This window comes from Schistocerca cancellata, chromosome 6 (assembly GCF_023864275.1).
Source record: "Schistocerca cancellata isolate TAMUIC-IGC-003103 chromosome 6, iqSchCanc2.1, whole genome shotgun sequence".
Classification (NCBI taxonomy): domain Eukaryota; kingdom Metazoa; phylum Arthropoda; class Insecta; order Orthoptera; family Acrididae; genus Schistocerca; species Schistocerca cancellata.
The window spans coordinates 22,133,579-22,277,757 of NC_064631.1; positions in this window are offsets into that span (position 1 = coordinate 22,133,579).

The following is a 144,179-nucleotide window of genomic DNA, read 5'->3' on the forward strand; positions in this document are numbered from 1 at the left end:
GAGCCCTAGGTAATATGGTATTTGCTTATACAACTTTACACATTGGTACCATATTTCTCTAACACACAAATTACACAGCTATCTGATCATTTAACTGAGAGATAAATATTTTTTTACTACATCAGTGACACATGTTTACGCAATTACACAGTTGGATAACTTCACATTTATGAAACTGTATTTTGTCTGTACTTTGTGAACTGTTCATATTTTTTCAGACCCATTGTGATATCATGAGAGCTTTGAATGATGTATTTGGTATGAGATCATGATTTTTAAAGTACGTTTGAGGTAGATGACACTCTTGAAATGAGCAGAGAATTTTTTTTAGGTTTTGAAATTATTGCAAAAAGGTACGAGGTTTTTGAGATTTGACTGAGGTGTTATGATGTTATTATTACGACGACTATGTGTATTATGCTGCTGAGGTATGTTTATGATTACTAGGCTGAGGCTATATGAGTTATTTGATTATGCTACGTATCTGTTATGATGAAATATTGAAGAAGTGTCGACGAATATGTATATGTGTAGTAAGGTAAGGAATAAGTAGTAGTGTTTAGGGACTCTGGTTTGTGAAAAAGGTTATTGGAAACCAAGAATCGTACTTTAAGAGTTATGAAATGTATGTAAATGCGTGAATATATTACAATGGCGACGAAAATTTTTTGTACACTGTTATATCAATAGGATTTTGTTTCTACAGCTTTGTAACACAAATTGTTGACGTGTGAAAAATTTTTATATGAGACTGTCACTGTATTGCAAACTGATGTCGTAAATATTTCGGTAAGAAAGCCAAGTGACCTTGACGTAATGCGTCTTGAGCGGCCAGCTGTGCGTCGCCTGGAAAAAAGCCATTAGTGAGTGCCTTTCAGAGGCACAGGTGGAAAAAAAAAGGGAGGCCATTATCCTTGCTATTGACATTCCTTTGCAGAAAGCATCGCAAATACGACACACTCAAACTTGAAAACATATGATTACACTGTGGAGCTCTTAATTTATGATATTTACTGAAATCAAATGATGAGAAACATTTCATGTCTATTGTCTTGCTAGTTGAAAGATTGTTTACTGCATTATGAAATGCCATATGGCTAGTGAATGACGTTTCACTCCTTGCTTTGCCTATTTTGTTTAATATCTAGTTCCTAGCTGCACTGCAGCATTGGTTAAAATAAAATTTTATAGATGTACTAATATAAATATTTTGTGCCTACAGATCCAGTAAAAAATAACTTTATGATGGATGTACTCCAAAAAAATGAGGGAGCACAAAAAGACATTTCCAGTTCACAGGAATTGCATGCATAATTTTTGTCAGTGACTTGGTAACTTGTCTGCTAGAGAAAGTTACAGTGGTGCATCACTCTAGTGTTAAGATGTGACATAGTTATTAAACATGGCCATTTTTACTGTAATATTTTTTCTGCTTGCGCTTTGTCATGTTTAGATATAAGTTATTGCATTTGCTGCTGCTCTTTGCCAGGCATAATGTTACTGAATTTGACTTTTTATTACGCTGTTAAGCCAGTTTTACTACGGATTTATTTTTCTTGTTTGCTGCGCATTAGTTGTAATATTGCAATTACTTTGCTAATTTCTATAATGCTGCTTGCTTTGCAAATCTCCATTTTTTTGTCATTGCTGTTTGCATTAATTGTTATGTGCTGCTGCATTGCCTCATCCCTTAATTTAGCATCTGAGCTCGGTAGATTTCAGTTAGCTTAAGAGGGGGTAGACTATATAAGAGAATGAGTTGCGATGAATTGGAAGAAATGCATTGAGAAGTTATACGAAAAAAGTACAGGAAGCAGGTATAGATAGGACCTTTTGAGAATAATGATGAAAGAAGGGAGATCTCCATGCAAAATACTGCAGTAAAACAAACCCTGTCCTTTCCTTTTGTCTTATCCCTCTATGTGTTGGTGCACCCTTGTGTATTTGTGTTTTTCCTGTCTTTATGTGTTTAGCTGATGTTGTTATGTTGTAGAATTTTTCTACTAATATGTTATTCACCTTTTAAAGATGTTTAAACATTATTTATTCTGTTTTGTTGCTCATATGTGAAGGTGATGTTTCAAAAGTTATTCTCATCTTTATGTATGTACTTATGTCATAATTCTTGTAATACTGATGTATATGTTTATTTCTATTCTTTTGTAAAGCCTGTATTACTACAAATGTTATCTGTATTGTTATGTTTTTAATGATGTATTTTGTACCTTTGTAATTGTATTCTTATGTTATAAAATCGTAATTGACACCAGTTCATCAAATTAAGTAACTTGTATGTTACATTTCACTGCACGCATTTCTGTTGGTCATAGTATATGGACAATATGTGAGAAGTACGGACTGATAGTGTTTGCACGTGTGTTAATAATTCAGCAAGGGACTGGATAACAGCATTGCTGGTTCAAAGGACATTTCAAAAAAAAAATTTTGTGAGTGCACAGGTGGTGGTTATGAACTTGCTATATTATCCGCAAGACTTGTCAATGGTGATAGTGCACCTGCACAGTCACAATAGATGGCTGCTGGCTATCTCTACAAGGACTACAGTGGGTCTACACCTTCGCTGACTCACCAGTACCATTATTTCTACAAGGACTGCAGTGGGTCTGCACGTCTGGTGGCCCACCAATACCGTAATCTCTACAAGGACTACAGTGGGTCTGCTCTGTGATGCCCTACCTACCAATATTCTTCAAAACGTCGAATGACTCTGCTGTGGGTTTGCTCTGTTGTGGCCCATTACCTGTCAGCATGTCAAGAGTCAGCACTGACTTTCCGTTGGAAGGACAACACTACTTCTTCAAGACTGCATATAAATCCACTACTTCCGTGTGCATTGTCTTTTACTGCTCAGACTTTGAGAAAAGAAACGGCATTTTTATTGTGATGAAAGATCAGAACTGTCTTTATGGACTGTGAGAAAATTTTAGATTTGACCAACATTGTATTAATAAGTGTGTGCATTTGATTTCTTTGTTATTGTAATTATGAACAATTTTATCAAATCATTTTTGGCCACAGCCCAAACAGGAGTCGATTTAGAGGAGATAGGGGATCCAGTATTAGAATCGGAATTTAAAAGAGCTTTGGAGGACCTACGGTCAAATAAGGCAGAAGGGATAGATAACATTCCATCAGAATTTCTAAAATCATTGGGGGAAGTGGCAACAAAACGACTATTCACGTTGGTGTGTACAATATATGAGTCTGGCGATATACCATCCGACTTGCGGAAAAGCATCATGCACACAATTCCGAAGACGGCAAGAGCTGACAAGTGCGAGAATTATCGCACAATCAGCTTAACAGCTCATGCATCGAAGCTACTTACAAGAATAATATACAGAAGAATGGAAAAGAAAGTTGAGAATGCGCTAGGTGACGATCAGTTTGGCTTTAGGAAAAGTAAAGGGACGAGAGAGGCAATTCTGACGTTACGGCTAATAATGGACGCAAGGCTAAAGAAAAATCAAGACACTTTCATAGGATTTGTCGACCTGGAAAAAGCGTTCGACAATATAAAATGGTGCAAGCTGTTCGAGATTCTGAAAAAAGTAGGGGGTAAGCTATAGGGAGAGACGGGTCATATACAATATGTACAACAACCAAGAGGGAATAATAAGAGTGGACGATAAAGAACGAAGTGCTCGTATTAAGAAGGGTGCAAGACAAGGCTGTAGCCTTTCGCCACTGCTCTTCAATTTGTACATCGAGGAAGCAATGATGGAAATAAAAGAAAGGTTCAGGAGTGGAATTAAAATACAAGGTGAAAGGATATCAGTGATATGATTCGCTGATGACATTGCTATCCTGAGTGAAAGTGAAGAAGAATTAAATGATCTGCTGAACGGAATGAACAGTCTAATGAGTACACAGTATGGTTTGAGGGTAAATCGGAGAAAGACGAAGGCAATGAGAAGTAGTAGAAATGGGAACAGCGAGAAACTTAAGATCAGGATTGATGGTCACGAAGTCAATGAAGTTAAGGAATTCTGCTACCTAGGCAGTAAAATAACCAATGATGGACGGAGCAAGGAGGACATCAAAAGCAGACTCGCTATGGCAAACAAGGCATTTCTGGCCAAGAGATGTCTACTAATATAAAATACCGGCCTTAATTTGAGGACATATATTTCTGAGGCTGTACGTCTGGAGTACAGCATTGTATGGTAGTGAAACATGGACTGTGGGAAAACCGGAACAGAAGAGAATCGAAGCATTTGAGATGTCGTGTTATAGACGAATGTTGAATATTAGGTGGACTTATAAGGTAAGGAATGAGGAGGTTCTACGCAGAATCGGAGAGGATTGGAATATGTGGAAAACACTGATAAGGAGAAGGGACAGGATGATAGGACATCTGCTAAGACATGAGGGAATGACTTCCATGGTACTAGAGGGAGCTGTAGAGGGCAAAAACTGTAGAGGAAGACAGATATTGGAATACGTCAAGCAAATAATTGAGGACGTAGGTTGCAAGTGCTACTCTGAGATGAAGAGGTTAGCACAGGAAAGGAATTCGTGGCGGGCCGCATCAAACCAGTCAGTAGACTGATGACCAAAAAAAAAGCACCTCTACTTCATGGTGTAGCAATTTTAATGGCCAGTAGTGTATTAGCAAAAATGGAAGCGTCTACAGTCCGTTAAAGGTAGTTTCTGGAAGGAGTCATGTAAAGATTCATATTGAGAAACCTCTGTTGAGCATAGAATAAAGAACAACTATGAAATTGGTGCTCCAGTATTTCTATGCCTATGCGATGTGTTGATTACAATTTTATTATTCTGCAGGCTTACTTGCAACATTCTAAGAACAGAAAAAAGGTGTTCCCACAGATGGAAATGGAAATGAGCGTTTGGCGTCATTGGCCGGGAGGCCCCTCGCGGGGCAGGTCCGGCCGCCATGGCGCAGGTCTTATTACATTCGGCGCCACATTGGGCGACCTGCACGCCGGATGGGGATGAAATGATGATGAACACAACACAACACCCAGTCCCTGAGCGGAGAAAATCTCCGACCCAGCCGGGAATCGAACCCGGGCCCGGAGGACGGCAATCCGTCACGCTGACCACTCAGCTACTGGGGCGGACGTTCCCACAGATAAAGAGTGGCGTAACAACTCGAACAGGACCTAAGTCTTACTGCAGGATCTTCCTCAACCTACAGCGTTGCCAGAGAGTGCAGACAGCGAGACTTAGAGAATTATCAGCGTGGTTAGTTTGTTCGTCCCATGTCGTGATCGGTGCGGACATGGACACTGCGGCGAGCGGCCGTCGGCCAGGTTTTATGTCAAGGAGTGTACTTTCACTAGGAAACAGTTCGCACGGTAATTGGGATTGTTTTAAAAGCAAGGTCATTTGACTGTACCATATTTTACGGACTGTAAGACGCACTTTTTTCTTCGAAAAATTGCCTCCAAAATTCAGGTGCATCTTATACTCGAAATTAATATAAAAATGTGCAGTGTTTGATTTAAAATTCCTGCCAGTCTTAAAAATGGCCATATATTCGATGCCGTGTGAAACCTATCTCTATCTGGTAATACTGCATTCAACTGGTAACAGCAGTGCACCGATGCGACGAACATGAGATGCTGGGATTCACAAGCTTGCTAACATTGTGTCCCTCCCACCCCGCCATCACAAACTCAGAACACTGTCTAGCCTATGACGCATCATTGCAGTCTACTGTGCCAGTGAACTTGAATTGAAAATGATTTGTGAAACCGAAAACAGTACCATGTTTTTGTTAGTAACTAGTTTCGTAATGGGAAAAAAATAAAATATATTTATATGATGCGAGCTATAAATTGAAAGTAATAGCATATGCAGCAGAACATGGAAAGAGAGCGGCATTTCGGCACTCCACCAACAGAAAAAAAACCATTTGCTATTGGCGAGATAGTAAAGAGAACAGAAAAATGAGAAAGACTACATGTGCAACTAGAGGACTGAATGCAAAACAGCCAAAACCAGAAGATGACGTACTGAAATACTTTCAAGGACACCATCAAAATAAAATTGGAATTAATACAGAAATGATTCAAATAGACGCTTGTGAGCTAGTGCTACAGTGGAACTTAACAGACTTTAGGGTGAGTTGGTTGGTGCTACAGGTTTGTGAAGTGTCATGGGCTCAGCATGCGAACCAAATCCAAAACGTATCAGAAAATGCCTCAAAAGTCTGGAGTGAAAATATTATCTTCCGTCGCTTTATTATTCAACGCCGAAAGAAAATAGGTGTGGAGCTATGCCGAAAAGCGAATATGAACCAAACTCGTCTGACATTTGATGTACCGAAAAACAGTTGCTAAAACTGTAACTGTAAACACAAGTGGACATGAAAAAATTCAATTAGCTGTTCTCCTTTCTTGTTGTGACGGCACTAAACTTAACCCAATGATCATTTTCAAGTACCGCGAGGTGGTGTTGTTCACCTGGATGACAAGGCCTGGATGGACGAGGCTGGCATGAAATTATAGATTAACTGACTGTGCGAGAGAACGAAAGATGCTTTATTGAAAAGGAGTTCTCTTCTTGTGCTAGATCAGTTTACTAGACATTTGAAAAATTCTATGAAAGAGTAATTGAGACAGGGAAGAACAAAGCTCGCTGTTATCCCGGAAGGACTTACTTCACAACTGCAGCATCTTGATGTCCAGATAGATATACCATTTTAACTGTATATAGCAAAGAAATCGAAAAACTTGATGAGGGATGAAATCCAGCATGAATTCAGGCCGAATGGAGCTTTAAAACAACTTATAATCGAAAAAAGTGTGTCAGTCGATAAAACAGTCGTGGTTGGTTGGTTGATTGATTTGGGGGAGGGGACGAAACAGCGAGGTCACGGGTCCCTTTGGGTTAGGGAAGGGAAGGAAGTCGGCCATTCTCAGTCAAAGAAACCATCCCGGCATTTGCCTGAAGCGATTTAGGGAAATCACGGAAAACCTAAATGAGGGTAGCTGGACGCGGATTTGAACCGTCGTCCTCCCGAATGCGAGTCCAGTGCCTAACCACGGCGCCTCCTCGCTCGGTGCAGTCGTGGTCTAGAGCGAGAGGTGACAGTATTGCTAAATCTTTCAAGGAGTGTGGCCTAAATAAGGCTCTCGATGGCAGTGAAGGTCGTGTTACATATGAAGACGACGATGACGACGAAGAGGAATAAGAAGAAGGAGAAAGTTGAGATGTCGATTTTCAGAAATTTTAAAGGTCGGTTCGGTTTTAAAAGCTAAGATTTGTTAGTCTGGATTTGCAGTCTAATAATGAAAATATTAAAAGTGTTATTTAAAAAAAATGCTAAAAAATAAAGTGCGTCTTATAGCCCGTAGCGTCTTACAATCCACAAAATAGGGTAACGCAGTTGCTATTTTTGCCGTGTCGTCGACAACGGGTAAGGGCACATCAGTTGCCGACCACTGCAAAGACGCCGCCTCATTACGCAGCATCACAGATTGCCGAACCGGAAGAGGAAATCTCACGCCTCCCGAGAGCTGCTTAGGTACAGCCGCATCACTGCGGTCTCGATGTACTGTCGCGTGAGGATAGAGAGGTTAGCTATTTAATTAGTTACTTAGTTAGCTAGCTAGTTAGTTACGTGTTTCATTGATCAATCTCACGGTAACCGTTACGATGTGGAACGTTTCAAATGCATAAGAAATGCACACATCAATCAAAGTATCTTATTGTTTCGTTTTTTTTTTTAAGCTTAGAACTTTTATTACCTACCCTTTTCCCTGAAATGGCACAAAATGCATGTATTATAGTATATATTTATGTATTCCCATTCAAGAATTCGTCTATGGCATAGAAGGAGTTGACAAGGAGATATGATTTCAGTTTATTTTTGAAAGTATTACTGCTGTCTGTCAGACATTTTATTTCATCTGGTAATTCATCTAAATGTCTCACAGCAGCATATTTGACCCCTTTCTGTGCCAAAGGATAGGTTAAGTAGAGGATAGTGCAAGTCTTTCTTTCTTCTGGTTTTACAATCATGAATGTCTCTGTTGTTTTTAAACTCTTCCATGTTGATGAGAGCAAATTTCGTTACTGGGTAAAAGTACTGTGAGGCCGTTGTAAGAATTCCTAGCCGTTTAAACAGATGCCTGCAAGATGTGAAACTATGAACCTCACTCATTATTCTAACCACTTTCGTTTGGGCCGTGAATGCTTTTCGCCTAAGTGCTGAGATACCCCAAAATATTATTAAGTATGACGTCAGAGATTGAAAGTATGCATACTATGTCAGCTTGCTAATCTCTATTGTGTTTTGACCTCCGTCTCGTGTGACGATCTACTTCCGCCTCCAGTGACAGTGTCGTGTCATCACGCCGCCCGGCGAATTTTAGTCTCTAATGTACCAAGGGTAAAATGACGTCAACAAACATGTGTTTATATAACCTGAGGTAAGCAACAAACATGTGTTTATATAATCTGAGGTAAACAATGAGAGCTCGTTTACTACAGACTTGTGAATGCAGGCAGTTAAAAGCCCTTGGCTGCTTCTTATTGCTTGGACTGCAAGACATTTACTTCAATTATTAATTTTACTCGTGTTCATGCAGTCACAGCAGTTGAGAGCTAAAAATAAATGTATAATTTGCGTAAAATAAACTTTTTTGTTTTTTACTGTTCATTCAGTTGACTGTACCCTTTGGCCACCTGCGTGTCCGAAAGCAGAACACAATAATTTTTTTCACGTCCAACATTCGGTAACTTAGTGAATATTGGCAAGAAACAAAGTAGATAAATTAGAAGTGGCGAGAGAAGCGTATAATTAAATTGTCAAATAGTTCGTAGTAAGAAAAATGAACACGCCTGCAGTACGGTAGAACACAATTTCTGGAAAGTAAAACGTAAATATTCAGATTAGAAAGCTTCCTCACGTGTAGAAAATGAAGAAGCACTACCAAATTCATAACCCAGTATTTCTGTGCCTGTGTGATACATTGGTTACACTATTCCTATGCGAGCTTGTTCGCAATACTTTCAGTACAGAAAAAGTCCATTCCTACAAATGAAGAGTGGCGTTATTACGTAATGATTATAGTAGTAATCTAACATACTGGAGCACCAGCTCTAAATAACTTCCATGTGCTGCTTATCACCATCTTTCGGACACTGAGAAAGACGGAATCAGTGACGTGAGAAACATGGGAACATGAGACGGACAGATCGTACAGACAGTTTACTGTAGTACAATGACGCCATCACGAATGATCGCTCTGTGGACTGAGGACTAGTCGGTAAATAGACTGGGCACGGATCCATCCAGTAAGACCATTCCACCTCAAGATTGTAGGATTGTCTGACTGCATCTAATGTAGGAGATGGTCGACAACGTCTGAAATACGGGCCAAAGTTACCACCAGAGAGTCGCTACGAATCGCCAAGAACGGATTACTGGAAGCTTGGTTAAGACCATTTGTCATTTACCGCTTACACCATACAACGGACAACAGAGACCTGCGGGAATGAAAAACACGATCTGAATCACTACTTTTTATTACTGATGACCAGTTCCGATCTGATTAGTAGATCATCTTCAGATTTAGTGCTGATAGTTGCAGTTTAATGACGGTGAACTATCAGGTAATACCCTGCCATCAAGTAGCACACCAATCTTAATCTCATCCAGTGCAATAGCAGAAGTATATGTTAATAGGCCTAATAACGGGCGAGATAGTGCGAAAAGTTGTCAGATTGATATGCAAATGAATTATGAGACACGGTAATAACGAAGGCGGCTTTTATAAGCCTAACATTTTACATCAGCGTGAAGTGCCTACAGGTCGAAATTTCCTTGTGGTCAGCCACATTTAGAAATACGCTCAGTTCGACTAATTCGAGGTTATCTGGGGAAGAATAACTAAATGGACAAGCCACCGACGTTACACATGGACTTCAAATATGACTAACTGGCCAGTTTTGGCCTTCAGTGAACTGAAAAAATTAATGGAATTGCAACACGCGGAGACCGGCATGAAAAGTGAACAATGTTATTTGCAGACTTGCATCGTAGCGTGCAACGGAGCTTTATCTCCTGATGAAGCCGACGAACCGTCGTGGGACGGGCTTCACGAGACACTGAATGCATTGAGCAGTCATCCACCACTGTCCTCAACATATGTAAATTTTTTGTGACTCCTTCATTTCTGCACCCGCCAACCGAGAACAAATAACAGATTATCTGCACCACTCTATGTCGTCCCCTACCGTTGCTCAGAAAGTAGCAACAGCCGGACTATGGAACTACCGTCCCATGCGTAGGCTGCCGTTAACACCACAACGCAAACAGCTGCCGGCCGCTGTGGCCGAGCGGTTCTAGGTGCTTCAGTCCGGAACCGCGCTGCTGTTACGGTCGCAGGGTCGAATCCTGCCTCGGGCATGGATGTGTGTGATGTCCTTAGGTTAGTTAGGTTCTAAGTCTAGGGGACTGATGACCTCAGATGTTAAGTCCCATAGTAGTCAGAGCCATTTGAACAATTTTGAACCACAAACATCTGTGTTAGGAGCGGTGGCGTGAACGGGAAGCGTGGGCTCTTGGTGTATGGAGTCGCAGTGAGTGCAGCAATGCATTGTGGTTCCACACTACCCTAAATACAGCTACCCACTCTGGCGGCGTTCTTCAAAGAAGTCTCGTTCTTTCAATGTTTTGGAGAGGCACAGCGATGTTACTCCTGGGAAGTCATCGAGTATAGTTTCATGTGACGGCTGGTGGTGACTGAGGGAAATCATGTGGCACGACAGTACAGTAAGGACATCCTGCGTCCTCATGTGTTACTTCCCATATGACAGTATCGTGTTGCTATTTTTCATCAGGACAACGCTCGTTCGCACATGACACGTGTCTCTGTGAACTGTCTGCGTGCTGCTGAGATACTCCCGTAGCCATCGTCTGTCGCCCAATACGTATGGGACGAGTTCGAACATTCATTGCCAGTACCCAGAATGTCAAGGACAATTTGCAGGAGTGGAGGGTCAGCTTGTCTCAGGACTGGACCCAACGGCGGCATGACCCCCTTCCAACCGAAGCAGCGCGTGCTTGTAAGCCAGAGCGTCATACTGATAACAGGACACATACTGCCACGTTGTTTTAAATTTGACTCCATTTTGTAATCGCTGAAATAACATCACATATCATCCCAACCTGTTAAATTTCGTTTCCTCATCCCCTTCTGGGTGCTTCACTTTTCTGTCTTTTCTTTTCGAGCATTGTAGTTTGTGCAAAATTTATGTACGAAAAAGATAAACTGAGCTTATCGATACCAGGCTGCTGCGTAAAATGGACCAATATCATATAGAGCAAGCTTCTGCACCTTAAATATATTGCCCTGTGTAAGCTACGGTTTTCTATGCTTTGTGTGCCATAACGAAAAGTTGGTTCTAGATTGTATGACTCTTCACTAGTTGTTGCTGTTATTCAGCACTGAACTGGCGTGGTCTGTGCCATTTCAACTAGCGATTATCAACGGTGACCACCGTGAACATGTTGGTGACCACACCAGTTAACTATCGCGACAACGGGTTTCCCTGCCTAACGCCACATTGCTCAGAGGTGGCAGAATTGAATATATAAAGGATGGTTAGAGTCAGCATGTATACCTGACTATTACTGTTGGCGTTGGTTTGTTGTTGATTCCGATGAAGTTAAAAAGTTTAATTGCAATGCTATTTTTTGAGAACCTGTTACCTAACCACGCCCAACTCCTCGTTGGCTACTGCATTTCAGTAATAGGAAATTCACTGCTCAGAAATCACAAGACGGGTGGTAGGTATTCTTGGAAACGGCCTGGATACAGAAGACACCAGCTTAAATCACTTACTAAGGGTACTTCCACGAGGCCAGATGGTATGCCAAGGATATTCATGTCAGAGTATGCTGATATAATAGCTCCTTACTTAAAGATCATATACAACCTCCCGCTAGGCGAAAGATCCGTTCCTAAAGTCTGGAAAGTTCCACAGGTCACACCAATGCTCAAGAAAGGAAATAGGGGTAATGTGCTGAATTACAGATTCATATCAATAATATCGTCTTGCAGTAGGATTCTGTAACATATACTCTGTTCGAATATTATCTATTTACCTAGATGAAAACAGTCTTAATGAAACAAAGCATGGATTCTTGTGTAACATCACTAGCTCTTTATTTTCACGAACTAATGAATGCTATCAACAGAGGATCTCAAATAGATTCTATATTGATACCGTTTCTCACAGCCGGCCAGTGTGGCCGTGCGGTTCTAGGCGCTTCAGTTTGGAACCGCGTGACCGCTACGGTCGCAGGTTCGAATCCTGCCTCGGGCATGGATGTGTGTGATGTTCTTAGGTTAGTTAGGTTTAAGTAGTTCTAAGTTCTAGGGGAGTGATGACCTCAGATGTTGAGTCCCATAGTGCTCAGAGCCATTTGAACCATTTGAACCATCTCACAAGCGGTTTGTAATCAGATTACGTGTCTATGAAGTATCGTCTCAGTTGTGGCGACTGGAATTGTGATTTCCTGTCATAAAAGTCACAGTTCGTAGTGACTGATGGAAAGCTATCGAGTAAAACAGAAATGATATGTGCCGTTCCGAAAAGGAAGTATTAGGGGCCCCTCGTCTTTCCTCATTTATATAAATAACTCAGGTGACCATCTGAGAAACCATCATAGATTATTTGCGTATGAAGCTGTCATTTACCGCCTAGTAAATTCATCAGAAGATCAAAACTGATTGATTTAGCCAAGATACCTGTATGACGCGATAAGTGGCAGTTGGCGCTAAATAATGAAAAGTGTGAGGTCATCCACATGGATACTAAAAGGAACCCGTTGAATTTAGGTAATTTACACTAATCTAAAGGATATAAATTCTACTAAATACCTAGGGATAACAATTACAAACATCTTAAGATGCTACAAAAATGGCTCTAAGCACTATGGGACTTAACTGCTGAGGTCATCAGTCCCCTAGAACTTAGAACTACTTAAACCTAACTAACCTAAGAACATCACACACATCCATGCCCGAGGCAGGATTCGAATCTGAGACCGTAGCGGTCGCGCGGTTCCAGACTGTAGCGCCTAGAACCGCTCGGCCACACCGGCCGGCTTAAGATGCTACATTCACATCGGTAATGTTGTCGGGAAGGCGAACCAAAGACTGCGTTTAAATGGCAGAACATTTAGAAGATGCAACAAATCCACTAAAGAGAGTTGATGCTCAACGTTTAAGATCCTGGAGATGAATTTTTCTTGTTTAGCGCTCAGCTAATATGTAATTCGTTTTCAGTCGCTCTTCTTAATTAGAAGTAAGTTCCTGCCCTTTTTTTACGTTCCTATCTACAGCCGTATGCAGTGATACTATAAAGACCTTTTGATCACTGATTTCCTGTTCTACGCCAAACGAGTCGAAAAGCTCGGTTGTGCAGATGATCAGCAAACCTAATATTTTGCCTTCACGATTCGTTTCTCCGACTAGCTGCTCAAAGAAATTTTCGGATCTACTACATATGCATCTACACCCGTCTACTGTCACTTAAAACCTGGGAGAAGATTCATCTATCCAATTTCATACTAATTCGCTACCGTTCCACCCTTGAGCACTTAAATCTTTCTGTGCGAGTTCTGATTTCTCCCGTTTTATTACAATGGGCATTTCTCTCTATATAGGTGAGCGTCCACCAAGTATTTTCGCACTCGGAGGAAAAAGCGGAGTTCGAAATTTCGTGAAAAAATCTCGACGTAGCGAAAAACGCCTTTGTTTTAACTATTGCCAACAGAACTTGATTACCACAGCCGTGACACTTTCTCTCTATTTCGGTTTAGTCCAGTTTTTGACTGTCTTCGGGGCTTTGCCTATGTTTAAATTTGCAGTAAAGCTCTTTCTTTTCGTAGTAATATTCTAACACGGTTGTCGAACCATGGTGGGGCTTTCCCGTCCCTCGCAACTTGCTCACTACATACCTATCTATGGTGTTTTATACAGTATTATTAAACAAAACAGAAGTACAGTCGCTCGGAATATCAGGCTGTCTGTGTGGGTAGAAGAGTTCCTTGCAAACACAACACAGCGTGTCATTCTTAACGGAGAAAATCTTCAAACTTAAAAATAACTTCGGGCGTAACCAAAAGAAGTGTTATTGGACAACTATTTTTCATAGTATACGGGGTGAGTCACTACTGCCACCAAGAATAACTCCGAAAGTGTGATAGTACCTGAAAAGTTTGTGGGACAAATGTTGCATGGAACAACGGGGGCCATAATACGACGTTGGTTTTTTGTCGCTAGGTGGGGTCGCGTCAGAGATATGAAGGTCAACTTTGTTTTTTAAATGGTATGCCATAGTTTGGTACTGATTTTCTGGTAGCGGCTATAGAGACGAATCCAATGATGTGTAACAGTAAGGTCTTTGAAGGTCAACGAAGCTCACAAAGGTGGCATGAACGTCCCTTTACAGTAGGTGTTCGAAGTGATGACCATTGGCATCAGTGCAGTGCTGCAATCTTCTTGTCATGGATTGAGTGGTATTTCTTATCACTTTGGCACTTAATCGAAGCACATGTTCTGACAATTCTCTTTCGTATATCGTGCAAATAGTAAATATTCACCGAATAAGACGTATCCATCAAACGTGCCACTGACATGTAAACACCATTCGACAGTTTCGCAATACAAAACTAGTAGGAACGGTAAGACTAGTATCATCGAATCAAGCGAATTTGAATTCCTTCGAAGAACAAGTCGATATGCTTCTCATTTACGGAGAATGCCAACGAAATTCAGAGAGAGCCAGAGACTTATAGGCTGAAAGATATCCTCAACGTACTCATCCTACACGTCGTAAATTTAAATATGTGTATAATAAATTGAGAACTGGATTTTTAATGCATTGGAAACATATCCGGCAAAGAAAAGTTACTAACGAGGAAAAGGAAATTGGTAACCTAGCCACTGTGGTTCGAGATCCTTGTGTTAGTCCGCGTCAAATCGCAAGGGAATCTGGCCTGAGCCAGAGTGGTGTTGTTCGTGTTGTGCGTCGCCATAAATATCATCCTCACCATACCAGTCTCCACCAAGAATTAACTGGTACGGATTGTATGCGTCGCATTGAGTTCTGCCGATGGGTTCGACTTCAGATTCAGAGGGATGACATTTATTACTTCGATTTTATTCACTGACGAGGTTACATTCACGAACCATGCAAATGTTAATTTACGTAACGTGCATTACTGGGTAACTGAAAATCCATGTTGGTTGCGGCAAGTTGCACACCAAAAACCGTGGTCGGTGAATGTATGGTGTGAGATTCTGGAGGACAGAATTATAGGCCCCTATTTCATCGAAGTTAACCTTAATGGTAGGAAGTACACCACATTCCTGCAAGAAACATTAGGTCTGTTTGTTTATAAAGACGTTTCAATTACACTTGAAGGTGTCGACAGAGACTTATCAGAGCATGTGCTTCGATAAGTGCCGAAGTGATAAGTAGTACCACTCAATCCATTATAAGATTGCAGTACTGCATTGATACCAATGGTAATCATTTCGAACACCTTCTGTAAATGGACGTTCATGCCACCTTCTTGACCTTCGTTGGCCTTCAAAGACCTTGCTGTTACAGATCATTCGATTCGTCTTCATAACCGCTATCAGAAAATAAGTACCAAACTATAGCATCCCACTGAAAAAACCAAAGTGGACCTTCATATCTTTGAAGCTACCCCACCTAGCAACAAAAGCCCATCGTCATATTATCGCCCCCATTGTCCCATGCAACTTTTGTCCCACAAACTGTTCAGCTCCTATAATAATTTCGGAGTTATTCTTGGTGGCAATAGTTAGTGACTCACTCTGTATATAAAGGACCAAGTGGATAATATCGGAACTTCCATGAGGTTTTTCGCGGATGACGTTGTTGTTTACAGAGAAATCGCAGTGCCAAAAAATTGTATCGTAATGCAGGAAAATCTACGGAGGATCAAACTTTGGTGCAGGAATTGGCATTTGACCGTCAACATTAACAAATGTAAGATATTATACATATATAGGCAGAAATATCCATTAATGCATGATTATGCAATGGCAGAAGAATCACTGGAAGCAGACATGCATAAAAGACATGGGGGTATGCGCTCAGAGCAATTTAAAGTGGAACGACCCACCAAAACTTTATTGCATGTAAGACAGATGCCAGACGGAGATTCTTTAGAAGAGTACTCATGAAGTGTAGTGTACACACGAAGCAGGTGCTTACAAAACACTCGATCGACCAGTAGTTGCATATTTCTTCATCAGTCTGTGACCCTTACAGATAGAGTTAAGAGGTTCAAAATGGCTCTGAGCACTATGGGACTCAACATCTTAGATCATAAGTCCCCTAGAACTTAGAACTACTTAAACATAACTAACCTAAGGACATCAATACACACCCATGCCCGAGGCAGGATTCGAACCTGCGACCGCAGCAGTCCCGCCGTTCCGGAGTGCAGCGCCAGAACCGCTAGACCACCGCGGCCGGCAGAGATAAGAGGAATGCGCTTCGTTACAGATTCATTTAGTAGGTTCGAAATCGTCACGGAGACCCTTAGCCAAACCGATACATTTACCTTTTTCCATCATCCCTGAAAGTTTGTAACATCATCACGGAATCACCCCTTATAGATTAGGAATAGCCGAGGACTTATAACACTTGCTTGGAGAACGCCACATTTTTCTTCTGTGATATCCTGTATCGTCACTAGAACGATCTCCCATTTCTCTTTGCTCCACTTATGCATTTCCCTGACTGTGTCACGAGGCTGCAACGCTACGAGGTGGCATTTAGTCTCACAGTGGGCTCTTATCATAACATTTTAGCTCATCAGTGTAGATGAAGTTGATGTAGATGTCACCGTGCCGCCTCTGGACATAAACACACGTGGTATGGGTTGTCAATAACACTAACCCGTAGAGCATTCTTGTGTCCCATACCACAACTTATGACGTACCACCTCTCCATCTAAATAAAGATTTTTTAAGTAAAGCAACCTCCAAAACCACTCACTAATACCACTAACAAATTGATTGGTTCGTTAGCGTCACTATAGATGGTTTACTATGTGAGACAAGGGGAATTTTTTAAATATGAATATTCAGGCATCTCTGTCTCGAAGGCCTAGCATCTGTTCATAAGAGCGGCAAACTGCAGAGATGTCAGTGCTGGCAGATTCACAACAATAAATAAAATTAGACTAACACCTGTTCCGTTCACTTATGTCTACAGCAAACAAAGATTACGGCCCACAATGGAGAACATCGACATCATAAAATACTTGAAAACACTTATAGAGGAAAAGGTTAACTACTAAGAAGGACGCGCACTAATGAATTCAAAGCGAAGTTCGTTTTTTTTTTAAATTCGTATATCCATAGGGTCACTCCTTTTTTTAAAGCGTAAGGTTTAACAATTTCTCAGAAACACCCTTACAAACTCCGACCTCCTCCTAGAAGCTAGTTGCAGTAACATAAAAGACTGAATTCACTTCAACTCTTCACATTGCGCTTAAAGACTGCGTCTTCCAGCTACCTGCTTACTTCAAATGGCTCTGAGCACTATGGGACTTAACATCTGAGGTCATCAGTCCCATAGAACTTAGAACTACTTAAACCTAACTAACCTAAGGACATCAAACACATCCATTCGAACCTGCGACCGTAGCGGTTCCATACTGAAGCGCCTAGAACCGCTCGGCCACACTGGCCGGCCTGCTACCTTCCTTCGTGCTGATTACTGTCTATGGCCACTCGAAGCAGTCCACACTCGCCATTCACCATCGGACACCGCACAGTCTACGATTCCCACTGCTCCCATATTCAGAAACACTTTTTACCTCCTTATCCTTTAGACTGTCTGTCTCACCGAAACCCATAAAATCGATCTCCCACTGATTAATCAGCTCCAGTCTAATCCGCTGCCGTGCTAGGTCCTCGCAGGTGAACTTGTGATACATCGGTCGTCCGAAAACCACAGACATCACTTCACGAAAGGAAAGTGTAACTTTTCAGTTGTAAACTAACAGCCTTGTAGCGTTCACAAATAGTTCTGAGTTACCAGAGCGGCTATGGTTCCATATCTACTCCATGTACGCCATCCGTTTCGTAGCAAATATTGCCGTGCAATGGTCTACTTCGTCGGACGACTCGAACACAGTACATAACGAGATACACCGAACTAGAGAAATATCACCTGAACAAAACGTAAGATATGTCCTAAGAGTCTACCTTGGTAGAATTTCCAACAAAATAACGCACTTTTTAAAGCCACAAATATTCAACTAGCCCTTCGAACCAAAAACAACCTTTCAATAAAGCTATGTTCCGCCATCACTAGAACATCCGAACATGATAAGCCAGGCGTATATAAAATTACATGTGGAAGCTGTAATTGGTTTCACATTGGCCAAATAGGAAGAAATTTTAACGTCAGATACAAGAAACACATTGGAAACAGCGAGAACAATCGGTCGAGCTTCTTTCAACATTTGAAAACTCGGAGCTCCTTTCTACATCTTAAAAATCTAAACCACATTTCTGATACAACCGAAAATACACTCCAAACCTGTGCAGGATACCAAAAGGTTTTGCAATGAGCATTCCTCAAGAAAAAATAACCACAACAAGTATTAAACGAACTTACAGAATTTAGACAGAAGTACTACCTCAGACCGAGCAGGACAGAGCAGTGGTAAGTGTACTGGACTCGCACTCGGGAGGACGACGCTTCAAACCCTCCTACGGCCATTCTGATGTACGTTTTCTGTGATTACCCTAAATCACTTAAGGCAAATGCCGGTATGGTTCCTTAGAAAGCTCACGGCCGCATTCCTTCCCCATCCTCCCTTAATCCGAGCTTTTGCTCCATCTCTAATGACCTCATTGTCGACGCGACGTTAAACTTTAATCTCCTCCTACTACTATTACCTCATATACTTCAATGAACATTTAAAACACGAAAAAGAATCAATCGGAAATAACATACGCAACAACCAAAGATAATCGTGACAAAATTTAGTTAATAAAATAACATTGTTGTTTATTTGTATAATCTCTGTAAACATAAAACATCTCAGGAGTAGAACTGTCAGACCTTAATTAACGTATTGTTTTCAATATATTTACGTCATTTACCATCTAATCAAAACATTGACAGTTACAGAATTGTTGTCTAACGACGTAATATGGACATCACTTCATTTTAGACGGGAGTACAATACAGTCACTTTAAGGGTAAAAGACATTCATATTTATACACATTCTCAGCAAAATTATATTCGCCAGGTAGTTGACAATAGCAATAAATGCTGAAACAGTGTGTCGTTACTAAAGACTAATTATTACAAGCAGTCATTCTGGTGCATCTTTCTAGCAATCATGTCTTTACCTGAAACGTATGGCCACTTGAAAAAAAATTATAATAAGAAGTTAAACAAAAATAAAACAACGGTAATGGAATATGGTCGAATTAAATCACCTTATGCTGAGGGAAGTGGATTAGGAAATAAGGCGTCAGATATAGGTAGATCAGTGTTGCCATTTATACAGCAAAAGAACATGATGGCCACCTAGAGAAGATATGAAACGGAGACTGGCAATGGCAAGAAAATACGGAAATGCTAATAGTGAATGCAATTTAACTATTAGGACTTCTTTTGCGAAGCTGTGTGTCTGGATTATAGACTTGTATAGAAATGAACTGGTCACGATAAGTAAACCAGACAGGAAGAGAATAGATGCTCTTGAAATGTGATGCTACAGAAGAACGCTGAAGAAAATAACTGATGAGGCAGGACTAAATCAGTTTGTAGGATACGTGCTGAGGCTTCAATGAATCGATAATTTGGTAATGTAGGGAAGTGGGGGGTGGCAAAAATAATAATGGGAGGGCAAGACATGAATACAGAAACGGGTTCAGATGGATTTACGGTTGCAGTAGCTACGCAAAGATGTAGAGGCTGGCACAAGATAAAGAAGACAGGATTTCGTCAAAGAGGGGGGAGGGGGGAGCGATTTGTTGAAGAGGACCTTACTTTAAAAGAGTCATATTTTTCATTTATTCTGAAAATTTCCATAAAGAACGATAAACCATTTTATTCGACAATGATTTCGGAGTTTTCACCGACCGCAGACATAATCTCCTTACTTATGAGTGCGGTATTTTGAAAAAGCACTAAGAAGCAGTCATGCTCCAAACCCCCTTCACCCACCAAGGTCTTTTTACACTCTTCTATATTCAGTCTAGATTTTAGCTGAGGAAGTGGTAAGGAACGGACGAGCGATAATTTCTTGTGACACCGTAATTGTTATCCGCAGTGCTTTTGTAATAAAGAGATCTCTGTTCCACAGAGAAGCTAGAACTATTTTTTAGGGAAAAAATGGAAAGGATCGGGAATTTTCAACCTTACACCTTCCCAAACTTCCTCATTTAAGTACGTATCTCTGACTTCTTGCAATGTAGGAAAGATCATTTTCTGCATTAAAGAATGTCCCGGCATACACATGAATGATCGGAAATGAAGAGACTTCGGGTTATAATTTATTTATCATGTGGCCTTTAATGCCGAGAGTTTCTAAAAAGGTGTTCGACTCGCCTTCGATGCAGCTCATTTCATTCAAGCAGAGGGGGTTCATGTTTAATGGAATTGGACTCTTTCAGGAAAGAAAGGTACCCGGCATTAATTGGGAGGGGCCTGTAGCAAGAGAGCAGCCCTGGCATATGTCGAAAATAAAAGTGGGAAACCACAGAAGACCATTTTCAAGGTTGGTGGCCAATGGATTCAGACCACCTTGACTGCTGAATCTAGGGATTGTTAGCACAGCGGCCCAGTACTCAGAGCTACCCCAAGTCGGTCGAGAATTTGGAAAAACTGGATGTTGTACATTTTTTTAAAAATAAAATAAAATGCATAGTAACAAAAGGCTAATTACACACTGCTTGTTCCTCCTTTGATTATGCATGTTTAGTCGTTTGATTTTGCATGAATGCATGCATATTTTAAGATTTAATTGTGGCCGGCCGCGGTGGTCCAGCGGTTCTCGGCGCTCAGTCCGGAACCGCGCGACTGCTACGGTCGCAGGTTCAAATCCTGCCTCGGGCATGGATGTGTGTGATGTCCTTAGGTTAGTTAGGTTTAAGTAGTTCTAAGTTCTAGGGGATTGATGACCACAGATGTTAAGTCCCATAGTGCTCAGAGCCATTTAATTGTGCGTGTAATTGCTGGTTTCAGTTATTATAGCATTGTTGTTGTTATGGTCTTCAGTCCTGAGACTGGTTTGATGCAGCTCTCCATGCTACTCTATCCTGTGCAAGCTTCTTCATCTCCCAGTACCTACTGCAACCTACATCCTTCTGAATCTGCTTAGTGTATTCATCTCTTGGTCTCCCCCTACGATTTTTTCCCTCCAAGCTGCCCTCCAATACTAAATTGGTGATCCCTTGATGCCTCAGAACATGTCCTACCAACCGATCCCTTCTTCTGGTCAAGTTGTGCCACAAACTTCTCTTCTCCCCAATCCTATTCAATACTTCCTCATTAGTTATGTGATCTACCCATCTAATCTTCAGCGTTCTTCTGTAGCACCACATTTCGAAAGCTTCTATTCTCTTCTTATCCAAACTATTTACCGTCCATGTTTCACTTCCATACATGGCTACACTCCATACAAATACTTTCAGAAACGACTTCCTGACATTTAAATCTATACTCGATGTTAACAAATTTCTCTTCTGCAGAAACGCTTTCCTTGCCATTGCCAGTCTACATTTTATATCCTCTCTACTTCGACCATCATCAGTTATTTTGCTCCCCAAATAGCAAAACTCCTTTACTACTTTAAGTGTCTCATTTCCTAATCTAATACCCTCAACATAACCCGACTTAATTCGACTACATTCCATTATCCTCGTTTTGTTTTTGTTGATGTTCATCTTATATCCTCCCTTCAAGACACCATCCATTCCGTTCAACTGCTCTTCCAAGTCCTTTGCTGTCTCTGACAGAATTACAATGTCAATTATAGCATTAGAAGAGCGTAAATACACTTTAACCCAAATGGTGTGTGTGGGGGATGCAGAACGCATTCGGCTCGGAAGAATTCAAGCACCCCGTTGAAAAAACTGTTTCAGAAACGAACTAACTATAGAATGTGCTATCTTCCCGCACCCTGCTGCCCACCACAGCCCTATCCCCTCTTCCACCTAATCTTTCCGTATCGGAAAGAGTTTTCGCAGTTGAGTACTGCCCAGGTGACTAAATTGGGAGATATTTTGCCATTTGGGCTATTAATAATAGAATATTAAGCTAATTTTTATAAAGAAATTCAATTATCGCCGTTTGGAGGAAATTTTGTTGATTAATGCCATTTTCGGGCCACACAGACAAATCCAAGTGTATTTTTACGCACTGATTTTACTTTAATGTCATTTGTAATGATATTTACCGCTCCGCTGCCTTGTGAAATACTGAAATATTTCGACACCAAATTTCTGCTAGCCTCCAGATAACGAATCCAGCGCTAACATTTAACTGCTATAGCTAGATAATTAGGCTATTATAGTAGTGCGTACACATTTTTAACTCACCATAGCGCTAGCGGACGAATCAAAATCGATTTTCCTCTTCTTTCTTGTTCCAATCTTATTCATAATTATCACACCAGAACAAAGTACAAAAATAATAAACTGTAGAACTTACATTAATTCAACTGCAAGTATAAACTGGACTGCTTAAAAAAACGACTGAGCTCAAATAAGGCCGCATCTTGGCTACAACAGACATGGGCAATAATAGGTGATAGTACTACCGATTTACATATGCTTTAAATCTATCTTTGGCTTGCTGTCCATTGACAATACGTATCCCTTTTTCGTCGTATAAATGAAAATCAAAATACCTTTCATTTTCACAACAAGGCAGCTACGTCGTGCGTAATTTCATTTAGGTGACAGGAGGATTCCGGACCCCCCCATCCTTTGGCTACAGCCTTAGCGAGCTGGAACAAACCTCCTCTCGGACTGAACGCCGCAACATCAGCAACAAAATACACTGCGGGAAAAAAAAATAGTACACCTGGAAAGACGATGTCGATTTTAGTCCGATGACGCCATATGCCACCTGGAGGATCTTAGATGTGCTAATAATGATTTCGACGTCGTCCGCCAACAGAAAGCACAGTGACATTACGATGAAATGAATACCCCTAGCTGCATTCAGACGTTGATATTAGTCAACGGGGACGGTTGAAAATATGTGCTCCGCCCGGGACTCGAACCCGGAATTTCCTGCTTACATGGCAGACGGTCTATCCATATACATACAGGGTGAGTCACCTAACGTTACCGCTGCATATATTTCGTAAAACACATCAAATACTGACGAACCGATTCCACAGACCGAACGTGAGGAGAGGGGCTAGTGTAATTGTTTAATACAAACCATACAAAAATGCACGGAAGTATGTTTTTTAACACAAACCTACGTTATTTTTAAATGGAACCATGTTAGTTTTGTTAGCACATCTGAACATATAAACAAATACGTAATCAGTGCCGTTTGTTGCATTGTAAAATGTTAATTACATCCGGAGATATTGTAACCTAAAGTTGACGCTTGAAACATAGTCCTCACTTCATTGCAGGGGCCCAAACAGCTACAACATACTTCGCGTTTCTACACAATGATCTACCAACGTTGCTCGAAAATGTCCCACTGGAAACGCGTCGACGTATGTGGTATCAGCATGATGGTGCACCTGCACATTCCGCAATTAACACTAGGCTGACCCTTGACAGGATGTTCGACGGGCGTTTCATAGGACGTGGAGGACGCATAAATTGGCCAGACCGTTCTCCTGATCTTACACCTCTGGACTTCTTTCTGTGGGGTACGTTAAAGGAGAATGTGTTCCGTGATGTGCCTACAACCCCAGAGGATATGAAACAACGTATTGTGGCAGCCTGCGGCGACATTACACGGGATGAACTGCGGCGTGTACGACATTCATTACGCTAGAGATTGCAATTGTGTGCAGCAAATGATGGCCACCACATTGAACATCTATTGGCCTGATATGTCGGGACACACTCTATTCCACTCCGTAATTGAAAACGGAAACCACGTGTGTATCACCCCTCATGGTAATGTACGTGTGCGTCAGTGAAAAAGACCAATAAAAAGGTGTTAGCATGTGGACGTAATGTGCTGTTCCAGTCTCTTCTGTACCTAAGGTCCATCACCGTTCCCTTTGGATCCCTACGTAATTCGGTGCTCTCAGATACACACGATCGAACAGTGGAGGAGTGGTACTCAAGCGTCAACTTTAGGTTACAATATCTCCGGATGTAATTAACATTTTACAATGCAACAAACGGCACTGATTACGTATTTGTTTATATGTTCAGATGTGCTAACAAAACTAACATGGTTCCATTTAAAAAAAACGTAGGTTTGTGTTAAAAAACATACTTCCGTGCATTTTTTTATGGTTTGTAGTAACCAATTACACTAACCCTCTCCTCACGTTCGGTCTGTGGAATCGATTCGTCAGTACTTGATGTGGTTTACGAAATATATCCAGCGGTAATGTTAGGTGACTCACCCCGTATATATAATGCATAGTGGCAAAGCTACCAGAACGCCATCTATGCCTACCCTTTAGTGGGGAAGGCTCGCAGCCGAAAGGAGCAGTATCGTGTACACGTGTGAAGCAAGCAGCCAACTCGTGCTTCCTGCAGCCAAGTGAGCGAGTTTGAAAGGCGCCAAAGTATGGCCTTCTCAGTGGCGGGACGATCCTTTCAGGGAATCCGCCCGGCGGATTTGTGTCGAGTTCTGGTGAGCCGGGCAGTCTGTGGATGGTTTTTAGGCGGTTTTCCATCTGCCTCGGCAAATGCGGGCTGGTTCCCCTTATTCCGCCTCAGCTACACTATGTCGGCGATTGCTGCGCAAACAGGTTCTCCACGTACGCGTACACCACCATTACTCTACCACGCAAACATAGGGGTTACACTCGTCAGGTCTGAGACGTACCCTGGGGGGTCCACCGGGGGCCGAAGCGCACAATCTACATCTACATCTACATCTATACTCCGCGAGCCACCTTACGGTGTGTGGCGGAGGGTACTTATTGTACCACTATCTGATCCCCCCTTCCCTGTTCCATTCACGAATTGTGCGTGGGAAGAACGACTGCTTGTAAGTCTCCGTATTTGCTCTAATTTCTCGGATCTTTCCGTTGTGATCATTACGCGAGATATATGTGGGCGGTAGTAATATGTTGCCCATCTCTTCCCGGAATGTGCTCTCTCGTAATTTCGATAATAAACCTCTCCGTATTGCGTAACGCCTTTCTTGAAGTGTCCGCCACTGGAGCTTGTTCAGCATCTCCGTAACGCTCTCGCGCTGACTAAATGTCCCCATGACGAATCGCGCTGCTTTTCGCTGGATCATGTCTATCTCTTCTATTAATCCAACCTGGTAAGGGTCCCATACTGATGAGCAATACTCAAGAATCGGACGAACAAGCGTTTTGTAAGCTACTTCTTTCGTCGATGAGTCACATTTTCTTAGAATTCTTCCTATGAATCTCAACCTGGCGCCTGCTTTTCCCACTATTTGTTTTATGTGATCATTCCACTTCAGATCGCTCCGGATAGTAACTCCTAAGTATTTTACGGTCGTTACCGCTTCCAATGATTTACCACCTATGGCATAATCGTACTGGAATGGATTTCTGCCCCTATGTATGCGCATTATATTACATTTATCTACGTTTAGGGAAAGCTGCCAGCTGTCGCACCATGCATTAATCCTCTGCAGGTCTTCCTGGAGTACGTACGAGTCTTCTGATGTTGCTACTTTCTTGTAGACAACCGTGTCATCTGCAAATAGCCTCACGGAGCTACCGATGTTGTCAACTAAGTCATTTATGTATATTGTAAACAATAAAGGTCCTATCACGCTTCCTTGCGGTACTCCCGAAATTACCTCTACATCTGCAGATTTTGAACCGTTAAGAATGACATGTTGTGTTCTTTCTTCTAGGAAATCCTGCATCCAATCACAAACCTGGTCCGATATTCCGTAAGCTCGTATTTTTTTCACTAAACGTAAGTGCGGAACCGTATCAAATGCCTTCCTGAAGTCCAGGAATACGGCATCAATCTGATCAATCTGCTCGCCAGTGTCTACGGCACTGTGAATTTCTTGGGCAAATAGGGCGAGCTGAGTTTCACATGATCTCTGTTTGCGGAATCCATGTTGGTTATGATGAAGGAGATTTGTATTATCTAAGAACGTCATAATACGAGAACACAAAACATGTTCCATTATTCTACAACAGATTGACGTAAGCGAAATAGGCCTATAATTATTCGCATCTGATTTATGACCCTTCTTGAAAATGGGAACGACCTTCGCTTTCTTCCAGTCGCTAGGTACTTTACGTTCTTCCAGCGATCTACGATAAATTGCTGATAGAAAGGGGGCAAGTTCTTTGGCATAATCACTGTAGAATCTTAAGGGTATCTCGTCTGGTCCGGATGCTTTTCCGCTACTAAGTGATAGCAGTTGTTTTTCAATTCCGATATCGTTTATTTCAATATTTTCCATTTTGGCGTCCGTGCGACGGCTGAAGTCAGGGACCGTGTTACGATTTTCCGCAGTGAAACAGTTTCGGAACACTGAATTCAGTATTTCTGCCTTTCTTCGGTCGTCCTCTGTTTCGGTGCCATCGTGGTCAACGAGTGACTGAATAGGGGATTTAGATCCGCTTACCGATTTTACATATGACCAAAACTTTTTAGGGTTCTTGTTTAGATTGTTTGCCAATGTTTTATGTTCGAATTCGTTGAATGCTTCTCTCATTGCTCTCTTTACGCTCTTTTTCGCTTCGTTCAGCTTTTCCTTATCAGCTATGATTCGACTACTCTTAAACCTATGATGAAGCTTTCTTTGTTTCCGTAGTACCTTTCGTACATGATTGTTATACCACGGTGGATCTTTCCCCTCGCTTTGGACCTTAGTCGGTACGAACTTATCTAAGGCGTACTGGACGATGTTTCTGAATTGTTTCCATTTTTGTTCCACATCCTCTTCCTCAGAAATGAACGTTTGATGGTGGTCACTCAGATATTCTGCGATTTGTGCCCTATCACTCTTGTTAAGCAAATATATTTTCCTTCCTTTCTTGGCATTTCTTATTACACTTGTAGTCATTGATGCAACCACTGACTTATGATCACTGATACCCTCTTCTACATTCACGGAGTCGAAAAGTTCCGGTCTATTTGTTGCTATGAGGTCTAAAACGTTAGCTTCACGAGTTGGTTCTCTAACTATCTGCTCGAAGTAATTCTCGGACAAGGCAGTCAGGATAATGTCACAAGAGTCTCTGTCCCTGGCTCCAGTTCTGATTGTGTGACTATCCCATTCTATACCTGGTAGATTGAAGTCTCCCCCTATTACAATAGTATGATCACGAAACTTCTTCACGACGTTCTGCAGGTTCTCTCTGAGGCGCTCAACTACTACGGTTGCTGATGCAGGTGGTCTATAGAAGCATCCGACTATCATATCTGACCCACCTTTGATACTTAGCTTAACCCAGATTATTTCACATTCGCATTCGCTAATAACTTCACTGGATATTATTGAATTCTTTACTGCTATAAATACTCCTCCACCATTGGCGTTTATCCTATCCTTGCGGTATATATTCCATTCTGTGTCTAGGATTTCGTTACTGTTCACTTCCGGTTTTAACCAACTTTCCGTTCCTAATACTATATGCGCACTATTTCCTTCAATAAGAGATACTAATTCAGGAACCTTGCCCTGGATACTCCTGCAGTTTACCAATATTACGTTAACTTTTCCTGTTTTTGGTCTCTGAGGACGGACGTTCTTTATCAACGATGATAATGTCCTCTCTGGTAAGCCGTCAGGTATTTTATCGTTTCGCCCAAGGGGGGGTCCCTCTAACCTAAAAAACCCCCGTGTGCACGCCACACGTACTCTGCTACCCTAGTAGCTGCTTCCAGTGTGTAGTGCACGCCTGACCTGTCTAGGGGGGCCCTACAGTTCTCCACCCAATAACGGAGGTCGATGAATTTGCAACCATTATAGTCGCAGAGTCGTCTGAGCCTCTGGTTTAGACCCTCCACACGGCTCCAAACCAGAGGACCGCGATCGACTCTGGGCACTATGCTGCAGATACTAAGCTCAGCTTGCACTCCGCGTGCGATGCTGGTTGTCTTCACCAAATCAGCCAGCCGCCGGAAGGAACCAAGGATGGCCTCAGAACCCAAGCGGCAGGCGTCATTCGTTCCGACATGTGCTACTATCTGCAGCCGGTCACACCCAGTGCGTTCAATAGCTGCCGGAAGGGCCTCCTCCACATTACGGACGAGACCCCCCGGCAAGCACACCGAGTGCACACTGGCATTCTTCCCCGACCTACCCGCTATTTTCCTGAGGGGCTCCATAACCCGCCTAACGTTGGAGCTCCCTATAACTAATAGGCCCGCCCTCTGTGACTGTCGGGACCTTGCCGGAGAATCGGCCACTGGCCCAACAGGCGAGGCATCCTGTGGTGGCTCGGAAACGATGTCATCACCACTAGGAAGCACCCCGTACCTGTTGGAAAGGGGTAAGGCAGCTGCCACGCGGCCAGATCCCACCTTCGCCTTTCGGCCAGGCACGCGCGAGCCCACCACTGTCCGCCATTCACCCTGGAGTGATGGCTGACCGGTAAGATGCTCACTGCCGGAAGACGCAGCGACATCAGGGGTTCCATGTGATTCCAAGGCCACCGAAGTAGGCATAGGTCTCACCACAGTTGCCCCAACGCCACTACGAGCCGACGCCTGCGCCTCGAGCTCGATGAGCCTAACAGACAAAGCCTCCACCTGCCCCCGAAGAGTGGCCAATTCTCCTTGCGTCCGCTCACAACAACCACAGTCCCTACACATGACTATGTTTACCCTACCCTATACGGTGACAAATTCCCAAGATAATCTTCTGATGAGCTACTGTGATAATCAAGAAACACTCACTGAAATACGAGACGCGAAAACTACGCTAGGTTTTCCCAGAAAAACTATTTAAAAGCTAAGCGCAGCAAATAAGTACAAAAACGCTTTATACAAACAGTACTCGCTGCTGCTGGTGCTCTCGCTCTGGCTGTCACAAGACAACTGCTGATTCAAGTGGCTAGTGGCTAACGGCCGCGAAACAAACAAAAGACGGTTTTAGGGCGCTTTCTGTTCTAAACTATCAAGAAAACACTAAGAAATCTAACACGAAAACTACGTAAAGTGTTATCAAGAACTGTTAGTTACTATGCAGAGCAGATAAACACAAATAGAATCCCTTCCTTAGTGGAAGGTCGTAAACAAAATGCAAAATAAACGCTTTATACAAACAGTACTCGCTGCTGCTGGTGCTCTCGCTCTGGCTGTCACAAGACAACTGCTGATTCAAGTGGCTAGTGGCTAACGGCCGCGAAACAAACAAAAGACGGTTTTAGGGCGCTTTCTGTTCTAAACGATCAAGAAAACACTAAGAAATCTAACACGAAAACTACGTAAAGTGTTATCAAGAACTGTTAGTTACTATGCAGAGCAGATAAACACAAATAGAATCCCTTCCTTAGTGGAAGGTCGTAAACAAAATGCAAAATAAACGCTTTATACAAACAGTACTCGCTGCTGCTGGTGCTCTCGCTCTGGCTGTCACAATAACCCTGGGTTCGGCGTGGGGCGGCGGAGGGGTGAAGTGGTCCGCGGTAGTCGTCGTGGGGTTGTGGACCACTGCGGCTGCGGCGGGGACGGAGCCTCTGCGTCGTTTCTAGGTCCTCGGTTAACATAACATAACATGACAGATAAGAGGGCTTGTGAGCCCAGACGTGTCAACACGAACTGTTGCGATCCGGTTGCTAGCAATGGGACTACTGGCACACACACACCTCTACCACGCCTTCCACTCACGCCCCAGTATCGTTGACCACGACTCGACTCGTTCCGCCAGAGCATCACTTCGAATACGGAATGACGCGCCATGGTCTTCAGCGATGAAAGCAGATTCTGCCTGGGCGCAAGTGATGGTCGTTGGCCCGTACGGCACAGACCCGGTTATCGCTGTCCTACAGAGTGCATTATCGTTCGAGACACACTGGCCCCATCCCCGAGCCTTACGCCTACGTGATACTAGCCAGCGCTCAGTACGTGCAGAATGTTGTTAGAGAGGTTGTTTTCCCGTTCTTGCAACAGGAAGGTTATGTGGTGCTCTGCGAAACGTGCAGCAACTTCACTGGCCAGCATGGTCTCCCGTCTCCAGTCGAGCGCGTATTGGATTTGATGGGACGAGACGTGACCCATGCAACTCGTCGGCCTATATCTCTTATAGAAATATCGGGTGATCAAAAATTCAGTATAAATTTGAAAACTAAATAAATCACGGAATAATGTAGATAGAGAGGTACAAATTGACACACATGCTTGGAATGACATGGCGTTTTATTAGACCAAAAAATAATGCAAACGTTCAAAAAATGTCCGACAGACGGCGCTTCATGTGATCAGAATAGCAATAATTAGCATAACAAAGTAAGAGAAAGCAAAGATGATGTTCTTTACAGGAAATGCTCAATATGTCCACCATCATTCCTCAACAATAGCTATAGTCGAGGAATAATGTTGTGAACAGCACTGTAACTATGTCCGGAGTTATAGTGAGGCATTGGCGTCGGATGTTGTCGTTCAGACGTGTCGGTCGATCACGATACACTTGCGACTTCAGGTAACCCCAAAGCCAATAGTTGCACGGACTGAGGTCTGGGGACCTGGAAGGCCAAGTATGACGGAAGTGGTGGCTGAGCACACGATCATCACCAAGCGACGGTCGCAAGAGATGTTCCACGCGTCTAGCAATAGTTTTTTTTGTTCTAATAAAACCCCATGTCATTCCAAGCATGTGTGTCAATTTTTACCTCTCTATCTACGTTATTCCGTGGTTTATTAAGTTTTCAAATCTATACCGACTTTTTGATCACCTGGTATGTGAACAGGTCACGTACCCCACGACAGTATTCGCCATCTTTATGATCGACTGGATGTCAGAGTCAGCGCCTGCATTGCCGCTCGTAGAGGCTACACCACGTGCTAATATGGGTGTTTCATTATGGGTCGATACTTTGCATCTCAGAACCGCTTCTGCCATTGATCTGTTCAAATGGTTCAAATGGCTCTGAACACTATAGGACTTAACTTCTGAGGTCATCAGTCCCCTAGAACTTACAACCACTTAAACCTGACACATCCATGCCCGAGGCAGGATTAGAACCTACGACCGTAGCGGTCGCGCGGTTCCAAACTGTAGCGCCTAGAACCGATCGCCCACCGCGGCCGGCCACTGATCTGCAAAGGTAATCATTTCATGTACTACAAATGCACTGTTGCAACAGTAGATCTTCAGATTACTATTTTTGAAATCAAAAACACTCTACTTACTTTATAGGACTCCGTACCTCAATCGGTAAAAAAGCAACCCATTCTTGTCCGTCTTTCTGTCTGTCTGTCTGTCTGTCTGTCTGTGCGCGACTGTTCAAAACCACTTTCCTCAGGAATGTATGGACGAATCAAGTTGGAATGTATGTCACGTATTAAGATGTACAGGCCCTTGGTGATGTAAATAAGTGAAGCTTTCAAGTCAATGCAGTCAAAAGATACGGTCATTCATGTCACATATTTTTATACAAGAGTGACTTAAATGAAAACCTTAAATATTTTTTTAAATATTATTTATTGTATATCAATTTTGAACATTATCTCCACCCACGCTCAGTGCAAGTCCTCCAGCGCTTACAAAGTGCATAAATTCTTTTAGAAAAAAATTCTTTTCGTAGTCTGTTCAACCACTCATACAACGCGTAGCGTACCTCTTGATCAGAACTTCTGTCCTTCCGTTGCGTCTTTGAGTGGTCCAAACATATGGAAATCACTTGGGGCGTGGTCTGGTGAGTACGGTGGATGAGGAAGACACTCAAAATGCAGATCTGTGATTGTTGCAACTGTTGTACGGGCAGTGTAGGGCCTTGCATTGTCATGTTGCAATAAGACACCTGCTGACAGCAATCCACGTCGCTATGATTTGATTGCAGGACGCAGATGATTTTTTAGATCTGTGTATGATGCACTAGTGAGAGTCGTCCCTCTATACCATGTAATGCTCCAAAATGACGCCTTTTTCGTCCCAAAAGAGTGTCAGCATAACCTTCCCTGCTGATGGTTCTGTTCGAAACTTCTTTGGTTTTGGTGATGAGGAATGGCGCCATTCCTTGCTCGCTCTCTTCGTTTCCGGTTGGAGGAAGTGAACCCAGGTTTCGTCCCCAGTAACGATTCTTGCAAGGAAGCCATCACCTTCTCGTTCAAAGCGCCGAAGAAGTTCTTCACAAGCATCAACAAGTCGTTCTCTCATTTCAGGAGTCCGCTGGCGTGGCACCCATCTTGCAGACACTTTGTGAAACTGGAGCACATCATGCAGAGTGAGGTGTGCTGACCCATGAATAATCTGTTAACATGCTGCAACGTCATTCAGTGTCACTCGGCGGTTTTCCTTCACTATGGCTTCAACTGCTGCAATGTTCTGTGGAGTCACAATTCGTTGTGCCTGACCTGGGCGAGGAGCATCTTCCACTGAAGTCACACCATTTGCGAACTTCCTACTCCATTTGTAGACTTGCTGCTGTGACAAACATCATCACCGTAATGATGAATTTCAATAGGTTTCACACCTTCACTACGCAAAAACCGAATAACAGAACGCTGTTCTTCCCAGGTGCAAGTCGCAAGTGGGGCGGCACTACGCTGCCACCTACAGGCCATTCTGCCCCGTTTATAGTACGCTTGCCAACTTACAGGATAACGGCGCGTAATTTCAATTTTGTTATTATAAATTTAAGGTTTTCATTTGACTCACCCTCGTACTTGCAAATTCAGTCTTCAACACCTGCAGTCGGCCGATGTGGCCGTGCAGTTCTAGGCGCTTCAGTCTGGAACCGCGTGACCGCTACGTTCTAAGTTCTAGGGGACTGACGACCTCCGATGTTAAGTCCCATAGTGCTCAGAGCCATTTGAATTTTTCAGCACCTGCAGGTTATTTCTCGTTGACACAGAAACATTAAATTTACGAAAAAGGAAGGTCTCACGTTACAATCAAAGGAAAGAATCAAATATTGTTTATTTGTAATTATATCACAAGAAGAAAATGGTTTCTTTTTTCATTTGTTTTCAGACGCACTGTCTGCCAGCCCGTCTCGTACGATCCCATTTTCTCGGCAAATTAAGTTGAAATCCATGTCACATACTAATGTCTACAGTCTCTTGGTGGCATAATCAACATTAGCTTCTAAGTCAATGCAATCAGAAGATACGACCCTTTATGTCACATATTTTTATACTCACTCAGCAAAATCTGAAGGGTGCTTCCCGCTGACATAGAATAATGAAATTTTCCAAGGAGTAATGTGTTGTGGGTTGGCAGGAGAGCCAACACCGTCTTACTAGAGGAAACTGAAAGGCACGCGTTTTAGCTCACGCAGGCTGGCGTGAGGTCTGGAACAGGACAAGGAAATTAGAATTTAGAAAAACGGACGTAGCTGGTGGAATACTTAACTTTAATCCATTAATGATGAGCGTCGCTCTTGACTGTACATGATTCAGTATCAATAGTAACTGGTAATGGCGCCTTGCTAGGTCGTAGCAAATGACGTAGCTGAAGGCTCTGCTGACTATCGTCTCGTGTTATAAGGCTTCCGCCCGCCGTGGGGAGGACCCCGTGTTGACGTATGCGACGAGGTGGGGAGCCTAACAACAGGCGAGGCTGTGCCACCCGCACCCTGCCATTCGGACCGCGGGGAGCTAGGAAACGCCTGAAAACCTGCTCCAGGGTGCACGCCAACATGCGGTGTATGCGCCCGCAGAGAGATAGGAGGGGCCGAAGGGTCGACCTCCAACGGGCCGGGGCACCCGACGGGCGAAGACGACATACGGTCCGGAGCGGGCAAGAGTTCCATGGCGGAGGACAACTGATCACGGCGCCCGGCGGTTGAAGCGACGCGTCCACTGCGGGCGTCGCCGGCGGGAGAACAGGCGGCGGCGGCGGCGGCGGCGGCGGCGGCGAGTCGCCATGGGGCAAAATGGAAGGCAGCGTCGGTAACACCTGGGGCTGAGGCGAGCCAGTAGATGGGTCCCCAGGGCGCTGACCGGACGGCACCGTCGCTGAAAGCAGACGGGGAGCGGCAGATCCCGTGCGACGACAGAGGCGCAGCTGATTGAGATGCCGACGCACCTCACCAGAGGCCCCCAAAACCAGATACATAGCGCGGCCGAGGCAGCGAAGAATGCGCCCTTCGAGCCAACGCTGTGAACCTCGATAGTGGCGATAGTAGACAACGTCGCCTGGGGCAAAAGCAGGTGTCTGCCGCTGCACAGGAACCTGATGCGGTGGATGTAGCAAAGACATCAAGGTTCGATGAGGGCGACCGTGGAGCAACTCAGCCGGCGAGCGACCATCTCGGGGCTGAGAGCGATACGAGGACAAAAAGAGCAATAACGCGTCCTCCCGAGAATGCGACTCTTTCAACTTCAACATCTGTGACTTGAAAGTCCTGACCAATAGTTCAGCGGCACCGTTTGACTGTGGCGGAAACGGCGCGGACGTCAGATGTTGAATACCATTGGCCTTGCAGAATGACTGAAATTCTGTGGACATCAATTGTGGGCCATTGTCGGAAACAATAGTCTGTGGAAGACCTTCAATGCAAAAGATAGCAGATAACGCTTGGATGGTGGCAGATGACGTCGTGGAAGACATCCGGACAACAAAAGGAAAATTACTGAATGAATCTACCACAACCAACCATCGAGCATTCCAGAATGGACCAGCAAAATCGATGTGTAAGCGTTGCCAAGGAGAAGTGGCTTTTGGCCATGCAAAGAATTTCTGCGTGGTGCTGATTGTTGTTCGGCACACACCATGCAAGAAGAGCACATATTCGCAATCGCGGCATCGATTCCGAACCAAGTACAGTGCTGACGAGCAAGTTGTTTCGTTCTCACTATACCCCAATGTCCTTGGTGGAGAAGCTGTAAGACAGAGGACTGTAACGAACGTGGGACCACGACCCTGGACTGATCATTATCAGAACGCAACAGCAAAACACCACGTCGTACAAAAAGTCTCTCCTGGTGAGAAAAAAATTGGCGAATCAACGGATCTCCAATCCGTGACTTTGACAAGGGCCATTGCGTAGCAACAAAACGCAGAACGGTAGCAAGGATAGGGTCGGCAGCTGTGGCTGTAGCTACACGACGAAAATCAATCGGAAACAATTCGACCACGTCATCGGTTTCCGAATCAGTGAACATGCAAGCAAGTTTGGAGGAATCGAATGCTCTATCCTCAGCAACAGGCAAACGGGACAACGCATCGGCGTTTCCGTGGTTAGCAGTGGACCGATACAAGATATCGTAGCGGTACTGCGAAAGGAAAATAGACCAGCGAATGAATTTCTGCGCTGTACGTGGAGGTACAGGCTGGGTCGGATGAAAAAGCGATGTCAAAGGTATGTGGTCTGTGATGATGGTAAAGTGACGACCATACAAGAAATCATGAAACTTTGTAACACCAAATACGAGAGTCAATGCTTCTTTCTCGATCTGTGAATAATTTCTTTGCGCAGACGAGAGCAATTTGGACGCAAAGGCAATAGGGCGATCGTGCGATCCATCTTTGAGTGCAAGCACAGCACCGATCCCGAAATCCGATGCATCCACCATCAACAAAAGGGGCTTCTGTGGATCGAATGGCGTAAGGCAAGTATTGGAAAGCAACGCCGATTTCAAATGGCGAAAGGCGCGTTCGCAATCCGTCGTCCAGACGAACAGAACACCTTTACGGCGTAAGCGATGAAGCGCAGCTGAAATGGAAGAGGCCTGTGGAACATAGCGATGATAATAGTTAATTTTTCCCAGCACACTCTGTAGCTGCTTCAAATTCTGCGGCGAAGGCTCTTGTATGGCACGGAGGTGCTCGGGACTGGGATGTATGCCTTGGGCATTGAGTACAAGTCCCAGGTAGAGTAAGTCACGAGCAAAAAACACACATTTGTCCTTCCGCAAGCGAAGACCATTTTGTCGCAAGACCTGAAATAATGTTCTGAGATTGGCTAAATGTTCTTCTTCCGTCTTTCCGGAGATCACAGTATCGTCCAGGTAGTTTGCTGCAGTAGGGACCGACGCACAAACAGTTTGTAGATATTGCTGAAACAATGCAGGGGCGGATGCACACCCGAATGGTAGTCGTTTGAATCGATACAAACCAAGACGCGTGTTAACCACCAAAATGCGCTGGGATTCTTCGTCTACCGGTATTTGCAAGTACGCATCTGCTAGGTCCAATTTCGAAAAATATTTACCCGGGCACAGTTTGTCAAAAAGATCTTCCGGGCGGGGTAAAGGAAAAGTTGCAGTCACTAGTCGTGGATTCACTGTTGCCTTGAAGTCCACACAAAGTCGCAATTTTCCGGAAGGTTTTGGCAAAATGACTAAGGATGATGCCCAGAGAGAAGCCTGCACACGTTCAATTACACCTTGAGATTCCAAATCGTGTAATGTTTTTGCGACCTCATCACGCAATGCGTGGGGAACATTTCGCGTTCTGAAAAATTTCGGTTGCACGTTTACTTTCAGTTCCAAATGTGCTTTATAGTTCTTAGCGCAACCGGGCCCCGGTGCAAAAATGTATGCAAATTCTTCACATAGACGAGAAACACTGTCTGGAGGCACCGTCTAGTTCACTGATAGGACCTGATTTACTATAGACAAGTTAAACAACTGAAATAAATCGAAACCAAGCAAGTTCACTGCAGAAGAAGGACGAAGGACATAAATTGACACAAGTTTTGTTTTTCCCTTGTATGTTGCAAGAAGGCTGCACTGTCCTAACACAGGGATCTGGTGAGCTGAATAGCTAGTTAACTTAACAGTTGCGGCACGCAACGGAGGTGTGCCCAGCAGTTTGTAAGTGTCTTGATTGATCAGTGAAACTGCAGCCCCGGTATCGAGCTGGAATGGTATCACTTTGCCGTTAGTGTCCAAGTCCACAAAAAGTTTATTGTCCTGCTGTCTGTCCATCCATCAGTTAAGACCCCTTTTTCTCAAGAACGAGTCGATGAATGAAGTTGAAATTTATGTCACGTGCTGCGGTTTATGATCCCTTGGGGATGTAATAAACTAGAGCTTTTGAGGCAATGCAATCAAACGATAAGACCATTTATGTCATGTATTTTGATACTCGCAAACTCAATCATTAAAACCTGTAAGGTTGTACCTATAAGGTAGAACCTTGGTGTAAAAGCATGAAATTTGGCAAGAAGGGAAGCTTCACAGTGCAAGTTAAGTGAAAAAAAAATCAGAAACCTGTTAATGATTATGTAGCAGAAAAGAATATTTCTTTTGCCATACCGAGCGAGGTGGCGCAGTGGTTAGCACACTGGACTCGCATTCGGGAGGACGACGGTTCAATCCCGTCTCCGGCCATCCTGATTTAGGTTTTCCGTGATTTCCCTAAATCGTTTCAGGCAAATGCCGGGATGGTTCCTTTGAAAGGGCACGGCCGATTTCCTTCCCAATCCTTCCCTAACCCGAGCTTGCGCTCCGTCTCTAATGACCTCGTTGTCGACGGGACGTTAAACACTAACCACCACCACCACCATCTTTTGCCATTCGTTATCCGACTTCAGATTTGAAATTAAATCATTCTCGAAGGTCTTGAAATCCATGGGACGGTTATCAATGTCGATAACAGGCAAAAACCGTCGAGATCCTCGATTCTAGGGATGGACGAACTGTGTATGTACATAATTAAATATGTACGAAACTGTCAGCGAGTGAATTCTACTCGCATCTGGCCAATATGTTTCCATCCGTCTCGTTCTCATTTGAGTGCCTCTTATACTATCAATACGTAAATAACAGTGTGTCCTGGTCTACTTGCACTATTGTTATTAGATAATACATTGCATTAACACACGCTTTCTCATTTATAGACGACCAGGGTACATAAATTTTCGTAGATTTAATGCATATGGGAAACTTCCCGAAGTCTGATTCTGTTTAATCGTTCAAATGGCTCTGAGCACTATGGGACTTATCTATGGTCATCAGTCCCCTAGAACTTAGAACTACTTAAACCTAACTAACGTAAGGACAGCACACAACACCCAGCCATCACGAGGCAGAGAAAATCCCTGACCCCGCCGGGAATCGAACCCGGGAACCCGGGCGTGGGAAGCGAGAACGCTACGGCACGACCACGAGATGCGGGCAATTCTGTTTAATCCTGTAGTCTCAAAACTATAATTTTCTCCACACTTCAATACGAATTTGTCGTAAACAGTAGCTGCGGGAAGTGACAGAAAGACACGAAAATAGTTTAAGTTCATTTATAAAGTATGTGAGCGAACAATAATTCGCAACACGTTCGGAAGCGGCTGCTCTCAGTAGCAGCGGACAACTCATGACCGAGCTGTTGGCAAGCGTGCAAATTATTCGGACCGCTCGACGCAGCAGGAAATGGAAATACACGGAATTCGCGGGCTGCTTGTTCGGGCTGTTGGGTTATTCGTAATTGTGGATAAGATGCAGATGCACGAGCGCTATTGCTGTAGCGGGCATCGCAGACTGGCCGCGCTAACTAGTTCGCGCCGCTCAAGACCCACTGCGCAGCACATGCAACGCTTGCTGGCTCGCAGGAATCCTGACCCAGTTGGAAACAGAATCCGCTGAACACGCAGTCCACTGAATTGCTGCGAACCGTAGTAATGACGACCGTTACAGCCGACATACTCCGCGTATCGGTATAATGACTCTTGTTTCAGCGATAGTCCCCTAATCTGGCGAATCGCCACTGCTAGTGCCGGTTCAGATAATTTAAAATTGCCATTTCGCTGAACAAATCAGATTCATAAACACTGTGCCACACAGTTTCCGAGAGTAAAGTTATGGATATGGTGCTGTACGGTGTTTTATTCTGTGCAAAGCTGACACTAGGATCATGTACCCTAATCCCCCAACATCAGTCTGTCGAAAAACGGTTGCAGACAAGTTCATCTTCCAATTTACGTGTCGTCAATGTCTCCAATAAATCGTAGTCAGAGAGTATTAAACCCGTAGCGTCGAGTGTAAACGCGCAACCGCACGCATCAGTACTGCCGTGTTTTATTGTTCTTAACATATTGTACATCGTTGTCAAGAACAAGAATTTCTGCTCACTTATGTCTATTAAAACTCGAAAAAAAATTTTTGTGGCCATGAGTATTGTGGCTACTTGATCAACTGGATAGTTTCTTTGAATAGTAATCCAAAACCACAGCAAGAGGTACTCGCTCTTATTTTATCGATAACTTACTCAGAAGTGGACACACTCTTCCAATTACAGTGGGAACAACCCTCCCATGACACAACACTTATCACCATCAAGAGGGATGCGGCTCGCAATAAAAACCGATGTATTAAATACAAAGAAAAGGAAGGCATAGGACTGTGTAGTAAAGTGAAATCGTAATAACTTCGTACTTAGAAAAAAGTTCGGAAGTAAGAGAGGGACAGAAGGACAACTCGGCAAAAGGTAATCAGGAATATTTAAGAGATGTGTCTTCTATTCAGAGAGTAGAAACCTGAAAGTTTTAAACTGAGTGATCGATCGATTTAGTACTCGTTGGTGAAGTAAAATGAAAAATGAGAAAAACGTATTGACAGGCACTTACAGGCCAACAGCAGCATCGGTATGTTGATATTGTTGTGGACTGACAAGACAGCCAGTCCTTAGTGAAGGGTAACCGAAAGGCACGCGTTTACACACGCCGGCTGGCGTGAGGTCTGAAACAGGATACGCAATGAATGCTATAAAGAAAAGTACGTAGCTGCTGGAATACTTAACTTTAATCCATCATTTGTATACAGCATTCTTGATGATACAATTGAGACTCTCTCTAGAAATGGTTAATGGCGCCTTGCTAGGTCGTAGCCATGGACTTAGCTGAAGGCTATTCTAACTATCTCTCGGCAAATGAGAGAAAGGCTTCGTCAGTGTAGTCGCTAGCAAAGTCGTCCGTACAACTGGGGCGAGTGCTAGTACGTCTCTCTAGACCTGCCGTGTGGTGGCGCTCTGTCTGCGATCACTGACCGTGGCGAGACGCGGGTCCGACATGTACTAATGGACCGCGGCCGATTTAAAGCTACCACCTAGCAAGTGTGGTGTCTGGCGGTGACACCACAGATATTACTATGAATTCATAGGAGTGTGTGGTAACTGATTATTAGGAGCTCTTCTTATGATGCAAATTAAACCAACGCCAATCGCTACTGTACAAGGTTGCATACCCTTATCAGAAGCTAATCATAAAGTAGAAAATAGCTGCATATGAGAAAATCGATAAATTAATGAAATGTCTAAGAGGGGACTTGATTTGTTACAGTACAGAGGGAGAACTCTAGAAAGGAAGGGGGCTGGGGATTAATGCCTTTCAACGATAATGTCATTATAGGAGTAGAAGCCCACAGGAGGCAACAGATAAGGAAATTGTATTACGGAAACCACGATGAATCCAGGGCTGGATGGCACGGCGGGATCTGAAGCCCACTCCCAGAGATAAGAACGAGTGCGTTAATCAGTCGTGTCAACTCTTTAAAGTTCACTCCTGCTTTATAGATAGTTAGAAGAGTGTGTAGCACATTAGGCAATTTTGTATCGTCAGATCTTCTAAAATAAAAGCTCAGAAGTCTTGAATATGTTTGTTGATCGTTGAAGAGCTTTAAGGTCATACCATAGCTAAGTTATGTAAGATGTCTGTTCTGTTTCCTAATTCGGTTTACAAGCAAATGTGTATCCTGAAATATGCCTTCAATAAGAAGCCTTCTTACACACGAAAGTTAGACCGCTGAAATCATATGATAACGTTGACTGTATCCATAAACAAACATAACAAAAGAAGAACAGGTGTAGCTTGTTTTGCGCAATGCAGTCATAATGGACGTAAGACAGTTTACTATATTGTGTTATCGTACTGAGTCATGTGACTCCACCTGAATAGCCATTTCGAAGACAAGGTACATGCATGAGCAAGATTTGCAATTTCATTTGCGTAACCCTTCTATTTACTAACCTGAGAATGCAAAGACGTAACACTATCACGTTTTGTATTAAATGATGAAGTCGCAGCTCTCGCCGCAACTACCGCGGCTGACTTACCTTCAGTCCTGTAAAAGCGTGCATAGAAAAGTATTCAGAGTGTTGCACTCATTGTGATTTTTAAATAGAAACTTTGTTCGTAATCGTAGTTCAAAAGAAACAATATTTCTACCAATGGCTGAAAGAATGTTACGCTTGATACTTCAAAGCCACTTGTAAATTACAGCTCGGTGGGAAACAGATTATTTTTTAGAACAATGGTAATGGATCAGGAATAAACTGTAGAATTCTAAATAAGAAAATATATATTTGCATTTAAAGCATGATTAGGACCACCATGATCCATACAATATTCATTCATAAAACATGTGGTAGAGTCAGTAACTGCTTGTTAAATATTTAAACAAAAGGAAGATTATATGCATCAAAAAATATAGAAAGAATCTCACTCTTTCGGAATGTGATGAAGTCACATGTCTAGCATTCACACGGATTTATAAAAACTGGCTTTCTGTACTGTTCCCTGCAGTTAACTAACTCATCAAACATAGTATAAGTATTGGAACAAGGTGAGTTCACCCAATGTACCGTTATCCAAGATGGCGGCGATGACGTCATACAAGGTGGAGAATTTTGGCGGGAAGTTAGAATTTTGGCGGGAAAGTGCCACGCCCCACTCCCCCAGAAAAATAGGGCGACATTCAAATTCTAGCACGATAATGCACCACACCACACTTATCTCTACTAAGCAAAGAAAATGGCGGAAAAATGACTTGTCTTTATTATTTAACCAATTTCAAGCTGGTGTGTTCTGCACTGGGTCTGGACTCCAACTGGCTTAGTTCATATCATGCTGCCAGAGAGTGCCAACGTGATGTCAGATCATGACATAAGTATCATCATTCAAGATGGCTGCACCCAGTGTATCCACCATGAGCTCCAGAGCCCAACTGGCTTAGTTCATATCGTGACCACCAGAGGACGCTGCCGTGAAGTTGCATGATGACACAATATCGTCTTCTCTCTCGCGTGCGTGCATTATAATAGGACATGTGCCGCGTCAGCGGTTTGCGAGCAACTGCTTACATCACAGATTCAAGCCCGCACCTTTATACTCGCTCCGGACATAGTCGTCTATAAATATGCTAGCTAAAGTAACAACCACATCGCGCATCTAGCCCAGTTACCTAAGTACTTAACTCCATTCCAATTTTAATAATATTCAATAAGTCAATTTACAATTCAATATTCAATTACCAAATGAGAAGTTCCACATTTTCCCACTGTCTACACGGTGTTCATTCATGACCCCACACCCCTAGAATGCTGCACTCCTATTGGCTACTGCATTAGTCACGTGATTCGACGTCACGGAACCTAGGACTTTGAATCAATTTTCGCCAATGCCACACCCAAAAAAAAAAAAGGTTGAAATGGCTCTGAGCAGTATGGGACTTAACTTCTGAGGTCATCAGTCCCCTAGAACTTAGAACTACTTAAACCTAACTAACCTAAGGACATCACACACATCCATGCCGGAGGCAGGATTCGTACCTGCGACCGTAGCGGTTGCGCGGTTCCAGACTGTTGCGCCTAGCACCGCTCGGCCACCGCGGCCGGCTGCCACACCCACCTGGACTTGGAATCGAATGGTTAAATTCTCAACTACGATCCTCAACCCAGCACCACGCGCCCTTACCGACCCATGTTGGCAGGCTAACATGCACTAACCTGTACTGACGTGTACTAACGTGCACAGTGTATGGCGTCATCCAAGATGGTGGTGCGAAATGACGGGAAAACAGATCTGAACACAGGTTTTTATTTTGCATACCGCGTCTCCACCACGAGGTTTACTGTCCAACTGACATGGTACACATTACTGCCATCAGATCGTACTGTCATCCCTCCTATGACCTAATCCCAGATGGTGTTCTGTAGGGGCGAGAACTATGCTAAAATACTCAGGCTGCGATAGGCTGCTGGGGAGAGTAAGGAATGAGTCCACTCTATTTACTTTCGGACAGTTTATTTAGAGATCGAATATATTTACCACACTGAGGCAAAACACTCTCCATCATACGCTTGCACTCACAATATAGACTCTGCAGACACGTAAACAACTCCTAATTTACGCCAATAATTTAATTACGGACATTCATACTCCTCCTAAATAATCCAGCACAGGTATGTCTAGACACGCTCAGTACTCGTAAACTGTCCAAATAACTCATAGCACAGCCTACATACCTGCTCGCAAAATAATTCAATCGATGCCCGCAAGCACCCTCCGCCAACCCCTGTCCAGTAGAGAACACAGACAATCCCAACGACGTGGCGCGGGCTTCGGCTGTGAAACCACGCACAGGCGCCCTCCCAGGTCCCGCAGAAGGCGACATCTCATTCAGACTTCATTTCTGAGAAATTCCTATCCAAATACGTGTTCACCTAACCGCCTATGATGACGCGATCGGGTGGGAGCGAAGACTTATTTGCAGAGCGCAAACGCTAGAATCTCGTTGTAGCGCATTTGCGGTCGACGCGTTCGTCAGCTGTCAAAGTACACACAGAAGTCTGTTCAGGACCGCGCTCCGTCACAGCCCCGAGCCGCGGCCGCCGAACGCAGGTGAAGGTCTGCTCTATATAGTCACCGTTATACCAACGCCGCAAAATTCCAAGGCACAGCCCCATACTCGAAACACCTCAGGCCAGCATTGTCTTTACCGCAGATGGCAGAATAGCGCTGCATGCTTCCATTTATTCATTCACGAGACGAGGAGTGTAGCGGTCTTCTTCTGATCGGTTCTTCGACCATAAGTATAATAGACTGGCCCTGACGTCATTTTCGTGGCTCCAACATCTCTGGGCTAAAGTCAGGTGAATGTTGTCAAAACACGGTTTCGTGTTGCGCTTATGGCTGTACTCAGCGTTTTGTCGGGGGATATGGCATTACATTTCACGTGTAAGTGTTTCTATGATACTGTAGATGCGTTTATTGAAATCTGCTGAAGTGACTTTTATATGTTTTTTGCACTTGAAATAGAGTATCACGTAAATTAAAGTGTTGAAAGTGATGCCTGTAAAGTCAGACTCATACTACATTTTGGAAAGTATCTGTGATAATTCGGTGCTGTCTCTCGTTCCTAGTCACAGGTTCCCTAAGGATGAAAACCGAAGGCAGCTTTGGGTACAGGCCCTGAAACGGAAAAACGTTAAGCCATCTGCACATACGCGCCTTTTTGTATATACAAGTGAGATTATAATAAGGTAAGAGCACCTATAGTCGACACATGCAGAGAATTTTTTTTCTACCTTTTAATACTATTAAATAAATGTACGCTCCAAAATTATTTTCTAAAACTTCAAAGTCTCACCTTTCATCTAAAATATCATCGTTTTAAACTGATAGTTTAAACTTTTGTAAAAATAGTAGGAACTGAACCTTTGAAGTGCACCTAAAATTGATACTCTAAAATGGTCCTACTCCTAAAGTCGACAATTTTGGCACCTATAGTTGACGTAATTCCCATATCCCATTTTCTTTTATAAGTGAATAGAGCTCAAAACGCGGCGAATCCAATATTTAAAGTTTTGACACGAGCCCACTCTTACCGTTTTAAAGGCTTTTAACGACATTTTACTTTCATTGATAGTTTACAGTAATTTCGTCCCGCTGCCCACCAGAGGGGCGTTCGATGTATTTGTTAGATTTTATAAATGGTACTGTGAACAAATTCAGGTCAAATGTAGTTCTGGCATAATTTTTCGCAAATAAAAAAGTAATTTTTGTTGGAAGCGTTTGGCAGTGAATTGAGAAACGTGGGTAAAATACGGTACAAACACAGGATGGCACACCGCTGATTTGAAATCCCGCCACGTTTTGCCAACAGTCACGTGGTCTATGTTGGAGCCACACCAGCCCTACAGCTTCTGCACAGCAAGGCCAGTCTACTAGTATCTATGGTCGAAGGATCGGGATCGGTTGGAGATTGTCTGTGAGGGTGCTGCAGGGAGGCTTGGTCAGTGACTGTGTGAGGACTGTCTTTTACCCTAAGACGGGGGGGGGGGGGGGGAGAGTGCTCTGCGACTCCCATACGCAGAGAGATAGATCGTAAATTAAGTACATGTTAAGGAAACATGCTGTCACATGATTGGCCAGCGGTGAAGTTAGTGTAAAATTGTTTGCGCTATCGAGTTTCACGTTTATTATTAGAGTACATGGATGGTGTCTTTTCCATCCCATCCCTGCACTGGTTAGCAGATAATGATTGGCTGATATGGCTTGTCTCAGTTGGGAGAAAGTTTTCGTGGATGGAAGGCAACTCCCAGGGGTTGCGAGCAGCGAAACAGTGATTGCGTACTTGAGTTCAATATGAGGAATGAGTCGAAAGGGAACGCATAGTCCTCAGCCATTCCGTCAGTTTGAGAGACGAGTCCATTTCTGTGAGAGGCCGTGTACAGATCTCTATTAAATTCGTACAGTGCGTAATTGTCAACATAAACACCACAGTAACTGGTAAAACACTTGTCTCAGTCGTGTAACAGCCTCCTGCCCTATCCGAAAAACACACGGAAGTTGCTCGTCTGACGTGAAACTCGAATCGCCCAACCATTTGTTTGCACGAAGATGTAAGCCACTTCTGTTAAACCCGACCATTAACGTCCATCTTTTGTGGTGTTTTCCGTACAAATGAAGCAGGCAGCTCTACGTCAGACGATAAAATCAAACTCGCGTAAGTATATAGGGACCAGGGACCGCATGGTCGTTGACAGTGGGTTATAAGAAGACACTTAGAAAATGTAACAGACCTACTAAGGCGACTGCCTACACTACGCTTGTCCGTCCTCTTTTAGAATTCTACTGCGCGGTGTGGCATCTTTACCAGATAGGACTGACGGAGTACATCGAAAAAGTTTAGAGAAAGAAAGGCAGCACGTTTTGTATTATCGCGAAATATGGGAGAGAGTCACACAAAAATGATACAGGATTTGGGCTGGAAATCATTAAAAGGCGTTTTTCGTTACAACGGAATATTCTCGTGATATTCCAATCACCAACTTTCTCCTCCGAATACAAAAATATTTTGCTGACACCGACCTACATAGGGAGGAGCGATCACCACGATAAAATAAGGGAAATCAGAACTCGTACGGATGATAACCTCCAATCACAAGCACTAAAGTTTAGTAAGAATGTACGTTACTCCTATAATTTGACACTGGTGAGCCACAGCGTTAAGGGGCCTAATTAAAAATACCTTGGGAATATTACTTTACCAGTATGATATCGCATCTGGGATCCTAGATTAAGCATCTGACTGCAATAAAATGTTCCCCTCTATTGGTGACACTAATAAAACAATTGAAGTAAAACAGAAAATTTCATGGAGTGATTAATCATCAAGACTTCATGCAGCGGTTTAAAACCCTGCACACTACACAAACGGACTGAAGATAAAATACCTCTGCTGACAGAAAGAGTGAAGCACCTAGAGAACATAGATGTACAGACGTACACATCATCGGCGGGTCAGTAAGTGATTTAAAGTCGCAATTCTCTGTGACAGGTAGAACGGCCACCAGCACTAGTATTGTTCGTGTTCAGTGTTGTAACCAATCCTGGTAAGGAATACAAGGGACGTGATGTTGGGTGATCGCTACAAAGGACACGGACATGCCGTGTACTCGTGTGAGACAGCATTATCGGGACTGAGCAAAGTTTGAAAACAAAAAAGTGCCACTTTCACACATTTTATGAAACTCGTACATCGAAATATGACTACACATTATTGGGCTTCAAGGAAATGAGCACATTGTGTTACATTCAGTGAGACAATTTTTGAAATGTTTGATGTTCTTATATAAGGCTAATTTATGGTTTACATTGCTCTGACACAATGATGAATTATTATTTTTATATGTATACACCTGCTATAAAAATTGGACACTTTCATGATAAATTTTATATTCTGTTTTTACATATGTGTTTACGTCATTAGAAATTATATGAAGGCACAATTGCCTTTTGTGACTGCGAATGAGATTCTTGTAAGCACCACTTACTTAGAATAATATGTAATTACTATCTACTGTTCTCTTATATAACCGAAATTAGGTGTAGAGTTATTTATCTCATGAAACAAAAATGAGCAGGCATGGACTCCGTTAAACAGTGTCATATGAAAATATACTTTGCCTTAGTGAGCCCAGAGGTAGGAATGCCAAACATTTCAGTGACTTTTGTATTTCATCAAACAGTGTAAGTAATTGGGATAGGTTGTAACTAACATGAACTACATAAATTAGGCCTCTTCAACATTTCCTGTTTGTAATATATTAAATACTTTATTTACATTCTACACTTGTGTCTTTATGTTTCTTGTAACTCTGTACATACGAGTATGACAGTATCTTATCTTACTAGTGAACATAAAAGCTTTTCTCATTACTTGAACAGTACATAATATTTGCTGGTAGTTCTTAAAAATATTTTTCATGTTGAACAAATCATGTACATATTGGATACACAGAACTTGGATAATATGCTCATTCATAATAATTACTTTGTACTTTGAAAATGAAAGACTTTAAAAGCATGTAAAATTTACTAAGTATTTTTCACAGACCACACTACCAAGCTTTAGCTTTAAGAATTTGGCAAAACCTCCATTGCCACTGCCAATTAAGATCTGGAAAATGTTTTGAGTTGTAGGTATGGGTTTATGCGAGGTTCATGTAAGGAGAAAGCCACTTGCTTTGTGTGATACAGGAACATTTTATACATCAATTTGGCATGTATTATACAAGAATCTCACAGGAACACACTGTCTGCCGCTTATACCATGAAGATATTTCGTTTATAAGAAAACAGTTCGGTCAACTAAATTTTTAACGTATCGAATCATTTGCACAACAGGTCGATTAAAAAGACTTTAAATTCCAAAAATAAATTTCAAAAGATTGGACGTATGAAAGAATACGTCGTGTCGGAGTATTAAGAAAAGTATTTTTGAGTAAAATGCTCGTGATGGGTAGAACATAAGCAGCGGTGGCAGCGAGTCATAATCTGGTTTTGGGTGAAATGCGATCGCCATCTGCTATCTTAGCTGAGGAGCTCATGGTCAGGGTAAGTGGTTCGCTTTTGAAGATGAGAAACTTTGATAAGTAGAAAATAGCTAAGAACTGAATATTATTGCAGTATAGATTTTTTAAATTTGAATTTGATGCAGAAACGACTCAGCAACCGAATGGTATTTATTGCATTGATTCGCGTGCATTTAGTAGTTATTATAGTTTGTTAACTGTCATTGTTCAATGATTCCGAGTGTTATATACACTACTGACCATTAAAATTGCTGCACCACGAAGGTGACGTGCTACAGACGCGAAATTTAACCGACAGGAAGAAGATGCTGTGATATGCAAATGATTAGCTTTTCACAGCATTTACACAAGGTTGGCGCCGGTGGCGACACCTACAACGTGCTGACATGGGAAAAGTTTCCAACCGATATCTCATACACAAACAGCTGTTGACCGGCGTCGCCTGGTGAAACGTTGTTGTGATGCCTCGTGGAAGGAGGAGGAATGCATACCATCACGTTTCCGACTTTGATAAAGGTCGAATTGTAGCCTATCGCGATTGCGGTTTATCGTATCGCGACATTGCTGCTCGCGTCAACAGATGGGGACGTTTGCAAGACGACAACCATGTGCACGAACAGTTCGACGAGAATTTACATATTTCCGTCCATGGACCACGGGAACCGACGAGGATACCTTACGTCCAGACACAAGACCCTGATGTTCTAGACATCGCCATAATCAAGAACATCAACCCGAATCTCCATCTGCGGACGCTGGATGATCTTTCGTCGGACCACAGACCGGTGTTAGGACTCATAGAGAGGGCTACTTTGCAACTCCCACTGCCGACGACAAGAACTTACGACTGGCAGCAGTTCCAAGCGTACCTCAACAACAATGTGCGACCAACCCAGGTTGTTACTACCAGAGAAGCGATTGATGTGGCAGTCGCAGTACTCTCAAAGAAGATTAACAATGCGAAACAACGAGCACTCACGGAGCACATGCAACCAGAAGTCAATTATGACGAGTTTCCACCACCACTGCAGGAACTTAAGGCAAGGCGCAATCGATTTCGGAAACGATGGGTCCGCTACCGCCATCCGGACGATAGACGGGAGACTCACAGACTAACCCGCGAACTCCGCCGGAAGGTTCAGGACTGGAAGCAACACACGTGGGAACTCAAAATGGACAACTTTCTATTACGCACCAAAGATGAATGGCGAATAGTTAAAAGTCTCAGACAACAACAGCCCCCCAAAAGGGCAATTCGAGGACCCCATGGCCTCTTGTACGACTCACTTGCGCAGGCGGAGCTGTATGCGGATACATACCAACAACAGATGACTACGCCCCCCACGGAGGATGGAGATGATGCACTCCACCGTGCAGAGGAGGACACAGCGGCGGAATGGGAAGCTATTCGGGACGCCCCGACTACCGCTATGCCCCGGCTGACAACGCCGGAGGAAATTAGGAGGATTGTCAAGTATAGCAAACACACCTCACCTGGAACAGATAGAATCAGCAATACGGAGTTGAAACACCTCCCGAGAAAGCCTGTTGTGCTTCTCACCCGGATAGTGAACAGCTGCCTCAGGACTGGATACTTCCCAGAGGCATGGAAGATTGCCAGAATAGTGCCAATACCAAAACCGGGCAAGGATCTCTCACACCCTGACAGCTACAGACCCATAAGTTTACTGCCGACGCTGGGAAAGGTACTGGAACGTGTTCTACTGAAACGCATGCTGGACATCCTTGTAGCACACAACATCATCCGGCCGGAGCAGTTTGGCTTCCAGGCGAAGCTATCGGCTGAGTTACAACTACTGCGCATCACGGAATCTATCCAAGAAAATTTCAACAAGAAACGACATACTATTGGAGTCTTTCTCGATACAGAGAAGGCTTACGATAAAGTATGGCGACGCAACTTGATCGTCAAGCTCCGACGTACCACTCCCCTACCAGACTGCTATTTAAAACTTCTCGACAATTTTCTTCAGGATCGCAGATTATATGTTCGCATTGATGACAAGAATTCATCAACACGGCCTGTCCTTGAAGGACTTCCACAAGGATCGGTCATCTCTCCACTGCTGTTTAATTTATATATTAACGACCTCCCGACGGTGCCACATGTTACTGCCAGTTTCTATGCCGACGACACAGCGCTCCTGACTGCAGGCACCAGAATGGACCACCTCGTCACACGGATGCAGCGCCAACTAGATTTAGTGGACCACTGGACCCACATGAACAAAATAACGGTCAACGCAGAGAAAACCAAAGTTATTGTCTTCACACGTCGGAGACCCATCGTCAATGAACGCCTACGGATATCAGACCAGCCACTCCCCTGGGCAACAACTGTAAAATACCTGGGAGTGCATCTGGACGCCAAACTGTTGTATAGTCATCACATTATGGAGAAGAAGACGTCTGGTCTCAAAATGCTGGGAGCTCTCCTCCCATTTCTGAAGAGCTCATACCTCAGCCAACGCACGAAACTCCAGTTGTACCATACCACAGTCGAACCATCTATTTTGTATGGATCGACCTCTTGGGGTACTACGTGTGCCACTAACTACAAGAAGTTACAGGTTGTACAAAGCAGATGCCTACGATGGATCACAGGAGCCCAATGGTGGATCCGAAATCATGACATTCATCGAGCCTTAAGCGAATGTTACCTCTCAGACAAGGTGAAGGAGAAGGCACGAACCTTATTTCGGAAGTTGGACATGATACGTGACAGTACACCACAACTCACCACAGTAGGTACGGTAGAACCCTTACGCAACCACAAATATAAAGTACCGAAGGCGATAGTATTTGAGCCTCCGTAAATGATATCCCTACATACTTCTCCATAATTTAAGGACATATCGTCCTTTAGCACTTCTCCACACATGTTTTCAAAAACACACCAAAAGCAGCGAGTTAAAGGACCCTTCTGTGTGCCCAAACTAAAGCTGAAAGAAGAATAAATAAATAAAGAGAAAATTTTTACCCCTTCCATTCCCTACAGAAGTAAAAATCAACGAAGTTGATCAGACTTCAGCACCACCACATAAAAAAAAAAAAAAAAAAAAAACAGTTCGACGACGTTTGCAGCAGCATGGACTATCAGCTCGGAGACCGTGGCTGCGGTTACCCTCGACGCTGCATCACAGACAGGAGCGCCTGCTATGGTGTACTCAACGACGAACCTGGGTGCACGAATGGCAAAACGTCATTTTTCGGATGAATCCAGGTCCTGTTTACAGCATCAAGATGGTCGCATCCGTGTTTGCCGACATCGCGGTGAACGCACATTGGAAGCGTGTATTCGTCATTCACATACTGGGCGTCACCCGACGTGATGGTACGGGGTGCCATTGGCTACACGCCTCGGCCACCTCTTGTTCGCATTGACGGCACTTTGAACAGTGGACGTTACATTTCAGATGTGTTACGACCCGTGGCTCTACCCTTCATTCGATCCCTGCGAAATCCTACATTTCAGCAGGATAATGCACGGCCGCATGATGCAGGTCCTGTACGGGCCTTTCTGGATACAGAAAATGTTCGGCTGCTGCCCCGGCGAGCACATTCCCCAGATCTCTCACCAACTGAAAACGTCTGGTCAATGGTGGCCAGCAACTGGCTCGTCACAATACGCCAGTCACTACTCTTGATGAACTGTGGTATCGTGGCAGCTGTACCTGTACACGCCATCCAAGCTCTGTTTGATTCAATGCCCAGGCCTATCAAGGCCGTTATTACGGCCAGAGGTGGTTGTTCTGGGTACTGATTTCTCAGGATCTATGCACCCAAATTTCGTTAAAACGTAATCACATGTCAGTTCTAGTATAATATATTTGTCCAATGAATACCCCTTTATCATGTGCATTTCTTGTTGGTGTAGCAATTTTAATGGCCAGTAGCGTAAATGAGACGATATATCAGTCGTATGTCCACGATGTTAGCAAGTTCCACCAACTTCAGTTAGTTAAAAGGAGATTTTGATTAATAATTTAAAAGTTAAACTGATAGGTTTGTACTTCACTAATGTTTGGTGTTATGATAGGGATAGAGATAATGAGTAATTTTATTAAATGGAATTTAAATGTTAGATATGCAGTTTTGGGACAGTTAAATAAATTCTTTCCCTTTACTTAAATGGCACACACTTTGAATATACTGAGGTGAAAAGGTCATGTGATAGCGATAAGCACATTTACAGATGGCAGTAATATCGCGTACACGAGGTATAAAATGTCAATGCATTGGCGGAGCTGTCATTTTTACTCACGTGATTCCTGTGAAATAAAGCGATCTATTAACCTGCAAGTGTACATAGAGATCATTTTTGGTTCGTACCACCGGCCATTGCAACTTCTCTCCTTCCTTGTTTGTGTCGGTGCTGACTCCCACAGTAGCCGACACAACACGATGGACCCTAGACGACAGAAAAGCGGTGTATTTCATGTAAATTGGACCCAGGCCCCCCACGAGACTGGTGAGCAATCTACCACAGAACAATGCTGCCTATCAAAAATGGACCTTATGTTAGGGTATTAACGTCGGTTGGAAACATTCAAGGACGATTTTTTTCAGAATCTTTGAGAGTTGCATCGACTGATTTTGGAAATGATACTTCTGTTCTGAACTTCGTGTACCATATATACAGGGTGGGGAAAAATTGTGTCTCGCAATTTTAACCCTGGATAGCTGATGCCAGCAGAAATCAGAATTACTAATTTTGTGTAGGTCGACAACGCACCATTTTTAGACTACGGAAACTTGACGCCACTTGCTGCGATTTACCGTGGGATTGCCATGTTGATGTTCGCCGGTTGACGGGCAGCGCTATGGTTGTCGGTTCCCACATACAAACGTCACTCGTCCGGTCACTCCCCCAACGTGATACGCACAGGTGTCGAATAGGTCTTGCTGTTGTAAGTAGGCTGTTTAGGTTTTTATGTTGGTAAGGCCACGTAGCGCTCTCTATGAAGATCACTGACTGTTCTGTGTACAGTCTTTGGATGCTTGGCATTTTTGCAGTATTCGCTATTGTAGTGTTAGGCAGTTGGATGTGAACAGAGCGTAGCATTGCGCAGTTGGAGGTGGGATGCCAGCAGTGGTGGATGTGGGTGAGAGATGGCAGAATTTTGAGAGCGGACGATCTGGACGTGTGTCCACAAGAAAAACGAAATTTGTAAGTCTGGATATCATGAACTGATATATATATATATATTGAATTTCGAAAAGTATTAAGGTACATACATTGTTTGTTCTCTATCAAAATCTTTCATTTGCTAACTTTGCCTATCAGTAGTTAGTGCCTTCAGCAGTTAGAATCTTTTATTTAGCTGGCAGTCCTGGCGCTCGCTGTATTACAGTACTTCGAGTAACGAAGATTTTTGTGAGGTAAGTGATTCATGAAAGGTATAGATTATTGTTAGTCAGGGCCATTCTTTTGTGGGGATTATTGAAAGTCAGATTGCGTTGCGCTAAAAATATTGCGTGTCAGTTTAGTGATGATCAGAATAAGTAAAGAAAGAAAGATCTGAGTACGTTCAGTTTCGCTCAGCTGTTTGAAAATCAAATAACGTAAGAGGTTTACCAGCACAGTAATTTATAATTTTCCAAATGGGACATTTCACGGTTTGTCTCCAGAGGCATTCACACGTAAGCTTCACTTCGGAGCACACACACTCACCTGCGATTTAATCATACAGTACAGTAAGTATGGCGGTACAGTATTCCTCTGAAGAACAACGAGATATGGTTTTTATTTATGGACTAGCCGACGGTAATGCTCATGAAGCACGACGGTTGTATGAGGAGCGGTGCCCGGCTGGACGCCTCCCTCACCCTCAAACGTTTACAGCAATTCACCACCGAGCGAGGTGGCGCAGTGGTTAGCACACTGGACTCGAATTCGGGAGGACGACGGTTCAATCCTGTCTCCGGCCATCCTGATTTAGGTTTTCCGTGATTTCCCTAAATCGTTTCAGGCAAATGCCGGGATGGTTCCTTTGAAAGGGCACGGTCGATTTCCTTCCCAATCCTTCCCTCACCCGAGCTTGCGGTCCGTCTCTAATGACCTCGTTGTCGACGGGACGTTAAACACTACCCACCACCACCACAGCAATTCACCGGCGACTTGGCGAAACAGGCTCGTTAGCGGGATATGACGGTGATGCCGGAAGACCTCGAACACGACGGGATGAAGAGATTGTTCTCGAGCGTTTCGAGGAAGCACGTACGACAAGTACTCGAGCGGTGCGACACTTCATGGGGGTCACTCATCGCTTAGTCTGGGTTTTGAGGGATGACGGCGAGCAACCATTTAGTTTCCACCCTGTGCAAGACCTAAATCCTGTGGCGGACTGTGAACACTGGCTACTGTTTTACCGGTGGTTTCTGCGACGTACTGCACGAGGTCCCGATTTCCCCGCCATTGTGTTGTTTACCGACGAGTGCACCTTCCATCGGGATGCCCTTTACGATACTCGAAACGTTCATTACTGGGCAAGGTGAAATCGTCAGGTGACTTACGTCCACGGACACCAGGAACGATTTTCGATCAACATTTGGGCAGGCATTGTGCTGACCATCTGACTGGGCCGGTCCGTCTACCTCCTCGACTTCCTGGGACAAATTACCTCAACTTTCTGCAAGCAACTCTGGCCGGTCTGCTGGAAGATGCACGGCTACGCATGTGCTTGCAGCATAAAGGGGCGACCGCACATAACAGTCGCGCTCTGCGCGGATATTTAAATGAACTCTTCGACAGCCAGGTAACTGGCATGGGTGCTCGTAGGACATGGCCCCCGCGGTCACCAGACGTCAAGCCACCGGACTTTTCCCTGTGGGAATTCTTCAGGGCTCTAGTTCACGCACCCGGACGCGAACCACAGAGAAACGAAGAGGAATTAATAGATCGCATTCAACGTGACACCAATCACATCAGGCACATCAGGGCAATGCCAGGAATCTTTGGAAGAGTTCGACAAAACAACGTTCGACGTCACCAGGCTTGTGCCGCGTCAGAGGGTCGCCAGTTCGAGCACCTGATTTAAGTAAACAGTGTCCTAACTACAAAAGTGGCTCTTTTGAGGGCCGACACAATTGGTAAAAGACTCTCTGTACGCGGACTAACAGTTGTTGATGGGTTTCTTCCCAGTATATCTTATCATGAAACTATAATGGATGTGTGGGGACCCCGGCGGATTCGCCCCCAGAGTGGAAGGCCGACGCGCTACCACAGAGCGTGCGGGCCGCCTTGGATGTATTGCGATCTCCGGCAGGCAAAGCACTCGCGGTCATGAGTTGTCCAGAGCATCCGGCAACAGGTCAATCCCGCGTCCAATCGGAGACCGAGGCGGCTAGTTTCCGTAGTTTAAAAATTGTGCGTTTTCGACCTACACGACTTTAGTGTCGGAAGTTCCATGCGGCTTTTCGTGGATGATGCTGTAGTATACATAGAAGTTAAAGCATTAGAAAATTGCAGTGAAATGCAGGAAGATCTGCAGCGGATAGGCACTTGGTGCAGGGAGCGGCAACTGTCCCTTAACATAGACAAATGTAATATATTGCGAATACATAGAAAAAAGGATCCTTTATTGTATGATTATATGATAGCGGAACAAACACTGGTAGCAGTTACTTCTGTAAAATATCTGGGTGTATGCGTACGGAATGATTGGAAGTGCAATGATCATATAAAATTAATTGTTGGTAAGGCGGGTGCCAGGTTGAGATTCATTGCGAGAGTCCTTAGAAAATTTAGTCCATCAACAAAGGAGGTGGCTTACAAAACATTCGTTCGGCCTAAACTTGAGTATTGCTCATCAGTGTGGGATCTGTACCAGGTCGGGTTGACAGAGGAGATAGCGAAGATCCAAAGAAGAGCGGCGCGTTTCGTCACAGGGTTATTTGGTAAGTGTGATAGCGTTACGGAGATGTTTAGCAAACTCAAGTGGCAGACTCTTCAAGAGAGGCTCTCTGCATCGCGGTGTAGCTTGCTGTCCAGGTTTTGAGAGGTTGCGATTCTGGATGAAGTATCGAATATATTGCTTCCCCCTACTTATACCTCCCGAGGAGATCAAATGGTTCAAATGGCTCTGAGCACTATGGGACTTAACATCTGAGGTCATCAGTCCCCTAGAACTTTGAACTAATTAAACCTAACTAACCTAAGGACATCACACACATCCATGCCCGAGGCAGGATTCGAACCTGCGACCGTAGCAGTCGCGCGGTTCCGGACTGAAGCGCCTAGAACCGCTCGGCCACCGCGGCCGGCCCGAGGAGATGACAGACGTAAAATTAGAGAGATTCGAACGCGGAAGGAGGCTTTCCGGAAGTCGTTCTTCCCGCGAACCATACGCGAGTGGAACAGGAAAGGGAGGTAATGACAGTGGCACGTAGAGTGCCCTCCGCCACACACCGTTGGGTGGCTTGCGGAGTATAAATGTAGATCTAGATGTAGTAATTTTGGTTCCTACTGGCATCAGCTATCCAGGGTTAAAATTTCGTGACCCATTTTTCTCGACCCTGTATATAAAGTTACAAAAATCCAGTTGCTGTGTGGGCTCGTTGATAGATTAATTTGGTTTGCACGGTCCATAAGGGACGAGGAACTTCTTCAGATTCCTCAATTAATACTGTTTCGTGAAACTTTCTGAGAAGGCTTTTGCGGGACAATTGGGGTCATTCCTCAAGCATCTGTTAGTTCAGTAGGAGTCTGCCGGAAGCCAAACTGAAGAAACGATGGGAAGAGCAACGCTGTCAGAAAGAAGCAAATGTCGAAATGTAATACGTGTTGAAAGGAGTACTGAAAGGGGTGGCATCTGCCGCGGCTGACGCTGAAGTGAAATCGAAGTGGGGCGTCACTCGGCTCTAAGTGGTGCGGACCTCCGTGCAGTTGGCGTATGCCGGCCGCTGTCGGCGAGGCGTTTGCTTTCGTGAGTGGTCGGTGGCTGGTGGCCGGGCTGCCAGTCGGCAGTCACAACTTGGGACTTGTGTCACAACTTGGTCTGCGACGCGGCTGCCCCCCCGCCCGCCGCCACCTCCCTCGCCTTCCGCAGACAAATGAGCGGCAACTGCCGGCCGCAGTTATCGGAGCCCTGGCCCGGAAATTACCCCGAATGGAACGCTCTCAGCGGTTCGCCGCGGAAGCTTTGCCGCGATAACAGGCCGGCGCGGAATGTCGCTCGAGGCCTCCACCCTGCCCGGCTGCTGCGCGGGGGTGTCGCCGACCTGTTCTACGTGACGCACGAAATCACTGCAAGGGAAGAGTACGCGTTAATATGCGTAGATCTGTAGTTAAGCTGGGTAGGTCGCATAAAAATTCATACGGCAAGTGAAGAATGACTTATTGATCACAAAATATGCCAGACGCGCTTCGGAATTATTTCAGTCTTCATGAATCCAAGTGCAAAGGTGGTACAAGGATAAGAGCGTTACCAGTTGTGTGTGTAACGTGAGACGACAGATATGTTACTTTAAGGTAGTCAAAACTACCTTTTGCATGGTCAGGTGTAGGTATTTTTAGACGATACGCGTGTCTCTTTTTACCAACTGCGACATGGTCGCGTATACAAACAGTTATCCAATACTGTCAAATGTTTTTCCAGTCTTTGGCCACAACATCAATTCTTTAGACGATGACCGGTTTCAGACCGTAATGACCATTCTCAGATCTACAATATACAAATACATACACCTAGTGAGCAGTGTGTCTTTCAGCGTAATACAGCAGTACGTATCACAATATACTATCACACAACCAAGGAAATGCATAGATAAAATACGGTAAAACTTACCTTTTTTACACCGTGTCCTAAAGTGAGAAGGCCATAATGGCATCGTCAAAATGCATAAAAATATTCAGCAGAGCATCATCACATATATCTAAAATAAGGTGTAGAATAGGCCACATCGTCCACACAGTCATTATTGCAACTGGCTACTGAAGTACAGTAGCTACCAGAAATCTGTTTGCCTACATCCTCCCTAGATGTCGCTACTATGGGATTAGAAGTAGTCAACATTTACGCAAATAAACATAATCTGATACTAACACACAAGATAAAATACATGTAGCAGACTTTTAAAATTGATAACTGTCATGGAAACCAATTGTGATACATTAAAAGACGAATATAGTTACCCAAATAAAATTATTAAACGGAAATATATGAAGAGAACAGGACCGATACTTTTTTATGGTGAATATACGGTCAATAATTAACATACATAATACACTGCCTGTAGCAACCTATAAATTGCCTATGAAAGCTAAAATGCCTATATGTCATCTGAAAAAAAGGATAGATCAAAGATCAGCGCCCTCTGTTGGGTCGGCCGCCATAGTGTTATGTAGGCGCGCACCGATCTTAAGAACTTAACCACTAGAGGGTTTTACATAAAATGTGATACGTCTCCCACAGAAAACTTTTAAACAACATGTTAACAGTCAATAAATGAAATTATATAGTCTGGCTATACATTCCATGAATAGGTAGGATATAATCAGTTACAGGATTAGAGCGATTAATGTGTGGAAGTAAGGCAAATGCCTACTGTTCTCGACATGAATCAACAAGTAAGGCTAGGTACAAATACGCGAGGCATTAGTTGGTTGTCAGAGTACGTTATCAAGCACAGCAAAGTAGGTGTTGGGCACATAATCGCTTTGTCTATTGAATACCCTAGTGGGCTCCTGCTTTTTGGCTTTGTTAGTGTCCAACGGGTCGAGAGCGCGACCCTTCTCTGCTCTATGTAGAATACGCATACAACTCTCGATATTGCCTACAGTGTGGCAGGTTTTTGCTAAATGTGTTCCCAATGCAGTTTTGTTATGTGCCTGCAAATGCTCCCTGAATCTAATTTTAAAAGATGGGCCACTCTGACCGATGTAAAATTTGTCATAATTACTACAAACGATCTTATAAACCCCAGAACCGTCAAGTTTAACAGAATATTTACTCAAACTATGTTTTACACGGAGTTTGAGAGTGTTGATAACTTGAAAACCACATCTAACCATAGATTTATTCAAACGCTTTTCCATTTGTTGGGACATTTTACCGTAAAATTTCATTGGAATAGTTTTCAGGTTTTCTTTACTCTTTCTTTTTTCAAGATGATTGTGGATCTGCCTACTGTCTACTTTCTGTTTTTTTATCCTATTGTATGGGCGCATAACATCTTTAGCTGAGAAACCGTTGGCTACATTTGTATCTTTTTACTTGTTTCGCATCCTGAAATATCAAACAGAATTTGTTTCATTATTATTTTTATACTTGCTGACTTTGATTTTATGGGTGTTAGGCGGTGGTCTACGGCAAGGCTTAGCACCCAGCTGATTTCGAGTGTCAGCACACGTGTCTTCTCAGCCTCTTGCTCGCGAGCAGGGGTTGCGGCGTGGTGGGGAGTGAAAGAAATGTGACGCACAATGCGGTCAGGACAACACAGGAGAAATTCCGACAGTGAGACAGGGAAGAATCAGCTCTGACGACTGTGCCACGTAATCCATACTAGGATTATAATAATACAAATGTGAAAATAACACTGTTTGTTACGCTTTCGAGACTAAACCACTGAACCGATTTTCATAAAATTTTGTATGGAAACAGCTTGAGCCGTGCGGAGGGACACGGGCTGCTTTAGAACGTGCAGCATAACATATTTATTGATTTGAAGAATATAACGCTCAATATGGAACAAAAATTTATATCTGAAAAACCTGTTTACTCTTTCACTTCTGAACTTTATATTTGTGAAAATGCTTTTATTGTTTGATATCTTCCAAGTAATACGATCCAACGTAATGAGTGCCAATGCTTACATAAGTCTCTATCTGTTTTATCCATACCTGCGAACTAATATCAATCACAAGCCCGTCACATTTTAACCACTGAGCGTAATACTTCTTCTATCACTTGTTTGTTGAATTTACGTTTCTGTGAACAGTCCGTGGTCATGCGGTTAGATATGCTGTTTATTGTTTCCGGGGTTGCGGATTCACCCCTTCTCTCTGAGTACTATGGGACTTAACATCTGAGGTCATCAGTCCCCTAGAACTTGGAACTACTTAAACCTAACTAGCCTAAGGACATCACACACATCCATGCCCGAGGCAGGATTCGTACCTACGACCGTAGCAGTCGTGCGGTTCCGGACTGAAGCGCCTAGAACCGCTCGGCCGATTCATCCGCGCTCACGTCTGGATGTGCAGGTTGTCCTCATAATCATTTTATCACAATCGATGTGCAAGTCACCGAAGTCGCGTCAAATAATAAGACTTGCCCCAAGCTCTGGAACATCCCAACTGGGGTCTCCCTGCCCATAAAGCCATACGCACATTTCATTTCATTTTACTAATACCTCAATACCTCAGTCCAGCAGTGGGTAACAGCTAGAATACAGTCTTCAACGTTTTTAATCCTTGCCAACTATACTTCCATACTAATATTATAAAGGCGAGAGTAGCTCTGTTACTTTTTCACAACTAAACAGCTGAACCAATATCCATCAAATTTGGCATGAGATAGCTTGAACCCTGATGAAGAATACATCTTACAACGTGTGTAGCACAAGATATTTATTGTGTTGAAGAATATTACGCAAATTAAGAAAAACTCGTTACTCTTTGACTTTTGAACTTTCCCATATATGTGAAAATGCTTTTATTGGTTGATATTTTCCACAAAATATAATTAAACGCCATCAAAACAATGCTTAGGCAATTCTCAACGTGCTTCATCCATACTTCCACGCAAATACCAGCGTTACCAATAGCGAAAGTCGGTCACCCTGTTACGTTCTCACGACTCTACCGCTGAACCCATTCCGATATTATTGCAGACGACGCTGGCGACAAGGTCGACGACTCTTAGTCCCTATATATTGTCACGTAGAAGAAGGTGTAAGTAGATGAATGACGAACATGAACTTCACTTAACGAAGGTTTATTCAGCACTTGAACATAAAAAAGTGCGGAGCGAACTGCCTCCGGCCAGAACGCTTACAGTACATTCCAGTACAATGATTCTTGACATTTGTGGATACTTCTAGAATGTACTCGAACTAAATAGAGAAGTTAAAATCTTACAGTCCAGGTGAGGTTTGAACACACAACCCTCAATGCAACAGTTCAGTATCATAACCACTATACCATATTTTTGACGCTACCCCTTTTTTTAAATTCTTTTAATTTTTTTTATTTTAATTATACTGGTTTCTCCTTCCAGTAAACAAAAATGAGTCTCCTTCGTCTTGTTGGCGAAGAAGCAATGTTTTGGAACAAAAAAAGTTTCTCAAAGCCAAAATCAAATTTCTTTTTCCTTTAAGAACAAATTATGAGGAATAAATAAGGAAAAGTTTCTTTATTTTATTTTTTTATTTTATTATTTTATTTTTTTCTTAATTGAAGTCGTCGTGCGACTTGTAGTTAAAGTCCAGTTCTTACAGGAGCTCCTGAAGTGTATCCGCCTACAGCATGCCAGCTCGTCCAAACATGTCTTCTCATGGCGTAGGCGTGGTTCTGGGTAGCAGATCTATTCAGTTCGGTTCGGTTTATACAGTTTTCAGCTTTTCAGGGCTTGGACGTTCCAGCTATTAGGTGGGTCATCGAAAGTGCTCCGTAAGAAATTGGAAAAATATTGTTTATAGCGTGGGTTGCGTATCAGGACGCAGAGTCGTTCGTTGAGATAAGTCCAATATCCTAGCGTAGACTTGTCGCCAGAAGTAAAAAGATAGCGGATCGTGTGGCCACAGATCCAATTCACAGAGTGAGTTTTGGCGGAGGGGTAGAAAGTCTTATCGGGGTAGAAAAGCATGTGGACGTCGATCTGAGCCGGTGTCTGGCGAGTAAGAAACGCCAAAATTCGCCGCGCAAGTGTCCAGACGTCTAGCGCTGTGCCACAGTGGAACCGGTGGACATCCGTGTCATCCACTCCACAGTGGGTGCAGAGGGATGAATCGGCGAGATGGATGCGGTGCAGACGATCTCGGTTAACTTGTTTGCCATTCACGGTGATGTACCACGCTGATTGAACGTCTGATTCGAGAAAACGCGCATGGATCGCCTTCCATATGTGTCGCCACACGTACTGTGGATACTTACGTTCGATGGGGTTGGACGGGCGGCACTGTTTTCGTGAGGTACAAACGTGTAAGTGATAAGGACCGGTAGATATAACTGAACTCCAGGAAAAATCGTTGGATGTAATAAAAGGGGGTTGGAATGGTCGATACCAGTACTGGGGCGGACAAGGAGGCAGGTGCAAAGTTGTGAAGCAGGAGGTCAGTAAGGCTCTGCGGACAACGATGCCCAAGTTTTAGTTGGGAGCTGACGTATAGTGCCTTGACACGAGTCGGCACGTGGATGAGTCCCACCCCGCCACGATCTCGTGGCAGTGCAAGGGATTCATACTGCACCTTGAATAACATCCCCGAGCTGACAAAGGAGCCGAAAGCCATCAACAGTCGTCGCGCCAGGAGATTTGGGACTGGTAGTACTTGAGCCACGTGTGGTATACGGGAAGCATGATACATGTTCACGTATTGCGCGCGTTGGATAACGTCGAGAGCTCGTAGCCGGCGATCTGCGAGATTTGCTCTGATTGTCTGTAGCAAGCGTCTACCATTGATAGTCGCTGAGCGGCGCAGGTCTGCTGTGAAATCAAGTCCTAGACACCGTATGGTGGCGGCGACACTAAGGGGGGCAGCGCATCTCTCCGGCAAGCCTTCACCAATGAGCAGGACCTTGGATTTTGACACGTTGAGGCAGCTCCCCGACGCTTCACCGTAAGTCGCCACCCATGTCAGTGCTGCTCGTACTTCATCTTCACTGCGCAGATATAGTACTATGTCGTCTGCGTTGGATGTACACTCTTTGACATAAAACTTGACCGGCGGCCGGCCGCTTCAGAGGCTAAATCCGCGCCGATCGCGACATGGGACAAAGAAACTGGCCAACTCGCTAATTCTCTAAGTCCGGTTATCTGCACAATCTGGCAACACTGTAGACTGCGGCACTTCCTGGAAGAAAACTTGTCCCAAGATAGAGAGACTCTAGGCTGATTACGCCTGTGGTCTAGCGGTAGCGTGCGTTGTTTCTGTTCATAATGTCAGTGGATCGAGAGCAGCTGGCATAAAATATTTTTATAGCCTCTTCTGTCTGAATGCTGAAGACGTGAATGTAATGGTAGCGCAGATTCAATCTATTTCGCTTTGTGACACACCGATATCAAAATTTTATCTAGTAACGATTTTGCGGCAGATTTCCTGCAGACTGTCCTCCTCTGGAAGCCGTATGCGGCAAAGCTCCGGGATCCATTTGCTGGCTACTGGCAGCGGCCGTGGAGACAGCAGCGGCGCTGCACTCCCCCGTTCTTTATCGAAAGCGCCTGCTACCGCTCATCGCTTTTGATGATTTGAAACGCTTTATTATTAAATGTTGCTCCACAGAAAATTTCTACAATTTCCATTCACGCTCAAAAGCAACGGAGACAGACGCCCTGATTAGTAGGCGGGTAATCGGCAAGAGCTGAGTATGGCCCGAAATTAATTTTATAGACTGGGACGAAATTAAACAACCTCACTACATTCGATGAATTTATAAATGCTTCATACCTCGTTTCTTTTCCTTTCAAACTTAATTATTTGTGCAACTTTTGGTCAATGATTGGATGTTTTCGTCAAGCCAGAGTGAGCGTCTGTGGTGTAAAATGTATTACAGTTCTTGTTTGATTCCTTATGGTAAGTCTATGCGATAAACTGTGTGAATACCTTGCAATGCATGCTCTGTAGCAGTGCAGGCACACTGCACATTTGGAGTTCCATGTATGGGTTCATGAAGTATTTATTGTTGATCGGAAGTGATAGTTAAGGTCATCAGATTTAATCCAGATAAATTTGTCGTTTTGAAGGTTTCAGAGAACGGAAAGGAATTGCTAACGCCGGTGTTAGAAAACGTCTACAGTTAAATGCTATTGCAAAAATTTAGAAGATGTGAACTATATTAATGAACATGTGCACTTCATAAACAACCTTCTGACATGTTAGACCTATATGACGAACAAAGCTCAAATTTATATCGTTGACAGTCGGTTTGAATCTTTTCAGGACCTATTTTACAGTGAAGCACCTTGGAATTTGCAAAGCAGAAATCCATGATATTAACTTAATTTACTAAGTCGAAATCGGACGAAGATTGATGTTTAAAGGCATTCTTCAGATTTCGCATAAGAAATGTTTACTAGCAGTTTGCAACTCCATTAATTAAAATGGAAAATAAAAGGTTTTAGTCAGCGGCTTCTACCGTGATTCGAACTTATAGTACAAGCACTGCAACGCACAAGGGAACCTCTGCGCTAACGACACACTGGCGGCCAGAGGCGGACTATAGTCACTGCGATGTTGCCTGAGCCTCAAAACGCAACCTTAAACACAGAAACAGAGGAGGTGGAGATTACTGTTTTAACGTCCCGTCGACAACGATGTCATTAGAGACGGATCACAAGCTCGGATTAGGGAAGGATGGGGAAGGAAATCGGCCGTGCCCTTCCTAAGGAACCATCCCGGCATTTGCCTGAAGCGATTTAGGGAAATCATTGAAAACCTAAATCAGGATGGCCGGGCGCGGGATTCCACCGTCGTCCTCCAGAATGCACACACAAACAGGTGTTACTTATGTGAGAACGCCGTTCTTGGAGTCCAGAAATTAAATATACTTTCTAATTGTGTCATCTTGCAGCGGATTACGTATATCGTACGAGTCTTCGATGTGGAAAACGAATGTTAAGTGAATTTAGCGAGGTAACGCCGACCTACACCCGGAAGTAAATGCACTATCAGAGTGTTGACAAATACTTGCTACGACGATGCCATTTCTCGGCTCTCTGACGAGGCAGCTCTTCAGCGAAATGCTTGCCGTGATTCTCCGATACGGTTCTTCAGAGTGGAGACGCGCGCGCACGTTTGGTTTTTATGCGGCGTTCTCCCCTGGTGGTTTCTGACGTCGCCTTGTGGGCTATGTATACATATGAGACATTCAATTATCATTAATCCAGAATGATACAAGTTTCAGCTTCCGGCGTGGAAGAAGGCTGTTGACGCCGACATTATATCATTTCAACGTAGGGAAAGCAAAACGGATCATTCAATGTTTCTCATTCAACATAAAGCATGTGAGATAAATTTCCGTAACGTTCATAATCATCTAAAAATACAAACGAAGTAAAAATACACCGGAATCTTATTCGAATTGAATATAATGTAAATACCAAACGCTGTGCACCTCGATGTCGAATTTGTCCACTTGCAATCGTTTGCAGCATGCACATAGATTGTCATGATTACCACGAGAATGAAGAAATATGTTGGTAAGGATGGAAGCAAGAAGAGACGCAGTCAACAAATATTCTATTCCTCATGGCATTCATTTCATTTGACACGTAAGAAGAGGTAAAGCGGGAATTTACTTTCGTTAACACGAAAGATATGCCGCACATATTGATAACGAGGAAGTCTGCGTCTTCATACGTTTCCTCCTTGAAATCTGTATGCTCTATTATATACTAAGTAGCCCGATCATTGTTTCAGTAATGTTACCCTCTTGTTTGACCCCGTAACGATGAACAGATTCCAAATGCATGTCTCTGCGTGAAAGTAGCTGTTCGAACCCTTCCTGGGTTGTTTTTTGTGTTTTATTGCTTGGAATTCCTGAAGCAGACCACTGTGCCTTCCCCCCTCGTGGGTTAGGTCTCAAAACTAAACCGCTTTGTATCCAATGGCATAATTTATTCATACAGCATCAGCATAAGACTCTTGCGAGTGAGAGAATGACAATAACAATCGCAACAAGAACAAGCAAATAATGAATGATGTTTATTCCAACGCAGAAAGAGAATGGCTTTAAATATAAAAATCTATATCTATATCCATATCTATTGATCTTTGAGTTGGCACAATGAAAATATATTCTTAGCATTTAGTTACTGAATTTAGTTCTGGATGTTTGCAGAGAAAAGGAAAAGTCGGTACTTCTCGCTAGTGTAATATAATGTGAACCATCAACTACCCTTTCCTTAGAACACGACTCAAGCAGGTCCTCAAGTAGGCACTGCTGCACTCTGTTCCCTGACATTGCTCTGATGACGGTTAATGCAGATAGTTCCGATTATGAAATACAAAACGTATTGCAGGTTAGTTCCTAGGATAGTAACATTAAATTTGCGTTGTAGGCGGCACATGAACGTGACGACTATCCATATTACTCATCAATATAAAAAGACAGTATTTTGGGAATTTAGCAGGATTACTCAAAATGAATTCTGAAATTGGGTGACTGACCGCACAGGTGCTAAACGTCGTCAAGAGTATACGATGTCCTAATCGCATTAGGAATATGAAGATCGTCTTCGACAGCTCGCAACTTTCACATAGCTAACCCCACCCTACTCCAGACAGCTCTCGGTGGAGTTGCACTACGTTGCCGATGTTATGGAAGGCCTTCAAACCGACAACAGACCACATATTGAAAAATACAAGCGAATTCTCTTGCAGCGTAAGCTTATTGTAACTAATCTAAAAATTATTGGAGAGGATCATTGTCCTATTCAAAAAAGTAAAATGTTACACACTGTTGACGTCAAACGGACATTATCTATGTCCTGTCTTGTGTCCTACTCATCTATAATATCAAGTGTACTATGAAAATGATTATATATAATGGATTATAAGGTAATGCATTGATACCAGATGGTGGGGGCCGGCCGATGTGGCCGTGCGGTTCTAGGCGCTTCAGTCTGGAACCACGTGACCGCTACGGTCGCAGGTTCGAATCCTGCCTCGGGCATGGATGTGTGTGATGTCCTTAGGTTAGTTAGGTTTAAGTAGTTCTAAGTTCTAGGGGACTGCTGACCTTAGAAGTTAAGTCCCATGGTGCTCAGAGCCATTTGATCTATTTACCACAAAATGACATTAAAAATTTAAGTTATTCACGAGCAGCTAGTTGAGAATATGTATGAACATTAAATGACACGACGAACCGTCATGTTCTGCATATGGATTCAAACCCAGCTCATGCAGACTAAGCAAAGATTTCGTGACTGACGGAAACTAACAGTCATTCCTGATTAGGCATACAGAGAGTGATATACCTCGATTTTAGACAGTATCAGTTAGCAAATATCAACTTTAAATTGCATAACGCAAACATTTTTAACAGACGCGAATTCCTACCCAGCATCTATTGTCCCTGTTAACGAACTACGAGAGATGTTAAATATTGCTTCTTCACAAGTAACTTACTTGAAATGCCGTGAGGTAAAGCTGTGTGTTGGACACGGATTCGAACCCAGAACCTAATCGGATTGCTATCGAAGCACAGTCAAATGTGACATATCGGAATTTCGCGGCAGTAACTAGATGTTATAACTGAAATGACGAGACGAAAAATTAATTTTTTCCTTCCCAGGACTCCAACCCGGCACCTATCGCTGTTATATTCTAGAGAAAACTAACGTTAAATATGGGTTTGTTGCACCAGCAGTGACATGTGAGCATGTTTGAACTGAAATAATATGACGAAGAGTTCAGCGCTCACTGGGAATAGAGCCCCACACATATCGTTGTTGACTACACACAAAGAGACGTCAGCTACCGAATTTTTCTCCACCAGCTGCTCAGAATAGCATCTTGAACTTACAGTCATCTCGCAAATAGTTCTGTGTCTCACTGGGAGTTAAAAACGTCAGATATCGTTAGTGTGACAGCGAATGAAAATACATTAAAAATCAAAATTATTATCCACCAGCAGACAGGTGTTCTCATGCTAGAGCTTGATAATACATAATTAAATCTTTAGTGCCGGGCCAGGATTCGATCCCATTCACGCATAATATGTGAAGGTGTTGAGGAATCTGCAGTTTTGAACAAACAACAAATTGTAGCCGAGCTGTATTGCCACGAAGGGATCAAATTCCGCGTTAAGGGCGGTCTGAGTTGCATTCCCAGTTCAGAACCAATTTTATCGACATACAGAAGCTCAAATAAAAGATGGAATAAGTGTCCTGTGACCATACATAGCGTTTGTGTCGTCACTTGAAATAAATAACTAGTATAAGAAAGGTTACTGGTGGTAGAGTTTCTACATGTCGCCACTCCAGACTTTATTGTGGTTCAACCTACCGTCTACTTGGTAAAGAAGGAATATCATCTTTAATGTGAATTTTCTGACCATGCAGCCATTATATCTCCTTCACTTGGTGTAGCCAGGAGAGAATGGAATCTGTCTCTCCCTATCTAAAATCATTGACAGAAGTGGGAATCGAACCCAGACCATAGGTATAACAACCTACCATCCGTCCAACAGACCACGAAATCCTCTTCTCTGCGAGTCATTTTTCTATCGTAACGCAGTTGTGCCACACTGGATGAGAATTCTGACACACAGGCTCCCTGTAGTAATTTGCAGCATGTTCAGTAAATTCATTTACTTGGTTGACCGAATCACCATGAACTAGCTGCCTCGGCTACCCAGTGCATACATTCGACTATTTTGTAATCACAGAAATAAAATCACGTTACTGCCACCTACACACAACTGCCAACATTGTAGGATGCAGAAGTTTAAATAAGAAGTGTTCCTTTTCACTTGAGCTATTCTATTGCGCTATCTGTTACTAGAAAACGTCGTTCAGTCCAAAAGAAAAGCTGTAACTGTTTGTCTCTCAGAAGTCAAGACATGGCCATATGCATAATCTCACAGTGCTGTGGAATCCAAAAGTTCTGAAGGAATAGTTGCCGAGCTCTGGAGCTGTTGTAGTTCCGTGTCAGCTTGTAGCATAGATAAGATGTCGCGAGTTCGAATACATTCAGTGCTACATTTTTTAAAACGCAATTCTGCTCTCTGCTGAAGTTATCAATCTAATGGAACTTTGAACAAATTCCCTTCACTTCTCAACCCAAAGTAGTCGCATGTGGAAAAAGGACTAACTACTGTGACATTTTGTCCTATTCAGGTTTAATAGACAGCAGGCAGCAGATGCATCTCGAAGATGTGCAGGGAGAGCGCATCGTGCCATAATATGTCAGAAAAGTATTTTCTACATTAGCCGTCGTGTGGTAGTGATATTTTATTCTTCTTCAAACTTTGATTGACAGCTTTAACTCAGAACAAATTTTCTACATGCATGTAATCAATAAACTGCATGTGCATTGTCAGACTGTCATAGGTAACATCAGAGAATTCGCATATATCGTTGATGATTAATTTCTCTCTCATGTTTACTATTGTTTTAACAACACTAAAGGAAACCTTACGAAAATTGTGCACTGTATTATAAGAAATGAAATAAAACTAACGATGATAACCTTACGACGAAAGTATCTGTACACAAGCATGCCTCTATCGACACGAATTAGTAAAATACTACTCACTTAGATTTTGATAGGGTCTGTGTTTAATTGGTATGCTGTGTCATACTCAAGAGGTATGCAAATGTGGCATTTCATAAATATAGTTACGTATTCCTAGAAACCCAAAATTCGCTTGTCAGCAGCGGAAAGAGGCGTTACCTGTTGTGCAGCATTGTAAGTTTTTCAACATTGCACTATGAGCTGAAAGCATTTTCTTGCGATTTCCGTATTGATGTTTGATCCGACTGCTTGTAGCTCTTTCACAGAAGGGATAAAAACGTTTCAGTCAGTGAGACTGGAACTGCGAACCGTAACAGACGCTGTTTCACATGTCAGCACGTTACCACAGAGCTGGCGAGGGGGTATGGGTCTCAGCTTCCTATTACGACGGCAATAGTAACTAGAACTCGTAAACCGCTATTTAAAGGTCGAGATTAGTTGCAATTTCCACCTGCAACGACTTTCTTGGGCTGAAAACCGTAAATTTTCAATCTTTTGTTACCCTTCAAGCTATAATAACTCAGATTATTCAATGGAAATGACAGGTAAAATCAAGTGAACTTTGAGGCTTAATTCCGTGCACACCAGGAAGTAACTCGTCGATCACAGAGTTGCCAAACATACGTTGCCTTGTTGCCAAATCTCAGTTACAGTACCAGCAGGAAGAAGACGAACCGATGTGATCCTACAGCGGTCTGGGAAGTGACCATAGCTGGTGTCTCCAAGTCGCGGCTGCTACGGCCTGGAATACGTAATGCGTCTGATTCGCTTTCTGTAACTAGGTTTAGGGACTGGAGTGTAGTTACTAATAATTCTCAGAACTGACTGCAAACTGAGCATCATAAATCAGTAACTCTCATTGTTGTTTTTATATTTCTTTCGTAAGTGCACTCAAAACTAAGAAAGTCATTCACAGGCGTTTTCCTGCCTCGCCGATAGTCGAGCAGAACATACAAATAAAAATAAAAAAGAATGTGTGTGTGTGTGTGTGTGTGTATGTGTGTGTGTGAGAGAGAGAGAGAGAGAGAGAGAGAGAGAAATAAAAAGCAATGAGAGAGTGTGTAAAAAATTGTTGTAAAGAAATTGAATCATGGTATTTAAAGAAATCTTTCATTAAAATGACACGTTCCACATCATTACGAAATGTCGTATTCATGATCTATGGAACAAGAGTTAATCTAATGTAATGTAATCTAATCTAATCACATCATATTGATTATTAGCCATGAAGAGTCATGAACTACCGAAAGTTTTGCCAATACCAGTAACCAAATCTAAACTTGAAAATAAAAGACGACAATTTTTGTAATAAACCGTGACTCCTATCAAGACCCTTTCATCCCTGTTATCTAACCACGAAAGATGGCTGATATACCTCCATTCTAAAGTAACAAAGTGTGCATGCATTTAAAGATGAAGTGCATGATGTGAAGTTCTGTGACGGAGATACGAACCCAACACGTAATCCGATTGTTAACTAAGAAAAATCAAATGTTACGTATCGGTTTTTCTTACGAGCCGCTAGGTGTCTGAATCTAAAATAAGGATACAAACTTTTGTGCCTAAGCGACAATCGAACTGCACACCTACCGCGCATCCACGAATATAGCTTAAGTATCAGTTGCTTACTCATGAACAGTAAGATGTGTGCGTGTTTGACCAGAAATAACGACACCTGTTGCGATTGTTGGCAACACATGAACAGACATTGAAATTGCGCGTTAATTTTCACTAGCAGGTGGGTGTGCACTTGATAAAGCTAGAAATGAAATTATGAATATTTTTGTACTGGATCAGGTTCCAGACCCACATACTTACCTTTGGAAGAGAGCTACAGAAGATTGCAGTCCTGGGAAAAGGAACGAAATGACTGAACTATACTGTTCCGAGAGATTCAGATCCTCGAAAGAGGAGATACGAATTCGAATCACAGTCCAGCACCAAATTTTTAAACGTCTCTAGTTCAATCAAGTACAAGTAAAATAAGAGCCCTGTCCCTTTAAATGGCTATCGGTTCATCAAATAAAATAAAATTTTCTAATGTAAGTAAGTTTACTGGCGACTGTATTTCTGTTTACCATGACTTCCCCTTTGTCATTTCCCAACGAAAACTGGCTCTGCTCAGTTGGTTATGAAGGAACGTGATGTTTAATGCGGATTCTGGATTATAACGTCTTTCTCTTGAGGTTACCAGAGGTAAAATAAATCTGTTTGTGCCTCTTAAAAGTAAATGCCTGAACCCACGCATTGCACCTGTGATAGCTCGTTCCACCAGACCATTGTGGCCACATTACCCAGCCCCAGGAGTGTGCTGTAACGGATGATGTGCTTAGCTTACAAAATTAGTCACGGTGGAAAAAATGCGAGTCTATTAAATGGTCAAGTAGAAGCAAGCTTCTGACGCAGAGATTATGCTATTCTCATGTCAGCAGGATGTAAAGACTCTTCTAGGCATCATAGGCTGGATGTGAAGCCATTTTGATTTTTCACAAATTCAGCAAATTTCTTAGTTCGAGAAAATCCACTGTGAAGTGTGAAGTTGCCGGATAATTCGATTATTACTGTTATTATTACTATCATTTTATTCGTACCGCTGATGGAACACGACCGTAGTCTTGAGATAAAACGCGAGACCAGCTAATATGACGTCTGGCGACCGAAAGCACATATCGACAGAATTTTTATCGCCCCTTTCCTCTCGGTGCTGAAGCTATGAGTGTAATTCAAGCGAATCTACAATATCATATTAGCTGGTCTCGCGTTTAACCTCAAGACTACGGTCGTAGTCTAGAGTAATGTACTAAGACTGGAGTCAAGACTTCCTCTGGGAAGTGCCGCAGTCTACATGTTGCTAGATCGAGCATATTGCCAGACATAGAATTCTGAGAGGAGCATGACTGTATTGTCCACCTTACGTGAACGACTCGGCGGTCAATTTTTTGGTCTGAGACTGTATCTACAACACATATTGCTCGCTTAAGACCCAGAAGAATTTAAAAAAAAAAAGTAGTTTATGAGAGCAACGTTAACCATAGCGTTCGAAGTATTCATTGTATTGTATACGTGTGTGTAAACGCCTTCCAGTGACCACTCAAGAAAGACAAGGATACACAGTCTAGCTTCAATATTATAAATACGCCTCAGTTTGTGGATGAACTCAGACTTAGGTTGATAATAATTTTGAAAATATAGCAGCACTGTACCCATTGGTGTTAAACTCGTTTTCAACCAATGATTCCCACAGCTACGGGGATACTACTTGTGATACCTCTTAGACAAAATACTTAAGCAGTGTTATCAGACAAAAAGATCAACCTGACACAAACTGTGGGAAGTTTGTTTTACAACCTTCGTACCTGGATATTCAGCTTTTTCCTATTTGAGATATCTGTGAACGTTGCTGCTTAAGACGATTTAAGCAGAAAATAAATTCCCTCAGCTTCGACAATGTTTAAAGAAATCGTCTTATCGGCACTAAATCGTGATTTGTGATTTGTTTACCGGCTGTACTCTTCCGTATTTTGCCGGTTGGAAGGCGAAAGCTTATTGACAAATTTCACACAGAAATTACTGTTACAGTGTACTTATGGAGCCAAATGAGTCAATTGCGTATTTTCCGGTGAGAAAGAGCACTGGCAAACAGTCTTCGCTACATTAGGTTATTTAAACTGGTGTCACTCTGAGCTAGAATTTATGGTCAGCGACTAAGTGTAAGGTCAACGTTTCGGATGCGAGTTTTGCGACTGTGAAATACTTTTATACATTATAGAAACGAATATTAAATGTGCACTAATATTGCGAAAATTTTGTACTTAGACAGCTTAGAATGAAAATACTTCTGTTTATTGCAAAGGGAAACAATAGATTTTCTAAAACACTGTCTGTCATACACTACTTGAAACAGGTCATGTCGACCAAATCATGTGGAAGAACTAACAGCAACGTATATCGGAAGGCAGTAAGATCACTTGCCTTTTGGTTTGTCAGTACTCGATAGCCACTTCTAGGCGAAAGTAAATGAAGAAAGGCAGTGCGTTTTTGTTACCAAGTAACGTCTTCGTCAATTACTTTAGTTTTAATGTAATCTACGAGTAATTGCTGGTGTTTGATATTAACATGAAAAGGATTCCGTAGACAAGGAAAGAACCTGTTCTTGGGAAACTACTTCTATAGTGACCAAAAGATACTAAATGATGTTCAAGCACTTGTGTTACAGCAGCAGTATGAATAAAATGATATTAATAATAACAGTAATAATCGAATTATCCGGCAACTTCACACTTCACAGTGGATTTTCTCGAACTAAGAAATTTGCTGAATTTGTGAAAAATCAAAATGGCTTCACATCCAGCCTATGATGCCTAGAAGAGTCTTTACATCCTGCTGACATGAGAATAGCATAATCTCTGCGTCAGAAGCTTGCTTCTACTTGACCATTTAATAGACTCGCATTTTTTCCACCGTGACTAATTTTGTAAGCTAAGCACATCATCCGTTACAGCACACTCCTGGGGCTGGGTAATGTGGCCACAATGGTCTGGTGGAACGAGCTATCACAGGTGCAATGCGTGGGTTCAGGCATTTACTTTTAAGAGGCACAAACAGATTTATTTTACCTCTGGTAACCTCAAGAGAAAGACGTTATAATCCAGAATCCGCATTAAACATCACGTTCCTTCATAACCAACTGAGCAGAGCCAGTTTTCGTTGGGAAATGACAAAGGGGAAGTCATGGTAAACAGAAATACAGTCGCCAGTAAACTTACTTACATTAGAAAATTTTATTTTATTTGATGAACCGATAGCCATTTAAAGGGACAGGGCTCTTATTTTACTTGTACTTGATTGAACTAGAGACGTTTAAAAATTTGGTGCTGGACTGTGATTCGAATTCGTATCTCCTCTTTCGAGGATCTGAATCTCTCGGAACAGTATAGTTCAGTCATTTCGTTCCTTTTCCCAGGACTGCAATCTTCTGTAGCTCTCTTCCAAAGGTAAGTATGTGGGTCTGGAACCTGATCCAGTACAAAAATATTCATAATTTCATTTCTAGCTTTATCAAGTGCACACCCACCTGCTAGTGAAAATTAACGCGCAATTTCAATGTCTGTTCATGTGTTGCCAACAATCGCAACAGGTGTCGTTATTTCTGGTCAAACACGCACACATCTTACTGTTCATGAGTAAGCAACTGATACTTAAGCTATATTCGTGGATGCGCGGTAGGTGTGCAGTTCGATTGTCGCTTAGGCACAAAAGTTTGTATCCTTATTTTAGATTCAGACACCTAGCGGCTCGTAAGAAAAACCGATACGTAACATTTGATTTTTCTTAGTTAACAATCGGATTACGTGTTGGGTTCGTATCTCCGTCACAGAACTTCACATCATGCACTTCATCTTTAAATGCATGCACACTTTGTTACTTTAGAATGGAGGTATATCAGCCATCTTTCGTGGTTAGATAACAGGGATGAAAGGGTCTTGATAGGAGTCACGGTTTATTACAAAAATTGTCGTCTTTTATTTTCAAGTTTAGATTTGGTTACTGGTATTGGCAAAACTTTCGGTAGTTCATGACTCTTCATGGCTAATAATCAATATGATGTGATTAGATTAGATTACATTACATTAGATTAACTCTTGTTCCATAGATCATGAATACGACATTTCGTAATGATGTGGAACGTGTCATTTTAATGAAAGATTTCTTTAAATACCATGATTCAATTTCTTTACAACAATTTTTTACACACTCTCTCATTGCTTTTTATTTCTCTCTCTCTCTCTCTCTCTCTCTCTCACACACACACATACACACACACACACACACACACATTCTTTTTTATTTTTATTTGTATGTTCTGCTCGACTATCGGCGAGGCAGGAAAACGCCTGTGAATGACTTTCTTAGTTTTGAGTGCACTTACGAAAGAAATATAAAAACAACAATGAGAGTTACTGATTTATGATGCTCAGTTTGCAGTCAGTTCTGAGAATTATTAGTAACTACACTCCAGTCCCTAAACCTAGTTACAGAAAGCGAATCAGACGCATTACGTATTCCAGGCCGTAGCAGCCGCGACTTGGAGACACCAGCTATGGTCACTTCCCAGACCGCTGTAGGATCACATCGGTTCGTCTTCTTCCTGCTGGTACTGTAACTGAGATTTGGCAACAAGGCAACGTATGTTTGGCAACTCTGTGATCGACGAGTTACTTCCTGGTGTGCACGGAATTAAGCCTCAAAGTTCACTTGATTTTACCTGTCATTTCCATTGAATAATCTGAGTTATTATAGCTTGAAGGGTAACAAAAGATTGAAAATTTACGGTTTTCAGCCCAAGAAAGTCGTTGCAGGTGGAAATTGCAACTAATCTCGACCTTTAAATAGCGGTTTACGAGTTCTAGTTACTATTGCCGTCGTAATAGGAAGCTGAGACCCATACCCCCTCGCCAGCTCTGTGGTAACGTGCTGACATGTGAAACAGCGTCTGTTACGGTTCGCAGTTCCAGTCTCACTGACTGAAACGTTTTTATCCCTTCTGTGAAAGAGCTACAAGCAGTCGGATCAAACATCAATACGGAAATCGCAAGAAAATGCTTTCAGCTCATAGTGCAATGTTGAAAAACTTACAATGCTGCACAACAGGTAACGCCTCTTTCCGCTGCTGACAAGCGAATTTTGGGTTTCTAGGAATACGTAACTATATTTATGAAATGCCACATTTGCATACCTCTTGAGTATGACACAGCATACCAATTAAACACAGACCCTATCAAAATCTAAGTGAGTAGTATTTTACTAATTCGTGTCGATAGAGGCATGCTTGTGTACAGATACTTTCGTCGTAAGGTTATCATCGTTAGTTTTATTTCATTTCTTATAATACAGTGCACAATTTTCGTAAGGTTTCCTTTAGTGTTGTTAAAACAATAGTAAACATGAGAGAGAAATTAATCATCAACGATATATGCGAATTCTCTGATGTTACCTATGACAGTCTGACAATGCACATGCAGTTTATTGATTACATGCATGTAGAAAATTTGTTCTGAGTTAAAGCTGTCAATCAAAGTTTGAAGAAGAATAAAATATCACTACCACACGACGGCTAATGTAGAAAATACTTTTCTGACATATTATGGCACGATGCGCTCTCCCTGCACATCTTCGAGATGCATCTGCTGCCTGCTGTCTATTAAACCTGAATAGGACAAAATGTCACAGTAGTTAGTCCTTTTTCCACATGCGACTACTTTGGGTTGAGAAGTGAAGGGAATTTGTTCAAAGTTCCATTAGATTGATAACTTCAGCAGAGAGCAGAATTGCGTTTTAAAAAATGTAGCACTGAAAGTATTCGAACTCGCGACATCTTATCTATGCTACAAGCTGACACGGAACTACAACAGCTCCAGAGCTCGGCAACTATTCCTTCAGAACTTTTGGATTCCACAGCACTGTGAGATTATGCATATGGCCATGTCTTGACTTCTGAGAGACAAACAGTTACAGCTTTTCTTTTGGACTGAACGACGTTTTCTAGTAACAGATAGCGCAATAGAATAGCTCAAGTGAAAAGGAACACTTCTTATTTAAACTTCTGCATCCTACAATGTTGGCAGTTGTGTGTAGGTGGCAGTAACGTGATTTTATTTCTGTGATTACAAAATAGTCGAATGTATGCACTGGGTAGCCGAGGCAGCTAGTTCATGGTGATTCGGTCAACCAAGTAAATGAATTTACTGAACATGCTGCAAATTACTACAGGGAGCCTGTGTGTCAGAATTCTCATCCAGTGTGGCACAACTGCGTTACGATAGAAAAATGACTCGCAGAGAAGAGGATTTCGTGGTCTGTTGGACGGATGGTAGGTTGTTATACCTATGGTCTGGGTTCGATTCCCACTTCTGTCAATGATTTTAGATAGGGAGAGACAGATTCCATTCTCTCCTGGCTACACCAAGTGAAGGAGATATAATGGCTGCATGGTCAGAAAATTCACATTAAAGATGATATTCCTTCTTTACCAAGTAGACGGTAGGTTGAACCACAATAAAGTCTGGAGTGGCGACATGTAGAAACTCTACCACCAGTAACCTTTCTTATACTAGTTATTTATTTCAAGTGACGACACAAACGCTATGTATGGTCACAGGACACTTATTCCATCTTTTATTTGAGCTTCTGTATGTCGATAAAATTGGTTCTGAACTGGGAATGCAACTCAGACCGCCCTTAACGCGGAATTTGATCCCTTCGTGGCAATACAGCTCGGCTACAATTTGTTGTTTGTTCAAAACTGCAGATTCCTCAACACCTTCACATATTATGCGTGAATGGGATCGAATCCTGGCCCGGCACTAAAGATTTAATTATGTATTATCAAGCTCTAGCATGAGAACACCTGTCTGCTGGTGGATAATAATTTTGATTTTTAATGTATTTTCATTCGCTGTCACACTAACGATATCTGACGTTTTTAACTCCCAGTGAGACACAGAACTATTTGCGAGATGACTGTAAGTTCAAGATGCTATTCTGAGCAGCTGGTGGAGAAAAATTCGGTAGCTGACGTCTCTTTGTGTGTAGTCAACAACGATATGTGTGGGGCTCTATTCCCAGTGAGCGCTGAACTCTTCGTCATATTATTTCAGTTCAAACATGCTCACATGTCACTGCTGGTGCAACAAACCCATATTTAACGTTAGTTTTCTCTAGAATATAACAGCGATAGGTGCCGGGTTGGAGTCCTGGGAAGGAAAAAATTAATTTTTCGTCTCGTCATTTCAGTTATAACATCTAGTTACTGCCGCGAAATTCCGATATGTCACATTTGACTGTGCTTCGATAGCAATCCGATTAGGTTCCGGGTTCGAATCCGTGTCCAACACACAGCTTTACCTCACGGCATTTCAAGAAAGTTACTTGTGAAGAAGCAATATTTAACATCTCTCGTAGTTCGTTAACAGGGACAATAGATGCTGGGTAGGAATTCGCGTCTGTTAAAAATGTTTGCGTTATGCAATTTAAAGTTGATATTTGCTAACTGATACTGTCTAAAATCGAGGTATATCACTCTCTGTATGCCTAATCAGGAATGACTGTTAGTTTCCGTCAGTCACGAAATCTTTGCTTAGTCTGCATGAGCTGGGTTTGAATCCATATGCAGAACATGACGGTTCGTCGTGTCATTTAATGTTCATACATATTCTCAACTAGCTGCTCGTGAATAACTTAAATTTTTAATGTCATTTTGTGGTAAATAGATCAAATGGCTCTGAGCACCATGGGACTTAACTTCTAAGGTCAGCAGTCCCCTAGAACTTAGAACTACTTAAACCTAACTAACCTAAGGACATCACACACATCCATGCCCGAGGCAGGATTCGAACCTGCGACCGTAGCGGTCACGTGGTTCCAGACTGAAGCGCCTAGAACCGCACGGCCACATCGGCCGGCCCCCACCATCTGGTATCAATGCATTACCTTATAATCCATTATATATAATCATTTTCATAGTACACTTGATATTATAGATGAGTAGGACACAAGACAGGACATAGATAATGTCCGTTTGACGTCAACAGTGTGTAACATTTTACTGTTTTGAATAGGACAATGATCCTCTCCAATAATTTTTAGATTAGTTACAATAAGCTTACGCTGCAAGAGAATTCGCTTGTATTTTTCAATATGTGGTCTGTTGTCGGTTTGAAGGCCTTCCATAACATCGGCAACGTAGTGCAACTCCACCGAGAGCTGTCTGGAGTAGGGTGGGGTTAGCTATGTGAAAGTTGCGAGCTGTCGAAGACGATCTTCATATTCCTAATGCGATTAGGACATCGTATACTCTTGACGACGTTTAGCACCTGTGCGGTCAGTCACCCAATTTCAGAATTCATTTTGAGTAATCCTGCTAAATTCCCAAAATACTGTCTTTTTATATTGATGAGTAATATGGATAGTCGTCACGTTCATGTGCCGCCTACAACGCAAATTTAATGTTACTATCCTAGGAACTAACCTGCAATACGTTTTGTATTTCATAATCGGAACTATCTGCATTAACCGTCATCAGAGCAATGTCAGGGAACAGAGTGCAGCAGTGCCTACTTGAGGACCTGCTTGAGTCGTGTTCTAAGGAAAGGGTAGTTGATGGTTCACATTATATTACACTAGCGAGAAGTACCGACTTTTCCTTTTCTCTGCAAACATCCAGAACTAAATTCAGTAACTAAATGCTAAGAATATATTTTCATTGTGCCAACTCAAAGATCAATAGATATGGATATAGATATAGATTTTTATATTTAAAGCCATTCTCTTTCTGCGTTGGAATAAACATCATTCATTATTTGCTTGTTCTTGTTGCGATTGTTATTGTCATTCTCTCACTCGCAAGAGTCTTATGCTGATGCTGTATGAATAAATTATGCCATTGGATACAAAGCGGTTTAGTTTTGAGACCTAACCCACGAGGGGGGAAGGCACAGTGGTCTGCTTCAGGAATTCCAAGCAATAAAACACAAAAAACAACCCAGGAAGGGTTCGAACAGCTACTTTCACGCAGAGACATGCATTTGGAATCTGTTCATCGTTACGGGGTCAAACAAGAGGGTAACATTACTGAAACAATGATCGGGCTACTTAGTATATAATAGAGCATACAGATTTCAAGGAGGAAACGTATGAAGACGCAGACTTCCTCGTTATCAATATGTGCGGCATATCTTTCGTGTTAACGAAAGTAAATTCCCGCTTTACCTCTTCTTACGTGTCAAATGAAATGAATGCCATGAGGAATAGAATATTTGTTGACTGCGTCTCTTCTTGCTTCCATCCTTACCAACATATTTCTTCATTCTCGTGGTAATCATGACAATCTATGTGCATGCTGCAAACGATTGCAAGTGGACAAATTCGACATCGAGGTGCAAAGCGTTTGGTATCTTACATTATATTCAATTCGAATAAGATTCCGGTGTATTTTTACTTCGTTTGTATTTTTAGATGATTATGAACGTTACGGAAATTTATCTCACATGCTTTATGTTGAATGAGAAACATTGAATGATCCGTTTTGCTTTCCCTACGTTGAAATGATATAATGTCGGCGTCAACAGCCTTCTTCCACGCCGGAAGCTGAAACTTGTATCATTCTGGATTAATGATAATTGAATGTCTCATATGTATACATAGCCCACAAGGCGACGTCAGAAACCACCAGGGGAGAACGCCGCATAAAAACCAAACGTGCGCGCGCGTCTCCACTCTGAAGAACCGTATCGGAGAATCACGGCAAGCATTTCGCTGAAGAGCTGCCTCGTCAGAGAGCCGAGAAATGGCAGCGTCGTAGCAAGTATTTGTCAACACTCTGATAGTGCATTTACTTCCGGGTGTAGGTCGGCGTTACCTCGCTAAATTCACTTAACATTCGTTTTCCACATCGAAGACTCGTACGATATAATCCACTGCAAGATGACACAATTAGAAAGTATATTTAATTTCTGGACTCCAAGAACGGCGTTCTTCACATAAGTAACACCTGTTTGTGTGTGCATTCGGGAGGACGATGGTGCAATCCCGCGCCCGGCCATCCTGATTTAGGTTTTCAATGATTTCCCTAAATCGCTTCAGGCAAATGCCGGGATGGTTCCTCAGGAAGGGCACGGCCGATTTCCTTCCCCATCCTTCCCTAATCCGAGCTTGTGCTCCGTCTCTAATGACATCGTTGTCGACGGGACGTTAAAACAGTAATCTCCACCTCCTCTGTTTCTGTGTTTAAGGTTGCGTTTTGAGGCTCAGGCAACATCGCAGTGACTATAGTCCGCCTCTGGCCGCCAGTGTGTCGTTAGCGCAGAGGTTCCCTTGTGCGTTGCAGTGCTTGTACTATAAGTTCGAATCACGGTAGAAGCCGCTGACTAAAACCTTTTATTTTCCATTTTAATTAATGGAGTTGCAAACTGCTAGTAAAAATTTCTTATGCGAAATCTGAAGAATGCCTTTAAACATCAATCTTCGTCCGATTTCGACTTAGTAAATTAAGTTAATATCATGGATTTCTGCTTTGCAAATTCCAAGGTGCTTCACTGTAAAATAGGTCCTGAAAAGATTCAAACCGACTGTCAACGATATAAATTTGAGCTTTGTTCGTCATATAGGTCTAACATGTCAGAAGGTTGTTTATGAAGTGCACATGTTCATTAATATAGTTCACATCTTCTAAATTTTTGCAATAGCGTTTAACTGTAGACGTTTTCTAACACCGGCGTTAGCAATTCCTTTCCGTTCTCTGAAACCTTCAAAACGACAAATTTTTCTGGTTTAAATCTGATGACCTTAACTATCACTTCCGATCAACAATAAATACTTCATGAACCCATACATGGAACTCCAAATGTGCAGTGTGCCTGCACTGCTACAGAGCATGCATTGCAAGGTATTCACACAGTTTATCGCATAGACTTACCATAAGGAATGAAACAAGAACTGTAATACACTTTACACCACAGACGCTCACTCTGGCTTGACGAAAACATCCAAACATTGACCAAAAGTTGCACAAATAATTAAGTTTGAAAGGAAAAGAAACGAGGTATGAAGCATTTATAAATTCATCGAATGTAGTGAGGTGGTTTAATTTCGTCCCAGTCTATAAAATTAATTTCGGGCCATACTCAGCTCTTGCCGATTACCCGCCTACTAATCAGGGCGTCTGTCTCCGTTGCTTTTGAGCGTGAATGGAAATTGTAGAAATTTTCTGTGGAGCAACATTTAATAATAAAGCGTTTTAAATCATCAAAAGCGATGAGCGGTAGCAGGCGCTTTCGATAAAGAACGGGGGAGTGCAGCGCCGCTGCTGTCGCCACGGCCGCTGCCAGTAGCCAGCAAATGGATCCCGGAGCTTTGCCGCATACGGCGTCCAGAGGAGGACAGTCTGCAGGAAATCTGCCGCAAAATCGTTACTAGATAAAATTTTGATATCGGTGTGTCACAAAGCGAAATAGATTGAATCTGCGCTACCATTACATTCACGTCTTCAGCATTCAGACAGAAGAGGCTATAAAAATATTTTATGCCAGCTGCTCTCGATCCACTGACATTATGAACAGAAACAACGCACGCTACCACTAGACCACAGGCGTAACCAGCCTGGAGTCTCTCTATCTTGGGACAAGTTTTCCTCCAGGAAGTGCCGCAGTCTACAGTGTTGTCAGATTGTGCAGATAACCGGACTTAGAGAATTAGCGAGTTGGCCAGTTTCTTTGTCCCATGTCGCGATCGGCGCGGACTTAGCCTCTGAAGCGGCCGGCCGCCGGTCAAGTTTTATGTCAAAGAGTGTACAACTAAAACGGTGGCCTTGCACAGCCATGCCTTCCAAACGTTGGCGCATCCCCTGGAGCAGGGGTTCCAAGGCGAAAGCATACAAAATCGTGGAAAGAGGGCATCCTTGTCGTACAGATCGTGCGATGACCAGGGACGGTGTAAGGCGACCATTGTACATGATTTTAGAGGTTGCACTACTCAACAGGCGCATAACCACTGTGACAATACCGCCAGGAAAACCCATATGCTGAAGAACTGTCCGTAAATAGAAGTGGTCAACACGGTCGAAAGCCTGGCTAAAGTCCAGTGAAGCCAAGGCGCCAGGGAGACGCTGATAATGTGCTAATGCTATCATGTCTCTGTAACGGCAAAGGGCCGTACGGATGTTGTTGTCGCCTCCTAGGGAAGTCTGGTCGCAGGATGTGACGTAACGTGCGACCTTCTTGAGTCGCGATGCCAGTAGCCGTGTGAATATTTTCATGTCGCTGTTGAGCAAAGTAATTGGTCGATAGTCCTGGACCCTCGATAACCCGCGCGGTTTATGTACGGGGATAATAACGCCTTCTAGAAAGGCGCTCGGGACCACTGTCATTGGTGACATCAGCTCTTGTGCGATTGCCGTCCACGTGGAAGCCAACAAATAGTGAAAACTTTTATAAAATTCGATGGGTATACCGTCTGGTCCAGGAGATCTGTTATCGGAACCCGCCTTGATAGCGTCTACCACTTCATCTGTGGTTGCATCGTCTTGGAGGTCATGCACTGCATCCTCCGGAAGAGTGTTCGTAGTAAGCTGAGCGACTTCTGTGATCAGTGCTGCAGAATGCGGTACGGCAAAATGAGCATGGAGAGCACGACCGATGCTTTGTTGGGTGTCGTGCCAGCGCCCTTCCACATCAGTGAGGACTTGGATCAGAGCTCGTCGTCGTCATTGTCTTTCCTGAAGGAGGTGGTACATCGACGGACGTTCTTGAGGGATTCGATTAGCAGCTCGAGAACGGACTACAGTGCCATCCAAGTTACGCCGCATGATCAAGGAGATCTGTGCCTTCGTGCAATGGACCATCGACTGCCGGGCTGGCGAGAAAGGCATCGTCGTACAGTCACGTAGAATGGTGTAGTAGAAGTGCAGGGTATTTGTTTGCCACGCCTTTCCTTCCTGAGGGTCGGCTTTGCACAGGAGATCCAACAGGACAAGGTGGAGTCATAAGCTTCTCGACGATGGTGGCAGCGTGCCCACGCTTCTTCGACGACACGGCGACAGTCTGAGGAGGTCAGGTGAGCGACATTAAGTTTCCACAGACCACGACTATGCCACACTTGCTGTCACGCGAGAGTGACGTCACAGAGGTATGCATCATGGTCTGAAAAGGCCAAGGGCCAGACTTCCGCATGACGTGTGCCATCAGCAAGGGAGCGGGTAACGTATATGCGATATATGCGGCTTGACGAGTGAGAGGTGTAGAATGTATAGCCCTGTTGAATTCCGTGGAGCTTCTTCCATGTGTCAACAAGTCGTAGACGGTCGATAACCACTGAGAGAGATGCACAAGGGGAATGTCGCGGGAGTTGGTCCGCGGGCTCTTGTGTCGAGTTAAAATCCCCTCCGAGTACCAAATCGTCCTGCGGACCGGTGAAGAGGGATATGACGCTTTCGGCAAACAAAAGTTTGTCGGTAATGACGCGGCCAGTGCTGGACGGAGCGTAGATATTAATAATACGCACGCCGAACAGTGTGAGGGCCATACCTCGCGCAGTGGGGAGGTAGATGACGTCCTCTGCAGGGAGTCCGTCGCGTAGCAGGATGGCGACGCCGCTACCGGTATCGGATGCGGGGGAAACATGGGCGTTGTATCCGATGGGAACTAGGAAGTCAGCCACAAACACCTCTCGTAAGAGTGCTATATCCACATCCGCAGAGTAAATAGTGTCTCTGAACATGGCCAGTTTATGGGGGGCACGAATGGTGGCAAGATTCATCGTGGCGATACGATATTGCTGTGTACGGCCATCCTCAGTATTTGCAGAACGTGCGGTAGAAGTACCCGGCATGTGGAGACCCGCCGGTGGTCCCGCAGTGGTGATAATTACTGGCGGGGCGCCAGCCCCAGTGTCGCCGAGGTGGACTCCTGTGCAGACACGCTGGCAGTCTGTTCCACTTCTTCTTCGACGTCATCAGCCCAGGAAGCTGACGACGTGGACATGTGACGGTCACGTACTTCCGGAACGGGTGTTGTGGATTCCGCAACATGAGTGGCAGGGGGACCACCGTCATCATTCGTTGACAACGGCGAGGACACGTCCCTGGCTGGGAGAGTAGGCGTCACAGGAGGGGCGCCTGTTGCTGCCACATCGCGTGACTGGACGCAATGTGTGAGGTCACCGTCAGACATCAGGTCGACATCTCGCGGGGCCGTCTGAGAAAGGGCGTCATCGGAAGGTGTTCGTCGTCGTTTCCTGTGTTTGCGAGGCGACCGCTGTTTTCTGATGTGGCCTTCTGAATCAGAATGTGGTCGCCCGTCGTCTGAGGCCGAACCCGTCTGGACAAAGGCACACGTCGGCACGACACCGAGGTCGACGTCCACGGTTCCAACAGGAACATCGGTTTCGGTCTGCAACCCGGACGGTCCTGAAGCGAGCACTGGAGGCGACGCCGTGCTTGTGTCCTCGGCGCGTTGTGCTGCGGCGGGTGGCGTTGACGATGCTGCTGACGCAATCGAGATTGGTACGACGGGATCCTGTGCAACCGTGGCGTTGGTGATGGGTAAGGACGTAACCGTCGAAGCCTGGGTCTCTTCACGTAACGGCGTCTCTATTACACGGCGGTGTAAGCATTCGGAACGTACATGTCCCTCCTGGCCACATCCTGCGCACGTTTGTGGCTGTCCATCGTACATGACGATGGCCCTCACACCGCCAATCAGCAGGTACGATGGGACATGTTTCGTCAGCTCAATTTTTATTTGCCGGACGCCATTTAATACGGGGTAGGTCGTAAATGTTTGCCACTTCTCCGCGACGTGACCCAAGACGGTGCCATATGCTTGGAAAGCGGCAATGACCACTTCCTGAGGCACCTCGAACGGGAGCTGAAACACCCGCAATGTCCGGAGACCGAATCCAGCATGGGCGACTGTCACAGCACCCATGTGTCCATCAGAGTGTTTAAATTTCAGTCCGGTGGCATGACGGTGAACTATGTCATTGCAAATTTCCTCCGTCGACATCTTGATGTAGACAACACTTCCAGTGATGGAAAAATGTATGCCGATTACGTCCTGGGGGTTCAAACGCAGATCCTCACGTATGAACTGTTCGACTTCGAAATCTCTGGGTAGTGGATGTTCGGCCTGAAACGTTACTTTGATCGTTGCACGGCGATACGAGTGCGCCATGGAGTACGTCAGTACTGGACTCGATAGACACAAACACCGCGGCGCGGAAGTAAACACCGCCGAGAGCGGAGCGTCGGACGGCGCGCGGAGCAGCTCCGCACACTAACTAGCACGGCTGCGAGCCGCCTGTCCACGGTGCTAGTCGGCGTCTTTTGCGACATTGCTCCCTCCTTCGGTGAACAGCGTCTCGGTGTTGTCCTAGTCGGCGAACGAATCATCGTTGCCGCATACTCCGACTCCTGATGACTGATTCTCGCCCTGGCGGTGATCTTCTTAGAACTTCTTTTGCCGCTACGCTGTTCGTCACCTTTCCGCTTATTGCCTGTGTGGTGTCACCGCCAGACACCACACTTGCTAGGTGGTAGTTTTAAATCGGCCGCGGTCCATTAGTACATGTCGGACCCGCGTGTCGCCACTGTCAGTAATTGCAGACCGAGCGCCACCACACGGCAGGTCTAGAGAGACGTACTAGCACTCGTCCCCAGTTGTAGGACGACTTTGCGAGCGATTACACTGACGAAGCCTTTCTCTCATTTGCCAAGAGATAGTTAGAATAAATGGTTCAAATGGCTCTAAGCACTATGGGACTCAACTGCTGAGGTCATTAGTCCCCTAGAACTTAGAACTAGTTAAACCTAACTAACCTAAGGACATCACACACATCCATGCCCGAGGCAGGATTCGAACCTGCGACCGTAGCGGTCACGCGGTGCCAGACTGCAGCGCCAGAACCGCGCGGCCACTTCGGCCGGCTAGTTAGAATAGCCTTCAGCTAAGTCCATGGCTACGACCTAGCAAGGCGCCATTAACCATTTCTATAGAGAGTCTCACTTGTATCATCAAGAATGCTGTATACAAATGATGGATTAAAAGTTAAGTATTTCAGCAGCTACGTACTTTTCTTTATAGCATTCATTACGTATCCTGTTTCAGACTTCACGCCAGTCGTCGTGAGTTGACGCGTGCCCTTTCGGTTTCCTCCCCTTGTGTCTAGACTGTCTTGTCTTGCAGGATCCTTATAGAGCTTCATTCGAAGGACGTGGATCGTATCTCTGATCTTTCGTCGTCTTGTGTCGGGGTCGAATTCTTCAACTTCATAAGTAACATCAGACAACTGTCTTACAACCTTATAAGGTCCAAAGTAGTGAATGAGGAGCTACTCAGAGAGACCAACCATCCGAACAGGAGTGAAGATCCAGACGAGGTCACCAGGCTGGTAGACAACAGGGCGGTGGCTCGCGTCATACCTCCGACGATCGTTTTATTCAGCCTGAAGGGAGCTGCGTCGGGCTAACTGCCGAGCTTCCTCAGCTCTGGTGAACACCTGGTCGATGTAGTTGTCGTCTACGTCATCAGGATGCAACCGAAAAACAGTGTCCATCGTCGTAGTCGCCTTGTGACGATGCACCAAGAAAAACGGCATAAATCCTGTGGTGTCTTATTTGGCGGTGTTGTAGGCAAACGTCACGAAAGGAAATACCTCATCCCAGTTGCTCTGCTCAACATTAACGATCATTGGTAGCTTGTCAGCCAAGGTCTTATTAAGGCGTACAGTAAGCCCGTTAGTCGTCATGTAATGAGTAATGTTGCACCGACGGTTTATCTCTGTCACAACATTCGATTGAAAAACTTTCCCTCGATCCGTAATTAACGACCTTGGGGAACCGTGTTTTAATACAATGTCTTCCACGATGAATTTGGCTACCTCGGATGCATCGGCTGTTTTCACGGGATTTTGTAATGGCATATCATGTCAGATAGTCAGTGCAAGCAATAACCCATCTATTTCCACTAGCAGACTTTGGAAATCGTCCGAGGAGGTCAATTCCAACACGCTGGAAAGGCGTTTCGGCTGGTGTAATTGGTATGAGTCGCCCAGGAGGTTTCTGAGGAACTGTCTTTCTCCTCTGGCACTCTCGACAGTGCGTCACATAGTGCCAGACACTCCCAAATAAACCTGGCCAGAAAAATCTCTTGCGGATTCTATCGTATGTCTTAATAAATCCTAAGTGTCCGACCTCAGGTTTCTCATGGAATTTCTGTAGAACATCTAAGCACATGTGTTTAGGAATCACTGGTAGCCAGCCACCTCTTTCCGTACGTATCAAAGTTTTTCTTGCAAAGTGATCCATTAACTACCACTTACATTGAACTTTCACATCCTCTGAGCGATTTAAGGTAAGCATAATTTGAGATAACTTGGCGTCCTTCTTCTGCTCGGCATAGAGATCCTGGAGTGCAGCGAGACAGTCACTATGTTCATCAAAGTCTTGATGGTTTTGCACAGGGTATTTTGTGAGACAGTCGGCATCTTGATGTTTTCTCCCACTTTTGTACACTACGGTAATATCATACTCTTGAAGATGTAATGCCCACCTTCATCAGTCCACTAGAATTTAGAACTACTTAAACCTAACTAACCTAAGGACATCACACACATCCATGCCCGAGGTAGGATTCGAACCTGCGGCCGTAGCGGTCACGCGGTTCCTGACTGAAGCGCCTAGAACAGCTCAGCCACAGCGGCCGACTGTTTCTCTTGGCTTTTGTAAGTGTCCTACAAGCATAGGCTATAACCTTCTCTTTTCCATCCGAAATTTGCACCAGAACAGCACCAATCTCATGCCCGCTGGCATCTATGTGTAGTTCTGTAGGTGCTCTCTCATCATACAGACCAAGTACATGGTCAGTAGTCAGAGCTTTCCACAGCACATCGAAAGAATCTTGTTGAGCACCACCCCAGATAAATTTAGCATCAGCTTTTAACAACTCTTGGAGTGGCCAGGCTTTGATACAAAAGTCTTTGATAAAACTACAGTAATAAGGACATAATCCGAGGAAGCTTCTCACATCTCTGATACTTTTAGGAATAGGAAATTCCCTTATAGATCTCACCTTTTCTGGGTCTGGCCGTACACCTTCGACTGACACAAGGTGTCCAAGTATTTTGATTTCTTTTGCTCCAAAGAGACACTTTCTTGGATTAAGTTTCAGTCCGCCTTTTTGGAGACACTTAAGAACGGCCCTCAGTCTTTTTAAATGTTCATCAAATGTTTCTGGGCACACTATAATGTCATCTAAATAACAAAGACACATCGTCCGTTTCAGGTGTCTTAGAAGATTGTCCGTCATCCGTTCAAAAGTTGCTGGTGCATTACACAAACCAAACGGCATTACCTTAAACTCATACTGGCCCTCAGAGGTGATGAATGCAGGTTTCTCACGATCAGCCTCATCTACTTTGATTTGCCAGTATCCCTAGTACATGTCCATGGTTGAGAAAAACGTAGTACCCTTCAGACAATCTAGTGTATCGTCAATTCGTGGAAGTGGGTAAACGTTATCTTATTAAGCTTCCTCCAGTCAACACAAAAGCGCCAACTGCCATCCTTCTTCCTGACGAGGACCACTGATGACGACCATGGGCTCTGCGAAGGTGTAATGAAGTCATTCTTCATCACTTTCTCTACATCGTCGCGAATTATTCGACGTTCCGTTGCTGACACACGGTATGATCTCTGGCTTATTGTTTCACGGTCTCCAGTGCTAATCCGGTGCTTCACCATCGATTTGTCTAATTTGCTGTTAACCGGTGGATTGAAGCATTCAGAGAACTCTTGAAGAATGGCAAGTAGCTTCTTCTGTTGTTCCTTAGTCAGATCTGGTGACAGTCGAGCTAGAAGATCTTGTCTCCTAGTGGTAGCGCTAAATTCGCCCACAGACTCGGCTTGGGAGGATTCTATGACTCTCAGCTATTCTTCAATTAACGGCTCAGCGTTTGCTACGCACATGCGTCTTGAAAGGATCTGCAGTTCTTGGCGACAGTTAACTATCCACAATTCACCGAATCCATTCTTAAACGAGACGAATGAGGCTGGGATGACCAAATTATTCTTCAGTGGTACACTTCTCTTACATTGCACTACAAGATCCATGGGTTGATGCATGGCATGACACGTGACAGTTACCTTTCTAGCGCTGACTGCAGGAATGATCACTTCATCCAGCACACACACTGGGATGCGCATCTTCATGTCCACAGTATCTCATCTCGTCTAGCACAATCTTCGAGCGATCAGAATCTATAATTGCCTGAGAAGCTTTCAAAAAGTCCCATCTGAGAATGATGTCATGACTACACTCTTGCAAGGCAATGAATTCTAAGGGCTGGGTATAGCCACTTATACCCACACGAATGGTACATCTTCCTGTAGGTTTTACGTATTTCCCTTTAGCCACCTTCAGCAGAGATGTTTTGCTGCGACGAATACGGTTTTCTGCAACTGGCGACGGTACTTCTCTGAAATGACAATGTGATGCTCCAGAGTCCACAAGAGCTTGGGCTGGTCGGCCATCCACGATGATATCGACGTAGTTTCCTATCATTTTTGTAGTGATCGACGGCGGAGGATTTTTCTCTTCGGCGGCCTCACCTCCAAGGAACGTCGCACCCTTTAGTTTTCCAGGTTGCGGCGGCTAGGCGATCGGCTGGAGCTTCTAAACGGCGATGGAGACCTTGATCGGCGTGTTGGGGAGCGTCCACTCCAGCGGCTAGCTTGCGGCGATGGTGACCTACGTCGTCCTGCACCAGCATCTTCTTGTTCATCTTCGTCGTCCCGGAACTGGCGTCGGCTGAGATCTGTCTGCTGTCTTCTGGCGTGGGCGTCATCAAATATCCGCCGCCTTTCTCGACAGTAACACAGCACATGTCCCAGTCGTCCGCAGTCGAAACATACTGGATGGTAATCCCGGGTCCTTGGTACCCAAACAGATTCCTCATGCGACAATGTAGGAACTAACTCCGCTTGAGTCTCGACTTTTTCACCGTTTTAAAGGGAAATGACGGGCGAGAGATTGGGTTCAGTGCCTGTTCCACTTCCTCCCTTATGACCTCTTGAAGTGTCTCGGTTTTTTGCTCGCCGTACAATCCAAGTGCCTTCTGAACTTCCTCTCTCACTATCTGACGAAGAACACTTGTGAAATTAGTTGCTTCTTCCATCACAGACATCGATATGACGTTTGGAAGCCGTTCAAACTACTTGCGTGTAATTCTTTTTTGATGCATCGTCTCGATATACTGACATCATTTTATGAAGTCGTCTGCTGACGAAACCTCCTTCAAGAGTAGGATGTGCAGCCTTATCTTCCTCCTCCATTCTAGGATTCACTATTTTACACAGCTCCAAGACGTCCTGAATGTAGCATGCTGTAGTTTCTCCTGGACGCTGTGCCCTGCACTTTAATTTATCTTCAGGCTTGCACTTCTGTCGCTGTGTGTCGCCGAAATACTTGCGCAGCTCCGCCTGGAATACTTCCCAGCTTGTAAACTTCTTGTTGTTCCCATACCATTGCTTGGCATTGCCCTGCAAGTAGAAAAACACGTTAGCCAAACACACGGTGTCATCCCATTTGTTAAATTTGGCTATTCGGCTTCAGCTGCTTGTTTGGATCTTGGCCATCGTCACCAGGAACCCGGAAGGATGTCTTATGTGGTGGCACACAATTGCTGTCATCGTAACGTCCTCTTCTTCTTCTGTCTCCGATAGATCGAACTTGGGTTTCTCGTCACGTAAACGGCGTCTCTGTCATGGCCTGTGTCGTCGATAATGTGCGGTATCACAAGTGTCGACACCCAGCCTCTCCACCGGAATAATGTCACGTCGAAGAAGGTGTAAGTAGATGAATGACGAACACGAACTTCACGTAACGAAGGTTTATTCAGCACAAGCACATACAAGAGCGCGGGGCGAACTGCCTCCTTCCAGAACACATACTCTATACATACAGCTACAGAAAATTCCAGTACAAGTAAGTTCTATCGTACCACATCTTGAAATCTATGGTTCGGATTTTTTTTCGTCACAGTTACCAGTATGGAGTACCGGTGCAAATTGTGACAAATCAAGCACTGGTTCAAAGTAAAAGCAACATATCTCTGAAATAGTATACACAATCCGAAGAAGCGTGACATGGGCAAATTTAAGAATTTTAAAATCAAACATCACACCGTAAATAGATACCGATAAATGTATATATAGTACGCTTGCTGCGATATTGACAATCTTACTGGTAGACAAAACATTTATATGAGGCAATTAGCTTGCTACCCAATTACAACATGAATACATCAAAACTAACATTTGTTCGAGAGATATATTATTTCTAATTTGACTGTTGTAAGAATAACTTGCAGAGGGAGAACTTCGTAACCAAGAACGACTCAAACAGCTATAGCAGATGAGAAACGAATTCTCGGGTTTTTGTCTGTCCATCCTCCTGATTTGAGGTATGAGGGAATTTGACCGTTCACGTATTTAGTAAAATGGAACACCTACAGCCGTTCTTAAGATGTTGTTTATTATTTGGCTATTAGTTTCGGTGCTTCAGTGCACCCTCTTCAGGCCTCAACTGACTGAAGGTGATATTGATGGATGGAGACATAGCATCGTTGGTAGAGGTAGTCTGCGAAAACCAGTTCACAGATGTTGGCCACTGAGGAATCGTCAGTTAAGACCTGAAGATAAAGCACTGATGTACCGAAACTGGTAGCCATATAAAAATAACATTGTAAGGACAGCTGTAGGTGTTCCATTTTATTACAGTCCCCACGTTGATGGCTCTAATGACCACTATGTGGGTTTCCATCAGTATTGGTACTCTTGAAATGTCTTAATTTATTTGGATCAGCCATACCTAACAGCTTCCTTCGACTCAGAAGGTAACACTTGTCGACTGAACCCCATTATCATTAGCGCACTGAATAGTCACTTCCGTTGAATTCTCCGTTCAAAACATGCGAACGCTCCAAACAATACCACATCGCTGTCGTGACACTCAAATGCTCATCGTAATACTGAAACGCTTTACTTGAATGCATCTGATCGAAGAGGTTAACGTGTTCCAAAACATTACCATATCAATTTACGTACAGAACAGCGGTTGCACATATGTATCGTGACCAGCGATCATTCGGCAGTCTTTGCTTCCACTCACGTATATATTGATAGCTACAGTGTTTTCAATCTCTCTCGTAAAGAAAATCCAACAAACAAAAATACAAGAGTATAATGAAAAGTAATGCCCACTGACTACTTCTGTGAAAATTCTTAAGACTTTTTAAATAAAAAAAAACGTCGTTTATTGTCCATGTCTACATGTTTGTCGGACGATGTGGCCGAGCTGTTCTAGGCGCTTCAGTCTGGAACCGCGCGACCGCTACGGTCGCAGGTTCCAATCCTGCCTAGGGCATCGATGTGTGTGATGTCCTTAGGTTAGTTAGGTTTAAGTAGTTCTAAGTTCTAGGGGAGTGATGACCTCAGATGTTCAGTCTCATAGTGCTCAGAGCCATCTGAACCATTTGAATGTGTTTATTTCCCAACGTAGTCACCCTGGCGACGGACACGTTTTTCCAACGAGAGACCAATTTGTCGATACCGTCACTGTTGAATGTTTGACTTCGTTGACGGAGTCACAACCTCACTTGTGTTTGCGTCGCTTCATCGCTATCAAAGTGCAGCCCTCACTAGAAGGACCTTACTGCTCAATCTGACCGGTGAGCGTTCGTTTTGGAAGCTTATATTCCATGAATTTTAATGTTCTTCGGTGGTCTATAATTTCTGCAAAAGACACGTATTACGAAAACTGAACGAATTATAAATATTTTTACCTTGAAGAACGGCAACTGATCATTTTCAGCGGTGTGATTTTTTTTTTTTTTTGTTTCGTGTCTCCAAATGCGCAATAATCGATTTTTGTATCCGTTTAACTTATTTTATCTCACTGTTGTGATCAGGTTCGCTCTTTTTCTTTCCATTGTACTTTATTTACTGGAAGAGGGGACACATTTTAGTTGCAGTTGTCTGCCAAAGCGTAGTTGCACTCTGCAGAAGTTTAGCGCTTCTGCAATTCCACAAAATTTGGAGCTGATATTCTGAATCAGATCTCTCGTCTGTACACTGTCAAGTGTGGCTGCAGCAGACGAACAATGCTCTTTTTTTCTTTTTTTCATCGTCCTTGACATTGCCGGAACTAACACCTGGATACTTAACCGAGAGACAACAGGGCAAAAAATTACATCGTGAATGTTTGTTTGCAGATTAACAAAAGATCTCTCCTCTAAATATGTACAATCAGGGTAAAGGCCTGTTCATAGAGTCACTGCTATTACTAAAATGTTTAAGGTACTGTTACGGAAGATCTGCCAGATAGCAGGATCCAACAGTTCGCGAAACACCTGTGTGTGCAGTGAAAGAAGTTTTTATGTGGTCCATATGCTGCAGCTGTTCAGTACATATGCGCAAACTTCTATGATAAAGATTGTGGCTTTGACTGAAGAAAGAAAAATGTTATTTGCTCACAATTATCATAGAAATTTATGTCCATTTCTCTTTCTAACTCGTAATAAATATACTATATTTATAGCTTGTTAGGGATTTGATTGAGAACAAGTCATAGAGAAGGAAAACGTTATTTTATCGTTTTCTGTTTATTTGCATTTGCAAGTTTAGTATGAAAGTTTACTTTCAATGAATATTGTGTATTTACGATGTATTCTTTACTTCGATCCTGTTTCCTTTAATGAAACACAGTTTCTATAGACAAATGTAAGCATAGCACGTTACTAGTGTAAGCATAATACACTAGTGACATTTAAAGATACCATATTGATTTAATTTAACAAATACAACTGTAAAAAAGTAAGTGAACATCATCGATCAAAATGAGCGGTAGCGGTCCTACTAAGGAAGGTCGCTAATAATGTCCTCATAGCGTTAAGTTTTGAAAAAGATGAAAACCGGACGGGTCCAAGTCGGGACCGTATGGACGATGATGGATGATGGTGAACCCAAGACGTCGGATTGCTGCAGATGATGCAGCGCTCGTGTGTAGCGTAGCACTGTGATACCGAAGGAGAGGGTGTTCTCTGTGTGGCCAGACTTCTCGAATTCGAAAATTATGTATCAACATAGTTACGTTACACATCGCCATGTTACACTCTACAATTCGCAGCCCTCTTAGCCGCAGAGGGGTGCAAATATGTGGACATGGATAATAAAGATGTAGAATGTTAATAGCATACGTTTTATTTAAAAAGCTTTAAGATTTTTCACACTTACAAGTTCTGAAGCATTACTTTTCAGCACGGCCTCCTATTTTACACGATGTTGACAAAACGAACATTTTGTTATGGAAGCAAAAACGTATGGAAATATAGATAAAACCTACGGTAATACGTGGAATGTAACTCAGCGTTGTGAGATGTATTTCACTGCTAGAAACAGACAGAACCTTACACGTCTATTACAATAAAATGTTGCAGTCTAGCAGTGTTACATTCACACATTGATGGTTTGAATTGGAACCTAGGCGTACTTGGAACTAGATGGTTGTAAATGCACACGCTAAGAAGGATATAAGCAAAACTTCAGTCTTCCATAAACTTCCAGTCGTCATAACATACTCATTACAATGTAGCTTCAGCAATTCGGTATGCATTTGACTGATATAATTTTATGTCACTGCTTCCGTTCATTTCCTTTTAATATATTTAATTAACCTAACTAAGAAGGAACAGTAGTGAAATTCGACTACCGTGATTAATCCTACTGTGCATGGAGGAGACCTCCCAAGAGCGATCATTGCCGACAAAATTTTATTAAATTAACTTTTTATGGATAATGTTCGGCCGTAGCCGGCTTGGGCATACTGTGGTGGAAGGTGCTGGCCGGAAGACCACGGTCGGCACATTCCTGCCACGTGCTCCTCGGCCAGACTCGAGTCCCACGGGTCGGTTGCGCTGACGGGGGTACGCTACTAGCAAGGCGCGTTGGCGGAATCAACCCTCCAATCAGAGACTAATCGTGTGATCACGTGGGGACGCGGCCGGGAGCGGCGAGGGCGGCTCGGAAACAGCTCCGCGCTCTCTTAGCTTCTGACCTCGGCCCCGAGTAGTCGCTCCTCTAGCCTCTGCCTCTCTGATGAGCAGACGGCAACCCCTCTTGGGGCTGCTCGGCCCTACGTAGGCACCACTGTACCATAATTACAAGAATTAACTGGGTCCATTCCACTTCAATTAATTTTCATTTCACAACGCCCCGCGCTCCTGACTTCTATCCTGACGAACAAGTGGTGTCAGAAGTGGGATGCGACCAACTTTACGGTTGTAAAATCAACTCATCAGTTGAGTATGAGTACTACGAGGGGGCCGAGGCTGAGCAAGTGAAGGAAACTAGTCCGAGCGTGGCGAGGCTGCAGCGCGCCATGCGCGTGCCAGCCGGTCGCCTGCGTTGCAGAATGTGCGTGGCCGCGCACTGGCGCGCCACCAGCGTGACGCAGTTCAACGCCGAGGAGGGTCCGCGGTGCAGTCCCGCTCGCCGCCGCCGCCGCCGCCGCCGCCGCCGCTGTCCGTAGCTGCCACGGGTCACCGCCTGCGCCAGGGTCCGGGGTGCGGACCTCGCGCCGGCCTGCCCCCGCCGTCGCAGCTGTCCGTGCTGTCGCCCGCCGCCTGCTGCGCCCGCGCGTGATCGAAGCGCCTGCCGCCGCTCGTCGACACCGCCGCCGTCCGTCGTCTGCACGCCACCAAATAATGTAAGTCGCTCGCGACGCCACGATGGTGTAGATGCCCACACTGTTGTAACGTGCCGATCACCAGGCAGCAATCGGAGGCAGGAGCAGCCGGAGAGGATAAAGATCCCCTCTTGGCGCTGCAGTCCCAACTAAATCAATTAATTTTAACTAACGCGGAGCTTAAGCAACAGATAGATGATCTTAAAATGGCTTCTCCGCAATCTAATGTTGCTAAGCAAGTGCTAGTGGAAGAACAGCCGAAGCAGGTGACTCCACCACTGACTAGTGCAGAATCACCTGTGGCAGTAGCCACCTCTACTTTGGTGCAGAGCTTCCCAGCCGTAGCGTTTATTCCGGCGTTCGCTGGAAAGCCGCACGAGGATATTCCAACGCTTGTCCAGAATATCCGGGACATCGGAAAGCTTTGCGGTTGGCCAGATGAACTTCTCTTAAACGTGATGAAATTGAAACTCACCGGCGAAGCGCGGAACTACGTGCAGTCGGTCGAGAGCTTGAAAAATGCCCCTACCTTCCAGTCCCTTGCAACAGGGTCGATTGAAAGGTATACAGACAAACGTGGTACTAGTTACTATCGCGACTTGCTTTCCACCCTTAAGCAAAAAACGGGTGAAGATTTAGAAGCATTCGCGGACAGGATTAGAAGCGTCGCACGCCACACGTACGCACACTAAGTGCCAGTTCTCCTCGTAACGAGGTTCTGTTGGAAGAATCAGAATGTCGTGCGATAGACGTGTTTCTTCGTGGCATAAACCCTCAAATAGGGGGCGAAATCAAGGTAGCTTCCCCCCGCACCTTACACGAAGCCGTGCGATTAGCACTCTTGAGAGAGGAGGCGAGCCGATTTGTGGCCGTCTCCGCGCGGCAAAGCGAGCCCCGATGTATCTTTTCGAACGATACTAAGTGTGGGCGCTGTAATAGACAAGGACATGCGGCAGAGCAATGTCGCGTGCCATATTGTCATCAGTGCAGGAACGTGGGTCACCAAAGCGTGCATTGTCCAAATAGTAGGCCACAACCGCCTGCAAATTCCAGGCGAAATGCAAAGCAACCACAGAATTCGGGAAACGGCCGCGGGGCAGGAAGTGCCACCCCTCCCGGCCCCCGTTAAAAATAGTGAACCCCCCCTAGCTTATAAGGGAATCACGCAGGTGGCAACCGTGGTTGTCGATGGCGTTAGTGGCCGCAAACCAATACGCGTGCTAATTGACACAGGCGCACAGATCAGCTTGGCATTTTTGTCGAAGACAGATAAAAGAACATTGCAACCGCCGCGGTACCATATCAGTGGTATTGGTCCCGGCATAGTGAAACCAGATGGCAGCTGTTGCGTTGAGTTCATGTTGGACTCCACAGAATATGGTTTTACGATGGAGGTTGTACGGAACAGGCGCACGGATTACGACATCATCCTGGGAAGTGACTTTCTGCGTCATTTCCAGGGGGTTATTGACTATAGGTTAAATACCGTTCAATTCGGCGACAACGTGCACCGTTTTGGACGTGACTGCACGTTGCGGGCGAGCGGAGCTGGGAAAAAAGGATCCGTTTCCCAAGTTTCGGAGTCTCCCGTAACGATGCTAAAAGCCGATAATCCCGTGGAGATACCAGAAGGCACAGGAAAGATCCTTTGGGTGCCTGTCGGGATACGTGAATCCGAAGAGGTTCATTTCTTGGTAGATCCACTCTGCCAGAATGAAACTCTTGACCAGATGCAGGTCCACGTAAAACGTAGCCTGTGCAAAGCGCAGCAAGTACAGAAAGAAAATTGCGTACCCGTGTGTTTAGACAATTTTAGTCACAAGCAACCGCGTGGTACAGTATTAGCCAGCTTACAGGTTATCACAGAAGATGAGTTGCCAATGAGAACCCCTTCTCTGAATAAGAAAAAGACTGCTGCCGCCTCTCAACACCTCTTGACAATCACGTCACATCTGACAGATAAGTTTAAAGCTAAGCTTAGTCACCTCCCATTGCATGAACAAAAGCTAATAAATGAAGTATTGAATGAGTATTCATGGTTGTTTGAAGACAAGAAATATTTACCAGCAACAGATGTAATCCAACATGAGATTCCAACCGGAAATGCTAGGCCAATAGCTCAAGAAGGGTACCGAATTCCCTACCATCTTCAGTGGTAGAGGAAACTATACAACAGCAACTAGAAGCAGGAATAATACAACCCTCTTCTAGTGCGTGGTCTAGCCCAATTGTAGTCGTTCCAAAGAAATCTATAGACGGAGAAAAATCCTATCGCCTCTGTGTAGACATGCGAGCAGTAAACAAAGTTACTACTCCAGATCATTATCCATTACCCCGGATCGATGAAACACTCGATCGTCTGGGCAATTTCCGATACTTCACAACATTAAACATGCGCAGTGGGTATCATCAAATTCCAATTGCTCCTCAAGATCGAGCTAAGACAGCTTTTGTAGTTCCTGGTGGCTTATATGAATTCTTAAGGATGCCTTTCGGGCTTCGCAACGCGCCAGCAACCTTTCAGCGATTTGCAGATCTGCTATTACGTGGGTTGAAACCTACTATGTGCCTTGTGTATCTTGATGATATAATTATATTTTTAAAATCCATTGCTGAACATGCTGAACATCTACGCAGTGTGCTGTTGCGCTTGCAAAATGCTAATTTAAGCTTAAAATTAGAAAAATGTTCTTTTGCTCAATCACAAGTGCAGTATTTAGGTCATGTCATCAGTTCCAGCGGAGTCAAGCCAGATCCACGATTAACTGAAGCAGTAGACACTTTTCCTATGCCAACAAATTTAAAGGAATTACAATCCTTCCTTGCCCTTGCAAATTATTATCGCCGTTTTGTTAAAGATTATGCTACTATTACCAAACCACTTACTAAATTGTTGAAAAAGGGTACTCCTTTTGCTTGGACGGATGAATGTTCGACCGCCTTTCAAACAGTGAAAACTATTGTAACTAGTTCACCTCTACTTGTTTACCCAGACTTCGCTGAACCTTTTATTTTATCTTGTGACGCATATGATTTTGCTGTAGGATGTGTCCTAAGCAAAGTGCAAGATGGTGAGGAAAAACCCGTTGGGTATGCCTCTCGTCAACTGAATAAAGCAGAAACTAATTACAGTACTACACAAAAGGAATTGCTTGCCCTTCTTTTTGGAATTAATTATTTTAGATGTTACCTTTATGGTCGCAAGTTTACAGTTCTTACCGATCACTATGCTCTGCAGTGGTTATTGAATCTTAAAGACCCTAGCAGCAAAGTTATGCGCTGGGCCATGAAACTGTCAGAATATGATTTTGAAGTTCGGCACAAGCCTGGTCGGTTGCATCAAAATGCTGATGCGTTAAGTAGAAAAGTGCGTGTCATTCAATCAGATGAGGTATCAATTGAAGAGTTAAAAGAAGCACAGCAGGTGGACGTTCAATGTCAAAGATACGCCACCTTGCCAGAATTTGAAGTAATAGACGACCTTTTGTATCGAAGAACTCCCCATGGAAATCGTTTGGTAATACCGGAATGCTTGCAGCAACGTATAATACGACAATGCCATGATACAATCCAAGCATGTCACAGCGGAAAACGCGCTACGAACGCTCGAATTGCGACACGTTATTGGTGGCAATACCGACAACGTGACGTGGACAGGTATGTAAGATCTTGCCTGCCGTGTGCACAACGAGCACAAAATAGGCATCCGCGAGTGCCGCTGCAAACACTTCCTCAGGCATCTTCACCCTTCGAAATTCTTGCTTTAGATTTCCAAGGTCCTTTTCCACAGTCGCAACAAGGTAACAAATACATTTTGTCTGTTATTGATCACTTTTCACGTTATCTAATTTTGGTTCCCCTCCCCGACATGACAGCTGAAACTGTGGCGAGAGAGTTTGTAAATCGTGTGATACTACCTTTTGGAAGTCCTGATGCCATTTTAACGGATCAAGGAACCAATTTCATGTCTGCTTTATTTGTACAAATTTGTAAATTGCTAAGAATCAAAAAATGGCGTACAACTCCCTTCCATCCTAAAGCCAACGGTCGCGTTGAACGCGTACACCGTACAATTTGTAAAATGTTATCCTATTATGTTGCAAAAACGCACGCTGATTGGGACAGATATTTACCGTATATTTCTTCTGCATACAACACCCGAATTCATGAATCCACGGGGTATACCCCTTACGAAGCTGTGTTTGGACGGCCGATGAATTCGCCGTTCGAAATAGACAAACTACCTCAAGGTGTAGAAATAAAGGAAGTAAAGGTTTAGCCCGCCGGCTAAAAGCGATCTGGTATAAGGTAAAGAGGAATAATATCAAAGCTACTAAAAACAGTTGCACAGGCAGAACAAAAATGCTGTTTTACCAACTTATCAAACAGGTGATTTAGTGTTACTACGAAACCCGGCAATCAAAAAGGGACGAACTAAAAAGTTCTCTCCCCGCTTTGAAGGCCCGTATCGGATTGTACGGTTGACCTCACCAGTCAATGCAGAACTGCAATTAACCGATCGTACGGTGATAGTGCACTTTGACCGCCTGCAACCTTACCACGGTAGGGCTGTGTCACCACAACAGGTCGCAGCCCCCGATCCGCCTGTGTCACCTCCACCTCAAGTGGAAAAAAGACGAAAGAAAACACGGAGGAGATTACCTCCACAGGGTTGTAGACGCTCTTTGCGGAATCGACACCCTTATGGGTTGAGGTAGCGTGATTAATCACGCCTAATTAGAGTTTTATGTTATGTTTTATTGCAGCTTAGTTTAAGTCATTTTCTCCAGGGACTTGGAAGTAAGACGTGCCTGGCCACCACGGAGTTCCCAGCCATTCTCAATTGTCAATTTCCAGTCCTGTCATGTATTTTTGCTCATTTTTATATGTATGATTATGTTTTATGTTTTGCAAGCAATGCCACGCATTAGACGTTACGCAACTGACTTGCTTCAAATGCAACCATTACACTTGGTGTTGGCCGTACCGCGTCTAGTGTATTGTACTATATGTCGTAGTTCTGTATTTGCTGCAGCTAATCGTAAGTAATCGGAACAGATAAAGCCAGGACTTGAAATGCATACGCCTCGTACGCTTTGTTTACGGGACCAGCTGTTGGCGGGGCAACACATCAGCTGTCGCCTCCCCTCCTCTCTTCAGCGCTGTCCCTTCTCCTGGCCAAGAACTGGCCAGCGGCCATCATTTTTTCTCAGCCAGTAACAGCGCTCCGCGCGATGACGTATCTTATCACCACGTGCGCTGCCGCCGCCAGCGTCTCAACACGCGGCGCGTCCGAGTAGTTACAAAAACAAACCGCAAATTACTGCCCTATCCTCCGTGTATGACAGACTACAATGCATTTACCATCATTTTATATAACTAACAGCCTTTTTAAAAAACTCTTATTCTAGATAATTAGCAATTTCTAATTCATCGTTGTTTCTGGTACACGCTAAGCGCGTGATATTTGTCGCTGCAGTAGCGGCCGGTCTCTCGCGGCTACACGCCGTCTCACATAATCGCTGACGTGCCGGTGCCTACTCCGCACCTACGCGTGCGCTGCGCGCTCGCTAACAGCTCCAAGCTGGTTTCTTTCATGCAGCCGGAAGACACGGCAAACAAAATTCATTCAAACATCCCAATAAATCTTAACATAAACATTAAGTAGATGTGATTCATTGTTTTGTTTCACATTAGCTGGATAAATCACACGAAGTTCTTAACGATTTACATTATTCTGCATACCTTAGTCTGCCAATCCTATAAGTGAAGTTTCACTACTGCTTTGATTCATTGTATAAGCTACAAACTACAGCCCTAACCCTCTTACACATCGAACTATGAGGACATTTAACGTTATCTTCCTTGGACAAGGCCAGATTGGGCAAACCAATGCAATGCCACGGGTTTTTCACGCTACTGACGAGGCACAAACGACCAATCGTCCGGGCTGCCGTATATCGGTGGGCGATTGTTCCTTGGTTGCTACGCAGTTATTTTTGCCCTCCCCATTTATTTTACTCTACCGCCGTGGTCATTGTTCTATCCTGTTTTCCTTCTTCTGTCGATGAGGAGGCCCCTACAACATGTTAGGTACCCTCTTCCGACAGTACCGGTCTTTTAATCTTACCACCCATTTACACCGAGATATTGCTCTCCCTTGTTGCAGTCTTGCCCCAAAATATCGGCCGATGATCCGTTGTGAGATACGTACTTTGCGTCTGATTAGCCGGTGATGTAAGCGCCACGGGAACTGTGGCTAGTTGTCCTTTCAGTTAAATTTGTTATCGTCAGTTTTAAAACTAACACACACGCAGCCTAGCAGCCAGCCCCAGGTGGTCAGTGTTACATGTTAACGTTGAGCGTTCCGACTACTTACAGCGTTATTATTATACATCATTGTGTTTAATTATGTCATTATGCTAGCGCTAGTGGTTTATAGTTCATGATTTTCATTTTATGTAGTGTTATGTACTGCGCGCACAAAAAGTGACGCTATTTATGCATGTATGCTATTCTAGCTTCAGAGCTATTTTTATTGCTTGAAGAGTCGACATTTTCCTAGTACAGCAGGTCGCCAGGTCGCTAATAACGCCGCTGATACTTTTATTCCATGTATCGCAGGAAACCCATGTGCCTACACTAATTCTTATTAAGTCAGACGGACGCCCTTAGGCCCGCTGAACCACGGTATCGCAGATAGCTCCAATGCACTGCCTACTCCTCAATTATTAGACAGGTTGCCTTAGCACTGTCCGCAGGTTGCTCCATTGCCCTGCAAATTATATAATCATCAATCCAAGTCTGCAGATTGCACTAATGCACTGCTGAACTTATTAGTCGAGTCACTCGCAGTTAGCTCATTCGCACCGCGAACTTGTACTTACACGTCACCGAATCCGAGGCTCCTCGGTTGACCACAAAACAATTCATACATCAATTACCGTGAGACAATTTGCGCTCACACTACGCCTTTGGCGCTCAACCACAAATGAACTGAGCCCCAGACGCTCTTTTATTACATTTTATACAACGCCACTTTCTTCTACATGGCAATTCCATTGCAAAATCATCGGATTCTGCCAAAGATTCAGATACCGTTCCAGAAACGGCAGCCTTTTCCGTTGCTGAACGGATTAGTTACTTTTCACTATCTGACAGTGCAAACTGCACTTTTAAGAACAATGTTGTTATATACACACACTGTCGGATTCTACTGACGTAGTGCCTTATGCACTTCGTCAACCGACTAAAAACAACATCCCCTGACGGATTTCGTATCCGATTCGGATGTTTACGTTCGGGAAATATTCCCTTTATTTTATTTCTTGTCAATTATTACTACTTCAATGTCATGTTTTATTGTTATCAATTTCTAGTTATGATTAATGTTAGTACACTTTATGGTTATACGTTATTTTTGTGTCCTATTCGGTATTCCCTTTTAACTTTCATTGTTTCTCGACTGGAAGTATCTCTGATAGCACCTATTGGCCTTCAATTCGTATCCGCCATCAGCTACCATTAGTCACACATTTACACAACACTTCACACGCCCAATAACAACTTACAACACACTCACACTGTTCATATCCACACTACCTTGGTGTAACTTGTTGATGTTACCAGGCCTCTGTTGTCATATACTAAGTACATGAACAAGGCTTTTATCGTTTATGCCCTCCGCTCTTCGGAAGGGGAAAGGGAAGTACGTACGTATGTACGTTATGTTCAGTAGCAGTTTCTTTTAATCAACAACGTAATCAATTTACCTGTTGAACACTTAAGTTGTTCTGTTAAAATGGAATCAAACGTCTTTGTGACATCAGCTATTCGTTTATTATTGCTTTGCAATAGACTGTTACTTTTAAGTTGCACTTACAATGTCTTAGTCTCGGACGCAGAGCCACTAGCGCTCTCCGAGGCTGTTACCCGAGCTCAGCACTCTGCCGGCTCAGCGCTGATAAAGCTGCGCTGCGCCGCCTCCACTGCTTCACGCCCAGCTTCTGTATTCACGAGCAACAGACTCGCTCTCGCTAACATACATTTCCGACTTCAGTACAGCTAATCTCTCTATTGACCACTTCTGTAAGTAAAGATCCTATGATTATTGAGTTAACTTGAGTTGGCCTACCCTCATTCGGGTTTTCTACAGCTGAAAAACCACTCAATATTATTTCTGAAATTTATGAAGTACTTCACCTGTCTCGCCGTGTCGAGCCTTAGCGGGGTGGGTGCCCCCGCGTAGTGGCCAATGCGTGGGAGGTGCCTAGGCTGTGCAGGTTTACACCGCGATCACAGGATTCCTTCTCATTTTATTCATTTAAAGAAAAAAAGAAAAAAAAACTTTCTTCGTACAAAATCTCAAATTAATTAACGACACTTGGCCTTCGTCCCATAGCAGGTTGAAAAATTTTTCCAGCGAGTTACGCTTAGTCTGCGCTGCGTAGTACTGCCTCCGCGTTCAGCGTCCTTTTTGCTGACGCGTGATTGATCAGCGGATACTCAGAGTTGAATTACACCATTGTCTTGCCGCCTTGCTACCCCCACGGCTGCCAAACTGTTGGTTGCCTGCCGTGATTCTACTTCGTGGCCTTCTTCATCAGTAAGCGTGACTGAACGGGTCCATCGTCGCTACTTGCCAGGTAATTATTGCTACAACGTTGTACCCCCTCTGTCATCTCTGAATTACTCATCAAGTAAGCCAGGAAATTTTTATTTGTAGGGTCACTAATACTTTCTCTCGCAGTCCACCGTTATCAACATTGGAAGCTGAAAGCAACCTCCGTTCAAATGGCTGTCAATTTATCATCCGCAATGGGAAGCATGTTAATCTCAATGGTTGTCGTCGTCGCGCCTCCATTTCACGTCTACCCTTCCACATCTGGCGTGCTTTTTGGACGTCGTCATAATCTGGTGCATACTCCACATTATGCTATTGTGTTAGCTGATGTCAACTTAACATTATTAGAAGAGGAAGACCGTGCTTTATATGATACAGCTCAGCAATTGTCAAAATATGAAACCTTCTTGACGCAGACGAAGGAACATGAGTTTCTCCGATCTTTGTGGGAAGTGACTAGAATTATTTCAACCCTTCGAAGTCAATTGAACAGTATTAGGGATGCAGTACCACTGCCTCGTTTCAAACGAGCCTGGTTACCCGTTGGAGGTACATTATTAAAATCTGTCTTTGGGACTCCTGACGAAACAGACGCAAAACGCTGGGACACACAGCAAGCGCTTTCGGAAACACAAGTTAATCACGAAGTGTTGGTACATCAACAGGTGCGCCTGACACATCTTGAGAATAACCTGTTAGCCACAACTAGACAAATACATGTTGTAGCCGACAGATTAACACGACACTATGGTGCACTTGAACAATCCTTTAACCAAGAGTGGACTCATCTTCGCTCGGGATTACGTAATCTGACTGTCACATTGGACATTGTGAAGACCACGCAGATTCTTTTATTTAATATACACACAGCACAGTTACACGTGCACATGTTACACTCGGCCATTCAACTCGGACTGCTAGGAAAGCTCAGTCCACATCTGTTAGCCTCAGAGCCCTTCTTGCACATGCTACACCATGTGTCGTAGCAAATTTTGGCCCCTAAACAAATGCTTTATGCCGTGCGGGAAAGCAACCTCCCCTTTTACTATGCTGCGTTGGAGGTCCGACTTACCCGTAATTCGGACGGTATTCGGATGCGAATGAGGTTGCCAATCACGTGCGCAAATTGCGAATACGTGTGCTATCAAATATACACTTTTCCAGTCTCTTGGGCTACCCTTCACCACCATGTTGTTTGGCGGACTCAAGAATTTTTAACAGTAAGTCGGGATCGACAAACTCACGCCACTCTCTCCCGCGCTGAACTATCCAGTTGCTTCCACACAACACATTACTTATGCTCCACGCTAATTTTACACACTAACACTACTGAGTGCGAGATGTCACTGTTTGTAGCTGAAACTACTACACCTCCATGTCCTCCTGTTCTAGTCTCACTCCGTCAACCAATAATTCAGCCTGTTGGCAACAGTTTTCTGTTCGCTGTTCCACAGACTGTCACCGCCACCCTGGTGTGCCACCGTTCAATGTCAGAGACTGAATCGTACCGGCTAACACTGCATAATAGTGGCCTAGTGTATAATAGTTCAAGATGTGACTGCTTCTATGAGGATATCAGCTCAATTGCACTCCACCTTTCATGTCACCATTCCCACATTTACCTTATACCTTCCTGAACTTTCTTTTAAACTCCATCACCGTGAGAAGCTAAAGAATTTACCGAATACCAATGATTCATATCTACTCCAATCGATCAATCATCTCCTTACCCAGGAACACAACCAAGTTGCTCTTGACCGAGTGGCCTCACATACTGCTAATTGGCACCAAACCAAGCGATTAACCACCGTTGTATTACCCAGCGCTGGTTCGGTAATCATCATTGTAATGATTCTGATTATAGTATCCTGGATAATTTGTAAAAGAGGGTTTTGCAAATGTTTCACTTCCTTCCGAGAAGTAGTACCACTCCCACAACCTGAAGGTGAATACCACATCTGAAACTACCTGCGAAGCTTGGTGCATGCGATCAGGCATGACCCCCCCCCCCCCTCCTTAGAATTAAGTTGTAGTCTAGGTGTCAGGTCAATGAACTAATTTTGTAATGGATTTGTATTTCTATGTAAGTCTATGGAATCACAATTTAACTGTCGAGTCTTAACCCTCATGTAAGTCATTTTGTTTTCTCTTTAAATTTTTGTCATTTTGTAATGTTCTCATTCACCCACTTGGGCAATTACCATTGTAATCCTAGATTTAAGAACTCAAAGTAATATTACGGGGAAAAACCCCCTTGTGACTGTTAGGCCAGGGAGCATTCTGTCACCCCCACGAGGGTGGAGTGTTCCAGTGTGCTGTGCTCCCGTGCCCCTCATCATCGCCTGGGTACCCACCACCACTGATACCGCCGACACACACTCACAGCATGGCGACGCCCCACTGCCGTCGCACCAACTTCACAAGTTTGTTATTCAAGAGCCTTCCTTCAGGCCCTTCAGGCCACTTTGTAACTTTTGCACACATTTGCATACTTTTTTTTTTTAAATGGAATAATCAATTAGAATAAGCACATTCATTTTCATCCAGAGAGCCTTCTTCGGAAGGGGAAAGGATGTGCAGGGAGGAGACCCCCCCAAGAGGGATCATTGCCGACAAAATGTTATTAAGTAAATTTTTTATGCATAATGTTCGGCCGTAGCCGGCTTGGGCATACTGTGGTGGAAGGTGCTGGCCGGAAGACCGTGGTCGGCACATTCCTGCCACGTGCTCCTCGGTCAGACTCGAGTCCCACGGGTTGGTTGCGCTGACGGGGGTATGCTACTAGCAAGGCGCGTTGGCGGAATCAACCCTCCAATCAGAGACTAATCGTGTGATCACGTGGGGACGCGGCCGGGAGCGGAGAGGGCGGCTTGGAAACAGCTCCGCGCTCTCTTAGCTTCTGACCTCGGCCCCGAGTAGTCGCTCCTCCAGCCTCTGCCTCTCTGATGAGCAGACGGCAACCCCTCTTGGGGCTGCTCGGCCCTACGTAGGCACCACTGTACCATCGTTACAAGAATAAACTGGGTCCATTCCACTTCAATTAATTTTCATTTCACAACGCCCTCCGCTCCTGATCTCTATCCTGACGAACACTACGTTATGTGTAAGCGAGTTAGAGATTCTAATGACAGAAAGTTTGAGAACGGTGTAGTGCTAACAGTAAAAAGCTGGTACATAAATTTACACACAAGGACTGAATTAAAATATAATTGCTCTGCCATTCACACTGAATTGTCAGAGGGTTTCATGAAATCACTTTGAGACTATTTCTTTAGCGTTCCATTCGCGAATACCATGTGAGATAATGAGCACCTAAATCTTCCCGGGCGAGTTCTCATTTTTCTTACCTTATCGCGGCAGACATTCCTCTCTATGTAAGTGGGAGTAGACGAAATATTTTCGTAATCAGGGGAGAAAGTTGGTGATTGAAATTCAGAGAGAAGGTCTCGCCGCAACGAAAATGTCCTTTGTTTTAATTATTGTCAATCCAAATCGCTTATCATATCCGGGACACACTCTCCCCCATTCCACGATAATACAAAACGAGCTGCCTTTCCCTGAACCTTTTTCGATGCCCTCCGTCAGTCCGCGTAGAAATACTCCAGAGTAGGGCGAAAAGAGGCAAGAGTACTTTAGTCCGTACATATTTGAGTGTGTGTATGTGTGTGTGTGTGTGTGTGTGTGTGTGTGTGTGTGTGTGCGTGTGCACGCACCAGTGCGAGCGTCTATATGTGCGTAACTGCACAGCATTAATCTGGAATAACCTAGAGAAATTACAACAAAATGCAGGACACTATGTCCTTCAATCTCTTAGAATGGATGGCAGTAAATATGACTCACTGAATTCATCAAAAATTATTCCATACCATACATTTGCACTGAATTTGTGTTCCTTGCTTCTGACTATTTGCACACGCACATTTTCATCTCCCCAAGTACGAGTGTTGTGAAAGATCGCAACGCAGTTACAAGTGAACGTTCATTCATCCGTAAACAGCATCTCAGTTGGGAACTGTAGCTAGATGATGTAGAACTGTAAGTACAGATTTACAATGCCTGGAATTTCTGCAGATGCTATGGATACTCACAGTTAACTCTCCATACATCAGCAGAAGAATATGGCGTCTAAGACTGCTCCACCAGGCCAGCTTTGGTGGTCGCTTTTTCTCTACAATGCTCCCAATTAGGCGTGAATGGCGACATCTGTTTTGCACATCTGACACCGGAAGGAAGCAGAACAATCGACACGGCACTCATAAGGCACATAAGAACTCACTAAATGTCCCAGTACTTAATACTTATCATTAATACTGTATGAAAAACAGTGCGCACTTTTCCGTACGTACTCACTACAGCAATGGAAACACTGCAGGCGGAAAATACAGCATCGGCTAGCAAACTTCCGATGTCTCACAATCTTCTCTCAATAACTGGGAGTGTCGAACGATGCTGTGCATTTCTCTTGGGAAATCTTTCCGCACACGTCCATGCAGCAGCTCTGCCGTTATCACATTGGAAGTTTTCAAGCAGCATAACGGTCGTTGTATTGCTTGTGTGCCCGCACATACTGTGATGAATTCAACCTTGTTAGTGTACTGGTATGCAATACAACTATAATGATGAGAGAAGAGGACTAACAGATAATACAGAGCATGCACAGGAATGTTATTAGACGCAGTCCGTAAATCCATTTTACACAGATGAATACTAGGTTACTTTATTAATTATGCTATCAAACGCAATAACAAGAGTTTTTGATATAAAGGAGGCCCAGAAATGTAGTCGCTGTCTGACAGTCCAAATATTATTAAAAATTTGACTTACTATATCTGATACTGGGTGAGATGTTCGAAACGACCACCAACAGCTTCGTAACACCGCCGATGACACCGAATTGCAGGCCGAACTGTAGCTATTTCTCGTAATGTTTTGTCTTTTCAGATTTTTGTAAATTGACTTTGCCACCTATAGAGAATGGCAATGTCATCGGCAAACCTGACAACTTTTACTTGTTCTCCCTCAGCTTTCATTCTCTTCCAGATTTCTCCTTGGTTTCCTATACTACTTGCTCAGTGTATAGATTAAGTGACGATAGGGATAGATTACAATCACGTCTTACCTCTTCTGAACAACTGTTTCTCTTTCCCGTACTTTGATTCTTATAACTGCAGTTTGGATACTGTACAGCTTATAGACAATCTTTCGCTCGCTGTATTTTCTTCCTGCTATCTTCAAAATTTTGAAGGACGTATTCCAGTTACACTGTTAAAAGCCTTTTCTAACTCCGCAAGTGCTCTCAACGTATGTTTGCCTTTACTTAATCTATCTTCTAAGATAATGCGCAGGGTTAGTATTTGTAACCAATCATCTGCGAGATCGGCTTACACCAGTTTTTTTTTTTCGTTTTTCTGGTAATAATTCGTGTCAGTATTTGCAGCCATAAGTTATTAGACTCAGAGTTTGGCAATATTGACATCTGTCAACCGCTACCTGCTTTGGAATTCGAATTACTACATTCTTTTTGAAATCTTAGTGTACAACGTCAGTGCCAAATTGCTCATTTGGCAATATGCTGCCTTGCTCCATGTACAGGTTGAGTCGTGCAAGGAAGATACGCTCGAAAACCTTGCTGATCATCGAGAGGAGGCTATGGACCTATAACTGGTAGGGTCCTTCCTATCTTTATCAGGCTTTAGTACACCTACCACAACCGCATGTTTCCAAGCTTGAGGATAACGCTACTGGGTGAGGATATTGTCGAACAACCTCATGACGTAGGCAATCGCTGCCACCGGCAGTGTTTCGAGAACTCAGTGCCAGATGTTACCAAGCACGGTAGGTTTCGTGGTTGGAAAACGTCGTAGATGAACCCACACCTCCTTTTCAGTGGCCGACCTCATTGCATCTTTGGGGTAGTCAGCAGCTAAAAAGGCTTGAAGGCTGTCTTCGACAACTGGACGTGGTCAAGGTTCATTGGTCGCTCGAGATGTTGAAAATGACTTCTAGAAACTTCAGGCAGTGTATTGGCTTTGGCATCTGGGGTATATGCGGTGTCTGGCGGTGTATCTAAAGGAGGAAGTCGCAGGGGCGTTGCTTGGTGAAGAGACGGACCACCTCCCAAGACTGGCCATCAGATTAGATCCTCGTTAGTTTGTCCTCCCAACGCTGGTTGCAGTTCTCTGTTACCACAGTTTTCACATGTCGACGCAGAAAATTAATCTGCCTCTTGGCAGCTGGGACTCTGCCAATAAAGAACGAACCTGTTACGTTCACGGATGACTTGAGCCATCTCCCGGGACAGCGGCGGTGGAGCGAGCCCCGTAGAGTGCTGAGTCGGTGTAGCTCAATGCAGCGCCTCAGCGACCACTTCTGCAGCAGTGCAGCATCATCGACATTGGCACAGATGCCGCGTTCAGCACCCTCAAGGCGATGTACGACACGCTGTAGATATGTATGCCTGTCCATTTTCCTCGTATTAAGGCCTGGTCGTGTTGAAATCGACTCAGTGGCTAGGAGAAAGGAAACTGGTCGGTGATCGCATGGCTTCTGCAGCACTGAACCAGCCGAGTCCTTTAGCTGCCTGTAAAAGCCCGTAAACTCTAGTCCTTTAACTATCCCATTGTCGGAGACATTAGTGAGGCTTCTCGAGTGCAGGTACGTTGTGGGCTCTGCTGGTCCATAAACTAGTCTTTCAAGTCTTTTCAGAGTGCACAGGAGCCTTCAGTCACTGCTATTCGTGTTGTGCCAGTGCCACTTCGCACTGAGGACCAGCTATAGATAGCTATCCCCCTCACTGTAGCGACACCGTGGCATCTTCAGTGTTGAAATGTACCCTGAGTGACGGATAGACCACTACCTTTGGCAGTATCAATCGCCACAGCTGTAGTCTCTAAGTTGGTGAGTGTCCGCAGTGGGGACTTGGTAACGGCAGATCATAGTCTTGATCACCAAGCCATTCCCATCCGTCAACCTACCAGCGGAGTAACACGCGTACTTTGCACCAAGTCGCAGCTTGAAGTGAGTTTCACTGACCACGCAAAAATCTAGAAAAAATTCGGTTTGCATACCACGTCGCAGTATGGAGTTGAAGGATTCTTCTAGGCTGGTACAGTAGCAGACACTGTCGGTACTGTCCGGATTTTGGTATCCCATCTTAAGGCTAAAAATCATGAAAAGTTCAATTTTTACTTTTTTCCGTTTTCTGAATCTGCAGACTATTACCTTTTAATAGATATATAATGTATTCAATTCCGAAGACTACAACTATTTTTAAATTTTTTTTGAAATATGTTCTATATGGGCGTGACCCACTGTGGCGCTGTGCGATATGTTAATTACCTTGGTGGTGATTCTAAAAGTTTCAAACATGTTCAAGGACTGAAGCCCTATGGTGATGATGTTGTAGTGCAGAAATTTGAGTGTATTGGACACGTACAGAAGCGAATGGGAACAAGACTTCGGCGACTGAAAGCTTCGTACAAAAAACAAAAACTCAGTTATGGTAAAGGGTTGGATGGGAAGGGAAGGTTAACTGACAGTGTAATTGACAAAATACAGAACTATTATGGAATGGCTATTAGGCAAAATACACAAAGTGTACACGAAATGAAGAAGGCTGTTTGGGCTCTTTTTTTCATACTTCTTCAACTGATGAAAATCCCCAACATAGCTTGTGTCCCAAAGAAGAAGACAGTTGGTGTAAATATAACAAAGGATTGCTAACTGGTGAAGTGTACACTCATAAGCATAGTCTGTCTCATGCAATAATGGAGGTGATAAAACCTATTTTCAGAGACTTAGCACCACCTGAACTGTTGAAAAAGTGTATTCACGGAAAAACTCAAAACCCCAATGAAAGTGTAAATAGTGTTATATGGTCGAGAATCCCCAAGACTGTATTTGTTGGAATAGAAACACTTCACTTTGGTGTGTATGATGCTGTTGCGACTTTCAATGATGGCAACATTGTAAGCTGCAAGGTATTTAGAAATATGGGAATGAAGATAGGTTCTAACACGGTACGAGCGATGCTTGCTTTAGACAAGGAACGCCTTCGGGCTGCAGACAGGGCTGTAAAGAGTCTAGAAATACAAGCAAGAGTAAACAGGAGGAGGAACAAGAGGAAGCTCGAGGAGGAGTTTGCAGAAGATGAAGATAATCCATCCTATGGACCTGGAATGCACTAAATAGTTAATCCAATCTTTGTCGCTCGATTCCCAAACTTTTATTTTCTCATACTAATTACATGTTTTCTAAGGATCTTCCAAACATATTTGTTTCAAATTTTCAGTAAATGTTACACAGTACCTTCTGCATAATTTAACACAGCCTTTTTCCAAAAAACTGTATATTTTTGAATATATAAATAAAAATTGCAAAAAAATGTTGAGAATTTTCATTACAATTGAAAAAAAATCATCTTTAATAACTGAACTAAAATTTTGTAAAATCCCTGTGTTAAGTTGTAGCCCATATTCCAATAAATAATCTGTAAAAAGTTCAACTTCCTACCTCAAATACTTTGTGAGGAAAGATGTAATTTATAAGCGTTATTTTAACATTGCAAGTATAGGGCGTTCCGGAGCCCCTTAAGAATGCAGAGACTGTGGCAGTGAGGAAGGTTGCCCGGCGTCTCGTTGATAATGGTAGGCGTTTCCTCCACTGTGCGGGGTACGGCCGTGACGTCAGCCATCTCAGGCACACGGGGAACAGCAGAGTGAGTCGGCCGCTGGGTCAAAGCCACTGCCGCCGGGCGAGGGTTCGGTTGCGATGGCAGGTGTGCAGCTGTGGCTAGGTCCGTTGCCGCTGGGACAATGTCCGAGGTGGTTCCGGCAACCGCAGAGTACCTTAACACGTGTCGGATACTCTGCATGGCGTTGTTGCGCGAGCTGTTGCATAGAAGGAGCAGCAGGTACTTTTGAAGATTGTACCGGGTGACGAGTCGTCGCTGAGCGTTCACAGGCCGCAGGTCTGCTGGAAAGCGGCGGTAGGCCTTGCTGGAGGCTCCTTGTACTTTTTTAAATGAATACAGCCTCTATAATTCGACAAGAAAACTTACCCACGAGGAGCTCACACAGCACTTTTATCGCGCGGAACGTCTGCTATCGTGATTGCCCCCACACTTGACACACCGAGAGAGGGCACAGTACAGTGCCTAGCGACATGGTCCAGGGTCATGGTAATTAAAACACTGAGCTGGACAGCGCGTGACGCTAAGTTCCTCGACCGTAACAACGAGCGAGAAAAATCTCTCCTCCCGAAGCATAGTGGGATGCTCTTCTGTGTCTCTGGGAATGACCGTCTTCTTGTTCATTTGGTGTCGAGTTCCTGGTTACTTCATCCGGAGAACTTTGATGACTACAAAGGCAATATCTTCGAATTCTTCCTTAACGTCGTCTTCCGTCATATTCAATAGAATCCTATGGATACCTATTTTCATCAGCTTGACAGCGGTAAAAACATAACAGGAATACACTCGTCTCGCCCAATGTTCATAAGCGTAATGTAGTCCTCTTAACAAGTAAGCATCAATTTCGGGCGGTCTCCAGCACAGCGCTTTAGTGTATAAAAGACGTTTTGCTGTGGCTCTTGAGTCATTCATATACACTACTGGCCATTAAAATTGCTACACCATAAAGATGACGTGCTACAGACACGAAATTTAACCGACAGGAAGAAGATGTTGTGATATGCAAATAATTAGCTTTTCAGAGCATTCACACAATGTTGGCGCCGGTGGCGACACCTACAACGTGCTGATATGAGAAAAGTTTCCAACCGATTTCTCATACACAAAGAGCAGTTGACTAGCGTTGCCTGGTCAAACGTTGTTGTGATGCATCGTGTAGGGAGGAGAAATGCGTACCGTCACCTTTCCGACTTTTGTAGAGGTCGGATTGTAACCTATTGCGATTGCGGTTTATCGTATCGCGACATTGGTGCTCGCATCAACAGATGGAGACGTTTGCAAGACGACAACCATCTGCACGAACAGTTCGACACCGCCACCTCACCTGGACTCCCCATCTCCTTAACATCCAAAAGAAAGCTCACAACCGCCTCCGCCTCCTGAAACTCCTGTCCGGCCGGACGTGGGGGCTGCATCCTTCCACCATCCTTCACACCTACAAATCCATGATCCGCCCCATCCTTTGTTATGCCAGCGTCGCTTGGATTTCCGCCCCTCCCCGGTTCTATAAAGCGCTCCAAATCCTCGAACGCCATGCACTCCGCCTCGCCTTCCGCATCCGCCTTCCGTCCGCCACGCGCATCCTCTACGACCTCATCCCCTTCCCCCACCTTCTCCTTTTCCTTGAACACATCCGCACACTATATATTGTCCGCCACCTTGATCCTCCTCACCCCCTGGTGTCTCCCTTCCTCAAAACCCCCAACCAGTTGCCGCGCCTTTACCGTTGTGTCCGTCCCTCTCTCCACCTCCACACCCTCCATCTCCTTTCCCAACACAACTTCCACCATCTACCCCTCCCGGATGATGAGCTTCGCCCTGACATCTACCCTTCCTACCAACTCTAACCCCCTCTTCCTGCCTCCTCCTCAGGGCTCCCTCTCCTCCCCCTCCCTCCTTCTGAGCGGCTTTCCCCTCCTACTCCCCCTCCATCTCTTGTGCCTCCTTTCAGTGTCTCTGCACTCCCTCCTGCACTGTCTTCCCTTTTCCTCTCCCACCCCACGTGTCTCCTGCCTCTTCGTGAACCCACGGTTGCCCCTCCTCTCTTCATCCTGCTGCTTCCCCAGCTGCCCCATGCTCTCCCCTCCTTTTCCATCCTCTCTGACCTTTCCCTCGGCAGGTCCCACCTGGTAGTTTTACTCTTCGTCGTGTGTGCTCCAAGTGGGTTTTAAGTGTGTTGTTTCGGAGTGTTTTTAATACTGTGGCCAACTTTTAAGCTGTGCATGCGCATTCAGTGTCTTCTCTGTGTTTCAAGAATCGCCAACTGTGTTTTTTAACTTTCTGGTGACTTTTTTAACTGTCCCCCATGTCACTGTATTTTTACCTCCATTTTCTCCCCTTACTCTGTTTTGTGTTCCCTTTTTTTATCTCCTTATGTATGTATCATTTTATTCTTGTTTTAGTTGTCGTGTCACTCGGCTGAAGAGCGGTGGATTGTGCCGCTGACAGCCCTCCCATGCCCATGTTGGGCAGGAGAATGAAATCATAATAAAGAAAAAAAAAAGAACAATTCGACGACGTTTGCAGCAGCATGGAATATCAGTTGGAAGACCATGGCTGCCATTATCCTTGACGCTGCATCACCTGCGATGGTGTACTCAACGACGAACCTGGGTGCACAAATGGCAAAACGTCATTTTTTCGGATGAATCCAGATTCTGTTTACACCATCATGATGGTCGCATCCATTTTTGGCGACATCGTGGTGAACGCACATTGGAAGCGTGTATTCGTCATCGTCATACTGGCGTATCACCCTGGGTGATGGTATGGGGTGCCATTGGTTACACGTCTCAGTCACCTCTTGTTCGCATTGACGGCACTTTGAGGACTGGCCGTTACATTTCAGATGTGTTACGACCAATGGCTCTACCCTTCATTCGATCCCTGCGAAACCCTACGTTTCAGCAGGATAATGCACGACCGCATGTTGCAGGTCTTGTACGGGCCTTTCTGGATACAGAAAATGTTCCACTGCTGTCCTGGCCAACACATTCTCCAGATCTCTCACCAATTTAAAACGTCTGGTCAATGGTGGCCGAGAAACTGGCTCGTCACAATACACCAGTCACTACTCTTCATGAACTGTGCTATCGTGTTGAAGCTGCATGGGCAGCTGTACCTGTACACGCCATCCAAGCTCTGTTTGACACAATGCCCAGGCGTATCAAGGCCATTATTATGGCCATAGGTGGTTGTTCTGGGTACTGATCTCTCAGGATCTATGCACCCAAACTGCGTGAAAATGTAATCACATGTCCGTTCTACTATAATATATTTGTCCAATAAAATTCCGTTAATCATCTGCATTTCTTCTTGGTGTAGCAATTTTAATGGCCAGTAGTGTAGTTCTAAGTTCTAGGGGACTGATGACCTTAGAAGTTAAGTCCCATGGTGCTCAGAGCCATTTGAACCATTTGAACTATCAACTGCTATCGTAAATTTAAAATTTGAACTTTCAGCTAGGTACCCACTCTTTACTACTTTTTAGTAATCTAGGATTAATGAGGTGGTTCTTAGTGAAAGTCTGTGCTAAATTTTTATGCTTTTGTGATACGTAACGCTCCAGCTACTGTCAGCCTGTCAATGACGACGAAAAATGATGACTGAAACGCCTTCACTGTTATAAACTCTAAGCACACACATCGATAAATAAAATTTCATTTCTTTGCGAATCCTTATTACACCTCGATTAAATGTCTCCACGAATGTACCACTATAATTATTGTTCCTTATAAAAGAAACATGGATCGTTTTGACAATGCAGATGCTTGGTGGAAGATGAGAAAAAAACTGCGATACTCGGACGCAGTACGGGAGACATCTAGTCAGAATGCCTTACTGAGTTTGCACGGTGACACTTTCAGATGATATTCAACAGGCTTGTAAATCTCACAATCTGCCAGAGAAGCGCATCGTACTGCAGCAATACATCCATGCAGATACTACAATCGTTTGAAATATGAGCAACATCAGCGACTCTTTTTAAGTCCTTTCTGATCTATTTACCACCATCCATCAATTGTAGTTTCTTGAAGTCAACGCTAACGTCAGTAAATAATGTGATGGTACAGCTAATATTATCTGACAAGTTATTTATCTTGATTGAGAACGTTGATAGGTCTACTATGTATTTCCGTGACAGTAGCGACAAGGAACCACTTTAATGCGAGGCCGCAACTTCAGTCTTTAGTAAGTCTCATTGGAAAGTGTTAACAATTATGACAGGAAAAATATTAGCTGCTAATGGCTGACTATGTGCGTGAGGAGCGCGACAGAAAATGAGTATCTGGGAGGTGCAATTCTCAATCTTCTATGGGATGTGTGTATCCCACTTACAAAATGGACATCGTCGACATTCAAAAAATGTTCAACACAAGCAACTAGCTTGCACCATCGACACCGAATGAAAAATGGCGCATCACAGTGATTATAAAGGTTCGCACCATCAAAATCGAGGGCGAACTCTTTGGCAGTTACAAACCGTGCAAAACGCTCAGCTAGGTGCCCACTCTTCAAGAACGCATTTAGAATAATATTCGTGCAACAGGATGATGAAAACTGAGGGAGTATGACAGGATTCGAAACAGGACTGTTTGTCGGGCTCGTAAAAAACAAAGATCCAGAGTCTGAATGGGTCCAATGGTTCCAGGTGGTATGAACTGCAGTGTCACAAACTTGTCAGGAGGGATAGTTTGCTCTAAAGGAGTATGATTTTCACACGCAGACCAGGAATCAAGCAAAAGCAATTTAATTTTTGACCAGCTATTGGCCAAAAGCAGTGCTCATACCATAGTCTTAGTCTCTTACTCCTATAAACATTCCCTACCGCTCTTGGAAGATCACGCACGCGAGAAAGAATCATAGGGCCCAGAGCACCTCCAACTTCTCGCAGCACAATAACTAACTTTTCAGCCAATTTAGCAACCGGATTAACAGTCGGCATAATTACATACGAATAAGTTACGGCGTTAATGTTGGTTGGTCTTGATATAACTCTCTTGGTACCTCAAATTTCCAGGCTTCTTTTCATATGCATATCCTCTTCAAAGCCCCATTGGTCGGAGTTGAAAACAAATTCCGTACCGAACAATGGATAAGTTTCTTTACCTCATCTACAAATTTTCTGCCCGATTCCGCAGTTTGCTGCGCGTCGTCAAGTTGATGCGTTGTTTGAAATTTTGTTACCTTACGTCTCCAATTTTTGTAGCACTGTTTGAAGTTACGCAGCCATCCACTACTTCCCTCGAAATCACTGTAATCCATGTCGCACGCAATTTGATGTGCGTAACGAAGTAGGTCACTATCACGCACATCCTGTAAATTGTAGCGGGCATCCTTGAAACGCGCAAACACTACTTTTTGTAACAAATGCGCTTTTTTCTCCTTGAATATCCGTAATTTTTCGTATGCTCTGCGTGATCATATTGCTGCGGAATTATTCTAAATATGTTCATAACTATTTTTTTAATATCCTGTGGATGATCTTCCATGTACATAATTATAATTAACACCCGCTCCTTGGACAACGATTGTCCTTTACTACGTTTCACTGGAGACGAGATTTGTGGCTCCTCGTCCGATAATGATGATGAACTACATGATTCGACACCCGTTTCAGTATCATTTATACTCGTTAAACATTTATCGTAGTCATTGTAGTCCCCAGGTACATTCTTCTCACCGTCGAGAATGTAAGTCACCTCACATAGCACTGACTGCTCTTGTAAAAACGCTAATATTTCGTCTGCCTCTTCTTTCTTACTCTGCGAAATTCCTTAGGTTCCCTTCTGACGAAATGTCAAATTCGACAACTGTTGCTGTAGATATAATGCAATGTCTGCTTCGTTTATCGTTGTTGTTGTTCTGCTTAGTATCAACATCACTACCACTGTAGCACTCTTGTGAGTTACTCGTCGACTAAGCATTTCAACCACGGCCCGTCACCTCGTGCTGTGTTCACCATTGGATACCTGCAGTTCTGTCCGCTGTTTCCATTAGCAGCCAATATTGTGGCTGGCTGCGTGGCAGACAATATGTGGGACATCTAATATATGAACACCTCACACTCAAAGGGTTCCTTGTGAGAACACTACGCTTCAGTTGTCGAAAAATGTGTGATACAGTCATACGATGGCTTCATAGGACGGTTCCACAACAGACAACCAGTATTCCCATAGAACACTCTGTATTAGATTGTTTATGAAAATTTACTTTCCAGCTTACCATATTGGCTTTCGTCGACGCTTTATACACACGAATTACGCATCTACCACCGTGTCCACCGTTCTGTTGGTCGACCAATGTCACTCGTTCCTTTCGGGTAGAAGTTCAGAACTTTCTTGAGTATCTGTCATTTATATTCTATTCGGATGCTCTTTTAACCTAGCTCTGTATTCAGCTTTTTTCTCACTAATAACGAACGTTTTCATTCCCAATTGAATGTCTTCTTGTGATGCCCTTCATTCTAATCAGGAATCTAGTTTCTGATGCTTGTATTTTGCTGTCATTTTCAATTTATTTGCTCAGCTCTCGCTTTCACAACTCATAAAAACTTTTACACATGGGTAGGATAAAAAGTAATGGCAGCATGGCTATAACTCATACCACATTTTATTGACAGACGTTCACCATATTATGTGCCCTCAATATAATCGCCCCGCATCTCGATCCCCTCCCCCCACTGAGATGGAAGGCGTTGTGCACCCTGCGCATCCATCTCTGTCGACGTCTCGCGCGGACCGCCCTGTGGCATGGCTGTTGTCTTATCTCGTGTTGTAGCCCACGCCACGAAGAGGTTCCTTCATTTTCACAAACAGGTCGTAACCACATGGACTCATATCGTGTGTAGATGTTCCTGTATCTCCCACCCTTAAGCACGCAGTAGCTCATGACGGAGTTTGCCGTATGGCATCTTCCACTGTCACGAAGGAAGATGCGGTGCAGTGCCAGAAAGAAACACTGTTGGGCGCTCCGACCACGTGCCACTTCAGTCGCGATCCACACACGTCGTTCTTGTTTCCTAAACATACTCTTGGGCACTTGAACTGACTTCCCGCGTTTCCAGACAGTAGACACAGCAACTGAGTCGAACACAGCCGTCGCCGCTCACTGTACTACTGCAACTGACCTTCTGCCGTCAGCTACAGACAGCGGGAATAACACGTAACGCACATCCTTTGTGTTAAGACAGTTTTGCCACTATTTTTTGTCCAATCCATGTATCTTTTCGAAAACAGTACATAAATTTTCTGTTTAATGTTCCATATATTGCTTGAATTTTATCCAGCTTTTCATCTATATCATTAACATATTCATAACTCTTCCTGCAACCTACATATTTGACAAGTGCGAACTGTTCAACTGTTTCGCTGTTAATTACGTACGGTCTTCGAGACCATAACTTTCGTCTTTGACATTAGGTGCGTATACTCTAGCTATTTGATTTAGTTGATGTACTACTAGCTGCAGTTCATCTTCACTTTGTTGTATTACTACTTCGTCATCTTCGAAGAGTGCACTTAGAGTAGAATTTTTATCAAAATTAATTTTTGAATAAGGGGGTGAAGGAGAACATTCTGGTCTCACACCTTGTTTTACTTTCACCTCATCAGTCCATTCCTCTCCTACGTTTGTCACTGTTTTTGTATATCCCTTCGACTGATCTTGAGATGTTATGGGTATCCACTGTCACTCATTAGTGACCATACTTTATTACGATCAGCTCAATAGTAAGCTTTTACAGAATCTGTAAAAGCAATGTGGTTTTCGACATTAAATTGTCTTTGCTTCAGTTTGAGACATTGTACTATAAAACCATTCTTACAGTCGAGTCTTTTTCTAAACTGACTTGGACCTTCCCGAAGAAGCGCGCCAGCTAGATCTGCTATTCTATTGTTCAAGATTGTAAGCGGAATTCAACACGCTGACGTCTCTATGAGTCAAGTTTCTTTGAGTCGGTTAGATATTTGTTAACACGTTCCTTAGGCTCGTATTTTTTCTTTCAGTCAAACTGTAGCAAAACTGGCGAAGAGAATTCAGTTGGAAGTAGAAACTGTGTCACTGCGTTCGTCGATGGCTTCAAAACACAATATTGAACGTTTGCCACTTTCGTGACATGGGTTCGATTTTCAGTTTACCACAGACATCGGAGGTAGAGACAACCCGCTGTACACCTCGTCCGCAAGATGCTCCCTTCAGCTGCCTGCGGGTGTGGGACTTAAATAAACACGGCAGGACGTGTTTAATTAGAATCTACGGCGTCGGTATTGTTCAGCTCTGTTTTGCCGGGAGACGACACGAGTGTTTCAGCGGGCAATATCTTCTCAGTTAGCGGGAGCAAGCACTGCGCAAATACGCTGCCCTTGCTTGTGCTGCGTCAGCAACCGGGGACACAGAGGAATGCTGCTATTCATCTGCAGCCGTCAGTTCAAGTTTGCTTTGTCTCGAGTCGCACCGCGGAGGAACAGCAATTCAGATACCAGACCACACCAGGCAATTTCTGTCTCGTGGAATTCCTCACGTCATCTTGTCTGAACAGCGTCTTGTCAAAGTTTAGTTCGAGAGGAGAATACTTCTTAACGGGAGAGGACTGCAAAGGTTGTTGTGGTTTCACGAAATTGAACACACTGCCGAAATGGCAGCAATATTTTATACAACTTATAACTGTCATAGACAAATTAGACGCTACCTAAAATCACAATCTGAATGGAAATAGCAAATTCTAGACAACCTACCAACAAAACTAAGTTTCTATTCGGGCCGCGCGGGATTAGCCGAGCGGTCTCAGGCGCTGCAGTCATGGACTGTGCGGCTGGTCCCAGCGGAGGTTCGAGTCCTCCCTCGGGCGTGGGTGTGTGTGTTTGTCCTTAGGATAATTTAGGTTTAAGTAGTGTGTAAGCTTAGGGACTGATGACCTTAGCAGTTAAGTCCCATAAGATTTCACACACATTTGAATATTTTTTTTTGGTAGAATGTGGTAAATTATAGCAACGAAAGCATAAACATTTTAACTACACCCAAAAATGGAATAAACACAGGGCAAGCTAAAGGACAATTTTGATGAAGGAAGAAATTCATAAGAAAAGTCAGAAAACTTCCATACGCGATTTTGTCATCAGCCTTCTGAGAGGCGTGACGCGGACCGCCACGAACACCTCGGATGTGCCAAACTTTTCATCTCAGATACGTCCTCAGGTATCTGCTGTATTTATTCCAATATCTATCCTCGTCTACATGTTTTGTCGTTTACAGCTCCCTCAAGTACTATAGAAGTTACTCCCTTCTTCTTGACTGTGCTTTCCATACGACCCTTTCCTCGCCGACTTTGTGGAGAACCTCGTCACTCCTTGGCTTATCAGTCCACCTAACTTTCAACATTCTTCTGTAGCACCACATCTGAAATGTTTCGATTCTCTGCTCCCTTCTGGTTTTTCCACAGTCCATCTTTTTCTGCCATGCAGTGCTCGGCTCCGATTTCTCTTGGCCTCGAATCGTCTTTTTGCAAGTGCTGGTCTGTTTTTGTTGTCTTCCTTGCTGTGGCTTTCATGAGATATTTTGCTGCTGTTACGTCGGTGCCATTTGTTACGTTATATACATAAAATTACATATATATTTTATACATTTTTATTTTTAATTTATCAGCATGAATTTTTCTTTTGTTAGAGCATGATACTTTCTCTCAGGGATATGATCTTTTATTATCACTTTTACTTACGAGCATAAGTAAATATTAAACGGGTTCTTGAAAGCCGCTGTTATTCATGCACCAACTTTAGTTTTTGAACGTAATGACTAAAATATAGTTAACTGAATTGAATGTAATTTTGTTAATTTCTATTTACTGATTGCAAAGCAAGGCTCGAGAGAATTTCGATTGTTGCCGTGGAGCGGCCAAGATAAAACTTACTGAACTCATGGAATATGCATAATTTAAAAAAATGTACTTTAACGTAAATTAATTATCTGTTACAATTTAAAAAGGTTCTTACAACGAAATCTCTCGCATTTACAGTTACTGTTAACACTTTAAAAAATAAATTAATACTTCGGCGCGTAATGGCCGACCAGAGGCAGCATCAGAATATGAGTTTCCCGCAGCGCAAATTACTGAAAAAATGCTTATTAAAAATAATTAGCCACTGCGAGCATTTTTGGTGACAACTATTACAAGGAAATTCATTTTGTGATAACAATAACAAGTTTATTTTAGCAGAAATACGAATAACGTCCATAAAATATGTGTAGCCGCTCAATGGCTGCCTTCCGTATCGCGAAACAAAACAGTGTGTCTACCATAAAGTACGTCCTTCCTCCTCGGCCGTACAATCGCGTCTCTTTCGATCCTTTTTTATTTTCATAGACATGAAATAAAGATGCTACTCTTAAATTATCGCTGCATATCAGTTGTTTCAAGAACATAAACTGTATCTTTTATACTAATTATACTCATAAAATACGTTAACTACGGTTTACAACCGATACAAATGTCAATTTTTATGTGACGTACCGTCACACTGCCTAGGTAGCACAGTTTCTTAACTTCGTGATGAACAATTCTGATGTTGTCTCATGCAGTTCTCATTTCTGTTATTTCTCATGACTTTTGTGTTTCTTAGATTTTCTGCCAATCCTTATTCTGTTCTCATCAGACTTTTTTCGTCTCACTCAACACGTCCTGAAATACTTATTCACTTTCATTGAGGACAGAAATGTCATCAGTGAATCTTATCATTCATAGCATTTCACCTTGAGTTTCAATTGCACTCTTCAACCATTCTTTTATTTTCGTCATTGGTTCTTCGATGTATAGAGTGAACACTAGGGCTGAAAGACTACATCCCTGTCTTACGCTTTTTTTTTTTATCTAAAAAAAGTTCAACAGTGTAAAATGTTGCAAGATGTTTGAAATCGTCACAAAGCTGGTATAGTCTGTAGGGAAATACGCAGTATGAACAAGAACGGAAAGGGAGCAATAAGAAGTGACCATGAGAGAAGAGATCGGATTAGAAGGTGTAAGGCAGCGATTCAGACTTTGCCCAGGTATTTTCAAACTGTAGGAAGCAATGACGAAAATAAAAGAGAGAGACAGAAGTGGTATCGAAATTCCAGGTGATAGGATATAAGTATTAAGATCAGCTGATGACATTTGTATCCTCTGTCGAAGTAAAGCTGGAGGATCAGTTGGGTGTTATGGACATCCTACTGGGTGCAAAATATGCACTGTGAGCAAACCAAGAATGAACGAAGTTCTAAGGAATATCAGAAAAAGGAGATTAACGATAAACTTCAAAACTGAGGACACCGTAGTAGACGAAGCGGAGGAACTCTGCTGTCAAGAAAGTAAGATAATGCATAACGGACGAAATGGGGAGGACTTGAAGTAGGGTAGTAGCACAGGCAAGAGTGCATTCCTCACTAAAAGAACCCTCATTTGAAAAACAAGTTTCTGTAACTTTAAGTGCACGATAGGCAGATTATAGCTTTATTACATCCCTCTCCCTCTCTCTCTCTCTCTCTCTCTCTCTCTCTCTCTCTCTCTCTCTCACACACACACACACACACACGCACACACACACACACACACACTGTCTCTCTTTCGATGGCGCCTAAATACGTTAATTTGACCGTGATTACTGGGGTGTATTTTTGTCTCAGCCTACAGGTGATGCTTGTTAATCTTCGGTAAATTGTCCAACCGGTAGTGAAACGCACTTGCTTGTAGGTTTTTGCGCCACATCAATAACAAGTTTAAGTCATGGGCACTTGATGTGCTGCATATCATCCGCTTTGCGTAGTCAGTAACAGGCTGTCTAGTGGTGGAATTAAATAAACATAAATGGTTGATGGTTTGTGACTCACTTTAATATTTCTTACCGCTGCTACTGATTTTGTCTGTCTGCACTGTTCCTCCATAAACACAAAACAAATCGAAACGCAGTCCACGCACATTCCTTGTCCACAACCAGTTTCATTTCGTCCTCCGTTTTCCACCTATGTACTGCTTCCCCCTTCAGTCACACACAAAACTGTAAGGAAGTGAATCAAGGGCTGTGCAAAAACCGGGAACAAGAGAATCGAAGAATCAGGGAGGTGATACTGTAGAAGAATGCTGAAATTTTAAGCCGACGGATACGATAAGAAATGAGGAGCTTCTACGTAAAAATTATTTGGTTCAAATGGCTCTAAGCGCTATGGGACTTAACGTCTGAGGTCATCAGTCCCATAGAACTTAAACCTAACTAACGTAAGGACAACACACATCCATGCCCGAGGCAGGATTCAAGCCTGCGACCGTAGCAGTCGCGCGGTTCCGGAATGAAGCGCCTAGAATCGCTCGGCACAACGGCCGGGAAAATTATTTGGAAAACACTTAAAAAGATACATGTTGATAGAGCATGAAGGCACAAAATTGTAACTTCTATGAAACTATAGGCAACTTAACCGGCAAAAACGGGAGTGGGAGACAGAGATTGAAATGTGTATGATAAATAATTCGAAAATTTGGGTGCAAGTGCTACTCTGTGACGAAGGTATTGGTGAAGGAGAGTAAATAATGACGGGCTGCACTACGTGAGTCAGAGCACTGACAGCACTTCTGTACATATAATGAAGGCAGCAACAGCAGGTTGGAGATACGTCTCAGTGCATCAATAGAGGCGAGTACACAGTTGTTCGTCTGTGGACAAGTATTGTGCTGGCTGGCTGTTCTGTGCGACTATCTGCGAAGGCCCTGCGTTGATCTCGGTGATCGGCGATGAGGAAGTACTGTCGCAATGTGGTCGATTTCAGGGGAAATCTGCAGAGTAGAAAGGGAAGGTCATTGGTGAGAGAGCGCCCCGCAGGCAGGATAACAATGGGCAGGAAAATCAGCCCTGCCCTGTTCGAAGGAAAAATACCAGCAATCGCCTTAATATATTCGTGGAAAATACGGAAAATCTATATAAGGATGGCGGGACAAAGATTAGAACTCCTCTCCTCCAGAAAACGAGTCAATTGTGATGCGGCAAATGCGTAGGGGAAGGAATACTTTTTATATGAAACCACTACTTTAGTAGTCCATTTTAACCCGGGAGTCTACATCTATGTCTGTACTCTGCAATTTGTCTTTCGGTGAGTGGTGAAATGTTTTTCTGGTAGGGCCTCTCGTCGGGTAGACCGTTCGCCGGGTGCAAGTCTTTCGATTTGACGCCACTTCGGCGACTTGTCCGTCGATAAGGATGAAATGATGATGATTAGGACAACACAACATCTAGTCCCTTAACGGAGAAAATCTCTGACCCAGCCGGGAATCGAGCCCGGGCCCTTAGGATTGACACTCTGTCGCGCTGACGACTCAGCTACCGGGGACGGATGTTTTTTTGGTAACACTGTTATTTCCACCCTTCCCTGTTCTATTCGTGAATGGTGTGTGTTAAGAACTACTGTCGCTAAACCTCCGTATGAGGCGGAACTTCTTTGATTCTCTTATAGTCATTCAGCAAAACATGTGTGATCAGCATATGGAAGTGGTGGACTTAAGAGACTGCACTCAGCGCCGAGTGGTTAGCGATTCAAGCAATTTGTCCGCAGCAGTGAATGATCGCAGCCTTGTCCGTTTTATATCGAACTATATAGTACTTCTTTTAAACGCGGAGTTAACTTGGCACTGAAGCACCACAGTAAGCGTGCACCCGTCTGCGTCGACAGTTCCCTCCCGTCTTTTGTGAGCTCCATGCGTCGATGACGATAATGGCGAAAAGTGTAACGTGGTATTCCGAGAACGACGATGTGCGGCGGAGGCAGGAAATTAGATTGTTTGCATTGCAAGAACGTGATGAAGCAAGAGCTTTCAGTAATAAACAGATAACGTAAAAGAAGAGAGACAAAATTTAAAGCGTAATGCGTCCTGTTTTAGTTGTCTCAGGCATTGACCCATGATGTTTGTGGGGATCAGACGAAGATTAATGAGACATGGCAGTCAAGGGAGGGCAGTATTCGGTTACGATTATGGACGGGACCGTAATCAGTTACTATTGGTTGCCTTTTACAGATACACACAATTTATTTCAAACCAGTAATTCCAGACTCAACAATAAATAAAAATACCACACGTTATTAATGAAGGAATAAACAACTGAGTAAATAATAGTGTCTTCAGTGAGTTACAGTTTAGCAAATCACCATTAAATATAGATACAGCAGATAACGTTTTAAAGCAAGCCACTGTGATCTGGGCAGAAGGCCTTTCACGCCAGAAATGGCAATAAATTAAGAATCGTTTAAGAAATCGCTGCAATTTACAACTTACAGGTATTGAAATATTAAAGACAAGTCGCCACAAAAACAGCAGAAGGCATCAGACGCCAGGAATGGCAGTAAATAAGGTTTTAAAGGCTTACTGCGTAAATACAAAAACCAAATTATGTATTTAAAGCAAGTGACCACAATCACGGCTGAAGGCGTTAAACGCCAGGAACGGCAATTATATAAAAATTTAGAAACCTGCTGTAAAACAGCAAATACAGGCAAAGGTTAATTAAAAGAAACAAGCAATTGACCACCAAACAGGTGAAATAAGATGATGGTAACCTTGTAACACAACCCTTACACTTCTATATTTATTCCAGAAGGCGACCGGAACTATTAACTAGACATACATAACCTTTAATGTAGGCATTACAAGCTATGGTAATAAATAATGCAACAATAAAACACCAGTCACAGACGGTGCTCCAGGAATCGACCTCTGAGAAGGTCCGGCAACAAACACTTTCACGAGCGATGAGATAGACAGCCAAGAGTTGCATTCACCTCACAAGATGGTAAATCAGTCTAGTGGCAGTCTAACGAATCACTAATGGCAATCTTACTGAAGCTACCTGACGTCCGATAAACCAAATGCAACGATGGAACAATACGCCAAAGCCGGAACCGGCGGTCTTCACTACGTCCCCAGAAATTGTGTTTAGAGCGCCCAGAACGAGAAAGGAACCACTACCAACAGAGTAAAAGAATCACCCGCCGGCCTTTGTCAAGAGAGCTGTCAAAACTACACTCCTTACCTGACAGCAGAAGCAAGGCAAGGAAACGTACACTGCCGTTACATACACTAACCCCCAGGGTAGGTAACTGGGGCGTTAGCGGCCACAAGGCAAGAAAAATTTACAGCGGGTTGAACTTAACAAATTGTAACAAGTTGAACGCAGTAAATAGTAATAAGAAGTCGAGGAAAGCTAATCATATCCGCCTTCCCCACACACATGGATTCCGGAAACAGCGATCGTGTGAGACCCAACTCGCTTTATTTGTTCATGAGACTCAGAAAATATTAGATACAGGCTCCCAGGTAGATGCTATTTTTCTTGACTTCCGGAAGGCATTCTATACAGTTCCGCACTGTCGCCTGATAAACAAAATAAGAGCCTAAGGAATATCAGACCAGCTGTGTGGCTGGATTGAAGAGTTTTTAGCAAACAGAACACAGCATGTTGTTATCAATGGAGAGACGTCTACAGACGTTAAAGTAACCTCTGGCGTGCCACAGGGGAGTGTTATGGGACCATTGCTTTTCACAATATATATAAATGACCTAGTAGATAGTGTCGGAAGTTCCATGCGGCTTTTCGCGGATGATGCTGTAGTATACAGAGAAGTTAAAGCATTAGAAAATTGCAGTGAAATGCAGGAAGATCTGCAGCGGATAGGCACTTGGTGCAGGGAGTGGCAACTGACCCTTAACACAGACAAATGTAATGTATTGCGAATACATAGAAAGAAGGATCCTTTATTGTATGGTTATATGATAGCGGAACAAACACTGGTAGCAGTTACTTCTGTAAAATAACTGGGAGTATACGTGCGGAAGTATTTGAAGTGGAATGATCATATAAAATTAATTGTTGGTAAGGCGGGTACCAGGTTGAGATTCATTGGGAGAGTCCTTAGAAAATGTAGTCCATCAACAAAGGAGGTGGCTTACAAAACACTCGTTCGACCTATACTTGAGTATTGCTCATCAGTGTGGGATCCGTACCAGATCGGGATGACGGAGGAGATAGAGAAGATCCAAAGAAGAGCGGCGCGTTTCGTCACAGGGTTATTTGGTAACCGTGATAGCGTTACGGAGATGTTTAACAAACTCAAGTGGCAGACTCTGCAAGAGAGGCGCTCTGCATCGCGGTGTAGCTTGCTCGTCAGGTTTCGAGAGGGTGCGTTTCTGGATGAGGTATCGAATATATTGCTTCCCCCTATTTATACCTCCCGAGGAGATCACGAATGTAAAATTAGAGAGATTAGAGCGCGCACGGAGGCTTTCAGACAGTCGTTCTTCCCGCGAACCATACGCGACTGGAACAGGAAAGGGAGGTAATGACAGTGGCACGTAAAGTGCCCTCCGCCACACACCGTTGGGTGGCTTGCGGAGTATAAATGTAGATGTAAATGTAGATGTAGATGTAGACACTCCACTCGCTGCTCTTCGCCTTGTCGACGCTACGAGCAGCAACACGAAGCCTGGAGAATCGCGAGATATCACAATGGTGGAGGTTTCCCTAGCTGGATTGAAATGCACTCACTTTACTCTGGTTTACGACGAGATCGTGAGCACAGCACTTTCATCCGGCAGTCCATGCCTGCCGCCAGCGGTCCTAGAGTGCTCTGGCACTACGCGGAGCTGGCTCCTCCTGAGTCCCCAACCGAAATGGCGCACTCACACGACCCGGAAAAACGACGACGTCTCCCCAAATATAGGGCATGAGTTACTACGTATCGATAACCGCCGCTGCTGCCACTAGCGGACAGGCAACGCTTGCGAAACCGAGTGGCACCAGTCAACACGAGAAGGAGACAAACAACCACAACCGTGCCAACTAAACGATACCGTCTGGCCTCCAACAGAGGGCGGAAACCTACAGACAGCACCAGTGCGAGCCGCAGCAAGGCTCAGTTAAGTTCCGGAGTTTCTGTCCACAAAGCTTAAGTAGATGGGGACCCTGGCCACACAAGGAGGTAACTTGGGGCGAATTGACAACGAAGCGGGACACTGCAATGAGAGAAGGTGTGGATGGAGATTGTTGGCTCCGTGCCAGATGTTCTCTTCCCCGCGTGACTGCCTTGCAGTTCACTGCAGCAGAACAACGTGCACTGGCTCCAGTGGTCAGACCCTGGGTCTTTGTCACCCGACTAGGGACTTCTAATGACTGAAAGATGTACTAACATCAGTATACCCTTTCACGGCACTCACGTGCGGCAGTCGTTATTGCGTAATTGTGGAAATGTTGTGCAATAATATTAGAAAATAAATGGTAAAAAGTTTCTTAGTCATAAAAATATAATAGACGATCTAATTATGTTAACATAGGTTTAGTGAGTAGTGTATTTCTTACTTAGTTACAATATTACAATATGATAACAACACATTACCATAAAGACGTAGTTGCAGTTTACTATAACATTAACATAACACGACATAACGGCTTACAATGTTGAGCAAACTCCATGTGAATTCAGTCAAAAATATGTACTAATAGAGGTAATTCGACCTGTAATACCATCTCGTCGGATTCAACTGTCCAGAAACCAAAAACGTCTTGTGGCGGCCGTTTCTTTTATTTTTATTTTAGTGGATGTTAATGTTAAATGTATGAGGTTTTAAATGTCTCTCTCTATCCCCCCATGAACCATGGACCTTGCCGTTGGTTGGGAGGCTTGCGTGCCTCAGCGATACAGATGGCCGTACCGTAGGTACAACCACAACGGAGGGGTATCTGTTGAGAGGCCAGACAAACATGTGGTTCCTGAAGAGGGGCAGCAGCCTTTTCAGTAGTTGCAGGGGCAACAGTCTGGATGATTGACTGATCTGGCCTTGTAACATTAACCAAAACGGCCTTGCTGTGCTGGTACTGCGAACGGCTGAAAGCAAGGGGAAACTACAGCCGTAATTTTTCCCGAGGACATGCAGCTCTACTGTATGATTAAATGATGATGGCGTCCTCTTGGGTAAAATATTCCGGAGGTAAAATAGTCCCCCATTCGGATCTCCGGGCGGGGACTACTCAAGAGGACGTCGTTATCAGGAGAAGGAAAACTGGCGTTCTACGGATCGGAGCGTGGAATGTCAGATCACTTAATCGGGCAGGTAGGTTAGAAAATTTAAAAAGGGAGATGGATAGGTTAAAGTTAGATATAGTGGGAATTAGTGAAGTTCGGTGGCAGGAGGAACAAGACTTTTGGTCAGGTGATTACAGGGTTATAAATACAAAATCAAATAGGGGTAATGCAGGAGTAGGTTTAATAATGAATAAAAAAATAGGAGTGCGGGTTAGCTACTACAAACAGCATAGTGAACGCATTATTGTGGCCAAGATAGACACAAAGCCCATGCCTACTACAGTAGTACAAGTTTATATGCCAACTACCTCTGCAGATGATGAAGAAATAGATGAAATGTATGACGAGATAAAAGAAATTATTCAGGTAGTGAAGGGAGACGAAAATTTAATAGTCATGGGTGACTGGAATTCGTCAGTAGGAAAAGGGAGGGAAGGAAACATAGTAGGTGAATATGGATTGGGGGGAAGGAATGAAAGAGGAAGCCGCCTTGTAGAATTTTGCACAGAGCATAACTTAATCATAGCTAACACTTGGTTCAAGAATCATGAAAGGAGGCTGTATACATGGAAGAAGCCTGGAGATACTGACAGGTTTCAGATAGATTATATAATGGTAAGACAGAGATTTAGGAACCAGGTTTTAAATTGTAAGACATTTCCTGGGGCAGATGTAGATTCTGACCACAATCTATTGGTTATGAACTGCAGATTGAAACTGAAGAAACTGCAAAAAGGTGGGAATTTAAGGAGATGGGACCTGGATAAACTGAAAGAACCAGAGGTTGTAGAGAGTTTCAGGGAGAGCATTAGGGAACAATTGACAGAAATGGGGGAAAGAAATACAGTAGAAGAAGAATGGGTAGCTCTGAGGGATGAAGTGGTGAAGGCAGCGGAGGATCAAGTAGGTAAAAAGACGCGGGCTAGTAGAAATCCTTGGGTAACAGAAGAAATATTGAATTTAATTGATGAAAGGAGAAAATATAAAAATGCAGTAAATGAAGCAGGCAAAAAGGAATACAAACGTCTCAAAAATGAAATCGACAGGAAGTGCAAAATGGCTAAGCAGGGATGGCTAGAGGACAAATGTAAGGATGTAGAGGCTTGTCTCACTAGGGGTAAGATAGATACTGCCTACAGGAAAATTAAACAGACCTTTGGAGAGAAGAGAACCACTTGTATGAATATCAAGAGCTCAGATGGCAACCCAGTTCTAAGCAAAGAAGGGAAAGCAGAAAGGTGGAAGGAGTATATAGAGGGTCTATACAAGGGCGATGTACTTGAGGACAATATTATGGAAATGGAAGAGGATGTAGATGAAGATGAAATGGGAGATAAGATACTGCGTGAAGAGTTTGACAGAGCACTGAAAGACCTGAGTCGAAACAAGGCCCCGGGAGTAGACAACATTCCATTTGAACTACTGATGGCCTCGGGAGAGCCAGTCATGACAAAGCTCTACCATCTAGTGAGCACGATGTATGAGACAGGCGAAATACCCTCAGACTTTAAGAAGAATATAATAATTCCAATCCCAAAGAAAGCAGGTGTTGACAGATGTGAAAATTACCGAACAATCAGTTTAATAAGCCACAGCTGCAAAATACTAACGCGAATTCTTTACAGACGAATGGAAAAACTGGTAGAAGCTGACCTCGGGGAAGATCAGTTTAGATTCCGTAGAAATGTTGGAACACGTGAGGCAATACTGACCTTACGACTTATCTTGGAAGAAAGATTAAGAAAAGGCAAACCTACATTTCTAGCATTTGTAGACTTAGAGAAAGCTTTTGACAATGTTGACTGGAATACTCTCTTTCAAATTCTAAAGGTGGCAGGGGTAAAATACAGGGAGCGAAAGGCTATTTACAATTTGTATAGAAACCAGATGGCAGTTATCAGAGTCGAGGGGCATGAAAGAGAAGCAGTGGTTGGGAAGGGAGTAAGACAGGGTTGTAGCCTCTCCCCGATGTTATTCAATCTGTATATTCAGCAAGCAGTAAAGGAAACAAAAGAAAAATTCGGAGTAGGTATTAAAATTCATGGAGAAGAAGTAAAAACTTTGAGGTTCGCCGATGACATTGTAATTCTGTCAGAGACAGCAAAGGACTTGGAAGAGCAGTTGAACGGAATGGACAGTGTCTTGAAAGGAGGATATAAGATGAACATCAACAAAAGCAAAACGAGGATAATGGAATGTAGTCAAATTAAGTCGGGTGATGCTGAGGGAATTAGATTAGGAAATGAGACACTTAAAGTAGTAAAGGAGTTTTGCTATTTAGGGAGTAAAATAACCGACGATGGTCGAAGTAGAGAGGATATAAAATGTAGACTGGCAATGGCAAGGAAAGCGTTTCTCAAGAAGAGAAATTTGTTAACATCGAATATAGATTTAGGTGTCAGGAAGTCGTTTCTGAAAGTATTTGTATGGAGTGTAGCCATGTATGGAAGTGAAACATGGACGATAACTAGTTTGGACAAGAAGAGAATAGAAGCTTTCGAAATGTGGTGCTACAGAAGAATGCTGAAGATTAGATGGGTAGATCACGTAACTAATGAGGAGGTATTGAATAGGATTGGGGAGAAGAGAAGTTTGTGGCACAACTTGACTAGAAGAAGGGATCGGTTGGTAGGACATGTTCTGAGGCATGGAGGGATCACAAATTTAGCATTGGAGGGCAGCGTGGAGGGTAAAAATCGTAGAGGGAGACCAAGAGATGAATACACTAAGCAGATTCAGAAGGATGTAGGTTGCAGTAGGTACTGGGAGATGAAGAAGCTTGCACAGGATAGAGTAGCATGGAGAGCTGCATCAAACCAGTCTCAGGACTGAAGACAACAACAACAACAACATCCTTAACCTGACGTTAGAATTAATTCAATTTACTCTACGATCGCCAAATATATGTAAGAGACATTGGCTCATAACCTTCACAGTATCTGTAACAGTTTTACTTACTATGTTCAGTTAAGAAATGATAAGAAGCGATTAAAAAATTACAATCCTCGATCAGTGTGCCACTTACCCAAAATCTCACCGGCGCATCAGGAAGAAGATACCCATTTGGTGAAAGTTCGTAAACGCTTACTGCATATCCTAACCCGACTGGAATCTTCATCTCTTCAAACCTTTTTCTTACCCGTGATAATCGCTTGTGGAGAGATCGGCGCTACAGAGCGGGTTATCGGGTGTCTCCCACTTGATTTCTGCGTCACTACACTTGCTATATGACGACGTGCGTTATCACGAAGCCGCAACACCCCTTGGCGCACCATTCCGCAATGGGTTTTTTCGACAGACATGCTGTCCCATATACACGTATCTTCTTCACGCTCCGATGAATGTTACTCGTTTACCCCTCGGCATGAAAAAAAAAATACGGTGGTTTTGTTTGGACGCATTTGGTAACGACGTCGCCGTAGTTCACGTTTCTGCATTTATCGCACGCGCATCGGAAAGACACAAATGCCACGCTGATCCCCAGTCTACACGTGGGGCTTATATACGAGGGCAGTTCAATAAGTAATGCAACACATTTTTTTTTCTCGGCCAATTTGGGTTGAAAAAACCAGAAATTTCTTGTGGAATATTTTCAAACATTCCCGCTGCGTCTCGTATAGTTTCATTGACTTCCGACAGGTGGCAGCGCTGTACGGAGCTGTTAAAATGGCGTCTGTAACGGATGTGCGTTGCAAACAACGGGCAGTGATCGAGTTTCTTTTGGCGGAAAACCAGGGCATCTCAGATATTCATAGGCGCTTGCAGAATGTCTACGGTGATCTGGCAGTGGACAAAAGCACGGTGAGTCGTTGGGCAAAGCGTGTGTATCATCGCCGCAAGGTCAAGCAAGACTGTCTGATCCCCGCGTGCGGGCCGGCCGTGCACAGCTGTGACTCCTGCAATGGCGGAGCGTGCGAACACACTCGTTCGAGATGATCGACGGATCACCATCAAACAACTCAGTGCTCAACTTGACATCTCTGTTGGTAGTGCTGTCACAATTGTTCACCAGTTGGGATATTCAAAGGACAACGCAAGACGCAAGACGTCACACAAGTCTTCGCACCCGAGAGGAGCTCACAAAACTTCAGTGGACTGTTCTTCCTCATACACCCTACAGCCCCGATCTCGCACCGTCGGATTTCCATATGTTTGGCCCAATGAAGGACGCAATCCGTGGGAGGCACTACGCGGATGATGAAGAAGTTATTGATGCAGTACGACGTTGGCTCCGACATCGACCAGTGGAATGGTACCGTGCAGGCATACAGGCCCTCATTTCAAGGTGGCGTAAGGCCGTAGCATTGAATGGAGATTACGTTGAAAAATAGTGTTGTGTAGCTAAAAGATTGGGGAATAACCTGGTGTATTTCAATGCTGAATAAAACAACCCCGGTTTCAGAAAAAAAATGTGTTGCATTACTTATTGAACTGCCCTCGTACATGCATTGGAGTCGCATTACGTTGTATGTACGCTGCAGGGGCGCACTCAGACGGAAACCTCTCGACCGCCCTTTATATTTAAGAAATAAACGGTCATAAACTGACACAAATACATCAACAGAACGTCTATCCTCCCTCCCACCAGATGTCAGTGAATATCAATTAACTGTGGTCTGCTGTAAGCTTACAAACATTCATGGAAAGGTTATCAGTTTTTGAAGTTATTGTCACACATCGACTAACTGGCCGTTACTGGAGCACTGCTTGCCTGCATAATGGTTACTTCGCACCTCCGTATAATATCGCTGCAGTGCAGCACACTCGTTCTGAGACCGGAACCAGTGCTCACTTTTGGAATTTACACCTCTAGTAACTGATATTGAGGAAGGAATAACTGTGTTGAACGTCCCGTCGTCAACGAGGTCATTAGAGGCGGATCGCTAGGATGGGGAACGAAATTGGACGAGTCTCTTCACAGGAACTAGCTTGGCGTTTGCCTAAGAGATTTGTGAAAATCACGGAAAATCTGAATCTGGATTGCGGAACGCAGATTTGAACCGTCGTCCTTGAGAATGAGAATCCAGTGTGCTAACCGCAGTTGTTCTCGGCCAACCTTTCGGCAAAATTTTAATTTTAATGTGCTTTCTTCTTTTAGAAAAGAACTGTATCAGATTTTACTGTGAATGACATTTTTTTAAGATCTTTTACGAAGTTGAACCTCGGAAAATGCACGATAAAATAATTTACAAGTATTGAATAAGCACATTGACATAAAATTATTCTTTCAGTTCTAACTTTAAGCAATTCCAACTAATGAATATGTAACAAAGGTCTGCGAAGTCTAAAGTTATTACATCACCATCAAATGCAGTTACTTTACGAACCTGATATTTTTCCCAGTTCTGAAGCAGCAAAAAATATTTGTCACTTTACGTTTCTGTACAAATAAATACCTTCGACATCTCTATGAGATATAACTAAAGCTGGCACGAAGAAAATCAATTGACAAGGGGGGTAAGTAATTATTCAAGAAGTGACACACAGTCACAATGATTTAGGAAACATTGTTCTGGTAAAACACAACTAGCTTTTTACTCACTTGTTGTGCTCAATGCTATTGACAAGGGATTTCAAACTGATTCCGTATTTATACGTTTCCGGAAGTCTTGGCTCGGTGTGAAAATCGGCAGTCGAACCTAAATAATGAAAAGTGTGAGATCATCCACATCAGTGCTAAAAGAAATCCGTTAAAGTTCGGTTACACGACAGATCAATCAAATTTAATGCATGTAAATTCATCTAAATACCTAGGAATTACAATTACGAACAACTTAAATTGAAATGAACGCACAGAAAATGTTGTCGGGAAGGTGAACTAAAGACTTCGCCTTATTGATGCAACTGATCAACTGAAGAGGTTGCCTATACTACGCTTGTCCATCCTTTTTGGATTGCTGCTGTGCAGTGCGGGATCCTTAGCAGACAGAATTAACAGAGTACGTCGAGAAAGTTCAAGAAAGAGTAGCACATTTTATTTATTGAGAAATAGGGGAGAGAGTGTCACGAACATGACACAAGGTTTGGGGTGCACATGATTAAAACAAAGGCGTGTCTCCTTGCGGCAGAATCTTCACAAGAAATTTCAATCACCAACTTTCTCCTCCGAAAGTGAAAGTATTTTGTTGACGCCGACCTAAATAGGGAGAAATGATCATCAAAATAAAATAAGGAAAATCAAAGTAGTAAGGAAAGCTATAGGTGTTCGTTTTTTCCGTCCGCTGTTCGAGAGTGGAATAATAAAGAATTATTGTGAACTTGGTTCGATGAACCCTCCGCCAGGCACTTATGTGTGATTTGCAGAGTATCCATGTAGACGGTACATTATATTTCGAAGGATCATTTCATAAATTAAACTTGGTCAGCATCCTGTTAGGATTTCAACTAAATCCATCTACTTCTGTATCTACAAGAATACTTTCCATTTCACAATGAAGTGCCTGGTAGAAGGTTCATTGAAATACTCTCGTACTATGTCCCTTACCGTACCACTCTTGTGGCGAGGAAAGCCACAACTTAAATCTTTCCATCCGAGCCCTGATTTCTCTTATTTTATTACGATGAACATTTTTCCCTGTGTAGGTGGTCGTCAACAGAATACTTTCGCATTCGAAGGGGAAATTTGGTGCCTGAAATTTCGTGAAAAAATCTGGCTGCAACGAAAACCGCCTTTGTTTTGATGGTTGTCACTACCCCAACTCGTGTATCGTATCTCCCGTATTACTGATCGTACAAAACGAGATACCTTTCTTTAAACGTCCTCGATGTCCTCCGTCAATCATACCTGTTGAGCGGCTCCGGAAAGCCCTTGCTTCCCATCGTTAAAATAGCGCTTATAAATTAGATCTTTCCTCAGAAAGTATTTGAGATCGGAAGTTGAAATTTTTAAAGATTATTTAATGGAGTATTGTCTACAACGTAACAAAGGGAGTTTCAAAAATTGAATTCAGTTGTTATAGATTAATTTTTTTCTATTGTAATGAAAGTTCACTACTTTTTTGTGCCATTTTTTGTTTATAAATTCAACAGTATACAGGTTTTTGGAAAAAGGCTGTGTTAAGTCGCCCACAAGGGACTGTGTAACATTTCCTGAAAATCTAAAGCAAATAGGTTTGGTACTCCCGAGAAAACATGTATTTTTTATGAAAAAATAAAACTATTGGGAATCGAGTGACAAAGTTTGGATTAATTTTTAGTGAATTCCAGGATCCATACATAGGATATATTATCTTCATCTTATGTAAATTCCTCCTCCAGCTTCCTCATTTCCTCCTCCTGTTTACTCCGGCTTCTATTTCTCGGCCATTTACAGCCCTGTCAGCAGTCCGAAGACGTTCCTTGTCTAAAGCAAGCATCGTTCGTTCCATGTTGAAACCAATCTTCACCCCCATACGTCGAAATATTTTGCATCTCACGACGTTGCCATCATTGAAAGTAGTAACAGCATCATACACACTAAAGTGAAGTGTTTCTATTCCAACAAACACAGTCTTGAGGATTTTTGACCATATAACACTATTTCCATTTTAATTAGGGTTTTGAGTTTTTCCATGAAAACACTTTTTCAACAGTTCAGGTGCTGCTAAGTCTCTTAAAATAGGTTTTATCACCTCCATTACGGATCAGGCAGACTATATTTATATGTGTACACTTCACCAGTTAGTAATCCTTTGTTGTACTTACACAAATTATTTTCTCCTTTGGGACACAGGTAATGATGGGGACTGTCATCGGCTGAAAAAGTATGAAAAAAAAAAAAACAGCCAAAACAGCCTCCTTCATTTCATAGACACAGTGTATATTTTTCCTAATAGACATACCATAATAGTTCTGTGTTTTGTCAGTTACATTGTCAGTTAACCTTCCCTTCCATTCAGCCCTTTACCATCATTGAGTTTTTGTTCTTTGTATGGAGTTTTCAGTCGCCAAAGTCTTGATCCCATCCGTTTCTGTACGTCTCCAGTACACTCAAATTTCTGCATTACAACATCATCACCATAGGGCTTCATATCTTTAATGTGTTTGAAACTTTTAGAGTCTCCGTCACCAAGGTAATTCACATATCGCACTTTATCATACGCAACAGAACGTTGATATATAGTACCAAAACCAGCCACTTCCATTCCTTCACTATTGCTACTATAGTTAGCTGTACAATTATTTTCATGTGTACCTTTATTTTTGTGGACACCTACAATATTTAGATGTTACTGCTACATCTAAAACTTTCCCTGTTTACACGCTGGTGGCAGATACTGCACCATGAAAAGATGTGTGTCCCCGTTGCTGCCAGGTACCATGGAATACTGCAGTCAAGTCTCGATTACCACTGTTTTCTATTACCGTCTTTTCCAAAGCTTTCTTCATAGGTCTTTACAGACATCTCCTACTTTAGACCCTATAAATCTATTATAGTTCGTGAACTTGGCTGGGAGATTTGGAAGATTCATCATGACACAGGAAACTGCACCTGCAGCAGCACCTTTACCAATTGTACGCAAGGCATAAACAAATCGACTTCACTCCACTGAATACGTCTAAGACAGTTTGCAAAAATTCCGTTGAGAACTGACATATCAAATGTTTCATTCACATCCGATTCGCCCATAAATCATTCAGTAAAACATTCATACATTCCACGAACTGATCCAAGCTTCCTCGGCGAAGTACTTTCTTTTCCACTTTCATTGCAATGGACAGATGTACCAGCAAGGTTAGGTTCACACACTTGGTTATTGTCTTTGTTGTTTACGGTGATAACACCTACCTCTGGCTTTCTCCTTTTCTTAAAATCTTTCACAGGGCTTCTGGCCACTTTACGTTTACCAATAATTATTCTTCAATAAAACAGAGACTTCAATATTAATTTTGTAACACTTATTTTCTTTCACGTCACTAAAATGTACATGATGAACATGTAGATTCATGAGTTCAACTTTTGACAGCAGTTCAAAGCATTACAATAGGTCACGCCCATGCAGAACAAAGTTCAAAAATATTTTAAAAGTAGTTGTAGTCTTCTGATTTGAATAAATTATGTATTGAAAGGGAAAGTCTGTAGATTTTTAAAATGTGAAAAAGTAAACATTGAGCATTTGCATATTTTGTAAGGAGGTGGTATGGACCTGAACAAGAAAAAAATATCCAGTACACATGGGCTCTAAAGTGTATAATGTTAAGAACTGCCTCGTGATGACTGGGTGTTGTGTGATGTCCTTAGGTTAGTTAGGTTTAAGTAGTTCTAAGTTCTAGGGGACTGATGACCCATAGATGTTAAGTTCCATAGTGCTCAGAGCCATCTGATTTTTTTTTTTTTTTTGTTAAGAACTGTGAGCATGTGCTCAGTAGAAGAGATGTGTTTCACTGTAGCAAAGATGGTATAAGAACGATTTTCGCGGTCGTCTCAGGACCATAATCCCTTACCTCAAATTGATACCTTTACCCTTCTCCATCATCCCTGAAAGTTTCTAACATCATCACGGAATCACTACCTACAGATTACGAACAGCAGAGGGCCTATAACACTTCCTTGGAGAACGCCACATATCACTTCTGTTTTATTCGAATGCTTTCCGTCGATTACTACGAACTCTGACCTTTCTGACAGGAAACCACGAATCCAGTCGTACAATTGAGACTATACTCCACAGGCACACAATTTAATGACAAGCCGCTTGTGAGGAACGGTATCAAAGATATTCTGGCAATCTAGAACTATGGAATCAAGTTGAGACCCCCTGTCGCTAGCAATCATTACTTCGTAAGAATGAAGAACTAATTCTGTCGCACGTGAGCGATATACACTCCTGGAAATGGAAAAAGGAACACATTGACACCGGTGTGTCAGACCCACCATACTTGCTCCGGACACTGCGAGAGGGCTGTACAAGCAATGATCACACGCACGGCACAGCGGACACACCAGGAACCGCGGTGTTGGCCGTCGAATGGCGCTAGCTGCGCAGCATTTGTGCACCGCCGCCGTCAGTGTCAGCCAGTTTGCCGTGGCATACGGAGCTCCATCGCAGTCTTTAACACCGGTAGCATGTCGCGACAGCGTGGACGTGAACCGTATGTGCAGTTGACGGACTTTGAGCGAGGGCGTATAGTGGGCATGCGGGAGGCCGGGTGGACGTACCGCCGAATTGCTCAACACGTGGGGCGTGAGGTCTCCACAGTACATCGATGTTGTCGCCAGTGGTCGGCGGAAGGTGCACGTGCCCGTCGACCTGGGACCGGACCGCAGCGACTCACGGATGCACGCCAAGACCGTAGGATCCTACGCAGTGCCGTAGGGGACCGCACCGCCACTTCCCAGCAAATTAGGGACACTGTTGCTCCTGGGGTATCGGCGAGGACCATTCGCAACCGTCTCCATGAAGCTGGGCTACGGTCCCGCACACCGTTAATCCGTCTTCCGCTCACGCCCCAACATCGTGCAGCCCGCCTCCAGTGGTGTCGCGACAGGTGTGAATGGAGGGACGAATGGAGACGTGTCGTCTTCAGCGATGAGAGTCGCTTCTGCCTTGGTCCCAATGATGGTCGTATGCGTGTTTGGCGCCGTGCAGGTGAGCGCCACAATCAGGACTGCATACGACCGAGGCACACCGGGCCAACACCCGGCATCATGGTGTGGGGAGCGATCTCCTACACTGGCCGTACACCACTGGTGATCGTCGAGGGGACACTGAATAGTGCACGGTACATCCAAACCGTCATCGAACCCATCGTTCTACCATTCCTAGACCGGCAAGGGAACTTGCTGTTCCAACAGGACAATGCACGTCCGCATGTATCCCGTGCCACCCAACGTGCTCTAGAAGGTGTAAGTCAACTACCCTGGCCAGCAAGATCTCCGGATCTGTCCCCCATTGAGCATGTTTGGGACTGGATGAAGCGTCGTCTCACGCGGTCTGCACGTCCAGCACGAACGCTGGTCCAACTGAGGCGCCAGGTGGAAATGGCATGGCAAGCCGTTCCACAGGACTACGTCCAGCATCTCTACGATCGTCTCCATGGGAGAATAGCAGCCTGCATTGCTGCGAAAGGTGGATATAAACTGTACTAGTGCCGACATTGTGCATGCTCTGTTGCCTGTGTCTATGTGCCTGTGGTTCTGTCAGTGTGATCATGTGATGTATCTGACCCCAGGAATGTGTCAATAAAGTTTCCCCTTCCTAGGACAATGAATTCACGGTGTTCTTATTTCAATTTCCAGGTGTGTATTATAGCTGCGTGCTAAGTGTCAATAGATCATTTTCTTAGAGGTAATCATAATGTTGGAACACATTATGTGTTCCAAAACCCTACTGAAAACTGACGTCCGTGATAACGTTTGTAACTCAGCGGATTATTCTTACTTCCTTTCTTAAATACCGGTGTGACCTGTGCAACTTCCCAGACTTTGGAACGGGTCTTTCGTCGAGCCAATGAGTGCATATGATAGTTAAGTATAGAGCTATGATATCCGCATATTCTGAAAGAAATCTAATCGGTATGCGGTCTGGACCCGCAGACTTCGAAGTTTCCTAAGTTATTCATGTGTTATTAGCTGTTTTTGTTTCGAATTCTGGAATATTTACTTCGTCTACTTTGGTGAAACAATTTCGGGAAACGGTACTCAGTAACTCTACATGACTGCCATTTTCATTGGTAATATTACCATAGCTATCTTGATGCTGGTTT